Raw genomic sequence first — 133,681 nt, forward strand, 5'->3', positions numbered from 1 at the left:
AAGGGAACTTGCAGGTGATGGTGTTCCAATGTATCTTCTGCCCTTGTTCTTCTAGATGGAAGAGGTCGTGGGTTTAGAAGGTGCTATTTCATGATCTTTGGTGGATTTTCGCCGTGCATCTTGTAGGTAGTACATGGTAACTGAATTGAGATAATTCAGTGAATGTTTTTAATGTATAGTACTTCAGAATAAATCATTTAGATTAAAATGTTCATCTCTTAAAGGCAAGTGAGAAATGCATTTACAACACAATTGAAACATTAATTTTGAATATTGGAAATGAGTTTACCACTCCTATCCTGGAGGTGTGCTATTAAAAAAATTGATGAAAAGCAAATGATTGAAATAGAACAGCAAAAAAATTAAAGAATATTATTAATGCTTAACTTGTTGAATTAACAGAAAAGGTTGTAGAGGGTTTTAATGACCTTTTCAAGACCACTAGATGCATACAAATGAGGCAGTAATTATTTCAGTGATCTGCTTGGAATGTGTAATTACCTTAAAGGAACTGTATTGTTGTTGTCCTTATTTCTTACCAGTGTGCACCTAAAGTTTTTGTGACTCGAAAGTAATCGTAAGTGCTGCATGCTATTATTCAAGAAGCAAAGATTCATTTCATAGTACAGCCGCGCTGTCTATAACAGATTGGATTAAAAACAAAGAGTTTATGACTTAATGAGGCTGTTGGTCCAGGGATCTGTTACAGCTGGAAATTGTGTGGAAACCCTGTGAATTTTCAGGACCTTGTCGCCAATTACTGGGGAAAGAAACTTCAAAATAGGATTTTTTTTTCTGCTTAAAAAAACAGTTATGATGAATCAGAATTTAAACAAAAATCTTGAGGTCACTTTCATAATTTAAAAATTAAATTGGTCCTTAGACTTCCTAGTCTTCCTAGCCCCCTCACCTTTGGAAGAAGCCTCAAGGCGGCACAGTCAAATTTGGAGCCACACAGCACTAAGACAAATTGAACTATGGACCATTTCAGTTCAGAGCCTTAAGATTTAAGTTTTACAAATCAACCTATAAACTGTGGGACAGGATGGAGCTATTCTCAGCTGGAAAGCCTTGATAAGGTCACACCTTGAGTATTCTGTGCAATTTTGGTCTCCTAGTCTGAGGAAGAACATGCTTCCTATTGTGGAAGCCCAGTGAAGGTTCACCAGACTGATTCTCAGGATAGCAAGATTGAACATATGAAGAAAACTTGGATCAACTGAGCTTGTTATCACTGGAATTTTCAAGAATGAGAGGAGATCTTGTAGAAACATGTAAATCCTGATGGGACTGGACAGGCTTGATGAGAGAAGAATCTGCCCAATGCAGGGGTCGTCCAGAGCTATGGGTCACCGAGTAAGAATAAGGGGTAAACCATTCAGGGCTGAGATGAGGAAAAATTTCTTCACTCAGAGAGTTGTAAACCTATGGAATTCTCTCCCACAGAAAACTTGTGGGCCCACTTTATTAGATATATTCATGAGGAAGCTGGATGTGGACCTTGTGGCTGAAGGAATCAAGGGATATGGAGAGAAAGTGGGAATGGGATACTGAAATAGCTTGATCAGCCATGATTGTACTGAATGATGGTGCAGGTTTGAAGGGCCGAATGGCCTACTCCTGCACCGATTTTCTATGTCTCTAGGTACTAGAACTTTCTGAATGAAGACTTTCATGGAACTGCGGCTCAAACAAGACAAAAGGTGACCTGAATTCAGGAAAATATCAGAAAAGTATCCTGAGACTTGAAAACATGGATGATTTATTGGTTGTGGTTAATAGATGAAAAAAAATTGGCAATGGGGAAAAAAAGACATTTGTTGTGTTTAAAAGCACTTCTGGATATAAAAAGAATAAAAAAATCAGTGTTCTCAACTGAGAAGAGTGTCAAAGTAGTGCCTGAGAAAGAGCACAGCACAATAGGTGTTTTCAGGCAGCATGAAATAGCAGTGTTCTAGGTTCAGGAATTGTCCTCACAATCCCCCTTATTTTAATTATAAAAGTATTCTTGGACTTGCTTCTCTTACCCTCAATCTGAATATAAAATTCAATTATATTATAGTTGCTGCTGTCTAGAAGCATCTTCACAATGAGATCATTCATTAATTATATTTTGTTGCACAGTACCAGGTTGAAGATAGTCAGCTCATTGGTCAGCTCCAGAACATACTGTTCTAAGAAACCATTTCAAAACATTCTATGAAGTCCTCATCTAGGCTATTGTCGTCCATCTGACTTTCTTCAGTCAATAAATAGCTTTCCTATGGTTACTGCCACGCCAAACTGAAAAGCTGTCATTATTTCTTCCTGAATACATGGTTAGAAGGAGACCTTTTACATCACTCTGACAAATGAGTTCTTTCCTATATCATTTTTCATCTCTAGAAAAGCTGTTCAAACATCTTAGTTTCCTGAAGTTAAGTTTTCCTCCTCATTGTGCTAATATCATTATTAACTAGCACAGCCACCCCTCCACCTTTTCCTAGGTTCCTCTCTTTCTTAAATGTTCTATACCTTTTGAGATTCAGGACACAATCCACGTCACCGTAAAATCATGTCTCTATAACGGCTACCAGCTAGCACTGTTTGTTTACATTTTCATTCCTCAGTAGAGCCGTAGCGATATATTACACAGAAACAGATCCTTTGGTCCGACTCCTCCATGCAACCAGATATCTTAAATTAATCTAGTCCCATTTGCAGCATTTGGCTCATTTCCCTCTAAATCCTTCCGATATACGTATCTGTCTAGACGCCTTTTAAATGTTGTATGTCTCCATCAATTCTTCTGGCAGCTCATTCCATATAACACACTAACCTCTGCATGAAAATGTTGTCCCTTCGGTCCCTTTTAAATCTTTCCCCTCCCACCACCAACTTATGCCCTCTAGTTTTGGACTTCCCATAACCTGGGAAAAAAGACTTTGGCTATTCGCCCTATCCATGTCCCTCATGATTCTACAGACCTCCATAAGATCACCCTCAGCGTCCTAAGCTCCAGGGAAAATAGCCCCAGCCTACTCATGAGGCCTTTCTAACCTCCTTTCTTTCTGCACTTGAAATGGTAAAAGTACGTGTTTTTCTTAAAGTACCTGTTTTGTTGTGCCTTGAGCATTTACCCATATAACTTCCATAGTAAAAGATATATGCCAGAACTGACTAACATTTCAAGTTAACTAATATTTTCTTGGATCTCATTTGAATCTTCCATCTTTGAGTTTACTCACACCTTCTCTTTATACTGTTCTGTACAAAATCACAAATTCCTGGCTGGGCTTCCAACCTCTTAGTTTTACTAATTTGATTTCTTCCATCATTTCTAACTCAGTCTTTCTTTCCGAAATAAAGACTGAAATAAGAAGTTTGGCTCAGTGCCATATCGTAATAGTCATTTATCGAGGCAACACACCCATTGTTCTGAGCGGGGAGGGGGCATGTAGAATATACACTCAGGAAATAACACTAACTGGTATCAAATCCATTAATTGCATTTTTGTGATGCTGTTCTCAAATATTGTTTCTTAGTTTGATCATTCTAGTCATTCTTCCCTGATGTTCAACTGCAAGCAATCCTGAAAGAAGGATCCAGACTATGTGTTATATTCCAAATGTGGTCTGACTAATATTCTATACAAAGGAAAAAAGCCATTCCTTTGATCACATTTCTATTTGCATAACATAATATTGCACCTCCATTTTGCTGAAACACATCCCACTGGTTTGATTTCTTAGGAGACTGATCTAGTAAGACTCTCAGATCTCGTTTTTGATTCCCTTTTTGGCAATTAATCTTGTCATTTTGTTTTTCTAAATCGATGATTTTCTTATCTGTATTGAATTCTATTCGTAGCCCGACAATTAACAAATGGAATTCAATATAGGTAAGAGTAAAACATCAACTTAGAAAAACACTTGCACTACTTTTATAAAATTCCAAACTTTGTGCTTGAAGATTACAAGATTACAAAATTACAAGGATAAAAATGATCTGTGGTCCTGCAATCCAATCCTCAAAACTGGCAGCACCTGGCAGTTTGTTTGGGTAAGTGCCAAGTCACAACTATTATTTATCTAGACAATACAGACACTACTCTTGGTGAGTGGGTGTGGTCATTACATTTAGTAAATCTTGCAAAAATGTTGCACTGTGTACACCAAATGCACAATAAAAACAGAAAGTAATTAACAGGTCTGGCAGCATTTGTGGAGAGAGAAACTGTTAACGTTTCAGATCATGATATTTCATCAGAATTGGGACATATTAGAATTGGGAAAGATTTCAAGCAGGTATAATGAAAGATAATAAAATGTGAGGCTGGATGAACACAGCAGGCCCAGCAGCATCTCAGGAGCACAAAAGCTGACGTTTCGGGCCTACACCCTTCATCAGACCCTTCATCTGATGAAGGGTCTAGGCCCGAAACGTCAGCTTTTGCGCTCCTGAGATGCTGCTGGGCCTGCTGTGTTCATCCAGCCTCACATTTTATTATCTTGGATTCTCCAACATCTGCAGTTCCCATTATCACATGAAAGAGATGGTTTGTGATAGAATGAAAGACAATACAACAAAGGGGCAGAGCCAAGGGATGTCACAATGGGATAAGTAAAGATGTAGGCAAAACGATGGCCTAGTGGCATTATCGCTAGACAGTTAATCCAGACACTCAGATAACGTTCTGGGGACCTTGGTTTGAAGCCTGCCAAGGCAGATGGTGGAATTTGAATTCAATAAAATATCTGGACTTAGGAATCTAATGATGATTATTAAATCCATTGTCAATTGTCAGAAAAAACATGTCTAGGTCACTAATGTTCTTACGGGAAGAAAACTGCCATCCTTACCTGGTCTGGCCTACATGTAACTCCAGACCCAAAGCAATGTGGGTGACCGTCAACTGCCCTCTGGGCAATTAGGCATGGGCAAAAAATGCTGCCTAGCCAGTGATGCTCTAATCCTGTTAATGAATTTAAATAAAGAGGCAAAAGATTCTTCCAGAAGAGGTGTGAATGAACAACTGATGTCCAATAACAAAAAACAGAAAAAGCAAAATTGAGGTTGACACATCCAAAGAAAAGGAAATAGACTGGGGAAGCAGAGAATTACAGCCTGAAGTTGTTGAGCCCAGAAAGCAATAAAGTGCCTGAATGAGGAATTAGGTGCTGTTCATCAGTATGTGATGACTGTAATCTTGTTGTTCTCGTTTTTCCTTTTCACAGCAGCTGTTTATTATTCTGAGATTCACTTAACTACACCCCGTGGTTCAGCGCCATCAACTTCTATTATTTCACAGTTCTTCCCTTTTGTTCTTTTTTCACCCTCCCCCATTTTATCCATATAAAATCTATTACATTTCTAATGTTTCCCAGTTCTGATGAATGTTGCGACCTGAAAGTTGAACTTTGATTCTTTCTGCATAAAGGCTGCCAGCTGAGTATTTCCAGCTTTTGTGTTTTTGTTTCAGATTTCTATCGTGCAAACTACTTTGCTTTCATATTTTGCAAAAATCTATGTAGCCTGAGAGGATGTACCATACTTCCAGCAAATTAAGTTACATTATGTTTTCATATCTATGCTTCTGTATTCAATTGAAAGATGTGTGAATTAATCACTATTATTTTTCTTGTTTTCTCAAAATGAAAGCTGGATAACAAAATGATAGTTTACCTTGCATTTATAATTAGAGATTTCCGAATCAAGCTTGATAACAAATTTTAATGCACCACCATGTCTGTTTTTAATAGATATTCACAGCAGTTCTCCAAGTAGAAAAACCTGTACAGCTTCAGGAGCCACACCTTTTTTGAATGCTTTACATTACAGTGCAAAATTTTCTTTCCAAACTCAAGGAATCCAACAGGGGTTTATGGACAGTTTGGCGATTTGAAAACAATGCAGTTGAATATTATGGGGAGTGGGGTTTTGACTACTAGTGGACATTGTTGGTACTACAGGCAGGCCAATGAAGACAGCATGGATCCAAGGATAAGGAAAGTGCAGGGTATTGGCTCGGGGAGGGTTTGGAAAGCCAAGGGATAAGAACAGGTTCTTCAGAACAGGAAGAAAGGAGTGAAGAAATGGGGAGGTGCCATCTTCTGTTGGAGGTGTTGAGGTATGCCTCCTGTAGAAACAGCACTCCCTGAAGATCATTCCTACCTTGCCAACACACTCAAGAAGCTTGACACAATTTGGTACAAAGCACTACATTCCCAAGCATTCACTCCCTCCACCACCAACAGTTAGTAGTAGCAGCAGTGCATACTACCTACAAAATGCACTGCAGAAATTCACCAACAATCCTCAGACATCACCTCAGCGCAAGCGGAAAGAGCAACACCTCATTTTCAATTTGGGCACCCTGCAGCCTTCCCAACTCAAGAGTGAGGTTCTGCAACCTTAGGGCTTGAGCTCTCCCACATCCTTACCCCAATCGCCTCACAGCAGGCTTTGTTATCACATAGTCTCCTATTACACACAATTAATTGTTGGCTACTAACAGTCCCTATTCATAGCTATTCATTCACCTAGCCAGATTGTTACACACTCCTTTGTTTGTCCAACTATTCTTCTTTCGTTTTAGTCTCTATCCCTACCTTTCATTTACTCCTTAGCCACTTCCCCCACCCTATCTTGTGCATATAAAGCAACATTTTCCTAACTGCGATAATAAAATGTGAGGTTGGATGAACACAGCAGGCCAAGCAGCATTTCAGGAGCACAAAAGCTGATGTTTCGGGCCTAGACCCTTCATCAGAGAGGGGGATGGGGTGAGGGTTCTGGAATAAATAGGGAGAGAGGGGGAGGCGGACCGAAGATGGAGAGAAAAGAAGATAGGTGGAGAGGAGAGTATAGGTGGGGAGGTAGGGAGGGGATAGGTCAGTCCAGGGAAGACGGACAGGTCAAGGAGGTGGGATGAGGTCAGTAGGTAGGAGATGGAGGTGCGGCTTGGGGTCGGAGGAAGGGATGGGTGAGAGGAGGAACAGGTTAGGGAGGCAGAGACAGGTTGGACTGGTTTTGGGATGCAGTGGGTGGAGGGGAAGAGCTGGGCTGGTTGTGTGGTGCAGTGAGGGGAGGGGACGAACTGGGCTGGTTTAGGGATGCGGTGGGGGAAGGGGAGATTTTGAAACTGGTGAAGTCCACATTGATACCATTAGGCTGCAGGGTTCCCAAGCGGAATATGAGTTGCTGTTCCTGCAACCTTCAGGTGGCATCATTGTGGCACTGCAGGAGGCCCATGATGGACATGTCATCTAAAGAATGGGAGGGGGAGTGGAAATGGTTTGCGACTGGGAGGTGCAGTTGTTTGTTGCGGACTGAGCGGAGGTGTTCTGCAAAGCGGTCCCCAAGCCTCCGCTTGGTTTCCCCAATGTAGAGGAAGCCACACCGGGTACAGTGGATGCAGTATACCACATTGGCAGATGTGCAGGTGAACCTCTGCTTAATGTGGAATGTCATCTTGGGGCCTGGGATAGGGGTGAGGGAGGAGGTGTGGGGGCAAGTGTAGCATTTCCTGCGGTTGCAGGGGAAGGTGCCGGGTGTGGTGGGGATGGAGGGCAGTGTGGAGCGAACAAGGGAGTCACAGAGAGAGTGGTCTCTCCAGAAAGCAGACAGGGGTGGGGATGGAAAAATGTCTTGGGTGGTGGGGTCGGATTGTAGATGGCGGAAGTGTCGGAGGATGATGCGTTGTATCCGGAGGTTGGTGGGGTGGTGTGTGAGAACGAGGGGGATCCTCTTTTGGCGGTTGTGGCGGGGGCGGGGTGTGAGGGATGTGTTGCGGGAAATACGGGAGACGCGGTCAAGGGCGTTCTCGATCACTATGGGGGGAAAGTTGCAGTCCTTGAAGAACTTGGACATCTGGGATGTGCGGGAGTGGAATGTCTTATCGTGGGAGCAGATGCGGCGGAGGCGGAGGAATTGGGAATAGGGGATGGAATTTTTGCAGGAGGGTGGGTGGGAGAAGGTGTATTCTAGGTAGCTGTGGGAGTCAGTGGGCTTGAAATGGACATCAGTTACAAGCTGGTTGCCTGAGATGGAGACGGAGAGGTCCAGGAAGGCGAGGGATGTGCTGGAGATGGCCCAGGTGAACTGAAGGTTGGGGTGGAAGGTGTTGGTGAAGTGGATGAATTGTTCGTGCTCCTCTGGGGAGCAAGAGGCGGCGCCGATACAGTCATCAATGTACCGGAGGAAGAGGTGGGGTTTGGGGCCTGTGTAGGTGCGGAAGAGGGACTGTTCCACGTAACCTACAAAGAGGCAGGTATAGCTGGGGCCCATGCGGGTGCCCATGGCCACCCCCTTAGTCTGTAGGAAGTGGGAGGAGTCAAAAGAGAAGTTGTTGAGGGTGAGGACGAGTTCGGCTAGGCGGATGAGGGTGTCGGTGGAGGGGGACTGGTCGGGCCTGCGGGACAGGAAGAAGCGGAGGGCCTTGAGGCCATCTGCATGCGGAATGCAGGTGTATAGGGACTGGAAGTCCATGGTGAAGATGAGCTGTTGGGGGCCAGGGAATTGGACGTCCTGGAGGAGGTAGAGGGCATGGGTGGTGTCACGGACGTAGGTAGGGAGTTCCTGGACCAAAGGGGAGAAAATGGAGTCCAGATAGGTGGAGATGAGTTCGGTGGGGCAGGAGCAGGCTGAGACGATGGGTCGACCAGGGCAGGCAGGTTTGTGGATTTTGGGAAGGAGATAGAAACTTCCTACAGACTAAGGGGGTGGCCATGGGCACCTGCATGGGCCCCAGCTATGCCTGCCTCTTTGTAGGTTACGTGGAACAGTCCCTCTTCCGCACCTACACAGGCCCCAAACCCCACCTCTTCCTCCGGTACATTGATGACTGTATTGGCGCCGCCTCTTGCTCCCCAGAGGAGCTTGAACAGTTCATCCACTTCACCAACACCTTCCACCCCAACCTTCAGTTCACCTGGGCCATCTCCAGCACATCCCTCACCTTCCTGGACCTCTCCATCTCCATCTCAGGCAACCGGCTTGTAACTGATGTCCATTTCAAGCCCACCGACTCCCACAGCTACCTAGAATACACCTGCTCCCACCCACCCTCCTGCAAAAATTCCATCCCCTATTCCCAAGTCCTCCGCCTCCGCCGCATCTGCTCCCAGGATGAGGCATTCCACTCCCGCACATCCCAGATGTCCAAGTTCTTCAAGGACCGCAACATTCCCCCCATAGTGATCGAGAACGCCCTTGACCGCGTCTCCCGTATTTCCCGCAACACATCCCTCACACCCCGCCCCCGCCACAACCGCCAAAAGAGGATCCCCCTCGTTCTCACACACCACCCCACCAACCTCCGGATACAACGCATCATCCTCCGACACTTCCGCCATCTACAATCCGACCCCACCACCCAAGACATTTTTCCATCCCCACCCCTGTCTGCTTTCTGGAGAGACCACTCTCTCCGTGACTCCCTTGTTCGCTCCACACTGCCCTCCAACCCCACCACACCCGGCACCTTCCCCTGCAACCGCAGGAAATGCTACACTTGCCCCCACACCTCCTCCCTCACCCCTATCCCAGGCCCCAAGATGACATTCCACATTAAGCAGAGGTTCACCTGCACATCTGCCAATGTGGTATACTGCATCCACTGTACCCGGTGTGGCTTCCTCTACATTGGGGAAACCAAGCGGAGGCTTGGGGACCGCTTTGCAGCACACTTCCGCTCAGTCCGCAACAAACAACTGCACCTCCCAGTCGCAAACCATTTCCACTCCCCCTCCCATTCTTTAGATGACATGTCCATCATGGGCCTCCTGCAGTGCCACAATGATGCCACCTGAAGGTTGCAGGAACAGCAACTTATATTCCGCCTGGGAACCCTGCAGCCCAATGGTATCAATGTGGACTTCACCAGTTTCAAAATCTCCCCTTCCCCCACCTCATCCCTTAACCAGCCCAGTTCGTCCCCTCCCCTCACTGCACCACACAACCAGCCCAGCTCTTCCCCTCCACCCACTGCATCCCAAAACCAGTCCAACCTGTGTCTGCCTCCCTAACCTGTTCTTCCTCTCACCCATCCCTTCCTCCCACCCCAAGCCGCACCTCCATCTCCTACCTACTAACCTCATCCCACCTCCTTGACCTGTCCGTCTTCCCTGGACTGACCTATCCCCTCCCTACTTCCCCACCTATACTCTCCTCTCCACCTATCTTCTTTTCTCTCCATCTTCGGTCCGCCTCTCCCTCTCTCCCTATTTATTCCAGTTCCCTCTCCCCATCCCCCTCTCTGATGAAGGGTCTAGGCCCGAAACGTCAGCTTTTGTGCTCCTGAGATGCTGCTGAGCCTGCTGTGTTCATCCAGCCTCACATTTCATTATCTTGGATTCTCCAGCATCTGCAGTTCCCATTATCTCTGATACCATTTTCCTAACTACCATCAGTTCTGAGGAAGGGTCATTCAACTCAGAACATTAACTCTGATTTCTCTCTTTACAGATACTGCCAGACCTGTTGAGCTTTTCCAGCAATTTCTGTTTTTGTTTTTGATTTACAGTATCTGCAGTTCTTTCTGTTTTTATTTTAGACTCTCAGTGGCAGTTATGATGACTACGACTCTGAATGTTTTTACAATTGGGTTCTTCCAGGCTGGAATGGGAAACTTATCAAATGTCTTGTCTATCATTTCCATCTCAGCGTTTGAGGGGTTGCAGAGGAAGAGACTTTATTGTCTTCTCTGAGAACTGAGAGAAGTGGGAACATGCATATGGTTGTGCCAGGACAACAGGTATTCCTATGATGCACAACATCATGAACTGCACACACATGGCTTTGTAGGTGCAGCAACTCAATACTGAAATGTACCAAAGACACTCATTTAACACTGAGCTTGTGTGCAACCACATCCAACTCATCATCTTGTTAAAAGTCCATTATCTGGATGGGAATCATGATTCATTCATCTGTGCCAGAAACCTTGCAGCCACTGCATTATTCCACAAGATGGCTGCTTGCCGACCAAAATGATCTACTCTGTCCCTGGTTGATGACTTCCCTCTGCAATTACACCACATGTGGACAGCAGTCATAAAATCACGACCATGCTACTATGAAGAATGTCCTCAAGCAGCACTCCCAGGAGGAACATTGCAGCATTCACTGGAATGGGCATGATTTGGACTTGACTGTTACATCTTCCCTAACTTGGCCAATGTGAGGGCACTAGCCTTGTCACAACATATTTCATGAGCAGCGTGTTAAAGAGGAAGCAGAAGAGGGAAAATAGAAAGAGAGGTGGCAGTCTGCATATTCTGAACAGTCTGTGAAGCGCCTTGTTATATTACTGAAGCTAGATAATATAAACAGTTGTAATCACAAGGAGAATCCTTAACTGGTTTCCAGGGCTTTCTAATTTTGCCTCTTGCAAAAGTCCAAAATAAACAGAAGAATGCTGGACATGCACAAATTTTGATGAAAGTCATACCCAACACATTATCATGTTGCTTTTTATCCAGCATCTTTTATTTTAAAACAAATGAGAGATTTGGACCCGCTTTTTCTTATTCATTCAGGTGATGAGGGCATCACTGACCAGGCTAGCATTTATTGCCCATTCCTCATTGCTCAGATGGCAGATAAGGGTCAACCACATTGCAGTGAGTCACATGTTGGCCAGACGAGGTAAGGATGGCAGTTTCCTTCCCTAAAGGACATTAATGAAATAGAAGGATTTTTCCAACAATTTACAATGGATTCATGGTCATGGTTAGACCCTTAATTCCAGACTTTTATTCAAATGCCATCTGCCATGGTGGGGTTTCAACCTGGGTCCGCAGAATATTACCTGGTAATACCACTAGCCCATTGCCTCCTTATCCCAAAGTGAGTTTTCCATGACTAAAAGAAGTCCCAATAGAAAGATAAAGGGATTAAGGATCACTTATGAAAGGGGGTTTTAACTGTACTAATCTTAGTGGATCTGTAGAGTTTGTGTTGAGGTTGCATCTGCACATAGGGGGCGGCACAGTGGTTAACACCGCAGCCTCACAGCCCGAGGGACCTGGGTTTGATTCCAGCCTCAGGCAACTGTCTGTGTGGAGTTCACACATTCTCCCCATGTCTGCATGAGTTTCCTCCCACTGTCGAAAGATGTGTAGGCTAGGTGCATTAGCCATGCTAAATTGCCCATAGTGTTCAGGGTTGTGTGGGTTATAGGGGGAATGGGTCTGAGTAGGATGCTGCAAGGGTTAGTGTGGATTTGTTGGGCCAAAGGGCCTGTTTCCACACTGTAGGGATTCTATTCTAGACATGAATTACAGTAATTAAGTGACTGTACTAACATAAATACAGCAACCTCCAGGTCCTCGTCATTATAAATGTTTTTCCAGTATTTTCTGATTTTATTAGTTGATTAGGTTTTCAGGTGGTGAAAACTTTAAGCATTTTAAAAGGTCAAGAATTTCTTGTCTATGAATGGTGATGACAAATACTCAGGACACACAAAAACTTTTGTTAGCTTTACGATTCTATATTATCAAGCATTTGCTGTCATTGTTTATTACAAAGGGCTGAGCTTGTACAGTTGATCCGGTGTTGGATCTCATCAATCATATGTATCATCATGAAGTAATTGCAGGATTGTGACAAAATGGTAGAGCAGCCCTTCCCAGTCATCATGGATACAAAATAATGGTTTAAAAAATAGCAAGTGAATCATTGGCAGAAATCAAACAGTAATTAATTCAATTCTCACTTATATTCATTCAGGTTTTTGGTGATCAGCTTTACATAAAATTCTGCAAAATGTGGTTAGTTTTAGGGAAAAAGAACTAGTTTAATTTGTTTTTGAAATATTGTGAAAAGTACGTGGTTTACTATGTTTTGCTAGAGCTCCTAACATCTCAGGGCAGGAGGATAAAGGGTTTTGACTAGGTCGCAGCTTCTCTTTTTTGGTTCGGAATGCTAAGAAGTCTGGGAAAGTCCAAAGGGACAGGGAAAAAATATAATTAAATATCTTTAAAAGAATGAAAAACCACTTTTAAACCCTTGAACTGACCTACATGAAGTGAAAGAAACACATTGTTGAGTATTATCATGATATTCCAAGTATGTGAGTTGAATGAAGCCATTAAGGATTGTCAGACAACAAGCAATGAATGACCCAATCATTACGGAATTCCTGACACATTATCAAAATCACGATTCATGCTGAAATATGCATTAAATACTCCTACTTTGCTTGTAGAGTTTTGTGAAACTATAAAGAAATCCTACAATGCTGTCATATTTTATTTACTAATTTACAAATGTATACAATGAACAACAGGGCAAACTTTTAAACACTAAAATAACAATATGTCAAAGCACTTGCAATAAAAAAGCAAGTTACCTCATACTATATAAATGCCATATCAGCAGGTAATAAAGAAAATCACTTGAAATTAACAACAAAAAATTGTTGGTTTAGAATGAACATAAAATGTTTCTCAGAATTTTAGGCACAGCAGGAACAATTCATTTTGGCTTCTGTTTTATTGTGATTTTTGAACATTCTTTTATTGCATCCCTAATACAACTTGTGCTGTAATTTTTATTGTTTTGAGTGCATTTTAAGGCCATTATGTTGCATTAAAATTAAAAAGCTTTCAGAGTTTGCAAGGCCTTAAAATACTCTGTGACTGGTGATTAAATTGCTTGAAACTTTAATTTTCAAAGCTTGCAAGATGAATTATAAAGTAAGAATTTGCTGCTTTACAGAAGTGCAGATTGTTGTGCTAAATTCCACTTCATTACATCAATTTCTATGTTCCAGCTTTCGTGAGTAATATTGACTGAAAATTTAAGAAAAGTTTACAAACGGCAGCTTAAATGAATGTACTATTGCTAAATTTCTGCATGACACAAAAATTGTTGGGAAGGCATAATGTAATCAAGCAGAGTCAGCAACAGGCTTCAAAAAGGGGAAATCATGCCTTACGAATTTGTTAGAATTCTTTGGAAAGGTAAAAAGCAACATGGATAAAGAGGAACCAAAAGGTGTAATATATTTGGATTTACAAAGAATATTGAATAAGGTACCGCACAGGAGGCCATTTAATAAGATGAGTCCATGGTGTTGGGAGTAGGATATTACCATGTATAGAGGCTTGGCTAAATAGTAGGAGACAGAGAACCAGAATAAAAATGGCTTTTCCTGGATGACAAGCAGTAGCTACTGGAGTGTCACAGGGATCAATGCTGAGTTCACAATTATTTACAATAAATTAATGAGGGAAGTGAATGTACTATCACCAAATTTGCAGATGACACAAAAATAGGTGGAAGACAATCGGTGAGGATGACACAATGAGTCTACAGAGGGGTATCAACAGGTTAAGAGAATTGGTGAAAGCTTGGCAGATAAAATACAATATGGAAATACATGCAACTATGCATTTTGGCAGGTGAGATAGACGAGTGAAAATGATTAAAATGGGGAAAACTCCTGAAAGCTTCAGTACAGAGAGATTTCAGGACCTTAGTGCACAAATCACAGAAAGCTAGATTGAAGATCAGTTGGTAGTAGGGAAAGCAAATGGAATGTTAACATTTATTTCAAATGGAATGAAGTGTAAAAATAGAGTTGTTGTGCCAAAACTAAACAAAGCAACAAACTGTACTGGTAATACTGTGAACAGTTTTGATCTCCTTGTATGAGGAAGGACATACTGACATTGGAGGAAGTCAAGAAAAAGTTCATTTGTTTGATTTCAGTATAGAGGGATTTTCTTATGAATGAAAGGAGATCTCATTGAAATGTGTAAGCATAGATGCAGAAATGTTGATTTCCCTTTGGAAGAGTGTAGGACCAGAGAGCATAAACTTAGAATAAAGCATTGCACATTTTAGATGAGATGAAGATGATTGTGAATCTGTGGAACTCCTCACCACAGACAGCAGTTGAGGTTGGGTCATTAGTATATTCAAAGTGAAATAGACAGATGTTAAAGTGGTAGAGGAATATAGGGTTATAGGGTAAGGAAGGAAATTGGAATTGAGGAGTACCAGATCAGCCCACAATCCCATTGAGCAGCAGAGGAGATGATGGGCTGAATGACCTACTTCTACTCCTACATATTATGGTCTTATGGAACATAGCTTGGCAGTAACTTGCATTACTTGGCTTCATAGATCATTTTGCCTTTGATGGTTAACTTTTTCAATGTCATTTAATGGGCATGTGTTGTCTATTTTTCCTTCCAGGCACAGCACATTACACTGCACAAGAGAATTGTGACAAGGAAATTATAGCTGCCATATAAATCAACTGTGATCCTACCATCAGTGTAGTAGCAAATACTGAAGGCACATCTCATTCTGAACAGCTCACTTACTACTTTTGTCTTTTATCATCATAGATTGTGCTGAACGGTTACTGCCCGTAACTTTTCTTCTTCTGATGAGCACACAATTCTAGTGTAGGCATAAGGACAGAAATCATAGGTGTCTGTATTGCTCCCGGCTCAGGCCCCTGAAACAATCACATTCATCTTGCCTCTAAACCCTGCCCGAGCACAGCAGGTCTCTTCAAATCTCCACCCCAATTATTGAGCCTGGATACAACTACCCTCCTCCTCACCCCTAGCCAAGGCCAGGTTCTGGTGGCTGGTAGAAAATAAGAAATGGATCAACAGATTAAGTCTCTCTACCCTTGAACCCTCCATAAACTGGAAATTCACCAAAACTGTGTTGCAAATATCCTAACTTAAATAAATTTCAATTATTCCATTATCCTTTGGCTCTTTGAGAAACATTGGCTCTGATCCAGCAATATTGCAATTTCAAAATGCTCATACTTGTTTTCAAATCCATCCAGTCTTGCTTGTTCCTGGTTCTGAACTCCTCCAACCATACACCTCAACGATCTGGGCTGCTCCAATTTAGACAACTTGCACATCCTCAATGTTAGTCACTGGCGTCTATGCTTTCAACAATCTGGGCCCTAGATGCTGGTGTTCTCTCTGTAACCCTCTCCATTTTATCCTTTACAAATGCTGCTCAATCCTCACCTTTTCAACAGTCTATTACTTCATTTTAATGGCGGGTGTCAAATTTTACTTGTTAACATTCCTGTGCCTTGGGACAAATTACTTTTTTTTATTCTTTCATGGGATGAAGGCGTCGCTAGTCAGGCAGCATTTATTGCCCATTCCTAATTGCCCAGAGGCAGTTGAGAGTCAACCACATTGTTGTGGGTCTGGAGTCACATGTAGGCCAGACCAGGTAATGATGGCAGAGATAATGGGAACTGCAGATGCTGGAGAATCCAAGATAACAAAGTGTGGGGCAGGATGACCACAGCAGGCCAAGCAGCATCTTAGGAGCACAAAAGCTGATGTTTCGGGCCTAGGCCTTTAATGTCAGCTTTTGTGCTCCTAATATGCTGCTTGGCCTGCTGTGTTCAACCAGCCCCACACTTTGTTATCTAGGTAACGATGGCAGGTTCCTTCCCTAAAGGACATTAGTGAATCAGATGGGGTTTTCCCCGACAATCGACGATGAATTCATGGTCATCTTTAGATTCTTAATTCCAGATATTTTATTGAATTCAAATTCTACCATCTGCTGCGGCAGGATTTGAATGTGGGTCCCCAGAATGTTATCTGAGTCTCTGGATTAACAGTCCCGCAATAAAACCACTAGGCCATGGCCTCCCTGTGCAATAAATGTATACTATAAATGAGATTGGTTGTTAATTCAGAATTTTTTAAAAAGTTATCAATTCTCTTTCTCTGCTATGGTCTTTCTTTGGCACTGGCTCTGGAACATCATAATCAATTTTTATAACTTAAAATCCAACGCTATAATTACTATGCTGATGTACTGAGATATTTTCAAAAAACATTTGCATAAATGTATGGAATAAATAATTCATTTAAACAAAACAGAAATCCAGAAGTATATGTGGTCCTTTACAGCGTCTGGGCTTGTGCGTATCACATGCTAAATAATAATCATTCCAATATCATTCACTCACATTCATCTTAAGCATCAATTATTCAGTACAAACTTACTAAGTGTATCAATGTAAAATTATGTTGCAATTTTTGTTTGTTTTCTAGCTCTTCTGAACTCTGCTTTCAAGGCATTCACATGCCAAAGACTTATTTGTTGCAAATAATGTATGGCAAAAGTTTAATCGAAGGTCATTCAACTGAAACACAATTTTAAGTTCGTGTTGCATTCAGATTGCAAAAAAAAACAAAGGTTGTATTGTATGTCTTTAAACGTATTATCTGAAAAACTCTCACGCTCCTACGAAGAATTCATGCTCCAACCTTTTGTGTCATATTTTCATGATACAGTCAGCACAGTATCACTTCAGTTCATCACTGACAAAAAAAGTTACTTCAAAATTTGAAAGATATACAATGTATCTTTCTTGAGTTTCGACGCTGGCGCTGCTAAGTAGCTTATGCATGCTTCATACCTTTAGCATAGATTTTTGTCCTAACTTTTTCCCGCTTTCTGTTTTTTTTAATTATTGTTCTAGAAATAGTGAAAAGCTAAACAATTGTTCAGTTAATGAGAAATGTTATCGCATATTAACGAAGGTTTACAACAGACTGGGGGAAATCCACTTTAAAAGTTACAAATGTTTTATTGTGGATTCATTATTTCGTATAGTGGATCCCTCGCAGTAATTTCCATTTGAAAACAAAAACCAGAGCTATTTATATTAGCAGCTCCAGTACTTCTGAACGTCCACTTGGGTTGCCATGACTTGACCTTATGTGGGTTGGGTGGCTGTTTTTCATTGTTGCTAAATTTCTGTTGAGAAATTGTTTGCGTTTTTTTAAGTGCTAACGCTGTCATGGGTTGCGGTTGGAATGACAGCTCCACCCTTTAATTGTGTTAAATGTGTACAGTAGGTTCAGTGAAAACTGGCCACTGCTGACAAGAAATCTGGCCAGTGGAAATATTAGCAGTTTGACGCTTGAGTTACCTATTCTTGCTGGGTCTGACTGCAGTTGGATCTATGCTGTGAAGACGCCGAACTACTTAACAGGCAAGTTTTACCTCCTTTTACTGCAGACTAAACCATACATTGTTCATCTGGAGAAAGACGCCCCGACTTGCAGAACTAAGGACGCTATTGCGGCATTTTTATTTTATAAAACCAACAGAAAGTGAGAACGTTCTGGAAGTCATGGAATTTTCAAAAAAAATCTAGTTCATAATTAAGAGGACAGATTGCTTTTAATATATGCTACTTTAAAGCAAAACCGAGGAAAAATTGCTTTCGTTTTCAAAAATGATTCTATCTTTATTGGGAACAGTACTGTCATTCAGAAGACTTTTTGAGCGTCCAACAAGTTTAAGAAGCGTGAACAGTTCACATTCATAAATATGCAAGTTGCATACTTATTTTGCATATACTGCACGAATCACTTTCGATCGTTTAAATGACAGGAGAACTATGTTGTTCCACAGCTTAACCTTGCTGTGTTAGTAATTGAGATTTTAAAGCAGTTTTCAGCTCGTCAGTGGTACTTGATAATGGTTGCGGTCGGAATGACAACGAAAGCATGTGGTAACAAGCTGTAGAGCTGGATGAACACAGCCGGCCAAGCAGCATCAGAGGAGCCCGAAGGCTCACGTTTCGGGCCCAGATCCCCTCTTTTAAGAATGACAATAGGGCTGCACAGGCATCCTGAGTGAAACGTAGAAAATAGGGTGTCGGGAGTGTGGTTGTTGGTTTGCTCGCCGTGCTGGCTGGTTATGGTGCAGACGTTTCATCACTATGCCAGGTAACATAATCAGTGCAGCCTCCGATGAAGCGACGTTGTTCTACTCAGCTTGATAGATTCCCTACAGTGTGGAAACAGGCCCTTCAACCCAGCAAGTCCACACAGCCCCTTGAAGCATCCCACCCAGACCCATCCTCCTATAACCCACACACCCCTGAACACTACGGGCAATTTAGCATGGCCAATCCACCTAGGCCGCACATCTTTGGACTGTGGGAGGAAACCGGAGCACCCAGAGGAAACCCATGCAGACACGGGGAGAATGTGCAAACTCCACACAGACAGTCGCCCAAGGCTGGAATTGAACCTGGGTCCCTGGTGCTGTGAGGCTGCAGTGCTAACCACTGAGCCACCGTGCCAAATGATCCAGTCTGTTAAGTTGGGTTGTGTCATTTCCGGTTCTGATCTGTATGGGTTTGCAAGGGTTTGTATCTGGGGTCTAATTCCACTTGTTTGTTGATTGGATTACTGGTTGAAAACTTGGCCTTACTCAAGCAAACCACAGACACGCCCAGGAATCCGAGAGGCCTGGTGTTCAACCTGTAATGCAATCAACAAACACATGGAGTTAGATCCCACATACAGACCCATGCAGATCAGAACCAGAAATGACACAACCCAACTTAATAGACCAGATCGAGTAAATACCAAGCTGAGTAGAATAACTCACTTCATTGGAGGCTGCACCTAGCATGGTGACGAAATGTCTGTACCATAACCAGCCAGCTCAGCAAGCAAACCAACAACCTCATCCACAATCCAAGCTACAGATCTTCGCAAGAACCTTAAATTAGGAGTGTCTTCAAAACTCTCTTACTTATTAATGGACTATTAGCACCAATTGAGTTAGCATGGAAGGAAAAAAAAATCAAGCTGTTGTGACTCATACTAACATTCTCATTGCTAAATTGCATCAATTAATGCCAGTAAAGGACTCGACATTAACACAGCACCAATCGGCAGTGTCTTCTGTAGAGTCCAGTACAGGACCTTCACTACCCCATATGTTCTAAACTTGAGTTAATGTTATTGCTTCATTGAGAAGCACATTAGCTACTATAATGGTGGGTTGTTATTTGTAGTGGTAACTATTCAGGTATGATGCCCAGGTTCAAGTGCTACCTGTTCCAGAGATGCATCATAACATCTCTGAACAAGTTAATTAAAAATACTCAATTTATCACTATGATAGTAGGCAAGCTCCACCTGCTCCTAATGTGTGTAAAGACATCTCTGAACATGTTGATTAGAAATATCTAGCTAAAATATTAGGGGCTGTTGTAGTGTAGTGTAGTGGTTCCTTTGGACTAGGAGACCTGGGTTCAAGTCCAACGTGTTCCAGAGATGTATTAGAAAATATCTAAAACTGCAATACTTGTCATGATTTATTGAAGGAGCTGCAGAGTACTTACACAATCTACACCCAAATGAAGACTAGACCTTTTGGCTGGCCACAGCTTAGTTTCTCCAGGAAGATGTCTACTGATCTCTGTCATTTACTGAGACTAAGGGCATTAAATTTGACTGGCAATTGTCTCCTTGCAGTTGCCAAGGTAGTAACATATCTCAGCTTCAATGTCATGGGTAGCTGACAGGTCCAACTATCATTCATTTCTATACATATGGTATGATGCAAGTAGCTGAGATTTTATATCTTATTTTGTATGTCTGCTTCCCAAGCCAGATCCATAATCCATGCCTTCTCCACAATTCCCACTTTACTGAAGTCATCAAAACTTGGAGAAAAATCTTGTTGATTACTTGGTAATGCTGATGTCTCCCTCCAGAGTTTCATGATGTGTTTGCATACTTGACACAGCAGATTATAAATTCCAATGTTGTCTATAACGAGACCAGAGTGTTAAGTACTGAGGTAGCTCTTCATTCTCAAACTGTTTTGATTCTGACCCCATCCATTTAGCTCAGACTGAGCCAGGATGTTTGTACTATAAAGTACTTTAAGCTGTAATGAGCTCAGGTTCTGTCATCACATCGCCTGTATTCTGACTTTGCAAAATCACCTCCCCCGGTTCTATCTCATGTCATTTTCTGCAGAAACTCTCATCCTTGTCCTTTTCCCTCTCCGGGTTTAGTTCTTCTGCTGCCAAACTGGACATTTTACCTTTCACCTAAACTTCAGCTAATCCAAACCATTGCTGCCTGTGTATCATCACACTCATGTCCTGCTCATTCATAACAAACAATAAGGAACTGCAAATGCTGGAAATCAGAAATGGAAATTGCTGGAAAAACTCAGCAGACAGGTCTGGCAGCTCTTGTGGAGAGAAAGCAGAGGTAACAGTGTGGTCCGGTGATCCTTTTTCAGAACTGATTATAGCGAGGGAAAGGTTAGGGGATAGGGGTGAGGAGCAAACCGTGGATGGAGATGGAGCCCAGAAAGAGAGAAAAACAATTGGACAGAAAAAGGAATGGGTAATGATCAGCCTGGGAGAATGACTAGCTCCAAATGGGGGAGCCATTCGCAGCTGACAATAGGTTGTTTGTTGTAATAGCCCATCTCATGACAAAGCCTGGTCTGTGGTGGTTCAACAAATTTAGGGCTTGAGCATCTTCTCCCATGTCCTTACCTAAACCCCTTTACTTTGCATGAAAAAACAACTTTTTCCCAACTACAATCAGTTCTGAAGTATTACTGGACCCAAAATGTTAACTCTGTTTTCTGTCCACAGATACTGCCAGCTGAGATTTTCCAGCAATTTCTGACTTTGTTCTTGTTTGTTCATATTCTCACTGATCAACATTAGCTCCTGACCTAACAATTGTAAAATATTCAGAATTATGAATTCCATCACAGCCTCTCCTTACTTTATTTCTGTCACAACCATCACTTGTTGGATATGGCCTAGTCCATACTCCATTAACCTACCATTAGCAACTTCAGACTATTCTGTGCAATATTCTCTACTACTCTTCACTCCTATCCCCTCTTTAAGATTGTATTTAAAACTTACCATTTTAGACCAAGTATTTGTTCACCTCCTAGTATCTTCTCCATTGACTCAGTGTCCATTGTCAGTTAGTCTCTGGAGAACTCGTCGGTGTTTTATTTTACATTCGTAGTGTTATGTAAAGACATTACTATTTATTGATTATTTATTTAAGCTCCTGAAAAAAATGGGCTGAATAAATACCATCTATCAAAAACCCATAAGTTATAATACTGGAGCAGCTAAGGGTGGAAGAACTTGCAGTTGCATTATACCTTTCTTGATGCTGAGGCACCTCAAATCACCTCAAAGTAAATTCAGCACTTTTCTAGTCATTACAGAACTGCAGCAGTGAATTTGTGTCAAGCAGTGAAGAGATCAATGACCGGAGAACCATTTCCGGTGGCATTGAGGGATAAGTGTTGGTCAAAGCATCAGGAAAACTGGTCCAAGAGGGCAGTCAAGGTCTTAGTTTTACATCTCATTTAAAAGGTTTATCCTACATTGAAGTCTCAGGCTTAATTATGTACTCATGTTTTTGGTATTGGTCTTGAAATCATGACTATCTTCAGAGAATTTAATCCCTAAGCAATGTGTAGCATGCAAGATATGAAAAAAACCTTGCAGCCTCTTCAGCAGATGTGTGCTATTTTTAATATCTGCAAATTACAGCACCTAAAGGCTTCATAAATATATCACATGCTCCGGCATCATCTGGCCAAGCACTCTGTTTCAGTTACTAAGCAAGATCAATTTAAGGACATACTTGTTGACTTCTGACCTAAATCTACCTATTAGTGTCGACTTTCTTGGCTGACAACCCAAATTTGAAAACATTCATTTGGTTTACTTTTCACACTTCATTGAGAATAATTTTTTTTTAGGATTCCCTCTGAAATATCTCTTCATGAGTCTGAAGGACTGTAGCTAGTTAATCAATTCTCACAGCTCCTCCATCTGTTTGTGGGATCAGTCTCAATGTTCTCTTCTTCAATGCGTGAGAACCTGGACTGTGATCTGATATGTGTTTCAGAATTGTAATACTTTCACTGTTTTCTGATCAGCACACAATATCATTTTCAGCTTGACTTTTAGGAATTTAAGCGTAACTGTACAAGTCAACTAACATGAACAAAAGCAAATTTGCTGGAAAAACTCAGCAGGTATGTCAGCATCTGTGAAGGAGAAAACAGAGTTAACGTTTTGGGCCCAGTGACCCTTCCTCAGAACTGATGGTGACTGGAAAAACATCAGTTTATATGCAAAAAATAGGGAGGTGGGTGGGATAGGGAGTAAACGATAGGATAGAACCCAAAGAGAGAGAGAGAAAGGTAGGGTGTGTGTACAATGGCAGGCTATGTGGTAACACACCCTCCCTGTTGTTAGTCACTAACAGTCCCCATTAACAATTACTCATCCTCCCAGCCTGATCATTAGTAACTCCTTTGTCTTTCTTTCTCTTTGGGCTCTATCCTATCGTTTACTCCCTACCCCACCCACCCTCCCTATTTTTTGCATATAAATTGATGATTTTCCAGCTGCCAGCAGTTCTGAGGAAGGGTCACTGGACCCAAAACATTAACTTTTTTTTTCCTTCACAGATGCTGGCAGACCTGCTGAGCTTTTCCAGCATCTTTGCTTTTGTTCCTGCTTTACAGCATCTGCAGTTCTTTTGGTTTTTATCAAGTCAACTAATATTCCTACATCTCTCTCAACTCCCACTCAGCAATACCCATTCCCTCAATGCCTCTTATTTTTAACTCTAATATGCATGCCTGGTTATTGCCTGATCCCTAAGGAGGGTGTTTTCAGTGGGGTTGGAGTGCATGTGACATAAAGGATGGCTAGCCCACCTCTGTCCTGCTCACGTCAGAATACAGAAGGTGGGTGGGCATCATAGTCAGCAGCCCACCCACCATATGTAAATAAATAATGAAGGAGCAATTGAATTTGTTAAAATCTGAATTGACCCTGTATTACCTGCCTGTCCCATAAAGCAGTTTGTGTGGACAGGCAGGTAGGACTGGGCATTCCATTTTATTTAAAGAGTTTAAAACAGCAGGAAAAAGTGATGGTAGTGAGGTGCCCTTGCCCATCAGGGGAAACCTCCCAAGTCAAGATGATAACCCACTTCCTGTCTCCCACCTGTATTACTAAACCTATACCCTCCTTGATTCCCTCCCTGAGATGTCAATATCCCCAGCCCAAAGCCTTTGACTTAATTCATTCCATAATGCATTAACCACTTGTGTGGGCAGCCTGCAATCCTGACAGTGCCCACATTAGAACATTAGCAATGCTGAGACTTTCCACTCACAGCACATTATAGCTGCGGGCATTTATTTTGAGTCTGTTGGCTCATCACTGACTTTTCTTCTGAAGCCAAGCCATCCAGCCCAGCATAATTTTCTGCCTTTGGTTTCATGCAGTTGTTACACTTTGAGCATCACTCATTAGCACTTTGTAATATGATGAGGCAATACCCTTCGAATACAAGGTTTCACCTGGAACTAGATTTAGAATAGAGGCAGGTCAAGCAAAGTCTGGCGTCTGCTTATAGAATCGTAGAACCCCTACATTGTGGAAGCAGGTCAATCGACCCATTCAGTCCACACTCACCCTCCAAAGAGCATCCCACGTAGCACCCCCCATCTGTATAACCCTGCATTTCCCATGGCTAATTTACCTAGTCTGCACATCCCTGGACAATCCACCTAATCTGCACAATTTTGGACTGTGGAAGGAAACCTATGCAGACACAGAGAGAATGTGCAAACTCCACATGGACAGTTGCCCGAAGTTGGAATTCAACCCAGGTCCCTGGCACTGTGAGACACTGATACTAACCATTGAGCCCCAGTGCCACCCTTATAATGTTGAGAATTAAATTCTAGAAGCTGTAATAGTAACAGAGGAATGGATTTTTTTTTCCAGATATAGAAAAAGAGTTGGAAATGCATAATTAAAGCTACTTCAAAGCTGGAAGATAATAAAATGTGAGGCTGGATGAACACAGCAGGCCCAGCAGCACCTCAGGAGCACAAAAGCTGACGTTTCGAGCCTAGACCCTTCATCAGAGAGCTCTCTGATGAAGGGTCTAGGCCTGAAACGTCAGCTTTTGTGCTCCTGAGATGCTGCTGGGCCTGCTGTGTTCATCCAGCCTCACATTTTATTATCTTGGATTCTCCAGCATCTGAGGTTCCCATTATCACTCAAAGCTGGAAGAGTTTTAGTCACGTGTCAGGCACGCCAAGGAGTCATTTTCAATTGAACAATTGTTTTCTACCCCTCTGTCCAGTGTCCAGTGTTTACCTTAGAAGGTAATTTGAACTATTAACAATGGCGTATGTTCAATGACATAAGGTTTCAAAGCCCGTAGTCAATCCATTGTGCATTGTTTGTGATAGATGCTGCACTGTTGGCTCCACCCTTGGTACAGAATTTGGGCTTGAATGTTCATTCCTGGACCATGTTGTGGAGAGGAACTATCTGCTCTGCCTTTATGTTGGGTTAATGATAACATCCAAACAATATAAGGTTCACATTTCCATGAAGTGGCTCCAACATCTCAAGATGCTGCTGGTAAGATGAACTGCATCGACAAGGCCCTACATATAAAATCCTACAGAATGTTTCAACAAAAGGAGCCAATTTATTCCATCTTCTTTGCTTCTTTGAAAAAAAACTATCCATGAATATATAATAAGGAAAGCACAAAGCTTTCAGGAGATTTCAGGAGGATGATCTAAGCTCTGACCTGGTTGGGAATTTCCAGAATTGTCGTCCACTTGCATTATATGATTGGTGACAGCCAAAGTGTAGACTAGTAAAATCCATTTTAAAAAAAAATCAAAGAAGCGTAGCTTTTAAGGCCACTTCTGATCACTTTCAGGTATTGTGGTTCTGACAAAATGTAGAAAGTTGGACATAAGGAGGATAAGGAACACCTATCTTTGAAGATAGCAAAATTTACTCTGTTGCTTTTGTGCCTTGTTTTACCCATTCAAATTTATGTATCATTGTGTTTCCCTGTCTGGTCTACTTTTGAAGTTTAGAGGCCATGTGTGGAAATAGTTTGCTGTGATAAGAGTGCAGTGATATGTAAAGATATTTTTAACTGGTTATGGAAATAGTTTTATAAAGTACACAAGTGAGATGACTCTTATTGTAGGTACTGATATGAGCATTTGGCCTGAATGCTACTCCAGCCCAAACCTACATGGAGTTGTTGTAATTTGTAGGATTTATGGCTGCTCTGTAGATAGTCTACTGGTAATGATCGGTTCCAGGCAGTTTCTGAAATGTCATTGCAACATCCGAGAGTTTTGTTTTATTGACAGCTGCGCTGGGCTTGATGTCAGTGCAGTTGTGCCACCAGTAGCCAACAAACCCTGACTTTTCTTTTGCTTCAGGTAGTCGAAGATTGTGGTCTTATAACGTGCACTCATTTGCTTCAGCACAGTTTGGTGTATCTGGCATTTATCCTACCTGTCAGCGCTGTGGTTTGTATAAAAATATTCACCTATTCAGAAATAAATAATATAACTGTGCAAAATAATGATGAAGGTGTATGGATCGAGTTCTTTAATACTTGTTGGGAAATTATGGATCGTTATTTGGATTCACTGGACTTTGGTCACTTGTCTTCTGTTGTTCCAAATTAATGGTGCATTCTTAATCATTTACAAGTTATGAATGACGTGACCTAATCGTACAGTAGACTGTGTGCAGGTGCTAACACATTTTGGAGACTAAAATATATTGTGTGATTGTATTTGATAGCAATCATGATTAATTTCTCCTCATTGAACATTGCTTTGAGATTTGCACACACGTTTGACCAGTGCTATGACGACAATGTGATCTGTGTATTGCATGCAGCTTCCAATATCTGGTCACAGTCACTATTCTATTTACATATGGTGCTTGTTAGCTTAGTGTTCTAAGGAAGGGTCATCGGACCTGAAACGTTCACTCTGATCTTTTCTTCACAGATGCTGCCAGACCTGCTGAGCTCTTGCAGCAGCTGTTGTTTTTGTTAGCTTTGTGCTTTCCTTATTATATATTCATGGATAGTTTTTTTTCAAAGAAGCAAAGAAGATGGAATAAATTGGCTCCTTTTGCTAAAACATTCTGTAGGATTTTATATGTAGGGCCTTGTAGATGCAGTTCATCTTCCCAGCAGCATCTTGAGATGCTTGGAGCCACTTCATGGAAATGTGAAAAATCAGGTCAAATCTTCAAAGTCACATCAGCAAACTCTGAAGGAGCATGAGTATTGTTCACTTGTGCAGTCTCTACATAATAATCACATGGCTATTAAATCACTTATGAATTGTGAAACCCACATGACAATGGTGTCCTCATAATTAATCAATTGGTACATGAGAATAGATTATATTCATTTAACTCGTTACTATTGGCGGGATCTTGATGTGGGCAGCATGACATTGTGTTGGGATCCAAATTTCTATGACTTTCCAAGTTAGTCCTGAACTCATCACCACTGGGCTGGGAAAATTCTGCCTCCATATCTTTCATATGTTGCTTGTAAATCTCCTGCAACAGATGTTCAGTTGTTTGGGTGGTGCATTCTCCCATGTAACCAGCTGGGCATTTAAGAGTTTAGAATTCACATTTACTTGCCTGCAACATATCATAACAGTGAGGGTGTGGAGTCTGTATCAAGCAAAACTTTGCTTCCATAATCAGAATTAAAGGTGGCATTCTTTAACAGGGAATGGAAATGGAGGACTTTTTTAAAAAAAACCCTCTTAATGAAGAAGAGTAATGTCCTGAGTGGAGTTTCAAATAAAGGAAATTTTTTTCTTGGCTGGTGGAACACTAGAATATTTGATCTCCCTCTCTGTGATAATACCAACAAAGAATGTGTTGGAGAAGTTTCAATCAAGCAACAGGGACCATGAATTCAATCTGAGTGTAAGTGCATCTGCTTGATGGTAATTATGAAGAGTTGTTTCTTCTCATCCAGGAAAACGTAGTTTTGGGAAGTTTATTATTTGTCTGTAATAAAGTGAGTGATTTGAATAAAAATTATCTGCTTTTTTTTTCTTCCCTTGTGTTTTGCCATGCCTGCTAACTACCAATCAAATGTAGATTTTTTTCATTTCTTGTCAAACAAAATTCCTATTCTCCTATCATGTCAGATCATTCCACGAAAATGGGCATCGTGTTTGAATCTTGTTTGCAATTCTCGTTACATTTTTGATATAGAAACTTTAAGGCTATTCTGGACCAAGCCAGCTCAGTTACAGTACCTTTAAAGAAAAAGGAAACAAAAAGAAGACAAACATGTGGTTAAGATTTGACTCAAAGTCATTGGGATAAGAACAGGTGCTTAGCTATATCATAGAACACAATAGTTGTTGTGGTGCTGGTTGATGGAAAGCAAAAATTCTTTGATAATGGGAACTGCAGATGCTGGAGAATCCAAGATAACAAAGTGTGGAGCTTGATGAACACAGCAGGCCAAGCAGCATCTCAGGAGCACAAAAGCTGATGTTTCGGGCCTAGACCCTTCATCCTTTCTGATGAAGGGTCTAGGCCCGAAACGTTAGCTTTTGTGCTCCTGAGATGCTGCTTGGCCTGCTGTGTTCATCCAGCTCCACACTTTGTTATCTAGCAAAATTCTTTACTGACTATGCAGAGGTACTATCATCGGATTCCTGGAGTTTTACTATTAAACATCAAGCAGAACTTGTGTCTAATCATTTGTGTAAATTTCTTTTGATTGTTATTCATCTAGGCTTGTTTTTCTATGATAAGGTCTATAAGAAATCAAGTATGTATAGAATAGAATATCCTTTATTGTCACGTGTATTCCAGCACAGAAGTACAGGAGTACAGTGAAAAGTATTTACAATGGCAGCCTTTAATTGCGCAATCTTAGACACAAGTACCTGGGATAGAAAGAAGATTAAACGAAAGGTAGTAGCATTACTTACAGTAACTAAAACATAAGTTAGCAATAAGACAGTTATAACATAGTTAAGGGATTGATTTTACAGTCCAGTAACAAATTTCAAATTGCAAGTCTGTGAAAGAAACAGGTTTCAGGAACTAAATAATTTAATATTAGTTCAGTAGTACAATTCTCAAGTATTGCTCAAAAATACATTTATTGAAGCTTTCTGTCTTCCATCTATCAGGACAATTTGCGAGAATATCAGTTTAAAGGGAGAACTATGAGAGGAAAGTGATGTTGGTTGACAAGTACTGTCCTCTTGTTCAGTATACACAAAGGCTTTCCCTTAATTTGGTACTCTGGAGAATTGTTCTGCTACATACGAGACAAAAATCATTGAAAAAAGTCTCTTTTTCCAGCAACATTAGGCAAATAAGAGAATTTGTATAATATGTTATAACCAACAATAGAAATAAGAAGAAAAAACATTTCACATGGTAGCCAAGCACATATAGTTCAAAATGAATGACGCTTACAAATATTATTTTCAAAAAGATTTTAACATAACAATTAATATATTACCTCTTGAATTGGTGATTCTGTTGTTAAGCCTTGCCTAAAAGCACAGTCATTGAATATTTTTAAGATGATAGGTAGTTTCTTGATAAACAAGGGAGCTGAAGAGTACTGGCATAAGTAATAAATTAATTTGAGGCCACAATCAGATCAGCCCATGATCTTCTTAAATGAAGGAGCAAACTTGACGCTCAAATGGCCTATTCCCGCTCCTAATTTTTATGTAATTTAACAAGTGTACAAGCAATATATGAAAGCTTTCATGATGTATCAAGCAGTAATAGCTTGTTGGTAGTGCAAATCCAAAACCTCTGGAGACATTAACTTTGTTCAATTCGGTGTTCAGTTTAATTTAATATTGTTTGTTTTGAGTTTGCGATCATGAAGCCATCAGAGAGACTAATTGCTGATTGGTGACTGTTTTGTGGAATATCTCTATTCAATCCACAAGCAGAATTCTGATCTTCCAATATAGAAACAGAAAGTGCTCAAGAAATACAACAGGTCTGGCAGCATTGATACAGAGAGAAATTGAATTAATTTTTGCAAGTCCAAAAACTCTTCTTTAGAAATGAAGTAGGCAGGAAAGTGATAATGTTGATGCTGTTGACAAGCGAGGAAGAGAAGAAAGTGGAACAGATGATGAAGTTGCCCAGAGCGAATGCAAAAGGGAGTGCTAATGGTACGAGAGGAGAAATCTGGATGATGAGTAGGTTTTAATGGTGAGTGGATATAGGTCAGGCCCATTTAGAGTGAATCCATGCAAATAGGACATGGGAATGGGGGTCATCAAAATGGAGGAAAGTGTTCAGTGTTTGAAGTTGTTGAACTTAACATTGAGTTTTGAAGAATGTTAAGGTGACTAAGTAGAAAATGAGTTATTGTTTCTTCCGCTTGCTTAGAACTTTGCGAAAGCACTGCAGCAGTCCAAGGACGGAAATATTAGCTTGAGAACAAGATAGTTTATTGTAAAAGAAAGCAACTGAAAAGTTTGGAATCATTATAACGGATGAGCGAAGGTGTTCTGCAAAACGGTTGTCTAATCTGCATTTGGTGTTGTAACTGTAGAGAAGGCTACATTATGAGCAGCAAGTAGTGTCAAGTAAACTACTGCTTTACCTGATGGTGTGTTTGAGCCTTTGATAGAGAGGACATAAAAAGGCTTGTGTTATACTTTCTGCGATTGCATTGGAAGGTGCTATGGAGGGTGTTGAGGAAGTGTTAAGAAAGACAGGACAGGACAGGGTGTTACAAATAGAATAGTCCATTTGGAATTCTGGAAAGGAAAGGGAGGGAAAGGTGCATTCCTGCTGATGGTGGCTGAAAGGCAGAAAACGATCCTTTAAATGCCGAGCCTTTTGAGGTGAAAAGTGAGGACAAAGGGAATTCAGGCTAACAAAGTGTGAAGCTGGATGAACACAGCAGGCCAAGCAGCATCTCAGGAGCACAAAAGCTGACAGTTCAGGCCTGGACCCTTCATCAGAGAGGGTCTAGGCCCGAAATGTCAGCTTTTGTGCTCCTGAGATGCTGCTTGCCCTGCTGTGTTCATCCAGCTTCACACTTTGTTATCTTGGATTCTCCAGCATCTGCCCTTCTCATTATCACAAAGGGGATTCAAGCTTTGTTCTGGGAAGGAGGGGAAGTCGTGAGAACAGAAGTGCGGGAATTGGGTCAGACATAGCTGAGACATTCTGTTAGCTATGGTGACAGGGAATCCTTGAGGAGAAATAAATATATATTGGAAGCTGTGGAACAATGCAATGGAAATTCAGAAACTGGGAAAATAGAATAGAAAATCTACATAAAGCCAAATGAAAGGAAGTGTAGTCAAGTTAACTGTGTGAGTCAATGGGTTTGTAGGACATTGAACAGCTCAGTTAGCCGGATGTCTGGTTTTTGATGCAGACTGAAGCCAACAGTGTGAGTTCAATTCCCACAATGGCTGAGGTCACCATGAATGTCCCACCTTATCAACCTTGCCTCCTGCCTGAGGCATGATGACTGACAGGTTAAAACATGACCAGTTGTGTCTCTTTCTAATGAGAGAGCAGCCCTACAGTCCTCTGGGACTATAATGACTTTATTTTATTGGTTGATATTACTGGACAGCCTATCCTGGAAAAGCAAAGCAATAACTAAATCCTGGACCTATTTGTAACTCCAGGTTAAAATCTGCCCATCTTGGGATGTCCTGCAGTTGCAGCACTGGCTACCAGTTGGACTTCTAAAGCTCTCAAGGTGCCAGCATGGAGATGCTCAATTAAAAGGTTATCTCCAGGAATTGAGCTCCTGCAAATCTGGTGCACAGAGAGGTTCAAGATTCATTATTGAGTCTGATTTTGGACTCCCAAAGCCCACAAGAAAACCCTGCTCTCCTCTCAGTTAGGTGGAGGCAAGGGAGGGGCATGATCTGGTATACAGGCAGAATAAATGTTCACGCCATGTCCTGTCAGAATGTTAGTCAGTCTGAATCTTTCCACTTCTTCACTCTTTTCACTTGGGGGTGAATATGAGGGAGACATTCTCTTACTGTAACAGGAGCATTTTATGGAGCGGGATTAATGTGTACAATGTAGAAATGAATGAGGACACCTTATCGATCTGCATCTCACATGGGAATGCTTAATGCTGTTAGTATATTTGCCTGATTTCAATCAATAATATGTCAAACATGAATTTTATTTAGAAGTCGGTATTTTACAGCTGTGGCTTTAGCCTTTCTGTGCTTAAAGCTGCATGTCTGTATCACAGTACGCTGATGTACCTTAGAATAAATTCTGAAACTTTGCCTGTCTGATTCTATTTGCCTCTATTTCCTAATAGCCTGGATTGCACCTATTCATTGAAGCTTACCCTCACTCCTTCTACTTCCCCGTTTCATTTTCTTTTCACTTGCTTTTCCTTTCTCTCACTCTCTCTGCCCCTGCCACTTTCATTTCCCTTTCACTCTGTCATTCTTCCTTTCTTGATTGCATACTTTCATTCCTTTTTTTCAATGGCTGACTCATCTTTCCCCCTTTCTCTCATACCCCCATTTTTAATTTGCTTTTATGATCCCTGTATCCTTTTCTTCCAGATAAAACTCAGTTTTAGAGAAAACAGTATTAGTTATCATGATGTGGAGGTGCCAGTGTTGGACTGGGGTGGACAAAGTCAGTGGTAATAAGGATTATTTATTATTTTGGTTAGACCCTCAGTATGTAATTGTGATATTCCATTCATTTGGTTTGTCTCCAGCACCACCTTATGTTTAATTTTTTTTTGTAATTATCTTGCTGGCTCATTTAATTGGATTCTTCGTATCCCTTTGTTATTTAGCTGTTGACACTTTACTCACACCCATGATCACCTATAGAGACCAATATTTGGATTGTTGACATTCTACATAGAACATAGAACAGTTCAGCACAGTACATGCCCTTTGGCCCACGATATTGTGCCGAACTTTTACCCTAAACCTAAGGCCTATCTAATCTCTACCCTACCTTATGCTATCATCCATCTGCCTATCTAATAGTTGCTTAAATGCCCCATTGAGGCCAACTCTATTATCCTCTCAAGCAATGCATTCCATGTCCCTACCACTCTCTGAGTAAAGAACTTACCTCTGACGTCTCCCCTATGTCTACCTCCATTCACTTTAAAGCCATGCCCCCTCGTAATAGCTACCTCCACCCTAGGAAAAAATCTCTGGCAGTTCACCGTATCCATATCTCTTGATCATTTTGTACACCTCCTTCATCCTTCATCATTCTCAAGAGAAAAGCCCCAGCTGTCTCAACCTTTCCTCGTAAGACATTCCCACCATTCTAGGCAACATCTTGGTTAATCTCCTCTGCAACTTTTCCAATACTGCCACATCTTTCAGTAATGAGGCAACCAGAAATGGACACAGTAGTCCAGATGTGGCCACACCAGGGTTTGGTGATATCTATTTGTACAATCTTTTGATCTGTGCCCATTAATCTTTCTGCCTATAAATTCTGTGCTTGTGTGCTTCCCTCTCACTTCACCTGATGATGGGGCAATACTTTGAAAGCTTGTAATTTCAAACAAACCTGTTAGACTATAACCTGGTATTGTCTAACTATTAGTTATTATTAAAACACAAGCTTTGGAAGCAACAACAATCAGTTTATATTAACGGAAAATATTTATGACAGTCCAGTTACCACAGACGTCATTTTGAGGATCGAGAAAGGACTGGGAGCTGTCTAGGTCCTGACATACCCTGTGGGAAAAGCAGTCACTCTTTGGGATTTTGATTGGGGAGCCCCTTAGGCTGAGATTGTGTCGGCTTTGTGGGGCCCTTGATAACAGTCCCAAAAGGTCAGAGTTAGCCCTGCCTCAGCTGTTTGTGGAACATGCATGGTCACAAATTCTCGCAGTTCAGCAGTCAATTAGTTTCTGTTGAATGACAGGTGCCCGTGTCCAAGAATAACTAGCCATTCTGAGAAATGGCTGCTCAATAGCAGCTTCAGCAGTGCTACTGAGGAGACCACCCATGCAACAAGGAAATAGAGTAGTGGGAAGACGACAGTTACTCCACCCTTTCCTGACAGGAGGGAACCAATAAGGGTGGGGATTGGTGAGGCCTGGGTTTGTTACTCTGTGGTCATTGCTGCTGATGGGCCCCACAGTCGGCTCTGGGTTGATTGAGCCATAGAGCCATAGGGTTGTACAGCACAGAAACAGACCAGATATCCTAAATTAATCCAGCCATTTATCAGTATTTGGCCCATTTCTCTCTAAACCCCTCTTATTCAGTATCCATCTAGATGCCTTTTAAATGTTGTAATTGTACCAGCCTCCAGCACTTCATTCTAAACACACACCACCCCCGATATGAAAAAGTTGACCCCTAGGTCCGTTTTAAATCTTTCTCTTCTCACCTTAAGTCTATGCCCTCGCCTAATCATGCAGGGTAGCAAACAAGATTTACCAGATGGCCTCTCATAGAGCAGAGGGCCCACCCATTGCTGGTAAAATGTCAGCAGGAGCAGGATAAGACCTTAAATTGGCCTCTCGGCAGGAGCTAGTCCTCCACCATCTCCCATCAGCAAAATTAAGGCCACTCCATCATAAGCTACACCTCCTACCTGCGCCTGTCCTTTTACATGCCCTTGCCAGTTTTTAGCTGGTTGTAGACAAGATGGAGATTAATATAGAATTTCACAAATTACCGCCTTTTTGTGCAAAGTGACTAATAATAATCGAAAAATGACACATTATGGTTTGATATGAGGAGATTACAGTGGTTGAGTTCTAATATTGAAACCATTGCTTTTTGGGCAGTTTGAGGGTATCTAAGATGACTAATTGAAGTCTTGATTGGATTAAATTGAAATATAGTCAATCTTATATCAATAATAATGGATATTTTATGTTATTGGTCATGCAAGATCATTTTATAGATGATTACTGACCTGCTGAGCTTTTCCCGTACTTACTACTTTTGTTACATACCTATACACTGTTGTTAAATAATATTCTGTACATTGTTGACATGCAACTGTACAGCGTAGTAAAATTACACACACACAGGACTATACACCCTGTTAAGCTGCATTTTGTATCATTTCATGTAAGCAGAGCATGTGCAAATTTGCCTTGAAAGATATGCACTTTACAGTATTTGGGGTGAAGTAAATTAGATTTGCGTGTACTGTAACTCCCTAACAATATTAAAATGCCAGGAGCCTAAAGTAATTAAAAGCAGCCTGCAAAAATCAGCAGTTGACTTGAAGAGTTTGCACAGTCCCAAACATGCTGTGCAATAATGCACACTCAGTGGAACCAATGGTTAAAGTTTTGGGTGGGTCACTTTGGAAAATAAGTGATCAAAGGTAAATATGCATGTGCTAATATTGACCTTGTATTCTAAAGCTTTGCTGGGTTATGTTAGGAAGGGCGAGAAAGAAGTTTCACTGTTTAATCTCCTACATTAACCTGAATTTTTTGCCTTCTTCTCTGCCAAGAAGAACTCATAAGATGTGTATCGCTTATTCTTAGAATAAAAATAGATTCAAACAATCTTTATTATTTTAAATATATTATTTTTAATAATGTGCAGATTTTTGCTTTTTGAATTTTATTGTCACTGCTGTTCCTCAGCCTTATTTGCAGATCAAAATTAAATTGTGTGTGACTTGAAACTGATGAATCTTTGTTCTGATTTTGTACTTAAGCAGTATATTCACCATGGGTAATACAACATCACATGAACCTCTGGATGAATCTGGGGCAGAACTCCCAGCTTTGGAACAAACTACGGTAATGCTAATATTAATTTTCTTCGATTTATAATTTTCTGAGCGTCTCTTCTAGTTTGGCAGGGCTGCGTTCAACGTTTGATGTGCATGTCTACAGTAAGTGTCTTAAATCATTAATGCTGACCTCCAAAAAACATTAGAAAGTATGAAAGATGGGTGCTATGGGAATGCAACTGAAATAGTATTGGTTGAAATTGAAAGAGATCCAGAGCCAATGGTAAACTCATGATTTAATAGATCCAGTCATTGCAGAGTGGAACAATAAAGCTAATGTGATGCTGAATTATACAGTTAAAAAAGTACTGTAATCAAAATCATACAACAATTGGAGAATGTTCTCCTTCAGTTACGTCATTAGTCAAGCATTGGATGGAGCTTACAGTGGATGACAATGGATAGGCTCTCTTATTTACACACTGTCTGATTTTCCTGTTATGGATGTACAATGAGAGCAGCTAATCTCCTACTAACCCTGTCAAATTCAGGTCAGCAAGAGATAAGGAGACCTTAGCAGGATGCAAACCAGAGAGAAAACATATGATTTGACCTCAGTATCAGAAGGTGGAGGAATCACTATGCAGTCTTGAGCTTTTCAGTGTTGAAGTGACTTTCTGAGGTGTTTGAGAAGGTTAAACAATATTACAATGATGCATAATACATTTGAGACAAATGCTAAATTGTCTATGGTAAGTGCAAACTCGTGAATTTCAAATTTACAACTTTTCTTCATGCAAAGGGGTAATCAATACATGGATTGATTTTATTTGGTGTATGGAAATACTTTAAGAAAAAGATTTGGAGTATAAATCTTGTCAGAGCAGATTAGGTGGCTGCTGATAGATTAGTTAGGATTAATTCAGTTGCCCCTGTTATTTAGAATGAGGAAATAAAATGAACAAGAAATGGTCAGTTAATTTATGTTAGACAGACATTCATCTTTTTCAGCTTCTCACACGAGTATTTTGTTATGGTAGAATACTAATGCACAATTGAAGTTAAATAATTGTTTCCCTTGGAGCACTGAAAATATTTTCTCATGTGTTTCTAAACTCTATATACGTTGATTCATTTGAAAGAGAAACTAGTTTTTAAAATGAGAATGTGTGGTTAATGCTTGAACTGCTTGAAAAACACACAATGCTTTCAGTTTGGTTCCTTTTGTTCTTTCGTGACAAATTTACAAAGCATGTAAAAGTGAGTTTTATACCCAAAGCAAAACTGGTCTAAGGATCAATGTAATTCCATGAATGAGGCAATAATAGTAGTTTCAAATTATAAATATTTGCATTTTGCCTTTTATTTGAACTTATTTTGAGCCTGAATTATATGCAGTGCAGTAATTAAGAAGTGAATGTGAGGTCATATATATTTTCACGTGTATTCTACCCATTGGCAGGATCTTGGCTCATTGTTTGCTGATACTTCAGACTGATCTATTTCATAGAATCGTAAACTCATATGGCACAGAAACAGATCCTTTGGTCCAACTTGTCCATGCCAACCAAGTTTCCCCAAACTAAACTGGTCCCGTCTGCGTGCATTTGGTCCATATCCCTCTAAACTTTTCATATTCAGGTACTTGTCCAAACGTATTTTAAATGTTATAACTGTGTTTGCATCTACTTCTTCATCTAGCAATTCATTGCACATACAAACCACTCTCTGTATCAAAACGTTGCCCCAAAGTCTCGTTTAAATCTTTCTCCTCTCACCTTAAAAATATATTCGCAGTTTTGAAATCACCTACTATAGGGAAAAGACCTTTGCTATTCACCTTATCTATGCCTCTCATGAATTTTTTTCTCCTCTATAAGATCACTCCCCAACCTCCTATGTTCCAGTGTGAAAAGTCCCAGCCTATCCACTTTGTTTTACCACTCCAGCCCTGGCAACATATTGGTAAATCTTTTCTGAACCCTCCCAAATTTAATAATATCCTTCCTGTAGCAGGGTGACCATTTTCTTGGCAAATTTTATCAAAATTGGTTTATTACTGCTCACTGCTCCAATGGTGTCAGACCCAATTCCAACTCAACCAGTATGGGAATCAAATGCATATTGTTATATTATTCTGAGCATAAAGCTAGCCATACAACCAACTGAGCTAACCAGCACCTAATTTCCATTACTTTGTTAGGAACACTGCATAGAAGAAATGTCTTTTGAATGACTATCTTAAGAAATTTATGCTTGTAAAATAAATTGAAATATAGATATGCAAAATAAAAAGGTAAATGCATTGACAGAACAGAAAAGATGACAGGAATCATTATAAGCATCTGATAATTGTAAACTAAATGTAATCATGGAGTTAATTTGTTTACACAATTCATGAATGATGAGAACATGAAGGAGTTTACTTCATTAATCAGGCAAAAACCATTTATCAAGAGCTGTGCAGTTCCCTAAAGAAACTGTGGGAAATTGGACTTGTAGAGTCTTTCATTTACCCTTTCCTGTTTAAACTTTGATCTTGTGTCAAAACGTACAGGAAGGTGGTTATGCAATTTCCTATTTGCCTACTCTAGTTTTTGCTGTTTCCCAGGATGGTGCATTGGAAAGTGACAGAAAACCTGGGCAACTGGGGTGATGGCCCCAAATGAGGACCCAAGCTATACACCAGTTTAATTTTGGATGAAATTTGCAAGGAGTAGCTGGCCCAATTACATTCCCAGGTCTGGGGCACACACCTGGGAGAAATCCTGACTCTACAAGTCTGACCATTAAAAATACACAGATGTTTCAAATTTGATGTTGGGGGTGGGTGAACTGGATTGGAAGTCAGGCCATACGACCCAGGAAGAGACTAAGAAGTTGCCAGTTCCTAGTGCAGACTGGGCAGAAAGCTCACCTGCGAAATCCAGTACTATATTCAAGGGTTAAAGATAAAGATTAAAACAGAAAACATCTCTTCTACTCTCACCCCTTCAATCTGTATGCCCCATCCATGCCAACTTATGCATTTATGCCCGTCCCAATGGCCCTCACACTCCTGTGTAAAACACTCCATGCTCCATGGGCCCTTATACACCGTCTACTTCCAGCCTAGCCTATGTAGCATATATAGCTGCTAACACAACTTAGTGTCAACTCATATTACCCACTGATCACCCTCTGCCTTTTCCTTTCAACTGATGCCGGTTCACTGATTATCTTACATGGGCACGTATCAGGAGGATCCTAACAGGAAATAACATTATTGGCCTATTGATTTTGTCACCATTAAAATGAAAAAAAAACATTTCCATTGGTGAAAAGCCCACACAATACGTGGACTTTGCCTAAACTAACTCTTCAAAAGAACAAATACCTCATTCAAGTTCTTAATACATTATGTCAAAACCATTTGAATTCAATAAATGGTTTGAACTGAGCTTCAATAGACATCCCATTGTGACTGTTATATTTAATGGAATCCATCATGTACAGTAAGTGCTGTCATAGTTTTCAATGACCAGCCACAGTTAAAAGCTTTGCAATTCTTTCTTAGCTTCATATTTCTTTTGATAGTTTTTGTTGCGAGTCCACAGAGTTTGTGATAACAAGATGTAGAGCTGGATGAACACAGCAGGTCAGGCAGCATCAGAGGAGCAGAAAAGCTGATATTTGGGTCTGGACCCTTCTTCAGAAAAGGGTCTTTCTAAAGAAGGGTCCTGACCTGAAACGTCAGCTTTCCTGCTCTTCTGATGCTGCCTGACCTGCTGTGTTCATCCAGCTCTACACCTTGTTATCTCAGACTCCAGCATTGGTAGTTCCTACTATCTCCCATTGAGTTTCTGTTCTTTTTATGCCCAAGCTTGTATTTTGACAACGCGCAGGGCACATTATTTCTGCCAAATGTATTCCTAGGACCTGATCTGTATGGGGAGCTGACCTCTCCAAAAGGAGAGAAATGTAGTGTTCCTACAGCCCTCACATCTCTCATCGCTTCACCCTATGTAGTCTCCATGCCCCACTTACAGCAACCCATGCAATCCAACATTCTTTGCCCGTCCCTAAGTTCCCTCAAATCCCCAACTTTGTGCCTGCTCCGCCCCCATCATCTTTTTCCCTTTAACCTATCATATCAATTCATTGTGTTTCCTGGATGAGTGCAGCTCCACCAACACTCAAAAGGCTTGCGACCGCACATGATAAAGCAGCCCTGCTTGATTGGTACCCCAGCTAGCACCTTGAACATTCACTCCTCCTGCAATTGCAGTAGTGTGGGCCATCTTCAGGACATACTGCAACAATTCACCATGATTGCATAAGCAGCACCTTCCAAACCAGTGACCTCTATCATTTAGAGGGAGAATGGCATTAGGTACGTGAGAATACCACCAACTGGAAGTTCCTTCAAGATACCCACCCCCCCACACATCCACCCACACCACCCACTTGAAACTGTATCATTATGCCTTGTCTTTGCTGGATCAAAATCCTGGAACTCCCTCCCTTGTAGCACTCAGGATATCTTTACATCCATGCAGCAGTACAAGGCAGCTAACCAACAGCTTCTCAATGACAATAAAGATGTGCAATTAACACTGGTCCAGTCAGTGACATCCACTATCCTATGAATGAACAAAAAAAAATCTACATGTACCCATGAACAGAGTTGAAATAATATAGTTCAATTAAATAAATTTCGTAATTGCAGAGTGCACTCAACCTAGAAAGCACTGTTCTTTATACAACAGCTAGCAGTCCCAAAGGACATCTGAGCCATGTCTCGCACCACTTTCCCAAAGGATCCCTGGTCTCCCACCATGAGAAAATACTGCCCCCCTCCAAAATCACTACACTGCAGCTTCCAGATACCCGAGGCTCCAAGATTCTATTTCAATGGTTACTTAAGAGGTCAGCTGTTTTTGCATGTCGCACTTGTATGAACTACATCCCAAATCAAATCTTGCCCCATGAAAATAAGAAATGAGTCATGGGTGGGACTTGAGATTCACAACTTTTTACAGCATTATTCCAAGAAAGAGATGTGTTCTGCCCTGGCAAACCTCAGGGTCACTGAATTTCTTTGCAGGAATGTTGCTGCTCCTGTAACAGATGCTGTACCATTGTATGTGCTCTGGTGACAGCTTTGCTCATCAGGCATTGACCTGCAAAGCAGAAAAGGGAACAAAAACAAAAATTGCTGGAAAATCTCAGCAGGTCTGGCAGTACCTGTGGCGAGAAAGCTGAGTTAATATTTTGGATCCAGTGACCCTTCTTCAGAACAGATGTGTCGTGTCATTCAACTATAACATGTGCTGAAAAAACATTTAGAATCTCATAAGTAATCAATGGCTCAGGGGATTTTCTGGACTGCAGCCCATTTATTGACCTGAGGGCTAGAGTAACCAAAAACGTTCTCTCTATCTGTACATATTTTTCATGTTATCCTACTTTTTATTAAGGGCCAAAATATTCAAAGATTAATCCTTCATCGTTGCATTGCCAAGAGTCGTGACAGAGTTTAACAGACAACCCTGGCAGAGAATATTGTGATTTGAGATCAAGTGCTTTTTGTTGCTCCAGAATATAATCAAAATGTTCACGTCAGAATGAGCATACAAAGCCAAACACCATCACATTTTTGGGATAACTCAGTGTGGAGCTGGAGGAACACAGCAGGCCAGGCAACATCAGAGGAGCAGGAAAACTGACATTTCAGGTCAGGACCCTTCTTCAGAAGGGTCTGGCCTACTGTGTTCCTCCATCTCCACACTGTATTATCTCTGACTCCAGCATCTGCAGTGCGGGATCTCTGATCACATTGTTGGGAGCTCTGTGACAGAGTCTTGTTCAGAGCCTTGTTGTTATGAGAAGTGAATGTTACCGGATTCAATGGGCTCATTTCAAAATGCTAAACACTTTTAAATTTATTTATTTCAACTGCTGTGGTTTGGGAGTTGAGGATAGTGATTTTTTTTAGTGTTCCCATTAGCTGTAGCAGTCATGAGTTGGACAGGAACTGAAGCACAACCAAAACTCTGTAGATGTAGGATATCTTAAACAAAAGTGTAAAATACTGAAAATGCTCAACTCTTTTTCTCTTCACAAATACTAATGGTTCAGGTCAATTATCTTTCATCTTTCAGGTCATCAGCCTGAAACATTTAACTTTGTTTCTCTCCGCAAAAATGCTGCTTGAATTGCTGATTATTTCCCGCACTTTCTGCTACAATAAATTGAAAGTTGATCTGAGTGTTTGTATTGTTGTATGTCTAAAATATAAGCACAGATCACAATGTAACTGATTTTCTTTGGCTTCCCTTGTGAGTTATTGTTCTTTTCCAAATCCCACCAAAAAGACAGACATTGAGCTTTTGTTTTGTGATATCACATAGTCCTTAGCTTCGTCCTTGGCACATTGAAATTAACAATTTATACTTTATAATCTTGATTCTATAGCATTTCAAAGTGAGACCTACTGCACCACCGCAGCATATGCCAAATTGTATTAATGAGATAATTTCTTTATTCTTGGTAAAAGATTTTCAGGATGAGTCACTTGCCTTTTAGAGAGAAGAAACATGAACTGAAGAGCATGCAGTTCCCAATAGACTTGGAGGCCACAAGAATTTTTTTTAATCAGAAGGAATATATGATCAGTGTGTTGTAGATGTAATACTCTCAGTGGGGAGTTAGTGATTACAGAATTTGTTACATTGGTGAAGAAAACGTTAAAAGTTCGCATGTGAATTTGTCAGTTTTAACTTGTAAGAATTTCTCCATTCAATTATTAACACATGCATTCTTCAATCCGCATTTTTTATTATAGATATTGTTCTTAAATTGTCTGTTTGTTCATTTCATTATGAGATAATGTAACTTGCCTAGCATTTAATCAGCTAATGTATGATATGTAATTTACCTTTTGGTTATCACATATATTTTCACTTTTCAGACTGAAACTCATACTGAGATTGTTCAAAATGGTCCGACTCTTCGAAAACCAAACCCAGTGGAGAACAAGAGTGATACTGGTATGTATTAACTATTCAGGGGATAAATTTTGAATTAAACTGAAAAACATCCTTTATACCGTTAGTCTTCACATTTCAAGTTTTTGCATTGAAGTGGATTACATAGAATTTATTTTAGGCCACTAATACTGAATTAACATTTAACCAAGTTTCACATATATTTACAGTTGCAAAACAGATATTCTTATCAGAGAGTTCATTTGGCTTAAAATCCAAAACCTAATATTATGAGACTTGTAACATCATGCTTACACCTCAATCCATCCCAGTAATATATAGTTTCAATTCTGGCGTATGTCCACTGAGATATGGAAGAAGCTATTAATCCACAGGTTAGTTGGCTAATATGGTCAGTTTTTTAAATGCCTAAATAGTGATGTGCATTTAAACAAAAATCACCTTTTGCTCCAGACATGATTCTTATGTCTATGTTCAGTCAAATGTTGCTGGCCAAACCATTTCAAGTGGGAAGCAGTTGAAAATCACATAAGCTGGCTGTCACAGCAGGTAGGGTTAGGGTTAGGTTTAGGCAGTAGATGTTACATCAGTTGTTAGGGTTGACTTGTAAAGACCTCAAAATAGAAAAAAGGAATGAGTCCACATCGGGAAGAGGATCAAGTTTCCCTGATAGGGTCTGGAGGAGCACATTTCCTTTCTTCAATGTTTCAACATGTCTTTGGATGAGATTCCCCAAAGTGTTACAGTTCCAAACAAGATACCCCAAATTGTTAAGATCCTGGTTATGGAGGGGTGAGCTGGTTGTCCTTGTTTATTTGCCAGTCCCTTGGCTTGGTCATAACAAGGTGAATTTAAAAAGGATGCCTTTTATTGTGGACAGCTTTCTCCCAGAATAAAGGAATTTACATTTTAAAAGGAGCCAAGTTAACCAGACATTCTTGAGATAACAAAAACATGAGGTTATACTGAATAATTGCAAGACAAGAAAATAATGTAATTTACTTATATCCAGATTAGGAATGAAAGGTGACCCAATAAAAATGTTTAAGAAGTGATATACAACTCACTATATGAGTGATTAATGACAAACAGATATTTGTACATCACACACATTCCATTCAGTTGTACTGCTAACATTGATATTTGTAATTATACAGTGAATTCTGGGATTCTTGGTTTTACAGGTTAATTTAAATTCTTTTGTCAGGTTTTTTCAATGGCGACTGGCTGGTAATGCTCAGAATGAAATAGTGTCGTTTCCATTTATCTTTACCTGTGTGCATGGGTGTTTAATGGCTGTTCCAAACCGAGGCCTTAATATTGTACTAGTTCACAAACTAGGGCATCAGTAACAGTGGCATATGTAGAAGAGAGTTGAAACTCAACTTTAACTCTATTTTTGCTGGGTTTTAAAAGGTAAAACAAAAGCATATCTGCAGGAGATTTTCTGCTGTTTAGAGGGGTTTGGGTAGTCAGCCTTCAGGCTCTCATTATCTTTTCCTCTTTACCATTTCCACTTGAAGTTTCCCTGACTGTGCAGGTATGACATTCCAGAATTCCTGTCTGGACAGTTCCGAATTTACATCCTTTCAGCTGTACCTTTTTTTTCTAAAAAGGAATTGTGATTAAATGTTCAATACTTCCATAAGTGCAATCATGACACTTGTCTCCACTGAAAATTAATTTTAAAACATGTAAAACATGTTTGGTTCTAGCTTTTGGGAAAGCTGCAATGGCTTCCAGCTCAAGACACCAAGTTAAATTGTAATCAGATGCCAGTGGTGTAACTGGCATCTTTTAAAAATAAAATTCTTACTGAACTTGAACTTGCTTGATTGAAATTAGAAATATTTAGTTGTGTTAGCTGGATGATTTTATCTAGTCGCTGCTGGACAGATGACGTTAAAATTTACTCCACCCAGAAAACACATAACTGAACCCATTCATTTCGATATTTCTTCTGGATAAGATGTTTAACTGAGGCCTGATCTTCTTTCTCAGGTAAATATAACAGATTCCATTTTACAGGGGAGTTACCTCCAGTTTCCTCACGGAATGTATTCCTCAGTCAACAGCACAAAATCAGTTTACCTGATCATTGTCATGTTTTTGAGGGTTTGCTGTGTGTAAATGGGCAACCACATTTTCTACATCACAGCAACACAATTTAAAAGGACTTTACAGCTTGTAAAGTGCTTTCAGAGATAATATTATGATATTAGAGTAACTAAATGCTTTAGTACCCACATATATTCCTGTCTAGTTCAATGTTGTTACATACTTTGTGGGAGGATGGGGGGAGGGGTGCGCATGAAGGGGTTGTGTGTTGAGCATTGCTGACCAACAGACCATGCTGTGCTGAGCTGACCAGCTCCGTTTAAATGAGATAACAAGGTGTAGAGCTGGATGAACGCAGCCGGCCAAGCAGCATCAGAGGAGCCTTCAGAAAAAAAATCAGAAAGTCTGAAGAAGGGTCCAGACCCAAAACATCAGCTTTCTTTCTCTTCTGATGCTGCCTTGCCTGCTGTGTTCATCCAGCTCTACACCTTGTTAGCTTAGACTCCAGCATCGGCAGTTCCTACATCTCTGATTGAGTTGTAGCCCCATTTAAAAACAGTTTGTGAATCACCTGAAGACAGAGCTTAAGGGCCATGGCTTCAATGGGATTATATTTGCCCCGGATCTTTGTCAGAATAAGACCAGAAGGCGCAAAGGTATTCAGTATAAAATGACAAATGGGTAGTTTAAATTGTAGGTAGCAGTGGCCGCACATTCTCCAATGCTGATCTGATAGTAATGATTCATGACTTCAATGTAAAATATAATGTAGGTACAATATAATGGACCATTGATGAGTGGGAGGACAGACAGGTGGAATATTGCCATGCCATCAGCAATATTCCCATTCCCACCTCTATGGGTGGGCTGACAACGAAATCCTGTTTGGATTATCCACCATGGCTCAATTGAGGCCTTTAAATGTGCTATTAATGTCCAACTAAGGAGCTCACCTTGCCACTTCTATGATATAAAGACCTATGCCCTACCTCTAGTCTGGCTGGCTTAACCTGTGGCTGATGTTCAGTGAAGCTGCAATGCTTTCATTCTGGACCCCCTTCCCACATTCTGGCATTGTTCAATATGCCTCCATACCCCCAGCCATACCAGAGGTCTTGCACTTTCTGGGACCTGTCAGCCTAGCCCCAACTGCTTTGGACTTGCTTCAATTCCCACTCAACTGCTGAATGCCTGCTCGTACCAGTATTGGCCGTTTCTGCCGCTTGACACTGCCTGAGTGTAGAGCTCCTGGCCCCTGAATGGTCGGAATTCAATGAAGCAGGCCTTCCTGCTGGAGGTTAACAACAGTTTTGCATCATGCTCATTAAAGCGGGTCATCCGGAATGTTAAACCATGGCCATCTGCCCAAGTGGAGTCAATAAACATGGGGCTGGGTAAACACAGGAGGCCAGGCAGCATCAGAGGAGCAGGAAAGTCAACATTTCGGGCCGAAACCCTTCATCAGGACTAGCCGGGGGAGGGGAGCCCAGAAATAAATAGAGGGAGGATGATGGGGCTGGGGAAGGGTAGATGGGTTGGTGATAGGTGGATGCAGATAAGGGGCTATTGTAATTGGTCAGTGGGAAGGGTGGAACGGATAGGTGAGTCGGAAGATGGACAGGCTAGGTCGGGCCAGGGAAGTGGGACATGGGATAAGGCTGGGGGTGGAGGGATTTTGAAGCTGACGAGGTCAATATTCAGGCCCTTAGGCTGCAAGCTCCCAAGGCAAAATGTCAGGTGCTGTTCCTTCAGTTTACATTTAGCCTCACTCTGACAGTGGAGGAGGCTAAGGAAGGACATGTTGCCAGGGGAGTGGGAGGGGGAATTAAAATGGGTGGCAACCAGAAGGTCGGGTTGGTTGGTATGGAGTTGGGCTTCCCCTATAATTTGTTCTGGGGTGCTGGAAACCTACACTCAGTGTAATTGATCCCTGATTGCCCTTGAGAAGGTGGTAGTGAACCGCTGATTTTAACAACTGTTGTCAGTGTTTTATAGGCACAACCACACTGCTGTGGGGGTGTGGAGTTCCAGTTTTTTGACCCAGTGACAATAAAGTTCGAAGTCAGAATGAGCGGCATGATGTCTCAGAGGTTAACACTACTGCCTCGCACCACCAGAGGTTCAATTCCAGCCTCGGGCAACTCTTGGTTTTACAGGTTAATTTAAATTCTTTTGTCCTGGTTTTTTCAATGGCGACTGGCTGGTAATGCTCGGAATGAAATATAGTGTCGTTTCCATTTATCTTTACCTGCGTGCATGGGTGTTTAATGGCTGTTCTGTTGGAGCTAGCACATTCTCCCCGTATCTGCATGGGTTTCCTCCAAGTGCTCCAGTTTCATCCCACAACCCAAAGATGTGCAGGATAAGTGGATTGGCCACGGTAAGTTGCTCATAGTGTCCAGGAATGCGCAGGCTAAGTGGATTACCCATGGGAAATACAGGGTTTCACGGATTAGATTAGATTAGATCCCCAACAGTGTAGAAACAGGCCCTTCGGCCCAACAAGTCCACATCGCCCCTTGGAGCATCCCACCCAGACCCACCCCCCTATAATGGGCAATTTAGCATGGCCGATCCACCTAGCCTGCACATCTTTGGACTGTGGGAGGAAACCGGAGCACCCAGACGAAACCCAGGCAGACACGGGGAGAATGTGTAAACTCCGCACAGACAGTTGCCCGAGGCTGGAATTGAACCCGGGTCCCTGGAGCTGTGAGGCTGCAGTGCTAACCACTGAGCCACCGTGCCGCCCTTAGGCTAGGGTAAGGGGGTGAGTCTGAGTGGGATGGTCTTCAGAGGGTCATTGTGGACTCAGTGGGCTGAATGGCCTGCTTCACGCTGTAGGGATTCTGTGACATATAGAATGGTGTGTGGTTTGGAAAAGAACTTGCAAGTGATGGTGTTTCCATGTGTTTATTACTGTTCACCCTTTAGTTGACAGATACTGAGACTTTGGAAGGTGCTGTCTAAGGAACGTTTGTGAATTTCTGCAGTGCCCCTTGTAGATGATGCACACTGCCGCTGCTGAACATCAATGATGGAGAGAGTGAATGTTGAAGGTATTAGATGATACCAAATAAATAGTTTTGCCCTGGATGGTGTTGTCTTCTTGAATGTTGTAGCAGCTGACTCATCTCTGCAAGTAGAAAGTATTCCATTACAATCCTGTCTTATGCCTTGTATTTAGTGGACAGGCCTTGAGGAGTTAGGAAGTGAGTTACTTGTTGCAAGATTTCAGCTTCTGACCTGCTCTTGTAACCATTGCTAGTCCAGTTCAATTTTGATTGAAATGTAACTCCCAGGAGGTTGATAGTGGGAGATTCGTTGATGGTAACACCATTGAATGTTAAGGGATGGATTCATTGATGGTAACACCATTGAAAGTCAAGGGATGATGGTTAGATTCTCTCTTGTTGCACATGCGAGCTGCCTGCACCTTGTGTGCCATGAATGTAACAAGCCACTTATCAATTCAAGTCTGAATTCAAGTCTTGCTGCATGTCAAGAAGGATTGCTTCAGTATCTGAGGATCTGCCAAAGGTACTGAACATTGTGCAATTGTCAGCAAACATCCCCACCTCTGATCAAGACTTTGTATATTATATGTGCCTACATATGAGCAAATCATACAAATATTTGTTCATCCAGTTTTCATGTTTTCAAGAATATGTTTTGTTAATCAAAGAAAGCAGGCTTCAACCATCTCAAAATAACAATAATTTCAATCTTGCAAGTAACTATTCTCCATGAAATGTTTAATGGTGTACATAAGAAAGAAGAACTGGCTATTAAGCTTCCTGAGGCATGAGATACCTACGCCTGAGATCATTGTCATAATTCAAGCATAACACCAGGGCACAAGTAATTAAACACAAGCAATAAAAGTTAATTTAATACCATGAAATTGCTTTTCAAACAGACGAGTCAACCTGTGCAAAAACATTGTTGCTGATTTATATAAAAATATTAAAACCTAATTCTTTGCATATTATTAATGAACAGGAAATTGATTTCATTTTGAGAGCGTGTCTAAATGGAGGAAGTGAATCTAGTTCTGACTTGTAGTACTGCATGTCTACCAATAAATGGCTCTAGTGCACTTTGTAAACAGTTTTACACTGTTTACAAAGGAACCCATCATGCAGTAAACTGATCATGTGTGCATTGCCAATAGCCCTTTCGACTTATGTTGAAAGGACATAATTAAATAATTAGAATTACTTTCAGTTGAATCATCTCAGTAGGCAAAATTAATTCTCATTAATTGGATTACTGACTTTTTAATAACCAATAAAATCAAAGAGCAGATTTTTCTACAAGTTTTTCAGTCTACCATGAACATAGAGTAAAAACAAAACATAAATATAAATCTTTATAGAGGTTGGGCCTAAAGAATGCCACAGTGCTATCTCAGTATTACTGTCTTCAAATTTACAACAAATAAGCGTTTCTGATAACTTCAGGTTGTGTTTTCTTATGGATTAGTTAGGCAAACAAAGAAGAAATACACCCAGCTTTTGTTAATTGCCAGGATATTGCTACTTAAGGATTATTCTGTGAAGTAATTGGCATTTTGCCATGTGTTGACACCCAAAGTTCAAGAAGGCATATTAAGATAATTTTGTGGACTGTGAAAGGAGGTTTAAACTAGTGTTGCAGGCATTGTTCATGTGTAGGAATACATTTCATAATTAAAAATAATCAATCACTGTTAAAAAAAGACACATTCATAAATTAACCTAAATTGGAAATTTTAATGTAAAGTTGATAACTGTTAGCCCTGTGTTTCAAAATAGGCACATCAAAGTACTAACTCTGAATGCAAGATTTCTGCATGTATTTTACGCCATGGTAACCTAGTTACTCTATTTAACATATGTTACTGATCAGTGCTGCTGAACCTTTCAAGTGTCCAGGATAGAGCCCAACATCTGCAAAATCTCTTTCTAATAATTTTAAAGAGAAAACAAAATGAGTATAGATTATATCCCAGTAATGTTTTCATCAGTCAATGGGAAAGTTGTACAGAATTTTAAATTATCATCCTTATTTTTCAATCCCTCCCTGATGTTGCCCTGTCATATCCACAAAATTTACAACTCACTCTGAAATACTTGTAAGTTTAGCCTCCTGCACACATTCTCTTTTGCTTCACTGTTCTATTAGAAGACATTTACTCAGCCTTCTAAGCCCTGCAGCTTGGAACTCTCTTCCCAACTCCACTGCCTCCAAATCCCTCTCCTTTCCATGTCCTTTCCTAACTCCACCACTGTGCTAGCATCTGGTCAATCCTAATGTGACTTGGCATTCACTTGTGTGTGATTGTGACTGTAAGAAGTTGTTTAAGACCCATGTTCTTGAAAGACAGTTATCAAGAAAGAACACTGTGAAACTGGCACATTTTGTCTCCATCTAGCAAGGTCCAATCTTGAGGTCAGGGTTTGGAATCAAGTCTGAATTTTTTGTTGATCTGAGTGGGTCTCATTCAGTTCAAGTAACTGACAGCACGCTGTAGTCACATGTGCTATCAATTAACTGTGATTTGCAGGCATCAGAACGGTCACGCACTGGAGCTGTGTTTCATGATCACATTTAAACTTGTCTAAACAATCCAGTAATTGTCCATTGGTGGAAAATATATAATTTTTTTAATGCCACTACTCATGGTGAGACCTAAACATGTTTCAACTTATTTAACAATCAATGAGAACTATTTCACAGTGTGACTAATCATAATTAACTAGTGATGAGTTACAATACCCAGAGTAAAACATTGCAATGTGTTCTGTTTTTCCTTCATATTCTCAGTAAAAGCAAGAAGAGTTTATTCAATCTTATTAACATTTTAAAACTGAGGGTGTAAATGGATTCAGAGAGAGTAGGAACTACAGATGCTAGAGAATCCAAGATAACAAGGTGTAGAGCTGGATGAACACAGCAGGCCAAGCAGCATCAGAGGAGCAGGAAAGCTGACATTTCGTTTGAGGTGTTGTTCTTCTGTTTTATTTTTTAATACCAATGCACAGCATCTCATAAAAACAGCCAATTTTGGAATCATTGGTGATGAGTTTTTGAATGAAATTGTTGCAGAAAAGCAGCGAAAACTATGGCACTGTGATCACCATTGGGTAGTAGACTGGCCAAGTGCTTCCTTTTCCCTGAGCAGCAGTGAGGGAGAGTTGAGAATGTTGCATCCATAACACAGACTGCATATACATCTCTTTAAAACAATTTCTTTTTATTCTCTAGTATTTTTTTTTCATCATTCTATCTCTCTGCATTCTTCACTTGTTCCATCTGAAGATATCCGCAGAATTAATTACCTGATGAAGAAATTACATTTAAAGTCTGGAAAAGCCAAAGGTATGTCGCACAATGGACTGAACGACTTGTATTTTCACTTCCCTAACTATACTAGCCACATCTAGTTTTTTACTGTCTTAATTTCACCAATCTTCATTGTGTTTTAAATCATTGTTCTCCTTCCTTTATTTTAAACAAAATTTGCTGTTTGCCTGTAGGTGTTCTTTTATATCCATTGTGTTTCATTCATATCAAACCTCTATTCTGAGTTTAGGTTTTGTTCCCTTTTCTTTCTTATTGCTGTAATCAAACTGACTTGTCTCTAATCCAGTGTCACACTAACTATACTTCATGAACTATATGATGCAATATTATGCTGTCAGAGTTCAGAGGATGGAAGAAAGTAGCAGGATGAAGTTTGGTTGGATCAACGATGTCGTTTAAGCTGATAAAAACAAGAGGAATGGAAACAGCATTTTGTTACATTTAGAGGAAGTACATAATTTGCAGATCCAAACGTTCTGTGCAGTGCAAATCAGGGTTAATGATGAGAGGCACATGACATCATGAAATAATAAAATCATTGTCTTCTCCATCTTTATACTCTGCTCTATCACTGAGTTTAAATAAAACAATGCACTTATGAAGATTATCTTGTGTTCAGTATTTCACATTAAAAATTTTTAGCTCATTTGGAAAACTACCAGATCTGAGCCACTAAAAATATTTTGAAATATACATTTTTTATCCTGGAATATTGAACAAGTGGGAATCCAGCCTGCTGACTCCAGAACCAGATGATAGTTGACCAGGGACAGGCAAATAATGAGCTGGGCCGCTTAGAAGGCCTATTTCAGTTTTCTGGAACTTCGGCCCCGTCATTTCAGAAACTGTTAGGTCCTCAAACCTCACCCTACCAACCAAACGCCCAGTCCATGCCACCTCTGTGGCAACTCTCCCAGAATCTACCATAGATGGAACTCAGAAGCTGTGTGGAGCTGAAAAGCAAAAACAAAAATCCTCTAACAACTGAGTACAGCTTTCGATCATTCTCTCTTGATTGCGAAGTGATCTGCTCTTCGCAGAACCCATTCAAAGCTTCTGTGTTTTCTCAAGTAATTAACGTCTTAAAAACAAACTTGAATCCAGATCCCACATCAAAGACAGCTAATCCTTTAATAACCTTTTAAACTATCAATCAAACTGTGACCTCTGTAGTCCTGCTGAGATAGTAGCTTTTGAAAATTGCCTAACCATAGACAGTAGCATTATACTTAGTCCTTGGGGAAATGTCAACAAAGATATTGGTTTAAATTGTTCAAACAGATGCCACTTTTCTTTTTAATCTCAGAGTACTCCAGTAGAGGTTATGTTTTAATCTTTGTCATAGCTTTACTTTTCAACTTTAAAGAGCAGGGGATTTGAGAAACTTCAGGCCACATCAGTATTCTACCCTTCAAGAGTATTTATAACTACTCAATGAACATTTGACTCTCATACTTTGAGTTAAGGTCCAAGCAAAGCTAAAGTGGGGTTTGTTGAAGTCAGCTCTTGGCTCATATGGCCTGCTGAGTTTATGTTTCCATCCTTGTGAAGCGTGCTGTACCCCCTTTCTCCTACCAGAAAAACCTGGATCTACAGAAAATGGTTACAAGACTTCCCCTTGCGGCTCCCACTTGCTGTTAAAAATGTTGCTCTAAAATTTCAACAAAAATGCTTGAATTCTAGCTATCCTTGAATTTGAAATCCATTCCCATGGTGTGAAATCAAGCATTACAACCAGTTAGCATAAAGGCAAACATTTTCCGTATAAACTGTTTATTTTCCGGCTATTATACAACAGAACCACCTTAAATTCAAATATTAGCTATGATTCATTGGAAAATGTTTGGTACGTTTCTGTAGAAAAGAACAGAAGCATGATAGCTTTTACATTTGCATTTTGTAAACTTATTTGGTGGCTATCTTTTTTTTCCATTAAACACTAAGTGCATAACCAAAGAATGGGAAACCCAGCACTCCTGAACAATTTATAATACTTGTGACACTTTTCAATCCAAGTCTAAATTGGAGCAAGACTCAACAAATAACAAAAAACACACCACTGACTAAGGATAGCATGAAACTTGTTTACCATATGGGTGTAGGGGTCTGGTTTGTCATGATTGTTAAACTTAATTTAGGACACTGTTAAGACACACTAATACTTGCCAAATGAACATTGCAGATAAACAATTTGATGGGATGATAAAATACCATCTGTAGGATTTCAGGAGTTTTATACAAAAAAATGGTCAATACAAATATGTCTTTTTCTTAAGAAAGAGCCATTTACTAAATTACAAAGAGAGATCAAATATTTTATTAATAAATAAATGATACTTATTTCAGTGATAAGAGATTTCAGCTTGGAGCTTCCCTGGCATGTCAAGCAGCTTCAATTGTTCACTTTCTGCTCTGGCTGTATCTGCCTCAATGGGAGGGTTCTTGAATGATATAATAAAGTGTGAAGCAGGATGAACACAGCAGACCAAGCAGCATCGTAGGAGCACAAGAGCTCACGTTTCGGGCCTAGACCCTTGTGAAACGTCAGCTTTTGTGCTCCTAAGATGCTGCTTGGCCTGCTGTGTTCATCTAGCTTCACACTTTGTTATCTCAAATTCTCCAGCATCTGCAGTTCCCATTATCTCTTCTTGAATGATATGCTGCTCACTTCAGGGTGATAGGTGCAGGAGTGAGTCAAATTCACCAACCCTGGGAGCAAATCGATGTGGAGGTGGGCCATGTGTGCAGATATGTCTTGAGTACGTACAAAGAGTACTCCAGTATGCAGCTCCTGCTGTGAGACAGAAAACTGATAGTGTGGCTGCTGGATCATGAGAAGAGAAAACCATCAACATTCAGGTGATCACTAAGTGAAATTGTTGTCCAACCAATGGTTACTGAGATGGCCTATCATGGGCCTTATATAACAAAATATACAGATTATTGCTGCACAGTTAACATGTGTAATGAAGCAGCTAAGCAATAGCAGCAATTTAAAGTCTGCTTAACAAGGTTCAGGCATGGAGCTGGCATATCAATTGGGTCTGAAATTCTGCAATTTACTTAGATTGGCCCTATGCTTCCAGGTGTGGCTGAGATGGTCCATGCTCTACTTTTGGCCTTCTACCTACCCTTTTAACTCTCGTTTATTCGAATGTGGGTTTCCTTTGACCATCACAATCACATACTGACATCACCATCGAGTGTCACTCAAAGGGAGCAGACCGTCAGGGTCTTGTGCATTCAGGAGCAAAACCTGCCTGGTTAGCATTACAGGGACCAATGTTAGGTCATCCTGCATTCAAAGAAGACTCCCCCTCCCTTCCCACTCCATTTCCGCCACCATCAGCAGTCAGTACTGAATTAGAAAATCAGGCTCCTGCATTCTAGGTCATGTAGGGTGACAAATAAAGCTCAAAACCTTGCATGCTCATGTGGCAGCATCTGTGGCCCAGAGAGGGCTTGCTACACAAGCACTTTTAAAATATCAGAAATGATAAAAAGCCACAGCTGCCTGACCATGCCACCAGTGACCAACAGTTATGGCCAGACTGGTGGGGGAGACTTCACGTTGATCCTGGAATACTGCACATTGTCCTTCTGCTAGAAATTAAACCTGCAGCAATCAGTTGTCCTCTGGACACCATCCGGAGCTCACAGACCTCTTGGAAGATTACAGGTAGCCATTCCACACTCAGTTTGACCTTCCCTCAGTTGGCTTGGGCAGGAGAGTGGTCACGGGATTAGTGCTGGGAAACGCATATGTAGGCCAGCAGCACCAAATTATTAGCCTGTCCATGTCAAATGCCACCCCCAAACCTGCTGAAAGTGCTGACCTTGAACAAGAAATCTGTGTTGGTGCTGCAGTGTCAGAGGTGCTGCCTTTTCAATACTCTATCATCCTGCAGTCATGTTCTTCCCCTCAAAGGTTCACATGTTGGTATTTGCAGAGGGCCATGAGGTTCTGACAATATTTGTCAGTTTACCAAGCGCAGGATTTATTTTAACAATAAAAGGTGATCTGTTCAGTATCACATTTGCTGATCTGGTGCCACATCAGAATGTATGGCCACTACTGAGACTGCAGTCCGTCCCTAACGACAAGTGGCCGAGCTGCCAGATAGCTGGGTTGGCTTTGCTGGGGTCAGTCAGACAGTCCCAGGTGAAGCATTGATGGGCAGCGATCAGGAGACCCAGCCCAGGGTACAAATGGTACCTGTGATAATAAGTGCAGGGGTGTGGGGAGAATCTCCCTTCAGTCAAGGCCTGCCTGAATACACGACCAAGGTTCCCTTGGTAGTATTAGGATTCCTCAGTAAGAGGAGGCCCTTAAATAAAAAATAATTGACAATTTAAGCAACTTAATGGGTTTAATGGCAGATGACCTGCCGATTTCAGCCCCATTCCAGGTAATATACCAGCAAAGGCATCAAGTACAGCATTGGAAGCTACCCAGTGTTACTTGGCCCTGCCTGCCATCATGATCGGAGAGGCTGGCAGTGAATTAGCGAACTAGGAGAGGTGTTAAAATTTGCCAGAGGTTTAAAAAAAAACAAAGTTTTTATTTACAGTTTTATCCTGCATCAAAATTCTGCCCATCTCCTTCCACCCAGTACTGTTAGCTTAAGGCTGGAACTGTGCACAAGTTCCAACATTTTCTTGAGATAATCAACTTTGAATGTAGCTTCTTACAGATGTAGCTTCAGCAACAAATGTTATAATGTAACGACCCTCGAAAAAAGACCTCTCAACATCACCTACATTGCAGTCGAATAATTGTGAGATTTTGAATTGGAATATTATGACCCACTCATCACTTTTAATACATTATGGGTGGTATTACTTCCTGTTAGCTGAAATCTTTAGTCATTCATGGACAACTCGCGACACAGGATTTAAGATCCAAATGTGGAGTGAAACGTTGAAAGGTAATACATCTCATAACATGTTGGCAACTGTCTAGAACTATATAATCATAGAATTTTACAAAACAGAACGAGGCCCTTCAACCCATCATGTTTGTGCTGGCTGCTGAAAGAGCTAACCAGCTAGCCACATTCTTCAGCCCTATCTCTGTAGCCCTCTAAATTAATCATTTTCAGAAATATACCCAGCTCTTCTTTGAAACCTCATTATGGAGACTGTGTCCGTCACTCTCCCACACAGCACGTTTGAAATCCTAACAACTCTCTGCATAAAGAAGTTTTTCTTCACCTCACTCCTAGCTCTCTTGCTGACAGTGATAAAATTGTGACCCTTGTTCCTGACATACCAACTAGTGGAAACAGAATGTCCTTCTTTATCCTGTCAAAATTGTTTGTAATTTTGAACATGTCAATAAGGTCCCCTCTTAATCTTCACTGCTTCAAGGAGAATAAGCCCACTTTCTTTAATCTTCCCTTGTATCTAAAATCCCTCATTCCTGGTATTATTCCATTAAATCTGCTTTGAACTCCCTCCAGGGCTTTAACTTCCTTCCTTAAATGAGTTATCCCTGACTAAACACCATACTCCAAAAGTGATCTAACCAATGGTTTGTAAAGGTGAAGCATCACTTCCTTTCTTTTGTACTATGTGCCTTTATTTATCAAACCAAGGGTCCTTTAAGCCTTCTGAACAACTGCTTCAACTTGCCTGGCAACCTTCAGAGAATAATGCACACGAATCCTGAGGTCTCTCTGCTGCTGCTGTCTCCTCAAAGTTACAACATTGAGCTTGTTTTGTCTCTCCATGTTTCTTAAACCAAAATGCATTACCTCACCTTTTTCTGAATTGAAATTAATTTGCAAGACATCTGCACATTTAGCCAACTTGTCAATGCCCTTCCAAAATCATTCAGCATTATCTCCACAATTCACTTTTCTCCCCAACTTAGTACCATTGCCAAATTTAGAGACTTTTCCCTTGACACCAATCCTCAAATTGTTTTCAAAAGTTAGAAAAAGCAAGTGTCCCAACATTGACTCCGGGGGAACACCACTTTCAACTTTTCTCTGATCTAAGAAATGCCCATGTAGACCTGCCCCTTGTCCCTGTCTTAAACTTTGGTGTCACATTTACAATGCTCCAGCCCCTCCGGATTATCCTGTCTTCAGAGGGACCTGGAAAATGTCTGTCAATGACAGATTAAAAAATTATGATCCAACATTACATGTTGTTCATCAAATTACTTTGTTGTGTTTTCGATAATATTGTTTTTTTCTGAAGATGTATTATTTTAAACAAAATCTAATTAAAATGTAATAAAATCCACTCTTTAGGTTTTAAACGAATGATTCCATCATCCAAGTTGAAAATACTTCAAACAAATTTTTTCTCCTTTATGACGGTTTTCAGGAATTATAGTCTAAGCAATGCATTTCTTGATTAATTTATGCCATTTTACCTAATGTATTCTGCATCTAATATACAACAGGCTTATTGTAATCACAAAATGCTGATAAGTCACAAGCTCTGCAAGCTTGTGTCATAGAGCTTGCATTGTGCATTGTGTGATTCACCACTTGTACGGGTCCACTTTCAGGCCTTTCCTGAGGCACGCACGATAAGCCACATGGTGTCAACTGCAGTTAGTTGCCATTTGTACTTCCTTTCAGTGCAGTTAATTATCACATTACAGGGTACTAATGTGTGACTACCATTTCATGAAGTAACAGTGTTCTATTTATTTGTGTACTCGGAATTGTGATGGTTCTTGGACAAAAACAAGAACTATATAAGCTCGGGTCAAGATACAGTTTTTAAATTGTTTAGGATTGACTAACTTAGGACATGACTTTGAAAATAATACCAAATCTCACATCTCACACTTAATGTTGAGTTGTAGCTAAGAAATGTGCTTTATGGTTGCAGTATTGGATAAAGAAGATTAGTTAAATATGGTGAAGGCTTCTGAGGAGCATTCCAATATTGCAAAGAATAGAGATGTGAGAAATGTTTCAAGGTGATTATTCAGTTTTAATGATGTTCTAGCACTCGAGACCATACTCTGAACATGGAGAAGGTCTTAGAACATAGAACATAGAACAGTACAGCACAGAACAGGCCCTTCAGCCCACAATGTTGTGCCGACCATTGATCCTCATGTATGCACCCTCAAATTTCTGTGACCATATACATGTCCAGCAGTCTCTTAAATGACCCCAATGACCTTGCAGTCAGTGTTTTCTGTCGTTCATTATATTGACACTTAAAGTGGTTAAATAGCTCCAAAGAATGTAATGCTCAAAGCACTTTTGGAGCCAAATAGTATTGGTTTAATGAGAACATGCATCACAAGCTGTTCTGAAGTACCATTGCATTATCCTGCAAAGTCATTATGGTCTATTTATGAATGAAGTCAAATGATTAGACTATGATTTTACCATCGTAGGTGGCATGGAAAGATACTTTTGCCTCTTTTTGTCATCTCACTAACTGAGTTCTGGGTGAGAAGGTTCAGTAGTATCAATTAATGGTCAATTAAGGGTTTCAACACACCACCTCACTGAGCACCACCTTCCCGCTGATTGGCTAGCTGCTGCTGGTGTCCCAGTATACTGGTGTCAGACCATGTTATTTGCTAAGAAATTCACTTATGCGCTGCCTGTTCTTAATGAGCAACTGGACTAGCTTTCTTGGGAGTGGAGGTTAGTGATGAGTTCATCGTTTTGTATAAAACAAAATTGAGAAACTTCCATGTCACGAGATCTTCAGAACATCATGCAGAATAGCATGGAAGTTCTCTGAGTCTATTGGAAGTAATATATAAGTGGGTAAATGTGGATAGTTATGCCAGTTCTTCAGAGTTCCTGCTGAAATTATTGCAGCAGTTTGGGAGAGTCTTCTCCTATTGTGGCTCAACAGGATTCTTCTGTTCTTTTTTCACTCATATCCTTGTCCTGTGTGTGCGCCTGTATGCTCACACACACACACACACACACTGCATTCATTGTATTTTCCCCAATCACTCCTTATGACAATGGATTGCTCTTGAGCCAAGAGACCATAATTTCCCATTGGATGTGCAATTGAGAGGTGGGATAAATCCTCATTGATCCTATCTCCATTGCCTGCCTGTTGGGAAGAGGGATTTTCATTGGTTCACAAGCAGGACTGCTGTTCAACTAATGGCTGGGAGACAGGGCATCAGGGACATGGACTCTATGCTGACTTAAATTGGCAACCATTGTGGTGGCTGGTGTCACTATGTGGTCTCAATAATAAAAGAGGATTCTGATATCCAAAATGACCAGAGCAAACAGAGAACCGTGCAACGTGGAAAGATAGGGCAAGATTAGGCATTAAAATTTCATTGCTGCTCGGCTGGTTTATATTAAAATTTCTCATTTTTTTCCATCAATAAACCTGTTCAGTGCTGCTACTATGCTGCAGCTGGTCAGTTTGAGAGCTGCCCACGACTTCTCCATGCATGAACATTTCAAAACGTCAGAAATCACTTTCCCACCTGCCCTCTATTTTTCCCCTTGCTGTTTACCTTCCTCGTTCTCTGGGAAGTTGGTCGAGTTGGGAGCAGAGCTAGCAGTGCAGTCAGCAAGCAGTGGCACCACTTTTTTGTAGTCCCACCCCATTTCCGTCCTGATTGGTGCTGGGAACATCTGTCCCAAGAAATTTCTCCTGAATTTACTTTTTGATTTATTGGTGGCAATCCTGTAGCTTTGGTGTCCCCCACAAGAGAATTGTGGAGTCATAGAGGTCCACAGCAACTCGTCCCTTCGAGTCTCTGCCAGACCAAAACAACCACCCAACTGAAGAAGAGCAACAAACAAAAAACAGTACAGCGCAGAGAAAGGCCCTTCGGCCCACCAAGCCTGTTCTGAAACGTGACACCATTCGAAATCAAGAAATATTTTGCATCTACATGGTCCATATTTCTCTATTCCCTGTCCATTCATGTATCTGTCAGATGCTTCTTAAAAATTGCTATTGTATCTGCTTCTACTGCCTCCTGTGGCAGTGCATTCCAGGCACTTGATCTGGCACGACTAAACACCACCCTCTTTCTCAAAGACCTGCCTCTCACTTCACCCCTAAAATTAAACCTATGTCTCCTAATAATTAACATTTCTACTCCGAGCAAAAGACTCTGGCTTTCCATTCTATCTATGACTGTCATAATTTTGCCAGCCTTAATGAGGTCACCCCTTCAGTTTCTGATGTTCATGTAGAAACAAACGAAGTCTGTCCAATCCTTTCTCATAGCTATTATCCTCCAAAGCAGGCAACACTCTGGTAAACTATTCCTGTACCCTCTCCAAAGCCTCCACATCCTTCTGGTAGTGTGGTGATCAGAACTATATGCAATATTTCAAATGTGGCCTTACTAAAGTTCTATACAATTACAACATGATTTGCCAATTTTAGCACTCTATACCCCAACCAATGAAGGCAAGCATGCCATTAGCATTCTTGACCACCATATCCATTATGTTCCCACTTTGATTCCTCTGCATGTTAATACTGATGTGTTCTCCAATTACTGAATACTTCCTTCCTGCATTAGACCTGTCAAAATGTACCACCTCACATTTGTCCAGATTAAATTCCTTTTGCCATTTCTCTGCCAACTCTCCAGCATATCCTGCTGTATCCTCTGGCAATGCTGCTCATTATCTGCAGCTCCCCAATTTTGTGTTATCTGCAAACTTATTAATCAGACCACTTACATTCCTTTCTGAATCATTTATATGTATAACAAACTGTGAAACAACATTGGACAGGGATTTCCAGTCAGAAAAATGCACTTCCACCTCTCCTCTCTGTCTTCTACACTAAGTCAGTCTCTTACCAGCGCACTGTGGATCCCATGTGAGTTCACCTTCTGCATCAGCTTGCCACGAGGGACTTTGTTAAAGGCCTGCTCAAGTTCATGTAGGCAACGTCCACTGCCCTCAATCATCTTTGTCACTTCCTCAATAAACTCAATCAAAATCGAGAGTCACAACCTTCTCCGAACAAAGCCATTCTGTGTGTTGCTAATCAGTCTATATTTTTCCAAATGTGAACAAATCGTATCCCTAAGAATCTACTCCATTAATTTCCCTACCACTGATGTAAGACTTACCGGCCTGAAATTTCCCAGAGTATCCCTGTTCCCCTTTTTAAACAAATGAACAACATTGGCTACTATTACCTAATCCTGTGGGACCTTGCCTTTGACTAAAGAGGAAAAAAGATTTTGCAAAAAGCCCCAGCAATTTCCCCTTCTCCTCCTTCAGTATACTGGCATAGTTTACATTAGGTCCTCGGGATATGTCTGCCTAAGTGTTTTTCAAAACACCAACCCATTTTTTTTGTATCAACATGCCCTAGAATATCAACATAACCCTCTCTGGACTCACCGTCCACCATGTCCTTGTCCTGTGTGAATACCAATGCAAAGTATTTGTTAAGGACCTCGCCCACATCCTTCAGCTCCACATAAATTCAAGCCTTTGGGACTTAATCCTGTTTACGAATGTCATTTCACGCCCCCTTTAGCCCTCCTAATGCCTTGTTTAACTTTTCTCATGTTTTCTTTATATTCCTTAAGACCTCTGTGTGTCTTAATTTTTCCTAAACCTTATGTATGTTTCCTTTTTCTTTCTGATTAAGCTCACAATTTTATTTGTCATCCAAGGTTTCCAAATATTGCCATCCTTACCCTTCACTTATATAGGAACATGCTGGCTGTGAACTCAACTGAGCTAGCCTTTAAAAGATTTCCACATGCCAGATGTGGATTTACCTTCAAATAGCCACTCCCAGTCTACATTCCCCAGTTCTTGCCTAATATTGTGGTAGTTAGCCTTCCCCCAATTTAGTAATTTCACCCAAGGATGACTCTTATCCTCATCCATGATTAATTTAAAACTTATAGGATTATGGTCACTGTTCCTGAAATTGTCCCCCACTGAAACTTCGATCATCTAGCCCGGCTCATTCCCCAATACCTCTTACATAATTGAACTATTTGCATGTTGCTTCAAGAAATCCTCTTGAGTGCACCTAACAAATTTTCCCCATCTAGGTCCCTGGCCTGAAGGGAGTCCCAGTCAATAAATGGGAAATTCAAATGCAACGAGATCTGGATAATATCCAGGTTTGGGCTGACCATTGGCAAGTAACATTTGCACCTCACAAATGCCAGGCTTCAACTGGGACTCCAACTCAGCGACAAGGAACAGAAGCTTTCGGTTTTTGATCAGAGTGTGGTTGTGGGTGTAATACTGGTTAGGACCACCCATCAGCCAGGAGCAATAAACAGGAAAGCCCACTGTCTTTTGTGCCTTTCAAGCACTTAATTAGTCACCCGAGGGCCTGGTGCCTGAATCACTTCTCAGGCCCAGCACCAGATGAAGCATTTGGTCACTCAGAGACTGGCAGTCACCGGGAGCCCCTTCAGAGATTGTAGTTGTTAGTCTAGAATTTCCAGGAGCAGCAAGCACAAATGGTAAGTCTTCCAGAAGGGTTGGGGTGGGGGTGGCACAGAAATGAATGAGTGGGATTTGTGGATTGGGAGGCAATGTTGGTAGGGGGTGGGAGAGGAAATTTGAAGCCAGGACAAAGGACCTGGGCTCTCCTATCTATTTCCTCTATCATCCTTAGATCAGAATAGCCCTCGGCCCACAACCCACCCCCACCATGCAAAAGACAGGTAACTGCATTGTGCTGGTTGGGAAAGGTGCTGGTGTATTTATATATTGGGAATGGAATTAATTATGATCCTTAAGTAGTCATTAATTGACATTTAAGTATCTCAGTGTAATTGGCCACTTAAGGCTCTCAAAAAGTGGTGCAGCAGAATGGCCTTCCTGTCCAGATTCTGTGATAGTGGGTATCTCTCTCGTGCCAATCTGCCTGATCATCCCCTCCCATTATCTACTTTGCATCAGAATTCACCATAGAGATGGACTTGGTGGATGATGAGTCTGGGGAAGGGTGTGTAGATAGATTGGGTTATGTTGAGATCAAAAGGGAGGAGGTGTGGGGGGTCTTGAAGTCAGGTCCCCAGGACCTGATGGGATATACCCCAGAATACTGAGAGAGGCAAGGGAGGAAATTGCTGGAGCCTTGACAAAAACCTTTGTATCCTCACTGGCTACAGGGGAGGTCCCAGAGGACTGGAGAATAGCCAATATTGTTTCTTTAAGAAGGGTAGCAAGGATAATCCAGCTAATTATAGGTCGGTGAGCCTTACCCAGTGGTAGGAAAATTATTGGAGACGATTCTTTGAGACATGATTTATCCCCACTTGGAAATAAGTGGGTGTATTACCGAGAGGCAACACGGTTTTGTGAAGGGGAGATCATGGCTCACTAACTTGATTGAGTTTTTTGAAGATGATGGGTGAGGGTAGGGCAGTGGATGGTGTCTACGTGGACTTCAGTAAGGCCTCTGACAAGGTCCCTCATTGCAGACCTTATAGAAGGTAAAGTCACAGGGGGTCAAAGGTGAGCTTGCAAGATGGATTAAAAAAAGTGGCTTGGTGACAGAAGACAGAAGGTTCTGTTTCTGAATGGAGACCTGTGACTAGTGGCATTCCTCAGGAATCAGTTTTGGGACCGTTGATATTTGAAATATTTGTAAATCATTTGGAGGAAAATGTAACTTGTTTGATTAGTAAGTTTGCCAATGACGCAAAGGTCGGTGAAATTGTGGATAGCGCTGAGGATACAGCGGGATAAAGATCGGTTGGTGACTTGGCCAGAGAAAGGGCGGATGGAGTTTAATCCAGAAAAATGTGAGGTAATGCATTTTGGAAGGTCTAATCCAAATACACGAATAGGATGGGTATGGAAGGATATGATCCCTGGAAGGGTGGGAGGTTTTAGTTGTGACGAGCAGCATGTCAGTGCAGGCTTGGAGGGCTGAACGGCCTATTCCTGTACTGTAATTTTCTTTGTTCTTTGTACTTTGCCACATTTCAGGAGGTGACGATTCTGCTGAAGGTTTTCAGGCGTTTACAATGAATTTTACTGCTCAGCATTTCACTGATCACCACATAGTCCAGAAGATGCAGTTACAAAACACTAACTGCCCTGATTGTGTCTGTCTTTGTTTAGCTATTTACTTAGCTCAGGCTCTTAGTTTTCACTCAGCAGTCTTAATTTTGTGAATTAATTTGTTTTTCAATTTTAATTTATTGAAACAGTAAATTTTTCCAGCTTTTATTCAAAACTACTGTTTGAATTTAATACATGGTAAAACAGGGATATTCACCTGCTGTCCTCTACCATCATGATTTGACTTTTTGTTTTCTCCTCCCTCCCTCACCCGGTAAGCTCCAGGTAAACCTGCTATCCCTTTTGAATGGCATGTCCCCTGCCTACAACTGGCCAAGCACCTATAAGCCCATAGCCTCCCACTCCAAATTCGTATCTGTGTGGAGGGAGGTGCATTAAATTGCAATCTTTGCCTTCTTTATCTAAGTCGCTATATGATGCATCCATAATGATTCCCTCAAACGTCTTATCCAACATTGACTTCTTTTTATTTCAAAAATAAACTGTTTTCATAAAAATATCTTTACACGCATAAATAGTCCCTAAAGCAGTTCAGTTCTGTACAGTAGCATACAAAGAAACAAACAAACATTGGAGATAGTAAGAACTGCAGATGCTGGACTCACAGATACAAAGTGTGGGGCTGGAGGAACACAGCAGGCCAGGCAGCACCCGAGGAACAGGAAATCTGACACTTTGGGTCGGGACCCTTCTTCAGAAATGGAGAATAAGAATTTCTGAAGAAGGGCCCGGACCCGAAGCGTTGGCTTTCCTGTTCCTCTGGTGCTGCCTAAACAAACATTGGAGCTTGACTCTATCCAGCAAAAAAACCACAGGCAATTCTTACTTGAACAATACCTTATTTACATATATTTGAGGTGATGGGAGAGTCTGATAACGGAATGGACCATGGTCATTCCCCACTGTGCCTTGGTTGCAGCTGCCCAAGCTTTAATGCATCCCTCAGCACGTAGTCCTGGATTTAGGAATGGGCCAGTCTGCAACAGTCAGTCAGGGTTAGCTGCTTGTTCTGAGAGACCAGAAAGCTTCTGGCAGAGCAAAGAGCATCTTTCACCAAATTGATTATCCTCCAGATACTGTCGCTGTTTGTTGCGATGTGCATCCCGGGGAACAGGCCATAAAGCACAGGCGTGTGTCATGGAGCTGCTCGGGACAAAAACCACTACATCTCTCTCCAGCAGCCACTTTGAGGGCAAAGTGCGGTGGTGCAGAGAGTCCGGGCGTACAAGAAGGACCTCACAGGTAGTGCCTTTCTCACTACCGGCCATGTGATGTCATGATGCTCATTAGAAAGTTCTGCCAAATCCAGTACTGACGTCAAGCTAATGTGGCCTGTAGTCAGCCAGGCCTGCCCTGTTTCCTATGTAAAAGACTGGAACTATGTTAGCCACTCTCTGGTTTAAAGGAATAGTTATCATACTCCACTATACTGTTAAATATTCAGCTACAGATTCACATTGAACCTGCTCCAAATACATGTCTACTTTCTAATTCTTTCTGGGCTTTATCTCACCCTCCGTCAACAATAAGCACTAACATTTTGATGTGCGTTTAAAGCAATAGGCTAATATTCAGCACACTTCCAGTGTTCAAATCAAAATTTTGCACATTGTTTCATAACCTTGTATTTTGTCCTTTTTTGAGTAATTCTCAATTCTACAAAAAGCAACTAATTTTGGATGCAGGATATCTGAAAGAGAAAACAGAAAATGTGGGGACACACAACAAAAGACAAAGCAGATTCAGACTGCAGAAGGTTAAATATGAGGCTTCTTTTTGCCAAGTAAATGTAGATATATTCAAATGAAGAAGGCCTGCACTGTGTCAAGCCCGGATATATCTATAACATTCGACAGATTGTTAACAGGATCTTTGTTCATATTTTTATTTACAGTAGACTCAGGAGCAGCTGTTAAGCAGGACACCGGGACTTTCACATCAGAAGCAACGATGGAGAAAAATGCTAATACTAATGCAGAGGAAAAAGATCTGGAAAAGTCTACCAAGACAGTCTCCAAGTCCAGGTTTTCCATGTCTTTTTCTCGTTCTGTACCAGGGCGTACTGATGACACTTCTACAGGGCCAATATCAGGAGCGGCAAAGCTCCAAACCAATCAAGACAGTGTCTCAGTGAACACTACATCAGTTGATAAAGTGAATCTTCAAGAATCCTCCCCACAAAAGCAACTGCAGCAGCCTGCAACTGAATCATCAGATGCACCAGAACACGCTGTGAATGAACCCAAGCAAAAAGAAGTTAGCTTTTTTGAAAAACTGTTCAAACAAGGTGATAAGGGCAAACAGCAAAATGAGAATCAGGGAAATCTGAAGACTGCTGGAAGTCAGCCAGTTGCTGCCGATTGTGAAGCTACTGAACTTATCCATAGACTGGATAACGTGCAGCATTACTTGGTGAGTACTACCTACTTCCATTCAGTTAAATCAACATCTCCAACTGGAATTGCTGAGTTTAAAGTTGTTGAAATATTGTTTTGTTTGCAGACTTTTATTTTTAAAAGTAGTGGCATTAAAATGTGCGGGATAGAAAGTGTCCGTGTTTGGCGGAGCACTTTATAAAATTTCTGCTCCTCAGTGTAGAAAGTCAGGAAGCCCTGATATTAGGTGTTGGGTGTCCAGAACACTGAGTCAATGTGGTGCCAGCGGCAACCTGGTATGGGAAAATGAAGATGAAAGAGTTGTCAGCTCAAACCAGATAGTCTCAGGTTTGTGGAGATTCAGGGAAAAGAGGCTGAGGAAAGGGATTGAAGAATTATGGCTAGGAGACAGAAGGATTTAAACAGAAATCAGAGGTCACAGGGACAGTGGAGAGAAGCAATGATTTAGAGGTGTGCCACTTTCATTAAATGTGGTGTCAAGAGGAACACATTTGCTGACCAATATATCACAGGGTAAAAAGAATCCTCCAATAGGTATTAGGACCTTTATTGAATTATGAAAGGAGCTTGTATATGTCAGCAATGTGTGACAATTGTGTTTCCTTTTCCGATATGGCAGTAATTGTAATTCTACCTGAATTATGCATATGCTTCCTGATGTCATATTGAAGGCAGACCAGAGAACTTAGTAACAGAATAGCTGTCATTACATGGCGGCATTTATAGAGCATTATTTTTGTCATCTTAGAAGGTACATTTTCTCCAAGATTCAGTAATCAAGATCCCAGTCTCTGTTATTTTTGTCAAAGGATTTTCTCATGGTTGAGTTATGGTAGCCTTGGATCACTGGATTAGTAGTTCAGGGTCACAGCCAAGTGTTCTGTGGAATTGAATTAAAATCCTACAATTGCAGTTTTGCAAAATAAATTTAGTTAATAAGTCAGTGGTCTGTAGCGAGATATGTGGCAGAAATGGACAATAAGTTGTGATTCTCATCTTGACACCGAGATCATCCATTTCCATCTTTAAGATATCTTTAATGAACCTGTTCAGGCATGATAGGGCACACCTCTGACACAGATGGGACTTGAACCTAGACCTTCTGCCCAAGAGATAGGTGCACACAAACTCCTATCCACGAGAACCCTTTGCTTCATCTTTCAGCCTTGTCCCAAGCAGCATGGTGAGATTCTCACCATGCAGCTCAAGTTACCAATTGGCGAGATTAACTCTTGTTAAACACTTTGTTGATGTATAAAGCACCCCATTAACATTGAGCCTCCCATCTTATCAAGCTTGCCAAACAAGCTAGATGTCAGGAAAACTTAGCAAGGAAACCAGAGCAAGCACCTGCTACTTGCTCTGGTTGACCTCCATGTTGAAAACAGTTCACCAACATCTCAGAGTATGGTCCATGTGCATTGGCCATGTGCACTCTGCACCCATTGGCATGTGACATGTACCAACCACTAAGAACCCTCCTGGCTCATCTCCAATTCACTTACAGGATGGTTCTGCACTTCAATGCTGCACTGGCAGCTGTCATTGTAAAGCTGCAATAAGGACATTTTTGTGCTCAGGAAATGGACAAGACCAGGTTGCTACTGTGGGCTCCTTGCTGGTAACCTAGTGCTCACGCACTCCGAACCTGCTTGAATGCTCACAGCATTTCTGCCTTGCATTGATTTACCTTGCTTTTTTACACTTTGCCCCCTCAGATTGGGATACTGCTGCCTTGCTGTGACATTTAGTACAGGCACAAGGCCATAAGATGTAGGAGCAGAAGTAGGCCATCCAGCCTGTTGTGTCTCTTCCACCATTCAATGAGATCATGACTGATCTGACAAATCTGAAATCCAGACATTCTTTCTCTCTAATTTGAATTTCTATGATTTGCTGCAATTTCTTTCCCAACTTTGAGTAACCTCATGATTAACCGTAACCTGGAGAATGCTGACCTGCCAATTGTGTTTATTAATTCTTCAAGGTATGGCGTGTTCTGTCTCTGCCTTTTTATCTTAATCTTGTCATGGTCAGAGCTTCGACCTTGAAACCTGTTTCTCTTAGACCTTCTGAACTAGGGTTGTGTCATTCAGCCTCCTCTGGCTGGACAACCATCTAACGCGTCGGCTTCGTTCCTGTTGCATCTGAAGCAGCTGAAGATGGCAGTTTGTGCACTTTTAGTACTTTTAGCGCGCTTTTGCTTTACCTAACTTTTTGATTTCAGGCCTCCATGTTACTGATCTGTTTGGTTTCTTCTTCAAAAGTGCCAGGACCTCACCTGTTACAGTTCCCCCGTTCAGCTCCCAGACGTCAAACTGCCTTAACAACTATACCATCACCATGAATGTTAACTTGTCTTTGGACTTTAAAAGATCTGACCATGCCTCAGCATCACATGAACTATGTGGTTGTATATTAATTCATCCCTTAAAACACTGTAAGTTAACATTTAAAAGTTGTTAATGAAATAATCAATGGATATCCCGGGGTTTTCCTTCCATTTGCTATGTCAAGCCGTTCAAATGCTGAATTATGTATCAAAGTCTTTCAGGGATTTGTGATAAGAAGCTGAAACCTCATCCATCACTTGTCTGGTCAACATAATTTCTGTGATGGTTCTGATTGCATAACTGACCTGATTGCAGTGGTCTCTTCTGTGCAACCCTGGCAAAGCATTTTCACTGATTGTCCTGCCTCATGCTGCAGTCCGATAATGTTGGAAACATGTCTGGAAGTGATCGACGTGCTTGGATCCTTGTACCTGTTCAGGGCTGTGCCACTAATCTGGGTCTCTTACTGCACTTCCATGATATCTTTGTTCAGCTCTCTCCCTCTCTATTATTTCAATACTGCGTCATGATCTCAAAGGTTCGTGATGGTAAACCATTATTCCACGATGAATCATAGAATTCCTACAGTGTGGATGCAGACCATTCAGCCCGTTGAGTCCACACTGACCCTCTGAAGAGCATCTCACTCAGACCCACACCCCTATACTACCCCTGTACCATTCCCCATGGCTATCCCACCTAACCTGCACATCCCTGAACACAGTGAGCGATTTAGCATGGTAAATCCACCTAACCTGCCTTAACTTGTCTTTGGACTTTAAAAGATCTGGTCGTGCCTCATCATCACATGAACTATATGGTTGTATATTAATTCATCATTAATTCATTCGACATAGCCTCAGTGAAAAACATAAATCTCAAATAAATTGTATAATAAGCTCAACTCTGATGTGCCTTATAGGGATTTGGTTATAATACAATAGGCTCATACCATTTTCTGAAAACGGGTCTAGGCCTGAAATGTCAGCTTTCCTGCTCCTTTGATGCTGCTTGGCCCGCTGAGTTCATCCAACCCTACACATTGCAAGCTCATTCCGTATGTTCAGGACATAGAATAGTATCAGTGCCGTTGGTATTGAACGAACCGTAACCCAGTGCAATGTGTCATTGTACATCAATTTGGTATGCCACATATTTGGATGTGCCACATTACTTAGCCATCTACTTTAATCCCACTATCATTCTTGCTTTCTATTTGTTAATATTCTTCCCTATTTAAGTCATCTATAAAATAACCTATTCTGCTTCAACAACTGTTGGTGATTAAAAGATCCAATTTATAAGACAATTTTCTTCTAAAGAAATTTTCTCTTATTTTAAGTCATTTGGTAATTAATTGCAAATACCTAATGTTGAAAACCGAAAGTATTAGCTAAATAAATTCTTGAAGCACTATCAAAACCTCACACTCAAAATGGAGTATTCTTACAAATGGGCAAAGATTACGTGCGAAAGCATCAACTCCAAAGGAGGAATAGGACTAAAATAAAAACAAAGCATAGAAGATGCTCGGGATCTGAAATAAAAACTTAAAATTCTGGTGAAACTCAGGAAAACTGGCAGCGTCTGTGGAGAGAAGAGTTAAGGATTCAAGCCCAATGTGACATTTTAAAGTTCTGTTTGTATTTGAGAAAGAAGGAAGCAGCCCATTGCAATTAATTTTAAATTTCTGTACATTCTTTGTGCCAACATCTTTTCAATGACGTATAATTTTAAACCTAATTTGAACACATTTTGTCATGGTTTATGACTAAAACCAACATAATATTCTTGCTATGTTTAAGTGGCAGCATACTAAACCAAATTAAGGTGGAGACCAAAGAAATTTAAGATAACGTAATCTGCTCAGTACTCCCTCAGTACTGCAAAAGTAATCTAACTCTTGATTTTTTTTTGAGTACTCACCATGACCCATGTCAACTTTTCTCTCAGTCTTCTGCTTTTTGTCTCATTAATCTTGAAACCAGCTTCCATGGCACGCATCTTGGGAAATCATGCAGCAAGCGAGGCAGAAACATTTGCCACTGCTGGGTCTTTGTAGCCTTCATGCCACTTGTATGATATGTAAACCCCAACTCTACAGCACTTCATAAACTGCAGGCCAATGACTGACTTTCACAGTGTGTTCCTGCTCCATTATCCCCAAGGACATGTCCAAGATAGGCATGTTAGCTCCTCAGTTCAGTAACAGGTACCTAGAGATACTACAGGACAGACTGGCGAAGAGGGAAGCTGTGCTCTCTCCTAAAAGAGGCCATGTCGCCAGACTTGACCAGCCTGTACTAAGATAATGGCCCAGGCCGGTACAGTGTCCTGGCTGAACTGCTTTGCTAATGTACATGCTACCAACTTCTTGCTATTATCACATGCTCTCAGAGCTGTCAGTTCAACTCTGCCACTGCATACACACGTCACCATTGCTTATGGACCAAGCTCTCACAATTGCTTGCATCATGTACACTCATCATTCTAGCCTACCTTATGTCCTCCAAATACTTGTCTTTGCTTCCTATTTAGTCACTGGGGCATGTCACATATGACCAGTAACTGCTCTTTCATCATAATCAGTCCCTCCCTTTTTGCGGGAGAAATTGGGCCATCCTCCGGATGACCCCACAGCACCTCAGTTGTCATACTGGCCATGTCTCAAACTGTTGCTCTTTACCTACAGGACTAATTGTGTGCCATAACCAGGACTGCACAGATATGAATCCTGAACTCTGGTGGGACCAAGCACCTGACTGACTATGGCAGTACAGTATCTCCTGACTTACTGGGGGAGGCAATGGCATTGTGAAATTCAGAGAGTCGAGTCATGCTCTAGGGACTTAGCTTTGAATGCCACCATATCCGTTGGTAGAATTTGAATTTTTTTTCAAAAATCTGGAACTAAAGCTCTAAAAATGACAGTGAACCTATTGTCAATTGTTATAAATACCGATCTGGTTCACTTAATATCCTTTAGGGAGGGAAAACCTGCTGTACTTACGCAATCTGGTCTTGATGTGACTCCAGACAATGTGCTGAATTATTATCTGTTTAGTCATTCATCTGCACTAAAACCGCTAACAACTGTCCAATATCACTTGGAATCTACCTAGGCACTGGAACCAACAATGGTAAACTCAGATCCTGCAAAGTCCTTCTCACTAATATCCGGACGCTGGGCAAATGTAGGGAGAAACTATCTCATAACCTAGTCAAGCAACTGCGTGACACACCATACTCATGGATTCATACCTTCCAAACCATATTCCAGGCACCACCATCACCATAATAATATAAAACAAAGACCTGTGTATACTGGAGATCTGAAATAAACAAATACAGAAATTTCTGGAAAAACTCACAAGTCTGGCAGCATCTGTGGAGAGAAATCAGTGTTAAAATTTTGAGTCCAGTGACCCTCCCTCAGAAACACCTCTATCCCTCGGTCTATCCTGACCCATGGTGGGATACACTCTACAGAGGTGGTCGCCCGGTGGTATATAGCTAGAAGGGGGTTGCCCTGAGAATTAACAACATTAAATTTGGATCCCATAACATCTCATTGCATCAGGTCAAAAATGGGCAAGGAAACATTCTTCTGATTATCATGTTCCATAATTCGCAACTGATGAATGAGTACTTCTTGATGTTATGCCCATTTAGAAGATGTAGTAAGGGTGACAATGGCACTAGCTGTGCTCTGAGAACTTCAATGTCCATTACTATGAGTCACTCACCAGTACCTCCTCTAACTGAGTTGGCCAAGTCGAAAAGGACATAGCTACTGGCTGCAGCAGGTAGTGAGGGAACCGCCAGAGGGACAAAAAAAATTGATCTTGCCATCAACAGTCTGCTTGCTGCAGGTACGTCTGTCCTTGACAGTATCAGTAAGAGCGATGACCGCAGCCTCCTTGCGGAGATAAAAGTCCCTTCTTCACATTGAGGATACCTTCGATTGTGTTGTGCAGCATTATCATGATGCTAAATGACATAGATTTCAAACAGATCTAGGAGTCAAAACTGAGCATTCATGAGATGCTATGGGTCATCAGCAGCTGAACTATTCTGAAACATAATCCACAACTCATGGCCCGGCATATTCCAAACTCTGCCAATACCATTAAGCCAGTGGATCAATCCTATTTCAGTGAAGAATACAGAAGAACATATCAGGAGCAGCACTAGACATACCTAAAAATTAGATGTGAACTTGGGAAAGCTACAAAGCTACCTAAGACAATAAGACATAGAGTGGACTTCATGCCATTTGGCCCACTGAGTCTGCTCTGCCATTCAGTCATGGCTGATAAATTTCTCAATCCCATTCTCCTGCTTTCTCCCTGTGACCTTTGATCCCCAACAAACAAAGACAGGCTAATCAGCCTGTAATTTCCCGTCTTTTGCCTTACTCCCTTCTCAAACGGGGCGGGGGGTTACATTAGCCATTTCCCAGTCCTCTGAGACCTTCCCTGACTCCAGTGATTCCTGAAAAATCACCTCCAATGCCTCCACTATCTCTTTAGCTATCTCCTTCAGAATTACAAGGTGTAGTCCATCTTGTCCTGGTGACTTATTCACTGTCAGACTTTTCAGCTTTTCTAGGACCTGCTCCTTGGCGATGGCCAACATGCTCATCTCTGCCCCACAACTCTCTTGAATTTTTGGGATATTACTCATGTCTTCCACCGTGAAGACTGACACTTACTCAGTTCCTCCAGCGGTTCATTGTTCCGCATTACTGCTCTTCCATTTGTCCATTTGAATGTCAGCCAGTATAAGAAGTAAGTGATGGATACAGCTATCAATTCCACACCCAATGGATCAGGTCTAAGCTCTGCAGTTCTGTCATACCAGGCATGAATGGTGGCGGACAATTAAACCAGCCACTGGAGGAGGAGGTGGCTCCACAAATACCCATTCCAAATGATCGGGGAGCTGAGGACGTCAGTGCAAAAGTTGAGGCTCAAGCACTTGCAATAATCTTCAGCCAAAAGTGCCGAGTAGAAGATCCTTCTCAGCCTCCTCTCAAGCCCCCAGCATTACAGATGCCACTCTTCAGCCAATTCAATTCACCACAAGTGATACAAAGAAACAGTTGGAGGCACTGGATACAGCAAAGCATATGGGCCCTGACAACATTCCAGCAATAGAACTGAAGACTTACGATCCAGACCTTACTATAACCCTAGCCAAAATGATCCAGTACAGTTACAACACTGACATCTACCTGACAACATAGAAAATTTCCTGGTTATATCCTGTACAAAAATAAAAGCAGGATAAATCTAACTGATCCAATTAGTGCCCATCAGTCTATTCCTAATGATCTTTTAAGTGATGAGAGGGGTTATCAACAGTAATATCAGACAGCAGTTGCTTAGCAATAATCTACCCACTGATGCTCAATTTGGGCTCCAATCAGGGCCACTCAGCTCCTGATCACATACTGTCTTCCTTCAAAGATGGACAAAAGAGCTGAATTCCAGATGTGAGCTAAGAGTGACTGCCGTTGCAATGAGGCTGCATTTGACTGAGAGTGGCATTCAGGAGCCCTAGTAAAGCCAGAGTTAATGGAAATCGGGGAAAAATTTCAGGTGGTATATGTCATAGATAGTACAAAGGAAGAAAGATGTGGTTGTTCAGCTCCAGGTCATCTCTGCAAGAGTTCTTCAGGATGGATATTTTTGAACCAACCAGTTCAAAAATGTCATTGAGATATCTCTAGAACAAGTAAGGGCATGAAACCAAGCTTCCAGGCTCACGGTACTACTGCGCCATAAGGAAATGACCATCTCCAACGAAATGCAATCTACACATCACCCCTTGACATTCAATCGCATTTCTCCCACTGGAGCCTCACTGTCAACATGCTGGGGGTTACCACTGAACAAAAACATAACTGGACTAGCTATGTAAATACTTAATTTACAACAAGAACAGGCCAGAGACTAGGAATCCTGCGGTAACTAACTTTCCCTTGACTCCCCAAAGAATGTGCATCATCTACAAGGCAAGGTGGAATACTCCCCCCCTTACCTGAATGGGTGCAGCTCTAACAGCACTCGAGAGGCTTAACACCATCCTGAGCAAAGCAGCCCACTTGAGTGGCACCACATCCAACAACAATCACTCCCGCCACCACTGACACACATGAGCAGCGTTGTGAACTGTTAAGAAATTTACCAAGGCTCCTTAGGCAGTATCTTCCAAACCCACAACCAGAAGTAGGAAGGCATTGGATACAGGAGTACACCACCACCCAGCAAATTCCTTTCCAACCTACTCATCATCCTGACTTGGGAATATATTGCTGTTCCTTCAGTGTCGCCGTGTGAAAAACTTGGAACTCCCTCTCTAACGGCATTATGGGTGTACCTACACCAAATGGATCACAGCAGTTCAAAAAAAAGCTCACCACCACCTTCTGTAGGGCAATTAGGAATGGACAATTTTTGCTGAACTAGCCAGAGAAGCCCATATTCCTGAGCGAATCAAAAAATCCTCCTTGACTACCCTCTACAACACCACCACCACAAGGACACAGATGGCCATTTAGTAAGTGTGTGTGCTGCATGAACTGTTGGCACAAGGTGTAGCTCTGACATTGATGTAACATAGTGCTGTACTGCAATATGTTCAACTGCACAGCGCTCTGAACTGTGAAAAGCTGCTTACCTCTCACTAAAAGCTATAAAAAGTTAAGTCACAGAGACTGGCAGCCTTCAAGTGAACGTCAGTGAGAGCTAAGAAATAAACCTAGGAGTAATAAGATACATTCTGTGTAGCTATTTTTGTGCCCACATACAAATAGATCCAGCAGAAGTGTGTAAATTGTCTGTGTCCCTAAGCTCTAAATTAAAGGGCTGAAATGGTATGAGAGGCAGCCCAAGAGCAGATGTAATGATGTATTGAGACTCATGGTTAGCTGATGCTGAATTGCTTGGTTGAAGGGTGGAGGAGAACTGAGGCCATGGAACATTCTTGGATGTTGTGGTGAAGACAGATTTGCTTGAAGGCCTGAAGAAACAAGTTGCTGCCACCAGTACCCATTCTGAATTTCATATCAAATCATCACTGTCTAGTCTATGTGGGAAGGAGAGGAGAATAAGAAGCTTCATGAAAATGAGGGGTGTTAGGCTATTAATGAGATGGAAATGTATGGAAATATGGAAGTTGCCACATTTTAGTGAGATTCTGAACTCATCAAGATCTCAATTTTTAGTTCATTTTCACTATATACCCACATTACTCAACACTGTCCATATCACTCAAGATCTGAATGGTATAAACCAAAATCAGTAATATTGCAGTCAAGGGCAACCAAAACTGGACAGCAACTCAAAATATTTCCGTAATCAAACTACTAACCTCGGTTTCCCCTTCAATACAAAGGAAGATATTAGGTTATACTGGGAAAATTAGAGCAGTAGGTTTAATGTTGGATTTTTGGAATAGGTATATGCACAATGGACTAAATGAACAAATATTTATAGATTTATTTGTAGCACTGTTAAGATTGCACTTATACTTTTGAAATGATTAGTTCTTGATCAACTATTCCAGAGCTTAGTTTTAAGTGGCAGCGGACATTCATGAATTTGCATTAAGACAGAGTAATGGATGATGATTTGTCCTGTAAACCTTAATAGAAGTAAGCCCAGAGTACTAAACAGAGACAAAAAAATTGTACAAGCCAATAAAACTGGGAAAGGAACAAACAAGTTATACTGCATTCCATTTTCAGGTATACAAGGCAAGTCAGACCACTATGTGACATTTTCCAAGTTTTACCTTTTTCCTTCAATCTACGGCTTTGCTTTGAGATGCTGAATAGCAGTACATAATGCTGCCTTGTATTAAAGTTAGTCATTATAAACTGCTGTACAAACAGTGGAAGAAAATATATTACACCGGAACAGTTTAAACATACAACATATTGTAAAAATAGTCACAGTTTAAGTATCCTTGGAGACCGCTTTAAATCATACGATCCATGATTCAAATTGCAGTTGTTTTAAGTTAAACACTGTGTAACAGAGCGACAACATATTTGAAATACTTGTCCCTGTTCAGAGAATTCATTAATATCATAGAGGTAAAAATTATTTTCTTCAAATAAAGGATCAGCTGTACCATATTGATTAACTTCAACAGACACAAATAATGCGTGACTGTACAGTTTTGTTGAAGATAATGCAATAAATTTATTAATGGGAGTGAATTAAATGGTGAATCACAATACCCGTTTCACACTTTACAAAACTAAACTCTATCTACTATTTATAATTGATATAATTTTTGTGACATATTTTGCATTGAATCTTTAAGAAATAAATTAGATTGAAGAACCTATTCTGTTGGATTTATTAACTTCCTTGAAATAAGCCGTACCATATTTAAAATATTTTGATTATTACATAGTGTACCTGGATCATTAAGTAATACAGTTAATACAAATTGATTTGGAGGCCATGTGAATGTTTACATGAACAACTATTTACACGTGAATGGTTACCACAAGAAACCGCAGCCACCCAGTTTCTCATCCAAGTTGGTATTCTTTAAACATGAAGCTAAATGTTAATATCAATACCAAGCCCCTGAACATGTAAGAAATCACAGCTGAGCCAATCCTGTCCTCCGTCAATGAATATACTTGTATATTTTCCATTTGGAGCTACTGGATAATGATCAGGAATAGAAACCTAGCTAATCTTTTTTCTTTCTTTTGTTTATGTGCGCAGGGGCCAATCATAGCAATCCAGCAGCCGAGGTTAGCTAGCAGAGTGTTGAAGAGAAATTGAATCTGTCTTTTGATCTGTGTGGTTTTATGCGACACTGTGTGGTGTAGCCTCAGAATTAAGGGGCCCCAATTTAAGACTGGGGTGAAGAGAAATGTCTTTGCTCAGAGGTTTGTGAGTCTTTTGAACTCCTTGCCGCAGAGAGCTTTTGGGTACAGAGTCCTTATGTGTGCTTAGGGCTGAGATATATAGATTCTTGATCAGTATGGGAATCAAGGGTTAAGAGGAAAGGGCAGGAAAGTGGAAGTGAGGAATGTCAGATCAGCCATGAGCCAATTGAGTGGTAGAGCAGGCTCGAAGCAGCCTTTAACCTAACCCTAGTCCTGTTCCTGTTTCTTATAGTCTTATGATCTTATCGCTCTTTCAAAAGGCTGGCGCTGGAATTGAAACCCCCATGGGAAACAATTCACTGTTCCATCCCCTTTATTAGTTTTATTGAACTTTCTTCGGTGCTTTGGCTGTGGGCAACATCTATTTAGCTGGCAGATCCTTCACATGGCAGAAATTGATCCACAGGCACCAAGATACAGTCTGCACTATTAAAAAGCTCATAACTGAACCTTGGAATAAATTGGCTGCCTACCTCCTTTTAAAAGTGGTCACCTATACGCATTTCTCATGCTCATCTACTTAGTACCTATTTTTAACCTAAAGCATGTGGGCTATGGGTGTGGGGGCCTCAGCTGAGGCAGAATTGTGAGTCTGATGTGGAAAGGGTTCAGCAGGAGTTACTGGCTCCTGCTGGATTGGGAGGATGGGGAGAATGGAGTCTGTGATTCCAAAGTGAAGATTCTATGCCCTTAGAAATTCGCAATGGAAATTCTCAACAGGGACTAATCAGGTGTCACTTTAAGTTCCTTACAATCACAGACAATGGTAACTGCTATTCCTTTTTGTATTCCTGTAAAAATCTCAGTCCTGCCTCAGATATTATTGGTGGATGAATGGGGCTGTACTGATATAATAGACAAAACATTTAATTTCCATTTCCAAAGGAAAACTGGCTGAGGCAATAATAGTCTAGTGGTCTGTTATCACCCATTTTACAGCCTTGTTGTAATTCAACCAAGTGAATCTTAGACAAACCTGTTGATACATTTTCTCTCAGCTTTACGTGGCAAATAGCGCCAACATCCCACTGGCCGTCCATCCAAATATTTGCCTTCCCCCTCCACCCCCATCACCTGGCTGCTGTAGGAGTTTTAATTCCTCTGTTTCAAGTTTAACTTATCATTAAACAAGATCCTTCGCATGGAATATTCAGCAAGAATCTATTATGGTGTTCTATTAAATGCACCAAAAAGATTAATATCGCAGCTATTACAGACAGTCACGCTATTATGTGAAGATGTTTAAATTCCTCAAGTAGATACCAGTATTTGAACAGATGTGAGTCCAGAATCATATCTTTGTTTCAGTTGAAGTTCACACTCGATACTTCCACTAACTGTTAACTTGTCAAATGCAACACAAAGCTCTGGAAGGAGGTAGGGAATTTGTTCATGGATCACTCATGAGTAGCACTGTAGATTTATCACCATTTGTCCAAGTCATGAAAAGAATATTTCCAAGCGCTTTTTGTGAGCCTTTTTGTGAGATGTAGGGCAAGAAAGTCAGGAGAGTGAGGTGAGAGAGCAGGGCTAGGGAGTGGGGGAGTGGAGCATGCAGTTTGCCTGCTGCTGTTGGAAGGTCTCAGGTCAGTCTGGCAGGACTTTCACTTTGTGACCTTGCCACCTGAACAGTGGTGAGATGGATAGTGGACATAAGGCAAAATGTCAGATAATTTCCTGAAAGTCAAGATACAGGAGAGTTTTAGAGGCTTAAGATTTTGGGGACAAGTTAATATTGAAGAAATCCAGTAAAGGACGGGATAGCATCAAAGGGTAAATCTGTAGAAGGGCCAGATTTTGATCAGGCATTGGTTTTGCTGGCCCATGGGCAGAGAGCCCAGGAGACTGATAGCTTCACTCTTATGTGCTCAGCAGTTGAGCTTCGGGCCTATTGCCAGCACCAATAATGATTGGAACTTTTGAAAAACCATCAGACGCACTTCCAGCACAAAGTGGGACCTTTCATCAGGAAGATCCAATATCCCAACCACCTTGTGAAAGAAATTGGGTTAGGGCAGCAGAATTTGCCCCACCACCACGTTCCCTTCTCTGACATGAAAATCCCACACACAGTGTCAGCAGATGAATTCAGCCCAAAACCTTGAAGACAATGTCAGTAAATAAAACTAGAAGCTATGCACTGTTTATAATTGGTAGCCACTACTGTTGACAGAATTCTGGTATCCCTTATGTATCTATGTTTTTCATTGTGGTTTTCATTGAATGAGATTTGATGAGATCCAGTGTTGAAAGCTTTCTCTAAAGTGGTCAATTTAGAGCAACAATGAATGAGGAGTCAATGGGTTTATGTTTGCCAAGTTACTGTCAAAACATTTAGGAATATTAGATTTGTAGTCATAACTTGCCAACACAACATGTATACAATCCTTTCTTTGGGCTGCTTATGAGCAACTTATTTTTGACCTTCAATTTAGACAACACAACTTTACTGTCTGCATGCATTTTAAGCAAAAGTAAACATATATAGAAGTTTGCATCAGTTGTTACTCAAACAGATCTTTGTTCATGTACATAGGTAAGAGAGACCCAATACACTATAACTTTTTGAAACAAAAAAATTGCTTTGACATATCTTGCCAGTTTAGGAAGTAACACCAAAAGCAGAGAAGGGAGGTGGAAAATAAATTGTGATCATTTTTAGAATGCTTTGTATAATAAAGTATCTGTTGGTTCAGTAAGAAAAGCTTTGTGTTAATCCTAGCACTGGCATTCTCCATTATACTGCAAGTTCTTTTCAAAACATCTGCTAATGCTGACACAAGCACCTCATTATCCCAAGCTAGAAGCTAGTATTTCAGTAACAATAAATGATTCATTTTAATATGACATTGCTGTTCACTCAAAGTTCAACACTGCATCAATTTACAGTTTATTTTCCAAAGGCCATAAAACAATAATAGTATTTTCCAGCTTTCTCCCTCGTAATTTGTTTTTCTTCTTTCAGCAGAACTGAAAGTATTATGTTTCAAATTCCTCATGGAGTGTTAACACTAAGATCATTGAAATTTAAATGTTGCTTCTTTATAACCAAGTGAAAATTATGTTTGTTTATCTGTGGTATGACAGGAGGGCACCTGAGTGCGCTGTCTATATGGAAACTCATTGCAAAAGGTTTGAATTTGCTTTTGTACATACTTCTGAACATCACAGAATGAATGCATATTTTTCTAAGGTTTATATTTTATACATATAATATATGTTTATAAACCATTTTATCAACATTTATTAGTGTTCTTTCAAGCCCTTTCTATATTTGGCTCACAATGAGTCCCCAATCCAAAAGGTGTTTGAGGCATTTTGTACTTTGAGAGATGGTGGGTTAGATTATTTTGCTAATTAATATCTTCGTTGCTAGTTTCCAGTTTAAAGGTTCATGATTCAGTGCCCAAGTAAAGGCAACCATTTACAAAGACAGATCCAAGAAAAGTAGTTGCTTTATCAGCAATTTCCTGGAATGAGATCAAAAATGTGGATGGTGGTGTTGTGCAAAGAGCATAATTTGGAGATATCTGAGAGTTCAGGGTTAGGATGAGAGAACCCTTTGGGATTTTCAACCTAAGAGTGAAGAGAAGTGTGGGATGAAACGAAGATGGTTTCTCTATGAGTGACAAATGTTTCCAGGAGTAGTTCTTGCATTGTTGAAAGTAAGGAAGGACGGTACAAAGAAAAGGAGTTTAAGAAGGCAGTGGAGAAGGATAACAGGAATTTACTTTGCATTGCCTAGGATATTTCTGGAGAGAGGACATATAGGGATGACAATGTTTACTAAATAAATCTTATTGTGTTACAAAACACACCAAAATCTAATTGCAGGTTGCGTTCACAGTGTGATGCAGTTGCACATGACAGAATGTACATTTATTCACAAACAAAGCCCCACTCCTTGTTAAAGTCCCTGCACCATTATTGCTGAGACAAGGCTATGGAGAAAATCCATCCTCATGGCAATATATTGATAATCAGTGTTGACTTGCCTGTTTTGAATTTTACTAGTTAATTATAACAGCTAATAATTCTGGCTGTACCTCCAGGCCAACCATAGTCCAACCAATCAGCAGCCTCATTCCTCAGAGTATCTGTTGTCACTTCCTTTCTAAATTAGGTTTCTTGTGTTTCAATTCTGATTTCCAAGATGAACATTTTCATGTGTCCAGTCACTTTTTTGCGATGTTGAAGTTCTGTGTTACCAAGTGATATTATTCAACTTTAACTTCAGTACTTAGACTGGAGGATGCTGTGATGGTATATGGGAGACAAATTGATATGTGGGAAACTGTGGAACAACTTGGAGAATGAGATTTTGATGGAAACGAGAGTCTTAGTATTTGCTTCTGGACAGCCCACACGAGTGAAGGGGTACTTGATTTCCCCTCCTTAACTGTCTTCCTGTTTGCTACCCTTGTTCTCTCCGGGTAGCCTCTAGTGACAGTGGGAAGAGACGTGCTGACATGATAACAAGATTGTGGAGGGATCAGCAGGCTACCATGACATTGGACAGATGCTTGCGCCTTGCGGTCAGGGTGAGGTATACCAGAAGCAGTCCAGCCGACATTGTTTGAGTTTTTGGTTTCAGTTATTTGAGAGCTGATTTTGGATCTTTAGAATTCCAGATAATGGAACTGGAATCTGTTATCTGACTAAGCCTGTTGCCATGAATCACAAGCCATTTTCAGCTTTCTTACATCACTTGAATGCCACTGACAATTTACAGATCCTCTGCTGGAGTTTGACAATCATACGGCCTCTGTGCTGCTGCTTGGGCTTGTGTTGAATAGACAGAGCAGTGAGCATAGGCCAGTGATGGGCCCAGGTATGTCTGTGGAACCAAGTGAACTGTTCGTGTTCTTTATGTTCACCTGACTTTAAATTGGTTTTGACAAGCTTCTTGATAATAACTTCTTAATTATAATTTGCTTGGATCTGGAATGTAAAGCACCAGATACAAGCTCAATTATTATAGAGTAGCCTTTGGCAGAATCTCAAAGCCTGTACATTTTTGCATTACATGGATTAAAATTACCTTTCCATTTGTTTAGTGATAGGTAGTGAGTTTTTTAAAATTTATTCATTCATGGTACATGGATACCACTGGCCAGGCCAATACTTTTGTTTATCCCAAATTTGCCCAGAGGATAGTTGAGAGTCAGTTACATTACTGTGGGCCTAAAGGACATAGGTTTAAAGTGAGAAGGAACAAAAGGGCCCAGAGGGGCAACTGTTTCACACAGAGTGTGGTGAGTGCCTGGAATGGGCTGCCAGGTAGTGGTGGAAGCGAGTACAATCTTCTCTTTAAAAAACATTTAGACAGGTACATGGTTGGGATTGGTATGGAGGGGTATGGACCAAATGCAGGCAAATGGGGTTTGGTTTAAATTGTGGAAACTGGACGGCATGGGAAAGTTGGTTAAGGGTCTGTTTTCAAGCTGTAGACCTCTATGACTCTGTAAGTCACATTGTAGGTCAGACTGGGTAAGGATGGCAGGTTTCCTTCCCTAAAGAGATGAGTGAATGAGATAAGCTTTTTTGACAAGCAATGATGGTTTCATGATGGCCATTGGACTTTTAGTCCCAGATTTTTAATTGGATTCAAATGCCGTCATGTGCCATGATGGGGGTTTCTGAATTAATGGTCAAGTGATAATACCACTAGGCCATAACCTCCCTGATGTGATAGCAATGTATGAATGGCTAAAGAATCTTAGGTTCAATCTACAGGCTCTGCTCTGTTAATGATCAGAACAACAGGTGGAGTATTGCTGAGCGTGCTAAGGGATTCACTGTATTTTCCCCAGGTTCTCGGTGAGAGTGTGAAGCCCATCCTAAAAGGAAACCTAAATAAAACAGTTAAAAACCTACAGCATTTGGCCTTCAATCCACCTCCCAACAGCTTTGGCCAACACTATCTACATGCTTAGGCAGTGCAGGTCCTGATAACACCTCAGTCTATTAAGTCTGTACCTGCTAGGATCCAGTGTCCTCCTCAGCTGCTCAAAAGAATGGGTTCTGTTTCAAGTGGGTGGAATAGTGGTGTTGAAAAGAGTAAATTATTCCCTTCATTTTAACTGCACCTCATATTCTGATTTCTGTCAGATGGAGGGTACTTTAAATGAGGGCACCAGACCTGAATTATACTCAGAGCTTTGCAATGATTGTTTCCATCAGTGAGATTGGCAAAGAAGTTGGAGTGCACCAGCTGTTCTTCTGGCTTAGCCTTTTTTTGGATTTTATAAGTGGATTGCACACACACCCAAAACAAGCTTCTTGGTTTGGGAAAGCTGGAATATTCAAGCCACCTTTGCATTACCCAGCTGATCTGGAGGAGTTAAAGGGACTGTCATGTGCTGTGATGAATGGAATTTTATAGGGCCACAAATGCTGCTCCTGACACAACAAAAATGATCCAAAAACTTGGCCTTATCTTTCAATGGGCTGTTAAGATTAGAGAAGATGGAGTTTAACTTAAATAAATGTGAAGTGCTGCATTTTAGTAGGGGAAATCAGTGCAGGACTTATACTCTTAATGGTAAGGTCGTGGGGAATGTAGCCAAACAACGAGACCATGGAGTGCAAGTTCATAGCTGCTTCAAAGTGGAGTCACATACAGACAGGATAGTGAAGAAGGCATTTGATATGCTTACCATTATTGGCCAGTGCATTGAGTATAGCAAATGGGAGGTCATGTTGCAGCTGTACGGGACATTGGTTAGGCCACTTTTGGAATATTGTGTTCAACTCTGGTCTCCCAGCTATAGGAATGATATTGTTAAACTTGAAGGGGTTCACAAAAGATTTACAAGGATGTTGCCACATTTGGAGGTTTCGAGCTGTAGGGAGAGGCTGAATAGGCTGGGGCTATTTTCCCTGGAACATCTGAGACCTATAGAAGTTTGTAAAATCATGAGGAGCATGGATAAGATGAATAGCCAAGGTTTTTTTCTCCAGGATAGGGGAGTCCAAAACTACAGGGCATGTATTTAAGGTGAGGGGAAAGATTTAAAAGGGATCTAAGGGGCAACTTTTTCACACAGAGGCTGGAATGAACTGCCAGAGGAAGTGGTGGAGGCTGGTACAATTACATTTAAAAGGCATTTGGACAAGATATAAATAGGAATAGTTTGGAGGGATCTGGGCCAAATGCTGGCAAGTGGAACCAGATTAATTTAGAATATCTGGTCTGCACGGACAAGTGGGACCAAAGAGTCTGTTTCTCTGCTGTACATTTCTCTAACTCTATAACTGTACAAAGATGGCACCAGTCCATAGAGCATAGCATACACTTTGCATCTTGGTGTTCTTTGTGACTCTCATTTACACAGGCTCTTCCTATTCCTGGAGTAATTCTGGCTACCCAGAATTCAATGCACTCACCAAACTTGTGACACAACTGTTGACTGAGTGTTGAAGTTCCATTTTCCTTAAGGCGTAATCTCCTTCCTGCTCAACAGAAAGGGTCACTGGGAACCTGCCTTAGAATTTCTTTCTTCAGTTAACTTTCTCACCAGCTTAAAGATAGTAGATTTTGAAATGCTTTAATTGCTACTGTGTTTTGACTGTTGGCAGTAGTTAGATTGATTTTCTTTCAGCTGTACTTATATGTGAGACAGAGAAAAATGCCCCAGAAATAATCACAAAATACTGTATTGATTGTTTACACAAGTCCTTCAAGAAGTAGGAAACAAATTGTCAGGTACATTCAATTCCCCTCAATCTGTGTGGTCAGACCCATGCACTCACAATCATTTAACTGTGAAATTAGATATTTCTGACAAGCCAAACATGACTCCTGCCTCCTACTTTATCAAAGCATAGTCCTCATTCCACAACAATCCCAAATTGATATTGCCAGATTCCGGCAGTCCTGCCATAGTTATTGGGAAAAATCCAAAGCTATATGTCCCATTCCACCAAATTCCTACCCTGCTCCTGTCCCTCAGAGCTGTAGGAGGGGCAAAAAGTGTTTGAAGAATGTTGTTTTCTATAAATTCTTTGGGAGCAGGCAGTGCTGCAGACCTCTACCTGTACAGCACCCCCATGCAGACTTCCTCGGTGATATGGATTAAAAACCCATGGGATTCCACATCCACCATTGATGATGTTTGCTCCTGGCCAATCAATGTAGGCTATAAAGCAGTGCTACATGATGTGCTACAAATTCTTGGCACAAGTCTGTGTGTCTCACTACCAGAGTGCAAGATTACCTCCATATATAACTAAACCGCGGCCAGCATTATTAACTATCAGAGGCAGTGACCTTATGGAATTATCCCTGAATGCTAACCTTGAGACCTAGGTAATGTTCTGGGGACCCAGATTCGAACCCTGCCACAGCAAATAGTGGAATTTGAACTCAATAAACATTTGCAATTAATAATCTACTGATGACCATGAATCCAATATTGATTGTTGGGGGAAAACCCATCTGGTTCACTAATATCTTATAAGGAAGGAAACTGCCCACATGTGACATGGTCTGGCCTTCATGTGACTCCAGACCCGCAGCAATGTGGTTGGCTCATAACTAACTTCTGGGCAATTGGGAACTGGCAATAAATGTTGGCCTGACTGATGATGCCGTTGTCCCATGTATGAATCAGAAAGAAATTGCTGCATTTTACCAACTATCTCGTTGCATATTCTCAGCTGTAAAATCCATACCAGATAAAAATACGTCTTGAGTTATCAAGGCGAATCAGTCATAATTTTCACAGTAGAACAAACAGATTTGTGAAATTTTGTTCCACAAACACTAGCATACAAATTGTATTCTAATGTTAAAAAGTAACAACTCATCAGCAGCCTGATGTAAATGAGATAATACCACAAATCTACTACTTGGGATGTCTCCGAGTAAATTATAAGTATTATAAATTCGTACCACACAATTCAAATTTATTCTCAATTGTGCATTTCAGGAAACTGGTGACGACAACAAGGATCATCCAACATCACCATATGATAACAAAAAATCTCAAAATTCAACTTCAAAATCGTCTGAGAACCTCAAGGAATCTGAGAAGGATAATAAAGCAGAGACATCTGCAGACGATAAGTCGGTCATGAATTTCTTCAAAACACTTGTAAGCGATGACAGGTTACTGTGTTTGTTACTGTGGTTGGGAACATCTTGCTGATGCATAAGGAACGTATGATCATTTTAGGAATATCAAGAACAATCTGCATAAATTTCAATGCAAAATCAATTCTATTCTGTTACTATTTTTTTAAGGTAGACTTCCAAATTTATGCTGAGAAATCTTGAGAGGGTACAAAGGAGGTTCAGGAGGGTGTTGCCAGGAATGGAGAACATTAACTCTGAGGAAAAATTGATTCAACTCCAAACTTACTGCCTTTGGAAGAGGGGAGGCTGAGGAGTGATTCAGTGGTTGTGTAGCCAGGTCTCCTAGTTAAAGTCCCACTTAAGGACATGATGGTCGCAGCAGGTGCATTTGTAACATGGTCAAACAAATTGATCCCACAGACCCTTTCAATATGCCTATAACTGCCTGTAAGAGCAGGAACGTTTCATGATTAGCCATGCTTGAAGTGGAGTCTTCGTGGCTAATGTGTTCCAAGGAAAACTGGCCTTGGGAACAGACATAAGCAAGTGTTTGTCAGCTTTATGAGTCACTAGATGCAGGAAAGCCTGTTCGTGTAAGGTGAAATGGGAAGCCTGGAAAGATCAGTTTTTGTTTGCCAATGCAAACTTAGTATTGTCTTTATTATAGATAACAAATTGTGTAGCTGGATGAACACAGCAGGCCAAGCAGCATCTTAGGAGCACAAAAGCTGATGTTTTGGGCCTAGACCCTTCATCAGAAAAAGGGAGGGGGGGGAGAGGGTTCTGAAATAAAGAGGGAGAGAGGGGGAGGCAGATGGAAGATGGATTGAGGAGAAGATAGGTGGAGAGGAAACAGACAAGTTAGAGGGATGGGGATGGAGCCAGTAAAGGTGAGTGTAGCTGGGGAGGTAGGGAGGTCAGTCCAGGGAGGACGGACAGGTCAAGGGGGTGGGATGAGGTTTGTAGATAGGGAATGGTGGTGTGGCTTGAGGTGGGAGGAGGGGATAGGTGAGAGAAAGAACAGGTTAGGGAGGCGGGGACGAGCTGGGCTGGTTTTGGGATTCAGTGGGGGGAGGGGAGATTTTGAAGTTTGTGAAATCCACATTGATACCATTGGGCTGCAGGGTTCCCAAGTGGAATATGAGTTGCTGTTCCTGCAACCTTCGGGTGGCATTGCTGTGGCACTGCAGGGGGCCCAAGGCAGACATGTCACCTAAGGAATGGGAGGGGGAGTTGAAATGGTTCGTGACTGGGAGGTGCAGTTGTTTATTGCGAATTGAGTACAGGTGTTCTGCAAAGTGGTCCCCAAGCTTCTGCTTGGTTTCGCCGATGAGTTGCCCATATGTAATCTGTAACTTTCATTATAGGTCACACCAACAAAGTCTTCTTCCAGGACAGAACTTGACTCAGCGCAGCCATCAGATGACAAGGTGAACCTTTTCCTTATTTGCCCTTCCCCTCTGTGTTTCTTTATACCATGTATCATCTGGCCACCAGCTAGTAAGTAAGCAACTACGGAGCAGAAGCTGAAGGAGGAAGAAGACAAATAACAAAATGAGAAGCAGCAGACAACAACAGAGCACGTTTCTGTCCACACTACCTGTGGAGAGCTAACTTGACTTCATTATAAATCACTACAACTCTGCTCTTTACATCCTAATAGTCTTACTCTCTTTTGCCACTGACCCATCAAAGCATCTGCTTGTCCACCATGCAAAAGGAAAGCCACCAAAAACATAAGCATTTCAAACAAAATTTATAAATGAAATCACAAGATGGTTGTATGGAAAATAATTCAATCGCTCCTTTACATTTTCTTGATGTCTCATCTGTGTACCAGTACCTATTTGTGTAGTGCTGTTCCAGAAGCTGCAATGTGGCTGGTAGAGGGCTGCTGGCATTCAGTGGAGGAGACTGCAAATAGCTCTCAAGCTGATCTTGAGCTGCTATAGTTCAGAAAACATGGTTGTGCTCTGCACCGTCTCAGCACGGGTAGCAGCAGTAGCTTGCAGACTAGCAAGCAATGGCCGCAACAGTGACCTGCGCTCAGAAGACCAAGGTGTAGAGTCAGTTTGGGTAGAGATAAAATAGTAAGGAAGATAAGAGGTTACTTGTGATCTGGTGTGTAGACCCATAACGAGTAGTTATACTGTGCACGACAGGGTATAGAGGAAGAAATAAAGGGAGCACATAAGAAAGATGCCACAATAATCATAGATAACTTTAATTCACATGTAGATTTATTGGGTGAACCAGATTGGCAAAGAGACTCTAGAAAATTAATTTATACTTATCCCACTCAATTTTTTATGACAGAATATTCTAGAGAAAACCAGGAAACAGACTATTTTAGATGTGGTATGATAAATGTGCCAGGATGATCAACAAACTCATGCTAAGGGAGCACCTGGGTGACAGAAAAAATAACATCATAGAATTTCACATTTAGTTTGAAGGGGAAACATGGGGTCTTTGATTAGCATTTTACATCTGAATGAAGGTCGTTATAAGATGAAGGCAGAGCCAGCTAAAATAAACTGGGAAACTGGTTTGAAACATAGGACCTTGGAAATGCAGTGGCAGACTTTGGAGGAGATATTTAATAACTTTCAGGAAAATGTTTACACCAGCCAGAAAGAAAATCTCTCAGAGAAGGTCACAGGATCTGTGGCTCAATAAGGCAGTTAAGGATAGTATAAAATTTAAAGAAACACTATATAATTCTGCAAACATTAAACGTAATCATAATATTGGCCAGAAGCAGTAAAAAATGAATAAAAAATGAAGGAAATGTGGGCTGTTAGAAAACTAGGCAGAAATACAAAAATAGTAAGTGTTGCTCCAAAAATTAAAAAGGAAAAGAGTAACCGAAGCTTGCATTCATTCTGTAGTGAGTGAGTCTGAGGCATTGATAATGGAAAAGAAGGAAAAAGTGCTGTGGGGAGGAGACAAATCGAATAAATATTTATGTACTGCAAGTCCATCTTCACTGTAGAAGATGTGGAAAATTTCCCGAAGACGCTTAAACATCAAGATGTGGAAAGGAGGGAAAAGAAACTTATAATATTCACCATGATGAGGAAAAATGTGCTGGAAAAGGTATTAACTAAAAGACTGACAAATTAATTGTACATTACTTTGCAATGGATATGGGCCGACTGCTGGAATATGGGTTTAGAATAGTTACGTTAAAATTGTATCAGATGTACCCTCTCTGATGAAGTGTCTAGGCCCGAAACGTCAGCTTTTGTGCTCCTGAGATGCTGCTGGGCCTGCTGTGTTCATCCAGCTCCACACTTTGTTATCTTAGAACAGTTTTTGACTAATGCAGACTCAATGAGTTAACTGTACAAATATGAGTAGAATATTTAATTAAAAGTATATTAAGGGAGCTTTGATGATATCAGTCACCTTGATTTAGTGATTAATCACGTACAAATGTGACAGTATTTTTTATTGCAGGGAAAAGTAAATGTTGAATCGAAAGAAGCAGCAGCCAAATCCCACAAACCAGAACAAAAAGCAGCAGATCAGGAGATACCCAAGACAAATGAAGCAGAATTTGTTGATAAAGTAAAACTGGAAAAGACACCAACACAAAGTCCATTTGGAAAGCTATTTAAGCAAAAGGTCAGTGTCAATGCAGAAATTTGATTACTTTGAATATATTTTGTTTAAGGAGAAATAATAATGCTTATCAGGAACTATGATGATCTCCTGAAATGTAGAATGAAATAATTATTCATTGGACAAGATACTTACGTGTTTAATGACAACTTGAATTTAGATCAGTTCTCATCTAGCAGTCTGTGTACTCAGATCCAAATTTCCATTCCAAACAACTTTAACTAATGACATCCATTTACTAACCAAAATGCAATCAAATAGTTTAACTACATAAGTAGAACAAACTGCCAACTGGAAACTAGCAAGTCATGACCAGTACAAGTCCATACTTAAGAAGAAAGAAAGGAATTATGGTAATGATGAATGCATTTTTAAAAAGACTGTAGATTTACTTCAAAGGCACTAATGTTACAGGCGTGTTTCTGACGTTTGAGTGTGGCATCCTGGCTAGAGCCGCATAAATTGTCCCTCTGTGTAATAGTTAAAATTAAGTCAAAATGTTGTATATATCTCAAATTCTATGGCATGAATAAATCTGAAAAAGGTGAGGATATTATTAAGCTCATATGAGCATGATCAAAATTCATTTCATTTTACATAGAGGTGAGGAGAAGTGCATGGGCCCCAGCTATGCCTGCCTCTTTGTAGGTTACGTGGAACAGTCCCTCTTCCGCACCTACACAGGCCCCAAACCCCACCTCTTCCTCCGTTACATTGATGACTGTATCGGCGCCGCCTCTTGCTCCCCAGAGGAGCTCGAACAGTTCATCCACTTCACCAACACCTTCCACCCCAACCTTCAGTTCACCTGGGCCATCTCCAGCACATCCCTCACCTTCCTGGACCTCTCAGTCTCCATTTCAGGCAACCAGCTTGTAACTGATGTCCATTTCAAGCCCACCGACTCCCACAGCTACCTAGAATACACCTCCTCCCACCCACCCTCCTGCAAAAATTCCATCCCCTATTCCCAATTCCTCCTCCTCTGTCGCATCTGCTCCCAGGATGAGGCATTCCACTCCTGCACATCCCAGATGTCCAAGTTCTTTAAGGACCGCAACTTTCCCCCCACAGTGGTTGAGAACGCCCTTGACCGCGTCTCCTGCATTTCCCGCAACACATCCCGCACACCCCGCCCCCGCCACAACCACCCAAAGAGGATCCCCCTCGTTCTCACACACCGCCCCACCAACCTCCGGATACAACGCATCATCCTCCGACACTTCCGCCAAGTACAATCCGACCACACCACCCAAGACAATTTTCCATCCCCACCCTTGTCTGCTTTCCGGAGAGACCACTCTCTCCGTGACTCCCTTGTTCGCTCCACACTGCCCTCCAACCCCACCACACCCGGCACCTTCCCCTGCAACCGCAGGAAATGCTACACTTGCCCCCACACCTCCTCCCTCACCCCTATCCCAGGCCCCAAGATGACTTTCCACATTAAGCAGAGGTTCACCTGCACATCTGCCAATGTGGTATACTGCATCCACTGTACCCGGTGTGGCTTCCTCTACATTGGGGAAACCAAGCGGAGGCTTCGGGATCGCTTTGCAGAACACCTCCGCTCGGTTCGCAATAAACAACTGCACCTCCCAGTCGCAAACCATTTCCACTCCCCCTCCCATTCTTTAGACGACATGTCCATCATGGGCCTCCTGCAGTGCCACAATGATGCCACCCGAAGGTTGCAGGAACAGCAACTCATATTCCGCTTGGGAACCCCGCAGCCCAATGGTTTCAATGTGGACTTCACCAGTTTCAAAATCTCCCCTTCCCCCACCGCATCCCAAAACCAGCCCAGTTCGTCCCCTCCCCTCACTGCACCACACAACCAGCCCAGCTCTTCCCCTCCACCCACTGCATCCCAAAACCAGTCCAACCTGTCTCTGCCTCCCTAACCTGTTCTTCCTCTCACCCATCCCTTCCTCCCACCCCAAGCCGCACCTCCATCTCCTACCTACTAACCTCATCCCACCTCCTTGACCTGTGCGTCTTCCCTGGACTGACCTATCCCCTCCCTACTTCCCCACCTATACTCTCCTCTCCACCTATCTTCTTTTCTCTCCATCTTCGGTCCGCCTCCCCCTCTCTCCCTATTTATTCCAGAACCCTCACCCCATCCCCCTCTCTGATGAAGGGTCTAGGCCTGAAACGTCAGCTTTTGCTGCTGGGAGATGCTGCTGGGCCTGCTGTGTTCATCCAGCCTCACATTTCATTATCTTCGATTCTCCAGCATCTGCAGTTCCCATTATCACTGTAAAATACAGCTGTTGATGATCAAAATTATCATTTGGAATGTATACATTGAAGGTTAAATTTTGCATGTAATTGTCTTATTTCTGCTGTTAGAAGGCTTTGTTCAGAACTGTGATGTTTAATAAGATTCCTGTTCTGTGGCAGTGGTCATTGTACAGTGCTCCAGGCAATTGCACTACTCAGATGTGACATTTCTGAAAGAAATTATACATTTTACAATATAAAGTCCTATTAAATGATTAATTCACTTTGGTTTACTTTTCTTCATTTAGACCATCAAGGAAATACCACAGGTCAGTGCAGTTCGAAAGGTGAGTTGGTTGTATTATGTACATTCTGCGATCCTGTGAATCCAGCAGAGAGCTTCGGTCAAAGGAAACTAGGGTAAAAGATGATTGCAACTCTGATGCCAGGAATTGCACTCCATTAAAATGAGTCCCTTCTTGGTGGTGCTGCATTTAATTATATTAAACACACTCACAGCAAATGTTCATGCAATAGCAGAATTTATTTCACATTTAGTGCTATTTTTCCTCTAATTTTCTCTCGGAGAGGCCATTTATCATCTTGCATCATTTTGTTGTAGGAGGAAACGGTAGTTATTGTTGACTTCCTTTACGACTGTCATTGAGATCAACTAGCAGGAGGTGTGATTCAGAAATAACATTACAGAAACACCATTTTTCTTATCCCTGAGATAAAATACTTGCTCCTTCAACCACCAGCTCATCTCAAGCCATGAAACATCTCTAAATTGAATTATAGGGGTTAAATAACCGAGAGATCTAGGTTTAAACCATGCCTTCTGACTGGGCGGCAAACACACTACTGTTTACATTACTTGGCCATACAGTGTTTACAATTTTTATAATGGAAACATATTTTCTAAACTGCATCATTCCATGTACTGTGTGCACTATTTAACTTAGTAAGAACAACTTAGCAACTGTAATGACAGAGATAGTAAAAACTGCCAATGCTGGAATCTGCAATGACAGTTGAGCCAGATCCATCATGATGAATATAGCAGGAACCTGAGCTGAATTATTCCTTTCTTCTCGAAGAGTCTCAGAGTCAACTTAATTGCTATATAAATTGATCCTAGTTAAATCAGCACAGGGAATCTAGAGATTCTGCTTTACATGGCTCAACACAATCCAAGCAATTACACAGCGTTTGTCAAGTGTAGTTTTGACAAACCTATGAAGTTGTTTTGATAATTAAATCAAGTTTTATTGCACTATTTTTGTGCTGTATTTCAATGATTGATATAAGCAATATCTAACCTAATAAAGATGAAATACTTGTGACCACACTCCAATGCTTAAGCAGTAATACCACCCGAGAGGCTGAATTTAAGAGTGTTTCGGAGTTTTCTAGGATAATACGAGAACACAGTTATCATTATAATTCCAGTAAGATGATGGTTGTAAACATATGTATCCATGTGAAATGTAACATGGATGTAAATTTCTGTTTATAATTATCTCCCTGAAACTGTTTGATAATTTGATCACCTGTTTCAATTATAATTCGGAAGTTTTAGCAAAATGAATGATAAGGACTCTGTCTCCAATTTTTATTCTGTGAATTAATGCCTAGTTACATTCACAGATCCTATTGATACTTCCAACAAGAGAAAAACAACTTAAGTAGTATCTTTCATTGGTGGTTTCTCTAATGAAGAATGCAGGAGAGTGCCAGAATCTGTGCCAAGCATACTGAACCTGGTGAGGCTGCAAAACAGGACTACTTGTGTACCAAACAGAGTAAGGAGCAAGTGAGAGACACAGCTAAGTGATTCTACTACCAATGGATCAGATCTAAGGCTGTGTAGTCCTGCCACAGGTAGTTATGAATGGTGGTGGGCAGTTAAACAATCTCTTGGAGGAGGATGCTATTGCACCCTCTTCATGCCAGCATCAAGAAGCCACTCTTCAGGCAATTTGATTCATTTTGATTCACATGATATCAAAAAAAGTTGGAGGTACTGGATCCAGCAAAGTCTGTGTGACTTGACAACCTTCTGACAACTCTCCTGAAGCCTACTGCTCCAGAATCTGCCCTACTACAAGCCAAGAGGTTCTAGTATAGTTGTGAGACTGGCATCTCCTTGATAATGTGGAAAATTGGCCAGATTTGTCCACAAATAAAAATCGGGACAAATCCAACCTGGCAAATTACTGCCCCATCAGTCTATTTTTATAAATGACCTGGTTGAGGGCGTAGAAGGATGGGTTAGTAAATTTGCAGACAACACTAAGGTCGTTGGAGTTGTGGATAGTGACGAAGGATGCTGTAGGTTGCAGAGAGACATAGATAAGCTCTGCAGACATAGATAAGCTGCAGAGCTGGGCTGAGAGGTGGCAAATGGAGTTTAATGCGGGCAAGTGTGAGGTGATGCACTTTGGTAGGAGTAACCGGAAGGCAAAGTACTGGGCTAATGGTAAGATTCTTAGTAGTGTCGATGAGCAGAGAGATCTCGGTGTCCATGTACACAGATCCTTGGAAGTTGCCACCCAACCAAGGTTGACAGGGCTGTTAAGAAGGCATACAGTGATTTAGCTTTTATTAATAGAGGGATCGAGTTCCGGAACCAAGAGGTTATGCTGCAGCTGTACAAAACTCTGATGCGGCCGCACTTGGAGTATTGCGTACAGTTCTGGTCACCGCATTGTAAGAAGGATGTGGAAGCTTTGGAAAGGGTGCAGAGGAGATTTACTAGGATGTTGCCTGGTATGGAGGAAAGGTCTTACAAGAAAAGGCTGAGGGACTTGAGGCTGTTTTCCTTAGAGAGAAGAAGGCTGAGAGGTGACTTAATTGAGACATATAAAATAATCAGAGGGTTAGATACGGTGGATAGGAAGAGCCTTTTTCCTAGGATGGTGACAGCAAGCACGAGGAGGCATAGCTTTAAATTGAGGGGTGAAATATATAGGACAGATGTCAGAGGTAGTTTCTTTACTCAGAGAGTAGTAAGGGAATGGAATGCTTTGCCTGCAATGGTAGTAGATTCGCCAACTTTAGGTACATTTAAGTCGTCATTGGATAAGCATATGGACGTACATGGAATAGTGTAGGTTAGATGGGCTTGAGATCGGTATGACAGGTCAGCACAACATCGAGGGCCGAAGGGCCTGTACTGTGCTGTAATGTTCTAAATAATGTTCTGTGTACTCTCAACATCAGTAAAGAGATGGAAGGTGTCATCAACAGTGCTATCAAGCAGCATCTGCTCAGCAATAACCTGCTCAGTGACACTTAGTTTGGGTCCTGCCAGGGTCCCTCAGCTCCAGACCACATCACAGCCTTTGTTCACAGGTGGACAAAAGAGCTGAATTCCAGAGCTGGGGTGAGAGTAACTGCCGTTGACATCAAGGCCACGTTTGACTAGATGTGGAGCCTGAGCAAAATTGCAATCAGTGATAATCATGAGGAAAACCCTCACGATTGGAGTCACACCTGGCACAAAAGAAGGTGGTTGTAGTTGCTGGAGGTCAGTCAACTCAGCAACAGGACTGTTATGCAGGATTTCCTCAGAGAAGAGTCCTAAACTCAACCACTTCAGCTGCTTCATCAATCACCTTGTACCCATCAGAAGTTCCAAAGTAGGAAACAGCGTTCCCTCTAACTTTCCAAAAGTCACATCGGCCTCCAAGGCCTATACTTGGCAGAAACTGAAAGTCAATGTGTGACAGGTATGCTAACCTCAATTGCAGTGTGTGGAACATTGGAGTAGCTGCATGCACACACAGCTGCACAGTTTAGAGGGAACAGTGGTGAGAATGTTTGCTGACCTTTGCACAATGTTCAGCACCATTCACAGCTCCTCAGGTATTAAAGCAGTCCATGTCCAAATGCAGCAAGACCAGACAATATCCAGATTTTGGCTGACAAGTGGTAAGTAACATGCATGTTGCAAAGTGCTAAATAATGACCATCTCTATCCAACAAAAGAGACTCTAATCATCACCTCGATGTTCAATGACATTACCATCTCCGAATTCCCCACTATCATCATCCTGGGAATTACTACTGACCAGAAATTGAACTAGAGTAGCCATATAAATACAGTGGCTGCAAGAGCAGTCAGAGACTTGGGATCCTTCAATGAATAGCTTACCCCCGCTTCACCAAAGCCTGTACATCATCCACAAGAAAAAAGCCAGCTTGTGAAGGAATAGTCTTTAGATGCCTGGCATGCAATTCCAACGACACAAGAAGTTTGACACCATCCAGAAAAAGCAGCCCACTTAATAGACACCTATCCACAAACATTCACCCCCTCCACCACTGATGCTCAGAAGCAGCAATGTGTAGCATCTACAAGATGCAATGCAGAAATTTTCCAAGGCGTCTTAGACACTACCTTCCTAATCCGTTCCTAATGACCATCCGAAAAACAGCACATACATGGAAACATCACCATCAACAAGTTCCACTCCAAGCTACTTACCTTCTTTAATCCCAAATATATCTGTTTCTTGAGTATCACTTTAACCGTATCTTGGAATTCCATCCCTAGTGATTTTGTGGGTTTCCCCACAACAAATAGATTGCAGCAGTTCGAGAAAGCAGCTCACTACCTCATTCTCAAGGATAGCTAAGGAATGGCAATAAATGCTGGCCCAACCAGTGATTCCCATGAGTGAACAAAACAAAAACTCTAATTAATCTGGGAAGATCATAGTCATATTATCAATAGAGAAGCCACGCAGAACTCCAGTCTAATATTCTGGGAACATATGGTAACATGGTTTAGTCTTAACTGCCCTGTGCATTGTAAATGCTGGCCTAACCAGACATAACTAAGTGTAAAAATCTAAAACTAAGTCTAAATCTAAATGTAAGTGTGCTCCTGAGATGCTGCTTGGCCTGCTGTGTTCATCCAGCTTCACACTTTGTTATCCAGCTACTTGTGTAATGCTGTTCTGAACGTGGGGTTTAATGAGATTATTATGTTTTGGGACAGTCTATATAGTGCAATGTTTAATGGGGTATCGAAGGGTCAGATGATGCACTGGCCTCGTGGTATCATTGCTGACTCTTAATCGTGATGGAGAGGTGCTGGTACTGGACTGGGCTCGTACTTCAGGTTTGGAGTCAAAAAGACAGCAAATCAAATGTGGTGTTTTATAAATTCCTACTTTAGAAGAAAAAACAGTCTGACTCCATACTAAAACACAAACAGTTTCTAAACAAGGCCTCACACCTAACATGCATTGTCTGACCTAAAATGTCACCTCTTCTTTACGCTGATAAAATCTTTAGTTCTCTCAGGGCAATGACTTCAAAGGAATTCAAGGATTTACGTGTGTTAATCAATTAAACTTTCTAACTGATTAAAGATTTAACAGCATCTTAGGTTTATTTAGTACATCCTCATGAAAGCTGTGACCGTTTGATCTTTTACTTATAAATTCTGTGTCTGATACTATCTCTCTCACCTGAAGAAGGAGTAAGACTAGAAAGCTTGTGTTTTCAAATAAATCTGTTGGACAGCAACCTGCTGTTGTGTGATTTCTGACGTTGTTAATCCTGACACCCAGGTAATGTTTTGGGAACACAGTTTCAAATCCTGCCGTGGCAAATGGTGGAATTTCAATTCAGTGAGAAAAAGAGATTAATGATGACCATGAATCCATTGTCAATTTTTGGCAAAAACCATCTTGTACACTCATATCCTTTAAGGAGGAAAATTGGCATCCTTACCTGGTATGGCCTACATGTCACTCTTAACAGGCCTCTGGGCAAGTAGGGATGGGCAATAAATGCTGGCCCAGCAAGCAACATCCTCATCCTCTGGATGAATAAGGAAAAGACCGTTGGGCCAGTAGTACAGGACTCAGCGCTACCAAGAGCAAAGTGGAGAAGATTCATAAGTGGAACAAAAGCAAGAACAACTGGGGCTGCGTGTGGGAAAACTGTCTATCTCCAAGATCTTTGCCAAAGAGAGAAGAAGAGATCTCACAGAGAAACTAAGAGCTGTAGCTGCTGTGGTCCGAAGAGGATGTGAATGTGTCCTTTTTATAGACAACCAGGCAGACTGCAGGGGTGCGGAGAGATGATTGTTAGTTGAAGGTATGAATCTAATAGTCATAGAACATTACAGCACAGTACAGGCCCTTCGGTCCTCAATGTTGTGCCGACCTGTCAGACCGATCTCAAGCCCATCTAACCTACACTGTTCCATGTACGTCCATATGCTTATCCAATGATGACTTAAATGTACCTAAAGTTGGCGAATCTACTACCGTTGCAGGCAAAGCGTTCCATTCCCTTACTACTCTCTGAGTAAAGAAACCACCTCTGACATCTGTCCGATATCTTTCACCCCTCAATTTAAAGCTATGCCCCCTCGTACTCGCCGTCACCATCCTAGGAAAAAGGCTCTCCCTATCCACCCTATCTAACCCTCTGATTATTTTATATGTTTCAATTAAGTCACCTCTCAACCTTATTCTCTCTAAGGAAAACAGCCTTAAGTCCCTCAGTCTTTCCTCGTAAGACCTTCCCTCCATACCAGGCAACATCCTAGTAAATCTCCTCTGCGCCCTTTCCAAAGCTTCCACATCCTTCTTATAATGTGGTGACCAGAACTGTACGCAATACTCCAAGTGCGGCCGCACCAGAGTTTTATACAGCTGCAGCATAACCTCTTGGTTCCGGAACTCGATCACTCTATTAATAAAAGCAAAAACACTGTATGCCTTCTTAACAACCCTGTCAACCTGGGTGGCAACTTTCAACAATCTGTGTACATGGACACTGAGATCTCTCTGCTCATCTACACTACCAAGATTCTTACCATTAGCCCAGTACTTTGCCTTCCGGTTACTCCTACCAAAGTGTTATAATTTGCTTTTTTTAAAAAAGAAACTAAAAATAGTGGGAAAAAATTGGTTTTCTGTGCATTTTGACAAGTATCCACAAGGAATCCACAAGGATCTCCCTTATGTGGTCAGTGGAGAAAACATTGCCAGAGTGGGCATTATTGCTAGTAAAGTATTCTTTTCAGGATTTTAGAGAAACTGAGAGAACCATCTTTTGATATTTGTTTGGGAAAAAGTAAACATGTTGAAAGCCGAGAGTCATATTGAACTAATGTGGACAATTCTTCAGAGACCAGGCTTGTGAAGTGCAACTTCTCATTATGTTTCAAAAGCTGGAGGTATCTTTTCTCCAGCTTATTAGACTGTTCATTATCTTAAATCATGTTTAGGCATTATCGTTTCTCATTCTTTTGTTGCAGTGGAAGTCATATAACCTGAATTCTTCTCATGTGATCCATCTTACTTGGTCAATAAGAATTCAAATATCTTGTTTAAAGTTATCAGTACCTTTGTGGATTGTAAAAATACCTATTTTGTGGCTTTTTAAATAAAGCATTTTCCATTGCCACAAAAATGATGATCATATAAGGAACAGTTCCACTGCTACCTGCTGGCTCTTTGGTACCTCATCCAAGAGGTCGTCCTTCACTGCTATGTATTGTTAAGCCAAATGACCGATAGCAATAGGGCAGTAGTAGAAATGGCCTCAGCACTCCTGCATCAAAAATTTTAAAAAACTCCGTTGTTGGAATAGGTGGCTATGTGGAAGGATGAGCTTAGGTTCCATCAAGAAGTCCCCATGCTGAATATCTTAATATCAATCGTTATCAAGGTGGATATATGAATAATGGCTACTTAGGAAAAAGAAAAGCAACAGGTGTGAAACTGCAAACAAGGAGTCAGTGTTTTTCAGACAAGAGTAAGGAGGAAGATATTGAAGAACACTGGTGAAAGGCAGTAAGAAGTAATTATTAATGGATTATTTTATAGAATGTTTAATCATCGAAAGCCAGCCCTTCTATATTAATATTTTAGTAGAGGTTGTATGATTGTAACATGGTCAGCTAGGTGGACCCACAGAATATGAGTTCCCTGATTGGCGCTGTTAATCAGTGAGCCCTGGCTGACTGATATTAGCAGGAGTGTCAGAACTTCTGTTCACTCTGAACGGGCTGTGAGGAAGCTGGAGCAGTGTCAAGCATTATGCACCTGCAAATAAAGGCCAAATTTGTAATGTGATTTCGACCTGTGTGGAATTATTTCAGAACCAACTTCATAACATTCACTCCTGTCATCTCTTGTCCAGGTTACGAGACCAGTTTTTGTAGCTCATATTTATCTGATTTAGTTAAGTCCTTTAGTACAATCCAGGAAGTATAGCTAAAAAGCAACTCTTATACATTATTGATTAAGCTGTCGGCATGGCACCAACAAATACAGTGGTAAATTGAAGTGATATTTCTGAATATTGTTTATTGACTTTTTATTGACAATGTAATTAATTTTAAAACAATGCATGTTAACTATCTATGCTGTTATCATCCAGATGATTTGTAAAATATTGGTATCAATGATGTGTACTCATTGTAGAAACGTAGATCTAAAGTAATTCACCTTGGATCTAGGATGCAGAAGCACAACTGGATTAGCCCTTCTTGTGGATATGCTGTGGATTGATTTTTTTTTTGTTAAAATCTGTATGTCGTTATAAATTTCACCAATTAATATTCTTATTTATTATCTAGGACGAACAAGATACTGCACCTGCTGAAAAATCTGACAAAAACACATCCCACTTGCAAAAACAAATGTCAAAACAGGAAGATGCAGGCCCTGAATCTGCACAGAAGTTAAAATCTGAAGAAGAGGAGATTAAACCAGCTAAAAAGGGCTTCTTGAACTTCTTCAAACAAACGGTAAATGCATTTCTTTGTGCACCTTCTTGAATATATTCCCTCCAGTACTGAAATATTGGGCAGTATTTTAACCGAAATGGGTCACATGCAGGATTGCTGAAGCCTGAGAAGCTTATTTCTTGACCCAAACTGACCTTCAAATCTCCCCTTTTTCAACTTTAACACCCGAAAGGAGATATAACAGACAGTTTAATCTAACTCATTCAAGGACGTTGTTTCCAACTTAGTTCATGACAATGATGTTGCAAGCTTCATTCTCAATCAGATTGTCACCTTTAACTACTGCCAGCTGGGTATTACAAACGTCTGGCCTCCCTTTAATAAGAAGAGGACAATGCACGCATACCACTCAGTCCATGTGCCTTCCAGAGTGACCTCTGCTATCATTTACTTGCTAAATATTTTCACCTTGAGGCCTCACTTGCTCCATGAGACACCTAGACTCAAACCACCCACAGCAGGTCCCTAACACCCTCAATCACTCATCAGGATCCTCTGACCTACCCCCGCTGCACAAGCCTTCAAACTCTCATTTCCTTCCATCCCCACACTTACCCACTGAGGCACCCAACATTATTTTTCAGGCTTCAAGTTTCCGCTACTACCAGGCCTCCAGCCTGTCCTTCTATCCCTAGGTCTATAACAGGTCTTCCCAAATCTACTCCAGCCTGCTCTGCATTCCACTCAATGGTACCCTGCCTCAGTAAACCTCCATCACACCCACCCCCTTGATGTTTCACCCGTCTCCCAGTAAACCACCATTCAACCGCCTGTCGCTTCATGGAATTTACCTGCTACTGCCTCCACTGACCACCTCATACGCAACTCGAGGTCCAGCTGTTGATCAAGTGGCCCTCAGATTAAAAGTTTCAAATTGTACCAGTTGAGCTACCCAGATTCCAATCATCATCATCTTCAGTTCTCTGCCCAAAAGCAGGTCTTACCCAGAGCACTACAACCTGTATTTTACTTGTTCACTTGGAGGATGTGATCATTGTTGGCTAGCCATCATTTGTTGCCAGCCCCTAATTGTCCCTGAGAAGGTGGTAATCTCATGCAGAAGACAAGGAACCAGATCCCAAATCTACACCAGCTGTAAAGGAGATCAAGCGCCATGCTGTTGGCACCACTCTGATCAACACTAGCCATTTTGCCAACTGCGCTCCAAGAAATCTGTGCTGTTGTGGTAACGCATACTTGTACCAGCATTTGTGAGTCTATGCTTGGTGTAGTTTGGTGCTCTAAACCGTAATGGTAAAAGCATTGCTTAAGCTTCCCAGTTTTTTTTGCTCAATCACGTTGCATGACTTTTGTTATCAGTATTCTGCCCACATTTGCATGGGCTATGCTTTGGAGTTATTTTCCATGTGATCAGCAAATAGAGTTGAACATTGTAACTACCTTGTGGTTTGTCAAAGACTGACACGATATAACTAATTGACCCTTCTTATTTGTTGCATTTGGTCAAATGTCTGATCACTACTAAAGGAGTTATCCTGAAATAGTTGGAACTGCAGATGCTGGAGAATCTGAGATAACAAATTGTAGAGCTGGATGAATGCAGCAGGCCAAACAGCAAATGGTTCGCAACTGGGAGGTGCAGTTGTTTAGTGCGAGCTGAGTGTAGGTGTTCTGCAAAGCGGTCGCCAAGCCTCCACTTGATTTCCCTGATGTAGAGGAGGCCACAATGGGAACAATAGATGCAATATACCACATTGGCAGATGTGCAGGTGAACATCTGTTTGATGTGGAAAGTCTTCATGGGGCCTGGTGGGGGGGTAGGTGAGGAGCAGGTTTAGCACTTCCTGTGGTTGCGGTGTTATCCTTTCAGCTTTCAGTACGTCTTAGATATGTGGAGATTATTCCATCAACATCCAATTTCAAGCCTGATAGATAGTGCGCAGAGAGTAGTCTCTGTCCTGCTCTTAGTGTAAGTGTATTTATATGGCTAGTTTCTGGTCAGTGACAATCCCTGGATATTAATAGCAGGGGATTCAATGATGGAAATGAATGTCAAAGGTCGATGGTTAGGTTCGTTCCCGTTGGGGACCATGATTGCCTGGCACTTTTGTGGCGTGAATGTTGCTGTCAAAGCACATCTGATACACTGCCATTTTAGAGGCGGAATGGCACCAAGGCAGTGAAAGACAAACTGCTATGCCTCTGAACTTTGCAGTCTCTCTCTTTAACTGTGGCTGCCAGATTACGTTGGCAGTGAAAACTGGGCTCCCTTTGAAACTGAGCAACAGCACACAGTTAGGGCACATACTCAATGACAATACTAACAAAGAAATGGTATGTTCATAAAAGGACCATAGAATTTTACAGTATATAAGGAGCCCATTCAACCCATTATGTAGGCTGTAGTTAGAGCAATCTGAAACTAATCTCACTGCCCTGTTCTGTCCTCATAGCCATATATCTTTCATGCTTCTGAATGTTCATTCATTCTTTCCAAAAACGATGCAGTGCTGTCTACGTCAGGTACTCGGTATTGGATTTGCTGAGCCTCTTTGTTTTTTCTTAAATACACTATCGTTGCGTTGTTATTTTTTTCTCTCCCATTTATGGTTCTTCTCAATGTTTGCGAAAATTTCTACTGTTGTGTCAGCAGTAAATTTAAAATTTGCACTGTCAAGAACAAATAATTTATAATGACCAAAAACAAAAGTGCACTCAACTCTGAGCCTTGGAATTTACTTCTGTTTGTCAAGGGATTTTTTTTTGCTCAATGCATGTTTAATGATTCTGAATGCTTTTGTTTGCATTCAGCAAATTTTTGTGGAATTTCGGAGATTGTCTAAATGATGAATTGCTGAAAATGCATTTGTGAAAAAATTCTACTGGACTTATAAACGACGATCTTTACAACAACTGTATGGTTTTTAACAATTTATTCAATCCTGTAAGTCATGAAAGAATATTCTTCATTTACAAATGGTGATTGTTAGAAGCAATATTGATTGAAAATGTGATGGCTGCAAGCAATAATCAATTACAGATATTCAGTGTTACTTCATTAGAAACACTCATAAGTCATGACCTTAGTAGAATATAGTTAGTGTTGTTTAAGGCCACGTCAAATGCCATGTGGCACAAATTAAGCCATGTTTCAATTTAGACCAAGAATTTGTATCATTGATGTTGACATACTTGTTACTAATCTAGTGTTTGACAGGCACAATCTTATTAAGCAGTGCAAACTATATAATTTTCTACCCAGCCAAAAATGTACTATATAACAAGAATGGCAAATTAGACTAGGAAACATTAAAAATAGATTAATTTGAGTTGGAACCTTGCCTCTGGCATTTTCTCAAAATGTTTATGAAATTCCCTATGAGAAAGGAAAGACATTACCAACCAGCACCAGATCATGATTCCCACGGGAAGGCACAAGGGTGTACAACAGATGAGCTAATGATGGCAACAGATTCAGATATGTTACCAATTGAGTAAAATGCACAGAAAAGTTATTCTGTGAAGCACTTAATAAAGTGCTGACCTGTATTGTGATTTTTCTTTCTGAAAATATGTGTAGATAAGTTTTAATTGTTGGCCTTAACATTGGAGGGCATTATATCACTACCAATGTTCTTTCCTCCATTGATGGTAAAACAAAAGTCAATCTAGACTTAAAAAAAGGTCAGAGTTACCAGCTCCTACATTTGATAACCTGTGATTGCTGTACTTTAAAATGAATTAAGGACTGACAATCACAGAGCGAAACAAATACATGCAGTAATTTTGAAAGATAAAATACAACAAATATTAAAGATTTGAAAGAACAACATGTAATTTTGATGGCAAGCTTGAAAACAAAATGACATATCTTGTCTTTTCCAATCGTGCTGAATTAACAGTGATATGTTTCTAAGTCAGGATGGTGAGTGGCTTGAAGGGATCGCATTCCCATGTATCTGCTGCCCTTGTCCTTCCTGTAGATTTGGAAGGTGCTACCTAAGGAACCTTGGTGAATTTCTGTGGTGCATCATGTTGAAAGTACAGATTTCTGCTACTTAGCGTCGGTCGTGGAAGTGCTGTATTTTCTAGAATTACCTTTTATAGTGCTCAATGTTTGTTTTTAGGGATGTTGTCCCAGTCAAGCAGGTTGCTTTGTCCTGGATAGTGTCAAACATCTTCAGCACTGTTGAAGCTACACTCATCCAGGCAAGTGGGGAGTATTTCATCACAGTCCTGACTTGTGCCATATCATTGATGAACAGGCTTTGAAGAGTCAGGAGATGAATTACTCGCCACGATATTCCCAGCCTCCAACCTACTTTTGTAGCCACTATTTATATGGCTAGTCCAGTTGAGTTCTGGTCAAAGTTAACTCCAGGATGTTGGTAGTGGGGGATTCAGTAATGGTAATTCCTTTGAAATCAAAAGATGGTGATTAGGTTCTGTCTACAGGATGTGGTCATTGTTTGGCATTGGTGTGTCATGCATGTTACTTGCCACTTTTCAGCCCAAACCTACTGCATTTGTACATGGGCTGCTTCAGTATCTGAGGAATCATGAACAATGCTGAACATTGTGCAATCATCAGCAAACTCATTGCTTCTGACCTTAAAATGCACTGATGATATAGTAGGTACAAATGTGGAGATCTGCAGCTTGCTTGTGAAACTCCATCCAGTGGTAGAAATGCAAGGGGCATCAACAGAAACAGCTAGCAGTCATTCTCCCAAGTAGGAACAATGTTCAGTGGCAAGTTGCCAATGGTAGGTAGGATAGACTGAAAAACAAGCTATGGCAGAAAAATCATTTTAGAAAGCATTAGCAGGAAATAGGAAACCTCACCGGGGAGGCGGGAGAATAGGTCCCATGAGGTGGGAGTGGTGGCAGAACAGTTCGCAGAATTCATTTCTCACAGAAAATGCTCAGAAAAGTTTCATGAGTCATAAGTTTTATTTATTTAAGCACTAGTTGATCTTCTTAGGCAGGATAAGGCCAAGTGGAGTCATCAATGTAAGCAGAATTATAGTTGGCCAAAGGACTAATACACTCAAGCATAATACAGTCCTTCTTTCAAAGTAGTGCATCCCTGTCCATTTTAAATTTCTACATCCACACTTAAATGAAACCTTTCAGCTGCAAAAGGATATAATTAAAGTTTGGCATGTTTACATTGACAAGTCCTATAATAAAGACTGATTAAATGATTATATACAGATGCCGGTGAGTTTTTTTTGGCATGTGTATAACATGGGCAGGACCATGCTTTATTTTCTAGAATTACCTTTTATAGTGCTCAGTGTATTTTGACTTCATACTTCACAGTGGAATGCCATTCAGAAAATGCAGTGCACTTTCACTCCTAACTGCTACAGTGTACTGTTACTCCTTACTGCACAATGTACAGTCACTCCTTACTGCACAGTGTACTGTCACTCCTAATGACACAATGTATAGTCACTCCTTATTGCACAGTGTATTGTCCCTCCTTACTACACAATGTATAGTCACTCCTTACCTCACAGTGTACTAACACTCCTTACTAAACAGCATCTTGTCACTCCTTACTGCACATTGTGCTGTGACTCCTTACTGCGCAGTGTATTGTCATTCCTTACTGCACAGTGCGCTGTCACTCCTTACTGCACAGTGCGCTGTCACTCCTTACTGATCCACGTATTGTGACCAATTTGTGCTCGGTGCGCTTTCATTCCTCATTGCATATTATCCAATCACTCCTGACTGAGTGAATACTTTCTCTCCTTATTATTCTATGTGCTGACTCTTCTTTGGCTGTTGAATCCATCCCCACCCCACCACTACAATGATGATTCGGAGCGATTAAAGGTTTGAGAGGAAGCATCATTAAACTGTCAAATGTGAATAAAGTGATTCGGACTCACAGTGTGTATTGTTTGGTGTTTGTAAACACCAGAGTATCTGACTACTGCGACATGGCAGGGGATTTCTGGGTCATTGGCACCGTGCGGTTGGAAGCCTGAATTAAAATTCTTTGCTTCTCTACCAGTGTCCTAGAGGAAAGGGAAGTGTACAGTGAGGGGGAAGCAGGAGCCCTGGTTCCAGATGCTGAATGCCTTTTTAAATATGGTTTGTAGAGAAAACCTTCAACTACCTCCTCCCTCTCCCAAGATTGTGGCCTTCCGCAGTCCTTGATATTCCCCTTCTTGCCATCTCCACAGCGCCCTAACTTCTCACTCCCACATCTCCAGATCCAAAACAGCTGCAATGTAGATCTTCCCAACACTCCACACCATGTTGAATGAGCCTCCCTCTCCCTTACTTGCTCCTCATCACCATCATATCCTCCTTCCTGCCTCTCCGTAAATACCGGGACTTTTATAGATTATCATGTCTGGTGATCCAATACAGGTAAAGCAAACACAAAAACTGCACTGCCAAGTAACTGCTGTATCAACCTACTACAACGTGTTTTAATATATTTACTGTGTCTACAGCAGGTGAATGATATTTACAGGGTGGCATGAATTAGTTCTTTAGAATGTGTTCAGACTGTGTTCTTCCACTGGCTATCAAGAGTTGTCACCAAGCTCATCTCAATACATTGTTTGCTACCAATATTAAAATGCTCACATGTTTAAAAAATTAATGAGCGCAGTTTTTCAAGGCCTACCCGGAGGTTTTACAAAGGTGGGCAAGAGGTGAAATGTACTTTTCCCAATGATGGGTTAAACGTTTGATGTTCTCAGCCTAGTCCAGGTGAGCCAGCTTTCCCAAACTTCACCAGTTAAGCCTTAATCAGAAGGTCGTGAACATTCATGAACACCCTAGCTCACCAGGATTCCATTCACAGGCCATTCACGGGTGTAATCAGCCTGGCATTAAGGGGAAATATGCATATCGACAAATGCAACTGTAAAGACAAGAGGAGTGTACACAGGCTATGGCTACATCCTCCCAGCTCTGGTTAATCCATTACTTTTAATCCATTATTTGACATTTTCAGAAACAAGGCATTTCATTGCACAGCCCTTTCCAGTGTTGGGACAGAACACTCTCCATGTTCAACTGGTCATCAGAAGCATCCTTTCATTTGTTGTTCAGTGGTGAAGGCTCTCCTTTTTCACCAGCTCAAAAGAGAACAAATTCATGGGCCGTCAGGCTCCTAGTGGGATTATTGCAAGCATAGGGTGAAGGCTGAGGGGGCCCAATCCTGGAAGCTCTACTGACTCAGTCAAACAAATCTGACTAGGACAGGTAAGCATGCCTTAACTTAAAAGGATATTAATCAAAAATGATGGTGCAACCTAATAAGGACAGCAATTTTATTTTTAAAACGTTCGCAGAAAGGTGAGATGAGTGCAAAGGAAAGGGAAAACAGCTTAAAAGCTGTGGGCATCAGAGGCAGTGGAAGGATTCCTAGATCTCTCAGGAGGATCACTTCCATACTGGCCAGGAAGAGTCTCCAGGATGTTGTGCATTCCCTGGCCTAGCTCTTCAGAGAACTTAGAAAAAGGGGCAAATCTCTCCTCAAATGACAAAGAAGGAGAGTCTGATGGAGATGTTTCGGCAGCCCATACTGATGCTGAGAAAGCCAGTGCAGTGTGGAAACAAGGAAACAGGTTTGTGATACCCTAATAGTTACTGGATTTGAGAACAGATGGGATTGTGTGGATATTTATGGGCACTTGAACATTATGTGCAACAATGACCCATGCGATGTTACTCCCATTGTTCTCTCAAAATGCCGAATGATTGTGATAATCCATTTGTCATTCATTGTACATCATTTTGCTCCTTTTGTGTGAATCATCATATTTTTAGTCTGTTGGCTGAGTCCTCAATATGGAGTTCTGCAGGTTGACAAAGGTTATTCACATAATAAAGAAACACTGATTGACTTTTAAAGCATAACTGTAGAGTTTTTATACTGCCAAATGTTAGGGCACTGCCAGCTGGCAACTGTAAGGTAGAGTCTCAGAGCTCTTTGCAGCATTAAACCTGATATACATATGAGAATGTAGGGTCAAATTGGCACCTCAAAATAGTCTACAGTGAAAAGATATACAGTTACAAGTCTTAACAGATTGGATAAAACCACAGGAACAAAAATAAAAGTGCTATGTTTGTTTCCAGTGTAGTTTTGTATTGAAAGTCAACAGCCATGCATCCAAGGAGGCATTAATACACTATAATCTCTCTATTCCTTCCACCCTGAAGTGGTGCCACCTTTGTAAGAACAGCTGAGCTTGAAGAAGCGTGATGAGTGCTTTGCCTCAGATGACATTGGCAAGCATTCTGTGGTGACTGGCAATCCAGACAGTTCTTACCCACTTGGAGGTCACCTACACAGGCACAAGTGCAAACCCCTAAGCTACGGGAGGCATTTGGGTGCTGAGCGGAGGGAAAGTGGTGTGGGAGAGCACCTTTGGAGTGACCTGTCTGTCATTTTTCCTCTCTTTTAGTTGCAGTGACATCTCCGTCTCCCTTTCAGGTGCTGGGGAACCTGGATGGAGGTTAAGAGTATTTTGTCCCCTCCCACTGAGCCAGTGAATGCATTCAAGCATTGGAGCAAAGTCCAATAATCTGTCCAGCAGATACTGACTGTTTTGCTGAACCTGCCTCTGTGCTGCTGCTGCACTGGTCTATTGAGGCAGCAATACATTTCCACACCAGATTTACAAAATCAGATGGAGCCTGAGCATAGGAGTCTCCTCTGCACATCACTCCAGTCTGTGCATGATCCCTGGCACTTCTGCCAGCTGTTTCTTTGTTCGCCTCTGCATCATCTCATTAATAGTTGAGTCCAAAGACTCATCATCTGTACTGAGCTCAGCAGGGGTCTGTTTGCCGTGAGTCCTCCAAGTGTCAGAGACATCAGCCAATTTTTCTGCCTCTATGCTCAGGCCAATGTCAGTGTACTTATCCAGAATGTGACCCCAAGCCTACTGTAGCTAGGTTATTCACTGTGGTAGATGCCTCTGCATTGGTGAAGGTCAGGTTCTAGAATGCTTTGACAGTTCATTCTCTGAGGGTCCTGGCTGTTCCTCCTCAATGGTGTCTTCTGTAGGGTTTTGGGGAGAGATGGGCTTGGGATGTGGGGATTTTTTTTTCTCTGGCCCTTTCTTGGGTCTGTGTTGTGGTAGCTGCAGAGATAAACAACATGTTTTGTTTATGCTGTGATGTGCCATCCTTACCCAAAATTCTGTTACAACATTGACACCTGATGAGCAGTTGGTATTAGATATTTTGAAAGGTTTTTGCCACGTGGTGGGCCATATCCAATCTCACCTTCAACACACTGTACCAACTTAATGGGGCTGTGCATTGGAAATCAAACCCTACTATTCCAAGAGTTGTACTAAATGGTAAAGTTTTTTTTAAAGTAAACCAACTTTCCTGACTTTCAAACCACGGTTGATAGAAAGCATCAGCAAGGCTTCTGTACTGAACAAAAGTTATTATTTATTGTACAGGTAAACAAATATAAACTGATGGCAGATAACACAACTAACTAAAACTCAAATTCCTTTGTGAACTCCCCCTTTACATATATACACAGAGAGACATAAAAATAGATAAATTCAATTAATGGACAAGATAGAAAAAGTGGAAATTCAGTTTAGTGGTCTTTGCTTCCTGGTTCTGATGATAAGCTGGTCCATTTTTGACGGGTCTGACCTCTTGTTGTTCAGATTTTTCTTTGAAAGCTTCCACTGGTTTGTAAGAAGTACAGGGTGACTGATGCACTTGGAAAATGCCTCTGATTTATCAGTTCAAAAATGACAGCTCACAGTAAGCTGCTGCAGGAAGAGGAAGTTTTTTCCTCTCATGCACTCTCTGTCTCTATGTCTGTAAATTGTTTCCAGCTCCATGCTGCTCAGCCACCTGAAAACCAATTATGCAGGTTTTGGCAAGCAAATTGTCGCTATCCTTTGTAACTGTCACTAGTCCACAGACCCATCTACTTGTTGCCAACAAGAGCAGCATCCAACTCCAGAATCATCTGCAATCTGAACTTGCCCACAATGCCTGACAAGAGTAGCGGATTACTTGTTTTCTCAACTGCACCATGGTTCTTCTCTTGTAGAAGGTGAAAGAATTAGCTTTGGTATATGAACACTGTGCCTATATTGACAAATACACATAAAAGAGTCAATTCCTTGTATTGCATTATTATTAAGAAGAATGCAGTCAGAGTGATGGTAAGAGTTAAAGGATTCTGAATGGAAGATGGTTGAATGTGGTCAAATAGCTAGAATTCACTGGGATCAATAAAGCTTTACATGATGCCTGGTAATTGTGTGAGGTGTTTATTCTGAAGCCACATTTTGTGGTGTGTCCTTGTCCCGTACAGGCAATGTGATGTGTACAATCTTCTAGTGTGTTGAAAGGCTAATGAGTAGATGGTGTGTCAGCTGATGAGTGGGTTGTAGATCCTTTTCAGTTTTAAGTGTGAATCTGACAGGTGAGAGGGGAACAATGGCACTGTGCTACTAGTATTAACACATGGGGAGGTGCAGTGCAGTGACAGACATTGTTTGCACGTAAGGCATGTAATGGAGATAGCTGGCACCCAATCTTACATGTATTAGTCCTGTGCAATGGCCAGCTTATAATGTTAACTCACATTTAAGGGGTTTAAAGCATTGAATAGACAGTGGCACTGACCCTGGCAGTGCGCGAGAAACCATTCAATCCTCTCATATCTGCTTGCCATGGGTGCTGATCACTGAAGCCAGCTCAGTCCAGGGTCTGAGATAATGGGAACTGGAGAATCCAAGATAACAAAGTGTGGGGCTGGATAAACACAGCAGGCCAAGCAGCATCTTAGGAGCACAAAAGCTGACGTTTCGGGCCTAGACCCGAACGAAATATGAGTTGCTGTTCTTGCAACCTTCGGGTGGCATCATTGTGGCACTGCAGGAGGCCCAGGATGGACATATCATCTGCGGAATGAGAGGGGGAGTTGAAATGGTTTGTGACTGGGAGGTGCAGTTATTTAGTGCAAAACGAGCGTAGGTGTTCCGCAAAGTGGTCCCCAAGCCTCCACTTGGTTTCCCCAATGTAGAGGAGGCCACAACGGATACAGCAGATGCAGTATACCACATTAGTAGATGTGCAGGTGAACATCTGCTTGATGTGGAAGGTCTTCTTGGGGCCTAGCCTGGGGGTGAGGGGGGAGGTGTTGGGGCAGGTGTAGCACTTCCTGTGGTTGCAGGGAAAAGTGCCGGGTGTGGTGGGGCTGGAGGGGAATGTGGAGCGGAGAGAGTGGTCCCTGTAGAAAGCAGATAAGGCTGGGAGGGAAAAATGACTTTGGTGGTGGGGTCAGATTGCAGATGGCGGAAGTGTCGGAAGATGATGCGTTGGATCCGGAGGTTGGTATGGTGGTACGTGAGGACAAGGGAGGTTCTATTTTGGTTGTTATTGCGGGGACCGGGTGTGAGGGATGAGTTGCAGGAAATGTGGGAGACACGATTGAGGGCATTCTCGATCACTGAAGGGGTCATGTTGCAGTCCTTGAAAAACAAGGACATCTGAGATGTACGGGAGTGGAATGCCTCATCCTGGGAACAGATGCGGCGGAGATGAAGGAATTGGAAATGGGGATGGCATTTTTGGAGGAAGTGGGTGGGAAGAGGTGTATTCTAGGTAGCTGTGGGAGTTGGTGAGCTTGAAATGGATATCAGAGATGGAAACAGAGAGGTCCAGGAAGGAGAGAGAGATATCAGAGATGGTCCAGGTGAACTTAATGTTGGGGTGGAAGGTGTTGGTGAAGTGGATGAACTGTTTGAGCTCCTCGTGGGAGCATGAGGTGGCACCAATACAGTCATCAATGTAACGGAGGAAGAGGTGGGGTTTAGGGCCAGTGTAGGTACAGAAGAGGGATTGTTCCACATAACCTACAAAGAGGCAGGCATAGCTTGGGCCCATGTGGGTACCAGTGGCCACCCCCTTTGTCAGCTCCAGGGTTTCCAGGTCCTTAAAGGCTGATACCCTGCCAAGAGCTGCTGACCAATCAGAAACCAGCATTATTCAACACAGCACACCCGAAAGTAGTGGCCCCTGCAGGTTCTTCAGGTGACCCAAGGATGAAGAGCAGCTCAGGAATGCTGGAAAATAGTTGGGTTCATCAAGAACAATTAGACAAGATCCAGTGACAGAAAGGCATGGGGTCAAATTCAGTGGCAGATAGTTTTCCAGTAGGAGGGACACTTAGCACCAGAAGGTTGCCAAGCAAAAGGGGAAACACCCTCAAATCTGCCAGCAGACCTACCAGGGGATACTTGTGCAGTCTTTCCACTGATATGGACATCCCTTCCCAAATACCCTCAATCGGCCTCCGTTTGGGAAAGTCCTGTGTTCTCAACACTAATCTATCCCATCCCATATTACGTGGCACTCTCACCAAACCCCACCCATCCCCCAAATGACTTGACATTAAATACCACTCTATATAAAGAGTATGTTTGTATAAGTACTAAAGAAAAATTACAAAGCATTGTCCTGGAATATTACTTCAAATCGAGCTGACAGACTTAATTTCAGGCAAGGTTTAGCATTTTAAAAATACGTACTTGCACAGTGTTTTTTAAAATTTGTTCACGGGAGTGGGAGTTATTGGCTAGACCAAAGTTTATTGTCCATTCTTCGATGTACTACAGATGTAGTGTGCTGAGCTGTCTTGTTGAACACTGCATCTGGTGCAAGTATAACCACAGTGCTGCTGGGAAGTGAGCCCAGGGATTGGGAAGTGAGCTCAGATATTCTGATTCTGAAGGAGCAAAGGAACAATGTTGAAATCAAGCCCCATGCCTTTTTCTGCTTGGTACCTAAATTATGCTATTTTATGAGGGAATGCCTTGGATAGAATTTTGCAACCAGATAATTATTTTGAAGAAGAGGTGACTTAATCTAAAAACCAGCTTCTAAACCAGGCAGCTTCATTTCCGGCATGTAAATAGTCCAGGTCTTCAGATCACTGCTAGAGAGTGCGTGTTGATGCTGACTGGGATTTAAGCTGACCATTTACCACTTTACACTGAAGCCTTTTGCACCTTTTTGACAAGGAAGCAGGCAGGAGGTTAATTGATAGATGCAATCCCAATGCCAGCAATGATATTTTTCTTGTCACAAGCTTATCATGTCCCCTACAGTTTGACTGAACTTCATTGGCTTGCATTGTTTTAAATGCAGCTATCAACCTCTGAAAACTGCTTAGCCTTGCGTTGCAGACAGTGCTAACCCCTGATAGTGTTCTCCCTTCTCCCTAACTTCTAATACTGTTTTCCTTCCAGAAGTCTGAAACCTTTCTTTCCACCCTTTGTCTCCAGCCACACAATTACCTCTTTGCTATTGTTGATATTGCATCAGCAGCTCAATGACCTGCTTGCTGTCTCAGTTTACTGGAAGTGCAAAATTCAATGAGAAGTTATTATGTTACTATGTTAGATTCTGGTGACATTACTTTCTGTTTTGCAGGACTCGGGCTTGGCAGGTGATTTGACGAAGAAAGGAGTTGAGACCAGAGAAAATACAGCACCACCGGCAAAGAAAGGCAAAGACAATTCCAAACAGAAAACGTCTGCAACAGAAGGCAATCAAGCAGAACCTCAGAGAGCAAAGTCTGTGGAAGACCTTCCTCCTGCTCAGCAACTGAATGCTGCTTCAGAGTCAATACCCAATGGCAATAATATCAAAGTCAAAGAAACCCCTGCGAAGAGACTCGAAAAGAAGCAATCATTTGGTGTGTTCCTAAAACAACTGGTATGTTAAGGAATCTCAGATCAAAAAGGATTCCACAGCCTTTTTCATTTAAGCATCTCAAAACGAAATTAAATGCAAATTTATGTGATTTGACATTTTTATAGAGTTCGGGGTTTTTGTCAAACCATAATGATTGCTTTACTCCCTAATCTCTGCTGTTTTATTTTTTCCCACTTGCCTTTTTCGCCTTTATATAGTTTACCGTTAACTGACTTTATGAAAGAATTCTAGAGTCCATAAATTTTCATGGCAAATGTAACGTTCTCCATGAGAGTCTGAATAGAAATAAATTTTTATGAATACATAAATGGTAAATTCAACTAGCAATCCTCAATAAGGACATTGACATTGAAACAGCATATTTACTTTGCTGCTATAGTTGGAAAAATAGGCACATTTTCTTTGTGGTTCATGCTTTTAGGTATTTTTCTTATGTTTTTCTAAGTTTTCCCAGTTGTAGTAACTTATTGTAGACTGAAATATCAATGCATGACTTGTGTTCGAATCTACGTATTACAACTTCATGTCAGCACATCGGAGTACTATGGTTTAACTCACAATTTAATTTTCATTTGCGTTTCCTACACCCACTGTCCCTGAGGTAATATGCCTTCCTGGAAAGTTCCAGCTGTTACTAAGAATTTACCATATAAAATATTGTGTGACAGATTAAATATAACATAGTCAGATGACTTTTTCGGTAGAATTTAACAATGAATTGCAATGCTACTGTGACCGACATGGTTACACTTAAAGTCTTTGTAAACAGACTACTTCTAATGGGTGGTCCACATTATTTTCAAACTAATCAGATTATAACTGAGTTCATAGCTACTCCCGAGTGTCAGTGATGTGCATTGTATCTCTGTATCAAGCCAAAATGACGAGCTGCATAATTCACAGAAACACTAATAAGATTGCAGATAATAATTCCACAGTGTTTATTCTATCATAGTACTAATACAGTGCAATATTTAGATAATTCTACCTCCGCATGAATGCTGATTAACCCCCAGCTTGGATCAGTGAGCACAGCTAGTCATGTGTTTAGCTTTTCCTTCTGCTATATGGAATAATCCCTAGTGAATAATGCTTCTAATGTCTGGAAAAATACACCAGATCCAACAGAAGGTGGGGGCTTAATGAGAGGAGAATTGAAAGATCATCCATTTAAGGAGAGGATCTTTTTCAGCGATTATAATTTGCTTCAGTTTTCATAGACATGAAGAGTATTTTTGTGTCATAATTTGATTAATAGTCAGAAAATCTGAAGTTTAATGCACAGTTTTATCTTGTAGATGCGTTATTACTCATGACAGATGTTTTGAAAGTGTTTTTTTAGTTTCAAAAAGTAGACATACAAGTATAATAAAATTACACGCTTGCACCCACTTTTTACCCTGCATATGCAAGTTATCCATGATTGAAATGTTTTAAAATGGAACAGGAATATAACAGCATAATCACATTTCCATATCAACCCTGAGGCCTTCATTCACAAAATCTGGTTATGAACATCAAGAGAAGTAATAATTAAGATGCCTGAACAGAAGTAGTAAAATACTGATATTATCATCAATCAACATATCCTTGCTCTTTTATTTTGTTGCATATTTTTAGTAATTCTTTTTGTCCTTCACCAACACTATTGTAAAAATTTAATCCCGAAGTTTTGGAGGTTTCTAATCTCTATTAGATTGCGTGACAGATGTTTAAAGATGAACAGTAATTACTTAAAAATTAACTCCAAAAGGGTGTGCCATGTATAAATTACACACAATTTGCTTAATACTCAAAACCTTTTCAGGAAGCTGAACATAATTGAAGTCATATGAAGATGTGGAGTAAGCTATATTTTTCTGTTTACAGTTGCAATTGACCTCACTACCTTGTGTTACGGCCGGGAAAATCAAAAAGGATTTTTGTTGCAAATCATTATTTCACAGCCACTTGCTTAAACAACCAATGTGAGACATGTCAAGTTGACAGGATTGTAATGACCTTCATGGTTGAATAGTCTGCTATGACTCAACGGAATGGCTCAAATTAAAAATAATGTCCACTTGTGTTGAGATACCACAATTTGGCAGACAATAAAAAAAAATCATCATTAGTTTTCTTCTGGAACAGCCTTGTTTTCCTTTGAAAAGAACCAACTGTACTGCATTTTTTCCACAGTCCATTAACCTTGGTTGAATGCTGTTTAATCAGTGGTTCTATTCAATCAAATATATCACTGTTATTGCTACAACAGAGAAAGGAAAAAGAAAGTTAAAAGAAGGTTTACACTTAGCTGATCTGAATTATGGCTGTAATAGAGGCACTATAATGGAGTAAAACACATAGGTTTGGGAAGGAAAAATATCACAAGCAAGGTTCCCATTCACAATTGCCAAACAGAATTGGAAGTGTTCATGTGTGAATGGCATGTCAGGGCATGTTTAACTCAGCTGTGATGTACTCCACAGTTAAACAGCCCACCAGCATATATTGTCCATTTACTGCACTGGCCTTTTTGCAACTGCACCTCGGCAAAGGAAATTTATTTCAACAGAGGGAAGAAAGAAAAAACAAAGGAAGTATAAAATATTAAGTTAAAAGTGATAAAATTGTATGTTGGTTAATATTACCACTGTAATTGTCTGCAATTTATTTTTATATCTCACAGGGAGGAAGAAAGACAGCAGATGTTGCTGTGCAAACAGATCCTGTTGTTATCTCTCCTGCAGGGAAGACAAAGTGATACCAATGTAGTCCTTCATTCAAGGAAGCTTGGCAACATGCTTTAATACTTGGTGAAATTACATATTATGGACAGCTCTGACTGTCCCTTTTGTATCTATCAGCATTCCAGCCATGCCCAAGAATATATTTCTGATCATATTTCTAGTAAATTAATCAGTGTACTTTCAAAATGTTTCAGAATCATTAAAGCTATGTGTGATTTAGAATACCCATCATTTTCTATGTTTTAGGTCAGTGAATTGATAGTTTCACTAAACATATTAGTCATTTAGTTCTAATTGTTCTTATACAAGAATCAGGAGTAAAGTCTACTGTCCAATACTGGCAAGTTTGCAAGAGGTGGGGCCCATGAAATTCACTGGATGGCCTTCCTTTCATTCAGACCACAACTTGACAACAGGTTTACGTGGGGTCAGGTCTAAGGACATCTCCCTGTACTGATCCCAAATGTGGGCATTTATTGACCACTTAAGGGCCACTTCCTGCTCATCCTCAATTTTGAAGCTGTCTGCAGGGGTTCAGGGGCAGCGTGGAAGGCCTGCAGGTTACACTGCTCGAGTGTCAGACTGAAATAGTCGTATCTCATTCAAGGTTTAAGCTGGCCCTTGCTACAGTGAGTTAACCCTCCCCTCCCCACAACCCCCACATCCCTCACCTTTCAACCAAGGCCCCAGTCTAGGGTTCACACTCCCTCCCCACTCTGAGACACCCCCTGCATTTAGAATCCGGGCACTGATTGTAGTTCTGACCACTGCTTTCAGAGGCACTCTTGGGATTACAGAGCTACAAAGTCAATCAAATTGGGTGGGATCTCAACCTGAGTGCTAGGCAACCACCCTGAATTCAACCAATTAGTGCTCATTTTGGGGTTGCTGTGATTGACAGGGATATGTCCCCTGTCAGTTCTTCCCATCTGGGGAGAAAAAACCTGTCCCCAGAGGTGACACACAGTATAGCAAGTTGTCAGTGTTGCAAGGCACTTAAGCTGCAACAGGTTAAAATAACATCACAAATCAAAGAGTTAAGTTAAAATAATGAATGAACGGTGAGGTATGCTGTTACCTTGGAGCACATTCTGAGCCTCATTGTACAGTGAAATTTCAGGGATTTTTAAAGGTTTTAAATTACATGTCAGCAATGGTCAAACAGTGGGTAATTTTTAAAAAGCTGATGGGGAGTATTATAGTTTGTATAGATTATCTAATAACAGATGTGTTTGTATTAGTAATGAATAACAGCTTTTGTGACTTGAATTAGGTTTACAGAGAGTCTAAACACTGTCATGTTCAACCAAGTTAGATCTTTAATTTTAGTGATAACTCAACAAAAGACTTTGAATGGAATTTTGTGCCCTTCCTTGTTGTGAGTTTGGTGGAGGGATCATTTATTCAAGCAGAATAGTCATGTTTAGGGGCTCCCTGATGCTTACTGTCTACGGCCTTCTGGTCCTGCTGCCATTTAAGGTCTTTAATGTCTACTTAAGTATGTCACTCCTCTACCATTGGTATTTACCTAGCAATGGACATTTATCCTGCCATTCACAGTGCCAGATAAACAAACTCTCGATTGCTTGCAGGTTCCAGGAGATGCTTCAATCAAAATCACTCAGATTGTGATTAAGGGAGTCAGCATTCCAAGGAGGGGACAGCCAAGCCTTAGGCTTGCTGCCACCTCCTTCCACCTGTCACTCCATTCCCTGGTGCCTCGAGAACCATCTTTCACTAGCATCCAGGTCCATGGACAATACTAGGCTTTGGGTGCATTTAATAACTGGCAGCCGCTAATTGCTTGTCACTTTTTGGTGGGAGCAACCGGTACCCTCCCCACCCCAGTGCCCTTGATCCCAGGGAAATCTCAGCACTGCCTGATTAACCATGTGATTGTCCCTTATATTCAGGGCCAGTTCCTGAAAAGAGGCAAAGCAGGACTGATGCTGGCTCTGCACTTGGCACGCAAAACGCTCTGGTGTTTCTATTAAATATTCGTCTACATCATAACACCAAAAAAAGCCAAGCAGAGCAAAATATTTTATGCTCCATTAGTACAACATGGGATACCCAATCCTTAATTTATGGAAAGAATGCAGTAACTTTCTATTAATTTCTCATATATTTGTTTTTAACGCATTTTATTAACTTTTCAAATAATCTGAAGAAACTGTTGAATGTCTGCATGATTGGCAACAGCTGTTGTTTCTAATATTGTAATTTTCAAAATTTGAAATTTTCAATTAATATTTGCCAATATTTCAGTGGTCTATACATTTGGAAATTAATTTTATAATTCGATCAATTATGTTAACTGACTCATTGGCAATGAAAATCTTAGGATAATTGCAGACTACTTAATTTAGTTTACATGCCTTAATTTCCTTTGTCCTATTTCCTCTAATTATTTCATTATTATCCAAGGTCAATTAAACAATTTTAAGTTATGGTCTGGCTACATGAGTTTTGAAAAGCTTATCAAACTTAAAACTTCACAAAAAAATCTTATATGTCATCACAATATAATTATGCTGTAAAGCTTTCATCATGTGTTAATCGCTGCTAAAACTCAGAGTTCTCTGAATTGTTGCCAACAAATTCTGAACTGTTTCTGGGCATTGCCTTTCAGGCTATATATGTATTACTTCTGATTCATCAGTATGCAGTTCATTACTATTTACAGCAATTAAAAGTTCTCTCTTTGTACAAACTCCTATTTGTGTTTCTGTATTTGAATAAAGCAAGCTTTTATCTGATTGATATTATATCTTTGGTACTTCTGGTCAAAATCTGTAGAGTGATATCTTGCTTTGTTCAGTTTGCTGTTGAGATCAAGCAGTGTTTGATTTATAGCCTCAGATGCTTTGTAAATTAATTCCCTGTTGCCAAGGATAAATTTACTAACTGAAGAGTAACTTAATATTGTATATTTAAGATTATATTATAGTTCCTTTTACCCCCTTTTCCTACAAGTGCTGGTGTTGTGTTCGACGGGAATCAGGTGTCTTTAAGTACCTTACTCAAGCTAATAATCATCATTGTTGGCCCTAACTGTGAGAGTTGGTAATCCATTTAAATGACAAGATTTACAGCAAAACACAAACTTCTGCTCATCTAATATCCACATTTTGGTATTCCAACAGAATTTTTCTGAAAAATGATCGAGCAGGAAACCAAGAACTTCTTTGATAGACTTTTTTCTCTAAATGAATATTTTTGTTTTAAAATTTATAAAACAAATGATAAAATATTTGAACTTGAATGTTTCAGAATTTGTAATAAAATTCAACTTGTTACCATGCATCATGTTCTACTCAATATGATCACAGTAGTCCTCTTATTAACAGTATATATTCCATGGCAAGTTTAAAACCAAAGGGTTAATCATTTAAATTGGAAAATTGTCAAATTGTAGTACAAATAAACTTTTCTCTGTATATTATGTTCCCCTATGATCTGCATTAATGCATTTTCAATACTCTTGATCTTCACAATGTTCATTCTTTGTAAGGCACATAACCTGAGGGGTCCAGTTACAAAATAATGCTCCAAACTTGACAATTTGTGGATTATTTGAATACCATTGTTTAATATGAAGAATAGTGCATTGGAAGATGGAAAAAATAGATGAACAATGCCAGAATATTGGATCTAAATTCATTTACATTTAACACTCATAAATGATTGGTTTAAGAAATTGTGAGAATCCCACAATTGCCTGCTTCAAATGGAAACCTATTTATGATAAGGGATTGCTAGAAGTCCGGAAGTCAGTAAATGTGGTGCCATTATTTAAGAAAGGTAGTAAGGAAACTATAGGGAACTATAGACTGATGATCCTGATATCAGTGGTGGTAAGTTGTTGGGATTTCTATCAAACAGGATTTGCATGTATTTGGAAAGGCAAGGACTGATTAGGAATAGTCAACATGGCTTTGTGCGTGGGAAATCTTGTCTGGATCCACAGCTTTTTGTCATTTATATAAATGATTAGGATGTGAATATAGGAGGCGTGGTTAGAAAGTTTGCAGATGACACCAAAATAGGTGGTGTAGTGGAAAGTGGACTAGATTATCTCAGTACAACAGGACCTTGATCAGATGGGCCAATGTGCTGAGGAGTGACAGATGAAGTTTAATTTAGATTAATGTGAGGTGTTGCATTTTGGTAAGGGAAATCAGGGCAGGTTAATGGTAGGGCCCTGGGAAGTGTTGTAAACAAAGAAGCCTGGGGGTGGTGGCACATGGTTCCTTGAAAGTGGAGTCACCGGTAGACAGGGTGGTGAAATATGTGCTTGGCATGCTTGTTTTCATCAGTCAGTGCTTTGAGTAAAGGAGTTGGGGCATCATGTTGCGTCTGTACAGGACATTGAGAGGTCACTTTTAGAATACTGTGTACGTTTCTTGTCACCCTTCTCTATTAAGGACGTTGTTAAACTTGGGAGGGTGCTGAAAAAACTTTCAAGGATGTTGCAATACTGGGGTGTTTGAGTTATAGGAAGAGGTGTTGGAGGCAGAGGGGTGATGTTATAGAGGTTTTTAAAATCATAAGAGACATGGATAGGATGTGTAGTCAAGATCTTTTTCCTAGCTGGAGGAATTAAAAACGGAGGACATAGATTTAAGGTGAGGGGGAAAGATTTAAAAAGGACATATGGGGTAACATTTTCACGTAGATGATGGTGGATTTATGGAATGAGCTGCCAGAGGAAGTGGCAGGGTTGGGTACCATTATAACATTTAAAAGACATCTGAATGGATATATGAATAGGAATGGTTTAAAGAGATGTGGATTAAATGCTGGCGAATGGAGTTTGGTCAGATGGCAATGTCTGGTTGGCATTGAGAAGTTGGACTGAATGGTCTATTTCCTTGCTGTATAACTTTTGACTCAACAAATAAATATATTGAATAGTGGAAACTCTTCAAAAGGGTTAATTTTGCCACCAGTGATGCTCCTAGTACTCCCTCTGCTGGCTAAACACAGGTTGGTGATTTTAAAGTAGCCAAGGTCATAACGAATGCAATTTTTTACTGGCCAGAGGTGCTCTTTTGGAACATTTTCTCAGAGGGTAACATTTTAGAATATCTCGGGAAACATTTCTTCTAGACCAAATTAAGTGAAAACAAGCAAAGTTTCCAAAGTACATAGTTTTACAACCAGCCTGGTAAACATGTATTATCCCAAAATGTCAATGTGGGTGACTTTTAAGTGATCCAGACTGGGGTAACATGTACATGGTAGCCTGTTGTTTAGTAACTTGATGGTTTAGTGTAACTCAGGAGCCCCACCCTGACACGGCAGTTTCTACTAAATTTGCTACAGTGAAAGACAGTGGACTGAGAAGACACATGCAACTCTGGCTGCTGTTTTCCTTGGGCACTTTTCTCAACCAGCTTTGCTTTTTATTTCTGCCTTCCTCTTCCAATACCTTTACAGACAATCCAAAGGTTATTGCAGTCAGTGACTGCTATCTTCCTGGCTCTCTTGCAGGCATTCTTGTAGCAGAGGTATGGACAGCCAGGAGGTTGTAACATAACAGCCAACTTGCTGCACAGGAGGCCTTGCTGTATGTCTGTTGTGAGTACAGCCAGTGCAAGATTAATCACAATTTGTTAGTGTTGGAGACAGAATACCCGAAATTGTCAAGCTCCCAGGTGAGAAGGGCTCCACTTCTTTATTCACCGCTCCCTTTGCTTGCTTGCTTGCACCAAAGTTTATTTTAAAATAGATGCTTCCCTTGCAGATGCTTCTTTGTCAGACCCAAATAAAACTTACATTTCAATCAAACCAATTAAAGCAGGCATTCTTGAGTAGACAAATACAGCAGCAAAATGAATTATAGTGCAGCATGCAAACACACCGATTAGAATAAAAAGTGAATCCGAAAGGGTACCACAGTGTTGAGCTGGAGAAATACAGCAGGCCAGGCAGCATCAGAGGAGCAGGAAGATGATGTTTCAGGCCAGGACCCTTCTTAAGAAATGGAATCTCTGAAGAAGGGTGTCCACCGGAAATGCCAGCTTTCCTGCTCCTCTGATGCTGCCTGGCCTGCTGTGTTTCTCCATCTCCGCAGTGTTATCTCTGACTCCAGCATTGGCAGTTCTTACTAATCCAAAAGAGTAGAAGTCTTTTTTTAAAGAAACAAAACATGGATTAGTCTCTGATTTGTACGCAAAGAGTGGATGGATGAATATGTAGCTGTTATAGTGGGGGTTACTGGGAGGGTTGACCGGTAGTTCAAACAGTTGGTTTGATGATCCTTGATTTGTAAATTAGTTGAGATTCAGTTGCTGTGCTTCCTTTCGACTGTGAATTCCAGAATTTGGAGAGTGTTTGTTTGGGGTCTTATTTCCATTTTGTTTGCCTGGTAGCTAGCTAATGTGTAGCGCGCAGAATGAGAGATGGTTTTTACCTGCAACATGGACAACCATGGGATATACCTTCAAGTGTGACCTTCACAGCATGCTACACTTGAATCCAGGCTGGTACACACGAGAACATTCATTCCCTACTGTTGAGCAGAGGCTCAATGGTCCCTCCTCACCTCATCACTGTCTTTTTATCTGAAGTTTCTCTGATACCTTTTAGGTATTACATTCTGTAGGATCCACACAAACCTTATTGCCAGCCAACCATCTGCAATCGTTTTGTATCTGTAACAGCGCCCTTCAAAAAAAAACACATTTTGGAATTGAAATCTAAAGATGCTCATTGCCTTTCAAGATTCTGACCCATCATTTTAACACTCCCCCTGCCTGACGAATGAAAGGAGCCAATCTCATTTCATTGCAAACAATGAAAAAGAACTGATGGACATACTCATGGACACATTCATTCAAGTAGACTTGGTCAATTTAAACTTCTCAGTTCCAAACAAGTCTTCTTGTTAAGTTCTATACAGGCCATCTGCAATTATATTTAATTCCCCAACAAAGTGGGTGATTTTTTAAGTAATCCAGATTGAGGGAAAGAGTTCTAATGGAATAACCTGCCATTCTGGGTCTTAATCATTTCCACAGAAGTTTGCAGATTTTACAGTGTAGACAATGGTCTCTCTGCACTAATTTCTGACATATGTTTCAAAGTGTTTCAGAGCCAAGCTAAAAAACAAGGGTTTCCTTTCCTGCTGTGAAGTATCATTTTTGATGATCCTTTAGTTTTATTGGAGTAGTACCTGATTAGTCTCCCTATTCTGATGTGTCTTCCTGATGGAGGACAGTCCCTGTCCTGGCATCACTCGCATTGATGTTCACCGCTAGCTTGGCAAATATTGTTCTCATAAGAATCAAATCTGGGAAACAGATAGCCATGGACAATGATGGTGAGGGTATGGTGGTCACCCCCGTTCTGTTTCGGTGGGTATCCCACACTGTCCACTAACAATTTGCAGAAGAGTTCCCATAAAGGGAATCATTGGTGCAGGTTTATTGCAGATTGGGGTTTGCCTGGCAGTTTCTGTAAGAACCTTCCTACATCCTTGTGGAACTATAGCCGGCAAAAAAAAAAGTTGGCTGATGCAGGCTGGGGTTTTGTGTACACTGACATGTCTGGCCATTAGAACTTTGTGAGCTAGCTGAAACAATTCTCTACGGTACCCTGGCCACACAACTATCTGGCAGATCACTGCCCAGTCCTCATTTGGGGGTGGGAGGGCCGTTTGTCATTTCCTCCCCAACACCTCACTTTTTTATACAATAGTATTCAGGAACTGCTTCTGCTTTAGATTCCATGTGATGGGTCTGACCGAATGTTTTTTAACAGCAAGTCCATTTGGATCCAAAAGCAAGGGATCGGATTCATTTTTAAATAAACTTTGTTGCAGCCTACTGATAGTAGAGTGAATAAAGAATGGGAGCCAGTTCAACCCTCCTCAGATGAGAGCTTAATGATTTGAGGTATCCAGTCTGGAGCTATGACAAATTGGAGAATCTCACCCGAGGCGTGGGCTTAAATTGCAAGTTCAGTGAAATCTGGATGCGACAATGTCACTATTGAGAATAATCCATTCTCTTTGATACAAAAACCCAATATATTGGAATTGTTTCAACTAATCCGTTATGAAAGCAAGAGTTCACCCAAGTGATAAATGTTCAACAAGTATCTCGTTTAAGTTCTCAATCCCTTATGTCAATAAACATTTCTATTCCAAACTCAATAGGAGCTGTCTGTCAGTGGATACCTTGTTGTGAATATGATCACATGCAGCAAAATCCTATTACAGTTTTATATGGATTTAATTTGAAATACCTAACAGTTAAGCACCACTGTAACTATTTTTAAACTCAGGATTGACTTTTACCAATGATCCATGACTCCTTATACCCTATGCCAACTTAGTACCAACTTCTACCCAACATCCGTTCTTCCTTCACCTGCCATAGTAGCTCATTTGAATCCAAAATAACCCAAATGCATAGAAAGAAAAGTTTTATAACTTACGTTTCATTGTTGCAAATTACGCTATTAAAAGGTAAGCTCATTCATTGCGAAATATTCATTTTGACACTTCTAGACACTTGCTGGCGATTGACACATTCACAATTCCAGATACTTCTTTACAAAGTTTAACATTTGTCAATACTCTTGAATGGTGTTCATATGTTGGGTAGTTCAAAGTCATGTGCTTAATTTTTGTGCACAATCTTCCCCTCAATAGTTTCAGAGGGCATGAGACACTTCTCCTCCCCAAGAACCCCTGATTCAGACGCAAGGTTCCTGGAACTATGTCCATAGGATACCTTTAGCTCTCCAAAGCAGTATCTGAGCTACCCAAAAGAAAGTACTGAGAACAGGCTTGCCCTTCCTTGGCCTAATCTCCATATTGTGGGTTTTTGACACCAGGGACAACAAATTCCCATTTTTCAGAATGTATTTGGCCACTTATTGGCCAGCCACCTGAAGAATCCATACATATAAAAACTTCAGTATTTCCTTGTTCATAAAGTCACAGACTCTACAGCACAGAAAAAGGCCCTTCAGCCCACTCAGTTTGTATCAGTTAAGAACAACCACCTAACTATGCTAATTCCATCTTCCAATACCTCTCCCACCACATAAAAAAATACTATTTTGTGGCAGGAATTGCAATTCCTCATGTCCTCCAGGATTTTCACCAAGACAGAGAGGCTCTCCACCATAATACAAATCAGAATAATAGGCAACAAAATTCACTATCTCCCCCAGTGCAGCAGCTCAACTTGCAGCCAACTGAAGAAGAGAGTAATTGAGGATCAAAATCTCAAAACTGACACCAAGGTCATATTTGCCATGTTCCTGTATGCTTTGGCAGCTTAGACAACCAATAGCAAGTACTTCAAAGCACTGGGAATTAGCACCTTTGTTATCTTCTCAAAGTTCCACAGATCTGGTGGAGAGAAATTCCGTCAATTAGCAGTGTCCTTTCCCACATCAACATGCCTAGCACTGAGGCACTATTCATTCAAAAAAAGGTATGCCTGACACTAGAATCCCAAGGTATTTGCTCAACTCAGGACTCAGCTGCAGAAGGAGACTCCCAGGAGGACAGTGGAGCTGCTGTAGGGATGACCTCACAGCAACCCCTGAAAAGGTGAAACAGCGTCACCAACTCATGGGAATCCCTGACCTATGGCCCACTAAACTCCAGAAGGTTCTTTCAGGAGGGCACTGAACACATTGAGAGTCTGAGAGCCTTTGCCAGGATTATTCAGAAACAAAGTCCATGCATTGAAGAGAGGGCACAAGCCTCCACAGACTTCACCTACATGAGCTTTCAAGCACTACATTTGGCAGAGTCTGAAGATTGTATATTGGACTAACCAATTCATCAAACCACAGTGGAAGCAATCACCCTCAATGCTAAAGGACTGTTTATACAAATAATTTTCGTTGGGTGCGTGAAAAATGTTAAGAAATTAATTTTTTTTTACAAACATCAATTTGAGATCCTAACAACACAGGTTCAGAATTAAATCTGAAACTTCATTAATGGTAGTACTTTTATTGACTTGATCATCAGATACATGTGCAATTTAATTTTAGTAGAATCAATCATGTTACAATTACAGCCTGTGTCCATGCAGCTGCAAACTGAACATTTGTAACGGATAAGTATACAACAAAAAATGTGCGATATAGTTATTCTGATGGTAAATGGTTTGATTGGCAGTTACATCAAGCATAAGGCTGGGTTATGTGGCTAACAGCTACTTATGCAATAAACAGTAATGATTCTGAATCACTCCCACATGTTGAATACTATTTTTTAAAATTAGTCAATACTCCTTGGCTGTTTCAAGGAATTATATTGCAATTTTATATCATTTTTCCAGCAATTTTAAACTTTTATGATTGACAGAACAGTTCTAATCTATTTTCTTTACCTATTTTATTTTTTTTAAATCTTCTACCACCTCTCCTAATGTAAGTGACTTGTGCTGAGATTTACATTCTGGGCTAACCATTGGATAGCCTGTCATGGAGGGATCTACAATTATATATACCCACGTTGGATGTGGTAATGGTTCTGAGCAGTTGATGTTGGAGTTGCATGTGTTCCACCCAATCTGACGACATCGTAGTCTGTGGGTGGATACTCAGGCACAACATCCCAATGGAGGCAGATGTGTCATGTCTAACACTGATATATGTAATTATGTTTGACTAGTTAATGCTATCATGCAGGAAACTATACCTTATTTATGCTTCTTCACATTAAAATTTTCTAGTTGTATTTCCCCTACAATTGATAATTAGGTATGCTCTTAGACATTCCATGGAAAGGAAGATTGGTGGCAAAGAACTACACCAAACACAAGCCACCGATGAGTTGACAAGTAAAGGCCAATGCAACAAGCCACCATCTCTTTCAGTACTTTTTCCAAACCTCCAAATTACGTAACTCTCTATCTTGTCAATAATAGTTAGTACATACAAATTTCTTCAAAAATCAAATTTCACAAATTTCTGGAATCAAAAAGAATATTTACACTATAATCCAGATGCAGGATTAAGTCTTTGAGGTCCATTTCAACTCTCTCTTTACAATATATTATATGACCAAACCTCAGCATTCAACTGGACTCAACATGGAACGTAACACTTTCAGACCATGGGTTCTCCCAGTTTGTCCAGTTCTCACTGCCCCTCTTGCTTCCACCCCATCTCATCCCAACCATCCATATGTTTGGTTTTCTTGGTCTTTCTTTCAAAAAAGGAAACTCAAATTCTGCTATTAGCATTTACTATTAACATCTGCTTTGGGTCTATATCTTTCCTCTGAAATGGTTACCATTCTCTTTGCCATTTATTCTGTACCACCTGTGATCTTTAATCTTGATCGCCCTTTAACTTTCTCCTCATCTTCCTTCTCGTCCATTTGCCCCTCCCCATTCCTTTCTACCGGGGGAAAAAATATCATTTTACCACCTCTCTTCGCTTCTGTCTGAAAATGGTGATAATTGGTGGCATGATATCTGACAGCTGGTGGTCTTTAGTCTGTGTACACTTGATCTCCTCCAATATAATGATAGAAGAGTGGAAAGTCTAATGAAAGTCACTTTGGCCAATGATATTGCCTCTAATGCTAGCCTAGCCCATTGCAGCCAATTCACCACCTACTGGGATTAGAATGACCATAACCTTCTGTAAATATTTTTAGAAGCATAGTTAATTAAATGTTTTAATAAAATTGAACAGCAAATATCAATATTATATTATACTGTAGTATTATTTCACTGGAAGGGTGGATAGTGTGGACAAATTTGATCATATCAGTCAGCCAAATTGACAGGTTAGTAATCCCTGACTATGTTCCACATGACAAAACTGACTTCTGGCAATGTCACATACAGGATAAATCTACGTATTTTAGTGCTTTCAGGAAGACACCCTGTTCTTTGTCTGACTGATAATGATAATACACTGTCTGAAACATTATAATTCAGAATACTACATCAGCTGCTTGAAAGCATAATAGGTACAGGAACTGTCAGCCACAGCGGTGTGTGGTGATTGTTTCTGTTTTAAACTGAGGCCTCTGTTAACTGTTCTCAGCCTGCGCCTGGATGAACATCAACCACGGTATACCACTTAGAAGGCAAGTATCCGACAAACAAATTGCACATAACCTGCAATGCTCACTATAGCAATTCATGAGAAAAACATGCTGTGAGACAATATTTAGCAAGGATTGACACATTAAAAAAGATGCAAGAAATTCAAATCAGGTTCTAGCCAGATAAATAATTAAGCAGTGATGGAAAAGCAATTGCACAGTGGACAAAAGAACACAAACCAAAATAACATTTTTTGAAATGTAATATTGATGTTACTCAATTAAAATTTGAATGGGAAGAAACAAATTCATGAGTCACTACAATATCACTGGGGACTTTTGAAGTTTGTGCAGCATAAATTATATTGCTATTGTACCCCTGTGCTCATTTAGAAGAAATAAAAGCTATCTGTATAAGATGGGGTGAAGGGCTAATATCCAACAGTTGCTAAATCTTGAATGAATCTTGTGAACATCCCTGTATATGCCAAAGCTAGCAATATCAACATGTTTTTCTCTAATTGTTTTTCTGTACCTGGCTGTTTGTTATACCATATAAGAGAAAGGAAGTTTCATTCCAAGTTGCTGGGCTTCACCTCAGACCAAGTTCACGAACAGTGCTAGGAACAACCTCAGCCTCCAGCCTAGCCATCAATCAAGGGGTCCCCGATGGGCAGAAGGGCGTGAAGGTTATTGCTTTTTTGTCTCCTTTTTATTCTTTTTATTTACTTAATAAACGTTGCTTTTTTTTCTTTTTCCATCTTTTATTATCACTCAATAAACATTGGTATTTAGGCAAATTGCTGTTGTCGAGCTTTCTCTTACCTACATTTAACCGAATCCAAAAGGAATCACTTGGATGCACTCTGTGATCCGAGACACTATTGACTGCAAAAGTTTCAACAATGAACAACTTCCGAAAAGGTTTTCTGAAGAAGCATCTAGGCCTGAAACATCAGCTTTCCTGCTCCTCTGATGCTGGTTGGCCTGCTGTGTTTATCCAGCTCTACACCTTGTTATCTCAGATTCTCTAGCATCTACAGTTCTTACTATCTCCATAGAACCATAGTTTGTTTGGAGGCCACACTGAATTTCAGGAAGAATTTCCTCAGAGCTTGGAAGAAAGCACCTAGAGAGGAGTCAGGTGATGACCTTCCTGGTGATGGAGAGTAGAGACATTCCTCAGTAGCTGCCACAGTCCAGTTTATCTCCTTTATTGAAAACAATGGCAGCATTTCTGAGGCCGGAAGGGATTTCTACTTTGTTCCAGATTTTCAGGAACAGTTGATGGAAATGACTGATAAGCTATGCTTCTCCAAGTTTGAACACCTCCACTGGAATCCCATCTACTCCTGCAGCTTTTCCATTCTTGAGCCTAATGGTGGCTTCAACTTCTATCTCACCAGGTGGGAGTCCAAGATCATCTTTGGCAGGGAGTTCGGTGATTTCCTCAAACATCCTGATCAACAATTGTATTGCAGTTTAGGAGTTCTTTGAAGTGTTCTCTCTTTTGAAGGCTGATGTTTTCTCTGTCTCTCCAAAGGGTTCTATCCTTACTTGAGTCCAAGTGTGTTGGATCCATATACTGCCTTGGTGACACTGAAGAAACGTTGGGTGATATACTTGTCAGGCAGAAATTGCAGTTCCTTAGCTCTCTCAGTCCACCATTGTTCTTTTTTGCTGTACCTGATAACTTAAAAGCAAAATTGTTTATTTTGCTGAAGACACTTAAAAGGAAATCTAATAAATGACTTTTAATGCCTGTTTTTCCTTATTCAATTTCATCAATAAATGTTTGATAAAATTTCCCATTTGATAGATAGGCCCAGATCTTTATTTGAGTGGGATTTCCTGTGGAGGAGGCACTCCATGTTGAGCACAGTCTGAGATTCCCTTAGAGCTGTAATATTTTGTAACAAAGATGCCTGCTGATTGACATCCTGGTTGTCAAGATTGGCTCCCAATTAGGAGAGTTATTTATGTAGACAAGATCATGACTTAGGAAGAATAATGTCTCCTGTAACTGGGGTAGAGATTGTTGTAAGGGCTGGTACTGGATAAAATGTGATGTGCATGTTCGAGCATTGATTGTGGTGATCATTAATCGTAGGCAGGAGTCCAAATATAGATCATGACTAGAGATCATTAGAGGGATAAATGAATCATGTAGGAGTGTGTTGTTGTAGGGGAGCAGTTTATATGCTGGGAGCGAAGCTGAATGACGTGGACAGTCAGGGGATTACTTTCAAAGTGCATTTACTGTAATGCAGCCAAATATAGCAGCCAATTCATGTACAACACAGGATTATAAAGATGTAATTGAACTAGATCAGAAGAACAAAGTGTTTGGAGGAAATTGTAAAATTAGAAGTTCTTTTGAATTTAGGAGACATGATAATTGAAGGTTTTTTTTAAAAGGGTAGTATTGTTAATGTCAGAATTGGAGTCTGGAAGTCACTGTATTTCACGACAGGGATGAAATGTGAATAGACTTTGGAATGCAAGGTAGCAAAGTTTGGATAAGCTGACATTTCTAGAGTGTAGGATATTGACCAAATAAATGTTGGAGTAATAAGGTCTAGAGTTGATAACAATATACAGAAAGGTCTTCACAGGAGATGGCTGAGTTAGGAATGAGGGTAAGTGATATGGAAATAAGAGAAAACAGTCTTTGTTTAGGATTGACTACAAAGCCAGAACCAGCTGCTGAGATTTTCAACAGTCTTGTTCAGCCTGGAATTGCCACAGAAGCAGACGATAGCTTGGGCCAAAAACCTTAATGGAGGACTTTTGATGTTTATCTGGCTGAATGTTGAATAAGCAGTTTCATTAGCTCAAAAGGGTTCAAAAAGGCTGCTGGAGTGATGTAACTATGTTCAGGAAATGCGGGAGTTGAGAGGGATGATGGAGTGATGAAGCTGGCAACAGGCAATGGAAGGTTTAGAGAGGTATTGGAGTGATAGAACTATGTGCCATGTAGCAACTGATCTTATTTTTTTTACGAAAGGACTCTTTAATTGGTAACAGCAGTAGGTGAAAAAGGAAGAGCAAAGGCTCCCTGGGGGAATACGAACATAACCCTTTGATACAACATTGCCAGGGAAGTGCTAGACAAATGACTGGAAAGTATAACAAACTGACAATGTTCCAAAGAACTAGACAATGGGACAGAGGTGTTGGAAGAAGATGAGATACGGAGACAGAAAGGAAAGCAAGGAGGAATAAAATACCAAAGTAATAATTAGAATGTTACCCATTGTTAACTTGTGCCAGTTTGATTTTCTGGAATGTGTAGAGGTGATTTAAAGGGATTCATGTAGCCAGTTAAAGAGAGGTGGGAGATAAAAAGCTTTGTAAGGAAGAATTGTTAGAGGTGGAGTAAGAGTTATGAGAGCAGAGTTTATTGAGAAGTAGTTAATTTGAGACTTTGAATGGGTGTGGGCAAGAGGTGAGAACTATTTACAATATCGGGTAGGTTGCAGGATCAGACAGTGAAGTTGGATGGCCATGAATTTAATGAGAATGGAGCAAAGGGACAGAATGTAAGTCCCACAATTGAAAGAAGCTTGGAAAGGATAGGAAAGATAGAGAGGGGAGCCAAGTGAGAAGCATTTTGAAAGTTTGAGTGGGATGGCAGCTGCAAGGGAGTTGATGTTGTGGCCAAGGGTTAAGCCATTAAAGAGATGGTAAGGAGGAATATTATGAGCTGCCCTCAAAGTGGTGGGATAATAGGAATGGGTTTGAGGCAGTCATTGTTAGAAAGAAGTTGGTATTCAGCATGGTGTGCGCAAACTTGTAGCAGAAAGTGAGGGTTGTACAGTCTGAAGCAAGCAAGGCTGTTCTGGAAATGGTGGCTATTTCAACGGCATTGTGCAGAAGGCAAGTTCTCAGATTAATTAAATTCAGATTATTAAGGTGCCCACAATTTGGCCAACTCGCTGCTTCCCAACTATGCATGAAATTGAACACATTCATCTGTTTTTACAAATTACCCACAGACTCACTTACTGTATCCACTCACTTCCACCAGTTATCTACCTTGCATTC

The 133,681-nt window shown here is 40.9% G+C and overlaps 1 protein-coding gene across 7 annotated transcripts; it reads left to right on the forward strand.

The window, feature by feature from the left end:
* Positions 1–17,698: 17,698 nt before the first annotated feature.
* bcas1 (brain enriched myelin associated protein 1) lies at positions 17,699–120,893 on the forward strand. Of its 7 annotated transcripts, none has more exons than XM_048549902.2 (12): positions 17,699–17,996; positions 35,376–35,460; positions 42,346–42,424; positions 50,744–50,803; positions 65,687–66,204; positions 86,375–86,539; positions 87,888–87,950; positions 89,968–90,150; positions 92,682–92,720; positions 100,988–101,158; positions 114,581–114,865; positions 117,534–120,893. In XM_048549902.2, the coding sequence occupies exons 2-12, from the start codon at positions 35,389–35,391 to the stop codon at positions 117,606–117,608; spliced, it is 1,710 nt and encodes a 569-aa protein (XP_048405859.1). In that variant the 5' UTR covers positions 17,699–17,996; positions 35,376–35,388; the 3' UTR covers positions 117,609–120,893. The 7 variants fall into 7 exon arrangements, with proteins under 7 accessions (XP_048405859.1, XP_048405858.1, XP_048405863.1 ...); XM_048549901.2 differs by having other exon boundaries at positions 35,379–35,460; XM_048549903.2 differs by having other exon boundaries at positions 17,701–17,996; positions 35,379–35,460; positions 89,983–90,150.
* The last annotated feature ends 12,788 nt before the right edge of the window (positions 120,894–133,681 follow it).

This window comes from Stegostoma tigrinum, chromosome 19 (assembly GCF_030684315.1).
Source record: "Stegostoma tigrinum isolate sSteTig4 chromosome 19, sSteTig4.hap1, whole genome shotgun sequence".
Taxonomy (NCBI): domain Eukaryota; kingdom Metazoa; phylum Chordata; class Chondrichthyes; order Orectolobiformes; family Stegostomatidae; genus Stegostoma; species Stegostoma tigrinum.

What these genes read in the sequence shown, in the direction of transcription:
- bcas1 (XM_048549902.2), top strand. Translation starts at nt 35,389, where the DNA reads ATGGGTAATACAACATCACATGAACCTCTGGATGAATCTGGGGCAGAA. An exon ending in AAAGTCTGGAAAAGCCAAAG is followed by an intron (nt 50,804 to 65,686) that starts GTATGTCGCACA and finishes TTTTATTTACAG; the next exon opens with TAGACTCAGGAGCAGCTGTT. An exon ending in CGCAGCCATCAGATGACAAG is followed by an intron (nt 87,951 to 89,967) that starts GTGAACCTTTTC and finishes CAAATGTGACAG; the next exon opens with TATTTTTTATTGCAGGGAAA.